This window comes from Aulonocara sp. 'chitande type north' Nkhata Bay, linkage group LG7 (genome assembly GCF_057382095.1).
Source record: "Aulonocara sp. 'chitande type north' Nkhata Bay isolate Kocher_YH1m ecotype deep benthic linkage group LG7, A_spYH_male_GT1.1, whole genome shotgun sequence".
NCBI classification, from domain to species: domain Eukaryota; kingdom Metazoa; phylum Chordata; class Actinopteri; order Cichliformes; family Cichlidae; genus Aulonocara; species Aulonocara sp. 'chitande type north' Nkhata Bay.
The window spans coordinates 61,478,781-61,600,676 of NC_141350.1; the positions used below are offsets into that span (position 1 = coordinate 61,478,781).

General features: G+C 40.4%; 4 protein-coding genes across 4 annotated transcripts; 1 reads left to right on the plus strand and 3 right to left on the minus strand.

Annotated features, from left to right (window-relative positions):
* Positions 1–1,064: 1,064 nt before the first annotated feature.
* LOC147326508 (LIM/homeobox protein LMX-1.2-like) lies at positions 1,065–24,586 on the minus strand. Its single transcript, XM_086301788.1, has 7 exons — positions 24,415–24,586; positions 23,334–23,520; positions 9,272–9,504; positions 8,920–9,095; positions 7,934–8,011; positions 5,201–5,267; positions 1,065–3,751 (listed from the first exon to the last, which is right to left on the minus strand). The coding sequence occupies exons 1-7, from the start codon at positions 24,530–24,532 to the stop codon at positions 3,528–3,530; spliced, it is 1,083 nt and encodes a 360-aa protein (XP_086157914.1). The 5' UTR covers positions 24,533–24,586; the 3' UTR covers positions 1,065–3,527.
* Positions 24,587–31,905: 7,319 nt separating this feature from the next.
* mvb12ba (multivesicular body subunit 12Ba) lies at positions 31,906–61,066 on the minus strand. The gene is made up of 10 exons (XM_086301789.1): positions 60,798–61,066; positions 48,099–48,221; positions 42,647–42,754; positions 42,443–42,539; positions 42,155–42,284; positions 41,528–41,668; positions 39,592–39,686; positions 39,175–39,230; positions 35,272–35,331; positions 31,906–35,027 (listed from the first exon to the last, which is right to left on the minus strand). Exons 2-10 carry the CDS (start codon positions 48,207–48,209, stop codon positions 34,941–34,943), a joined length of 885 nt encoding a protein of 294 aa, XP_086157915.1. The 5' UTR covers positions 48,210–48,221; positions 60,798–61,066; the 3' UTR covers positions 31,906–34,940.
* Positions 61,067–63,823: 2,757 nt separating this feature from the next.
* mapkap1 (MAPK associated protein 1) lies at positions 63,824–84,777 on the plus strand. The gene is made up of 12 exons (XM_086301790.1): positions 63,824–64,004; positions 65,856–66,334; positions 73,257–73,346; positions 74,844–74,992; positions 75,661–75,833; positions 75,950–76,126; positions 78,037–78,146; positions 79,271–79,378; positions 80,269–80,409; positions 80,870–81,007; positions 81,414–81,511; positions 83,267–84,777. The coding sequence occupies exons 2-12, from the start codon at positions 66,052–66,054 to the stop codon at positions 83,387–83,389; spliced, it is 1,590 nt and encodes a 529-aa protein (XP_086157916.1). The 5' UTR covers positions 63,824–64,004; positions 65,856–66,051; the 3' UTR covers positions 83,390–84,777.
* Positions 84,778–97,991: 13,214 nt separating this feature from the next.
* Positions 97,992–113,557, minus strand: ajm1 (apical junction component 1 homolog). Its single transcript, XM_086301792.1, has 2 exons — positions 113,367–113,557; positions 97,992–101,863 (listed from the first exon to the last, which is right to left on the minus strand). Exon 2 carries the CDS (start codon positions 101,807–101,809, stop codon positions 98,531–98,533), a length of 3,279 nt encoding a protein of 1,092 aa, XP_086157918.1. The 5' UTR covers positions 101,810–101,863; positions 113,367–113,557; the 3' UTR covers positions 97,992–98,530.
* Positions 113,558–121,896: the final 8,339 nt, after the last annotated feature.

Genomic DNA, 121,896 nt, shown 5'->3' on the forward strand with positions numbered 1-121,896 from the left:
CTTTGTTATCATCCGACTACATTTCCCTTCCCTTCTGGGGGTCCTTGAGGATCAGGACTGTGCAGCGTTCGGTTAGCCATTCTGGGTGTCTCTCGTCAACTAGCAGCTGGTTCATTTGTGCTGCCAGGTGCTCGTGGAGTGCAGTCAGCTTCTTCAGCCAGTAGGCGTGAACCATGTCTGGGCTTGGTGCTGTCCAACTCTTCATACTGGAGACTCTTTCTTGGATGTCTGCCACTGTGATGGTTACTGGACCCTGTTCGGGGAGGTTGCTGTGGTCTGCCCTCAGATCCATTAGCCGCTGAGCATTGCCGTTATGGGTTGCATCCTTCTCCCATATGCTCTTCCAGTATTGCTCCGTCTCCAGGTTTGGTGGTGCTGTTCTCATATTGTTCCCCTGCCACTGAGAGTACACCTTGGCTGGTTCTGTGGAGAACAGCTGGTTTATTCTCCTGCCTTCGACCTTTCAATGTCAGAGGCTGAACTCAATGTTCTATCCATTTAGCATCACCTCCCTAATTGTCTGAACCTCTGGAGGGCAGCACGGTGGTTAGCACTGTTGCCTCACAGCAAGGAGGTCCTGAGTTTAATTTGACCATCAGACCAGGGTTCCTCTGTGTGTAGTTTGCATGTTCTCCCTGTGTTTGCGTCAGTTCTCCCTGGGTACTCCGGCTTCCTCCCACAGTCCAAAGACATGCAGTTGGTGGGGATAGGTTAATTGATCAATCTAAATTGCCCATAGGTGGGAATTCTGGAGTGAGTGTGAATGCTGGTCCGTCTCTGTGTGTTAGCCCTGCGACAGACTGGCGACCTGTCCAGGGTATACCCCGCCTCTCGCCCTATGACAGCTGGGATAGGCTCCAGCGCCCCCTGCGCCCCTGAAAAGGACAAGTGGAAGCAAATGGATCAGTGTATCCTATACTAAAGGAGGTTACAAACAAAGTACTTAAGGATTTTTAAAAAAAATAATATTATTAATATATTATTAAAAGAACTTAACCAGCTGTCATTATGGCTACCATGCAGATAATTCCAAGTCACTTATCTCAGTTAGCAACCTTCCCCAAGCATATTTGACTATTTTTCTGCACCTCTAGCCTTGCTGAGCACTCAGAGTGCTTTTACACTACTTTTATGACTTTGACAATATAGCTTAAAATGTGTTTAAATAAAAAGAGCATTAGTTGTTTCTCAAGGAATAAAAAAAATAAGTAGATAAGAATTCAAGGCAATTAATTGTTTATTTTAAGTACCAACACTTAGTAAAGCAGCAAATTTAAAATGCATCCCTGATCATTTCTAGCTGACCCCATTGGAAAAAAATAAATAGCAAAGTCACACTAAACACAGAATATGAACAATGTATATAGTATGATAAATAGATTAAAACAGGATGATATTGTATTTTTTAAATAGAACCTTCTTTATTTATTGTATGTGCATACTGGTGAGAAATAAATAACTTAGTCCATTCTAACATGCAAAAATGCATGTTCTTCAAGAATAGTATATGTAGATGGAATACTATATACCTTCAACAATGGGTATCAATCAGCTGGCTCACATAATACTTCACATAACAAAAATATAATATTTGCTCAACTTCTCCTTTAGAACAACTTACAGTATTATTCGGGTATCTTTACTGAGCGGCACATAGAGAAACACAAAGCTCTGTGCTTCTGAGACACTGTTTGAAGTACTTCAATAAATCTTTAAGTTGAACTAGTTCAGAACAGACAAACTGCAAAATGTTTACAATATTAGTACAGAGCATTCAAAGGATCTTGCAAAGAAAAGCGTCTGGACTTCTTTAAGTTGCTTGAAGACGTTTCACCTCTCATCCGAGAAGCTTCTTCAGTTCTAAGGTCAAATGGTGGAGAGTCCCAGATATAACCTAGTGGGAGTAACCCCCCACAGAGGGACAAAAGGACCCCCTGATGATCCTCTAATCGCCTGAGCCAAGGTGTGAAACTGGGTGTGGGTCTCAATCAGCCAGAGTTTCGGGTGTGTTCATTGTGAAACCTGGCCCCACCTTATCATGCGAATTCCTGAGGTCAGATGGCCCAGGATGTGAGTGGGCGTTAAGGCGTCTGGGAAGGGATCTCAAAACTGGATTATAGATGGCAGAGAGTTGGTGTCGTAAACCCCCGCCTCTGTTCAAAGATGGTCGCTCACAGTGGACATAGATGGCTTCTTTCACTCCTCTTTCAAACCATCTGTCCTCTCTGTCCAAAATGTGAACATTGGCATCCTCGAAAGAGTGTCCTTTATCCTTAAGATGCAGATGGACTGCTGAGTCTTGTCCTGTGGAGGTGGCTCTTCTGTGTTGTGCCATGAGCTTGTGAAGTGACTGTTTGGTCTCTCCAATGTAGAGGTCTGGGCATTCCTCGCTGCACTGTACAGCATACACCACATTGTTAAGTTTGTGTTTTGGCGTTTTGACAAAGAAGTCCAGACGCTTTTCTTTGCAAGCTCCTTTGACTACGATGACCTGGATGACTGAGAACCTTCACAGACAGTACAGAGCATTATTATTCTTGTCCAATAAATATACACTGCTTAAAAAAAATAATAAAGGAACGTGTTGAAAATACATTTTACCTCAATGGGGAAAAAATCATGTTGGGTATCCATAGTAATATGGACTATCAAGCTACAGAGGGCTGAAGTCAAAATCACTGTGAAAATTGAAGTTAACAAATGATGGCAGGCTAGTCCATTTTGTTGAAATTCCATTGCGATAACTCAGAATGATACTCATTAGTTTGTATGCCATGACAAAATCAGGGCATGCTTTTACAGTAAGTAATGAGATGATAAATCATGTCCAGTGGGATCTCCTCCCAGCTCTGAAACAGCACATCACTGAGTTCATGGACAGTCTGAGGTGCAACCTGTCAGTGTTAGATGGATAGAAACATAATGTCCAAGAGGATGGATTTAAAAAGGTGAGTGTTGGGACCACCATATCAATTCCTTCATCCTCCAGGAACTGCCTGCATACTCTTACCACATGAGGCCGAGCATTGTCACACACCAGGAGGAACCCAGGACCCATTGTACTAACGTAGGGGCTGACAGTGGGTCTAAGGATTTCATCCTGATACCTAATAGTGGCATTGCTTAGCCAATAGAGGTGTGATAACATGAATATGCCTTCCTGGACCATCACTGACCCACCAGTAAACCAGTCATTCTTAGCCAGTCATCTCATTTCAGCCAGCTAGTAAAATTACACATACACGGCTATGAACTAACACTTTCAATACTATTACATTTTGCTATGAAACAGGACTCAACTAGTTATTATCTTAATTAACCGCCTGTCCACCAAAAAGAAAATAGCTTAAAAGGCAATCCCACTGCAACAAAACAACTTTTGAGAAACAAAGGAGTCCAGTATCTGCTTTAGGTGCGCCTTTCCTTGGATAGAGGTTAGTCTGGTGTATTTGGTCGGCCTTGGTCATATTTAGTTGCTTGCTGTTTTGTGTCTTATGGCCAAGTAGACTCTGTGCCTTTTGTCTGCACTATTGTGGGCTCACCGTCCACAGCTTGGTAGGAGGTATGGTGGGCTGAGAAGAACTGAAACTGATGATGTGTCTTAAGAAGTATGAGCTTTGCATGGAGTGAAGACAGTCAGTGGTGTTCCCCACCCTTTCATGTAAAGAGGCTTCATCTGGAGTGGCCATGAAGCAATCATTTAGACTTGTCAGAGAGGTCTCACTGTCAATGTCATGGATGAAGTCAATACCTGTCAAAATTAGAGAAGAAGATATAAAGAAGTAAAAAAAAGGACCATGTAGAGAGAGTTTAATAATCTTTTATTACAAATTATACATAACCTGAGCCGCTGCTAACAAAGTTCTGTTATTATCAATGTTCTATTTAAAATATAGGTTGGAAAAAGTGCAGGGAATTGTTCAACTTATTTAGAAAGACAAACAAAAGAAACCAGAAGTAAGAGATTAACTGAACATCTTCTCAAACCTTTATCTTGTAAATGTCCATTTTATTTCTTTAAGTTACCAGTTGGTTATATTCACTTTCTACCTCCTTAGTTACTACTACTACCTCAGTTAACACCAAAAGTTTTTTGCTGTTCTTTGACTACTTGTTTAGACTTGTATTTATCTTCAGAAATTAGTATATCACTGTGTCAGCTCAGGTTGAGCAGTCTGGAGAGAAAGAGGCACAGCTGAGATGGTTTGAGTTTGTGAAAAGGATAGTGGATATATTGCGCAAAGGATGCTGAATATAGAAGTGCCAGACATATTGAAAAGACATGTAAATATTGTATATCGTATAGAGGTTAATACACAAATAAAATTGTCAGTTTAGATCTGACATTTTATCCTGATATTATACAACACAATGACAGTATTGTCTGTTTGTTTGAAGTAGCTGTTTCTTTCATTTTCCTTTTCTATTTTATTGATCTATTCTCCTGCAGGACTTAAGCAGCACACCAATGTTAAAATGTTCTTGTACAACAACGTGTCTTACATAGAAACAAATAAATCATCATTATCATTGGCTGTTTGATCTTAAAGATGTCTCACCTAACATTTCATTTGCTAATCTCACCTTCAAACAACCGGCTGCTTGCTGCTGGGTTGCTTAGTTCGTTTGGTTAACAGCAGCGGCTTCGACTCTAATAAACCCTGTTGCCATGCCAATATTGACATGCTGGAAGTCCCTGAACAGACAGAAGCAGTGCTTGCCAAACCAGTGAGACACTTATCTAAACTGTCTGTTCATATCCACTGTGAGACCACAGTGGCAATAAGCCCACTAGCCATGTGGAACTATATTGCAGAGAGAATCTCAGCTCCCGCTTTATAGCTCTGCTGTTGAAAAACCCATATTTACCAGCAGAGATGAAATTCTGGTTTCACAATATGGGGCGTGCTAAAAACTACAAAACTGGGAGTGTTTGCTGAGTGACTTTACTCTTTTTATTGTTCCAATAAAAAATTTAATATTTCAAGCTGTCTCTCCAAATTATTGATAAATCACCTAGCTTTCTGGAATCGCTGTTATTAGAATTCTAAAGGACAGATTGTAATGACAGTTACATTTCTAATGTTCTTCTGCCCCACTGACGCAGAAGGACGTCAGTGGTGGCGCGTTTCATTTTGCTACATTAGAGAAAAGTAGCAAAAAAAAGGAACTGGAAATGCAAACAAAGATAAATCCTTACCTTGGCCTAGCCTTTGGCTGTTGTGTTGCTCCTGCTGTTGCTGTTGTCTGCGGGCTAACTTCTTCATCTGCAAATAAATAAATAGCAAACAGTTTGATACATGACTGACAGGCAAACAAGCAGACACACACACACAACCAAAAACACACATGCAATACTGTGCAAAGTCTTGTGCTGTTTCTTTATATTGTGGTTCTAAGGACCAGTAATTTTTCTAAGCAATGTTCTTAAGGTCTTTCAAAGATATTTTTTGGACATAGTTAGCACTTTAGGTACTTTGTTACTTGCAGCTCATAACTGCAACAAATAATTAGCTCCCACTTATCACAAGTGTTTTCAGGAAAAGGTTTGTATTGTATTGTATTGCCAAATGGATTGAGCAGTGGCCGGGTATGAGTGTGGGGCAGCATTACAGCATACAGTAAAGAGGACTGTGTCATGTGAAGCAGGGCCACATAGGAGCTTGATAAGACCACTAAAGCAGACAGCCATAGAGACAAAACACAGAGGTGACTCTTGGACTTCCTTTCCTGGGCGGTCCTCATGTGAGCTAATTTCTGTTTTGAAGCTTTATTTTCATGTATGCACATGTTTCAATAAATCACGGCTCCTATTTATCATTTTGTAGCAAAATGTAAAGAAATCAGAGGTAGTTTAAGACTTTTACACAATATTGTACCAATGTATCGGTTAATATGTACAAATAGATTAAATACAAATAGGAATAAATAAGTGGAGACGGCAAAAAATTGAAGTGTTAAATAGATTTATGTGCAAAAGAGCTATGAGCTCATGAGATGACCTGATGTGCAAAAATTATTATTACTAGTTAAAATAGGTCAGCTGTTCAAGAGTCTGATAGCAGTGGGGAAGAAGGAGTTGTTGAGTCGGGATCTTCTAGAGTTCACACTTCTAAACCTTTGTCCCGAGGGCAGAAGTGTGAACAGTCCGTGTTGGGGTGTGTGTGGGGTCTTTGAGGATGGAGGCAGCTCTCTTCTGGACTCTGCGATGGTAGATGCTCTGCAGAGAGGGCAGCGGAGTCCTGGTGATCTTCTCTGCAGCTGCTATCACTCTCTGCAGGTCCATAGCAGTAGTGCTGCCGTACCATGCAGTGATGCAGCTGGTCAGGGTGCTCTCCACAATGCAGCTGTAGAACCTGCCAAGGATCTTGGCCAACATACCAAATTTCCTCAGCCTCCTCAGGAAATACAGCCACTGCTGAGCCTTCTTGACCAGCTTTGTGGTGTTCAGTGTCCAGGTGAGGTCCTCTGTGATGTAGACGCCCAGGTATCTAAAGCTGCTCACCCTCTCCACTTCCACACACAAAGTGAGTGACAGTGACAGTATTGAAGGCGGAGCTGTAATCAACAAAAAGTACCGTGATGTATGAGCCTTTGTTGGCTTTATCCAGTGTATTTTTCCACCTTGTTGCACAATCAAATACTGTTCAAACCTGGGGAAATCTGGCCAGGATTTCTGTTGACTGCTTACAGCTCATCCATGGTTGAGTTAGCATTAGCATCGGGTGGTACATACACGGCCGTTACCATGATGACAGTAAACTCATAAGGTATGTAGATAGGTCTGCATTTAACAGTCAAATATTCCAAATCAGAACACTGGCTGTCTACAGTCTTTTGTCTCTTTAGACCAGCTGTCATTGATCTAGATGCATAAACCCCCAATGTTGGTGAAGCAAATACTCGGGAGCGGTGGCTTAAATGTTTTTTTCTTTAACCATGCTACTGGGCCCACCCTGCAGCCTCGCTTTTGCCTCCTTTGTTTACACTTCCTTTTGGGCTTGCTGCAGGCCTGGAGTTCTTATTATGTTCTCCGGAATCCTGTGGAAGTGGTGATAGTCTGACATAGTGTTCCTTGCACAGTGTAATCCCAAACTCAGAAGGTCCTGAGTAGATACTACTCGCCATACAGTAGTAAAAAACACATACATCCACACATATACATGTAAAAAATCTAGAAAAGCAAGCACCGAATGTGGAGAGCAGTAAGCCACTGTGTCTATGTGTGTGTCGATGTCTTGTGGAAGGAGGGAACCTAACATGCATGTCTGTGGAAACCCGGAGTACCTCGAGAGAACCCACAAGGGCACAAGGAGAAGATGCACACTAATTCATATGCTACAGAAGAAAGCTTTGAAAATTTTAAAAGCTTCTAGGTTATTGGGAACCAGATGACAGACTATTCATCATGCTAGAATTTTTAAAACACTATGTTGTTTTTTTAATTTACAAAGAAGAAATTAGTAGACATGCAAGAGCAATGAATGGCTGTTAAATTAAACGGCATGATTATGATATATTTTAGACTTGAGCAAGTATTGCATCAGACCGATGATGGACAATAGTAAAATCCCTGTAGCTAGTGAGACTATGATGAGTTTATTCTCTCAAATGCCACCAAGCCAGACAAATTAGATTAGAAACTCTCAGTACACTGAAGCTTGACTGATGAAAAACTGATTACATAACTAAGGACTTTTGGGAATAAACAGTAAGGGCCCATTGTCAGAGGATGCAATGTGGGGGGCCATCAGCGACTAAGACTTCTGTGAAACACCTAAAGGCTCATTTTAACTATCTTTGCTTAGAAGAAGCAATTTAAAAATTGTAACTGTAGTTCAACAATGTGAATGCTTAGAAGTTACAACCACAAAATTATGAAACTAGGTTATAAATGTATAAATGCTTATAGCTTTGGGGATGTGCTCCTTACCTTTGCTCTCTGGTTCTGGAACCAGACTTGGACCACACGAACACTAAGTCCAGTCTCTGCAGCCAGGGTCTCTCTTACCTGTAAATCACAGCACAATTAGATTTTATTATTATTATTATTATTATTATTATTATTATTGTTGTTGTTGTTGTTGTCGTTGTTATTATTTTATTATTATTATTAATAAAAATAATATTAATAAAACAATTAATACTATTAGTATTCTTACTTTTTTATTATAACAAATACATAAAAAAAACCCAACATGCTTCCATTAAACAAACTCTTCTGGGCTAGTTTTTATTAGCTTTAAATTCTACTACCCTCAGTGTCACCCTTGATAGAGGACAAATGTAGACACACCAGCTCAGAAGTATAAATAAAAACACACACATATATACAACAACATAATCTATTACAATGTAGGCTCTACAGGGTTTCAACCCTCAAGCGTCGATGCAGGACTGACAAAACCCTATTTTAAAAGAAAAGAAAAGAAAATGACAAAATGTTGCTTGGAAATAAGATAATTTTCATGACAACATAAGTAAGGTTTTGTGCTTAAACATATTAATTTTCTTTGCATATATGTGTTAATAAGTTTAATGAAGTCTCAACTGTTAATTCATTCAACTCCTCATTTTAAATTTGGGTTGTTAAAGCTAGAGGAACTAATTTTTAAGTTTCAGTGTTAAAATAATTTTAAATATTTGCTTGGCTGGTTGTCTTGGGGCCTTTTCCTTCATATTTAAACTGCTACTTTTATTAAGAACATAATACTGTTTTTCTACTATGACTTCTTAGTCATAGTAGAAAAATAGACTTGAGGTGACTGCTGTTAAGCATTGATGCTATATAAACGAAATGATACTGAATTCAAATGTAATGTAAGAAATGAAATGCAATGTAATTGTAGTACTTGATATGTGGTTTTTGACTCAAATATACCAGTATACAATTATAATATACTCTATACCTCTACTCACCTTTCTGCAGGGTTTGGAAGAAACCTCAAAAGAGGCCTTAAAGGCTCTCTGCTGCGGGGTGGTCAGGATGGTGCGTGGGCGTTTGGGCCTTAGGGGTTCTTTGCTGTCACTGCTGCATTTCCTGACTGATAGGGTTTTTTCTGATTTCACATCCTCGTCCTCATCCTCATTCTTATCTGTCACCAGACACAAATAATTCCATTAATCCCTTTGTTTAATTGTTGCTGCAGATTTGACCTGAGTTCAGTTTTTTGCATTGCATGGGAATTTTCCATTTCTAGATAAAGTCATCAATTAGGTACGTTCCTTTTGATTCAGTTCTTTTCTTTAATAATCTGTTATAAAATATTACCTGAGTCTGTGATGTCTGTACTGAGTGTACTGAGCAGGGCCCTCTCTCTCTCATAGTCAGTCTTGCACAGCAGCTGACCTTTTTTCAGTACAAACTCATCTCCTTTACACAGCTGGCGCTGGCAGACACAGCAGCAGAAGCAGCTGAGATGGTAAACACTGTCCAGAGCTCGCATAACAAACTCTGTGGGCGCTATCTTTCCAAGACAGTTGCTGCACTCCACAGCAAACAACCTGAGCACAAGGGGAAGGAAGAACAGTGTTATTGATGCAGCATTTTTAGGGAAAATTGTGTTTGACATATTTTCCTTGCAATTGAATCATTCTAGCAGTTATGTTTCTCCTCCAACAGAGTGCGGAGGAGGAGCAATGAGATAACACAAACACAAAAGCTACCAAGCTAAATCTAATAAAAGTTGTTTTGCCTTCTGACCATAATTCAACACATTTTGCTGCTCAAATTGAAATTCGGGTGAAAAATTATTTGTCACACTGAAAAACCTGATAGTTTCACCGATTATTTTCATTTGAATGGGTTTACAAACTGGCGTACTCAAACAACAGTTTTCAACAGTATTTAAACACAAGAGGCTTCTCTTTAAAATGTCTTCTTTCTACAGTTTTCTCACCATCCCATTACCACTGAAGTGTAAAGTTATTTATCAATTTACAGGATCTCTGTGGCTTTTAAATCACAAAACACTAAGTTTGGTGGATAATTTTCCAGAAATTGTTACTTTAATTAAGGTACCAAAGTAACACCTAGATTAAAAAAAACTGAATCTAGTTTTGGTGTTACTTTTCTGTTACTTTTAGCCACAGCTAACTTTTGTCACAGGAAGCGTCGGTTACCTTTGATTCCACTGAATCACAACCAAGTCTAAATTTCATGGGTGTGTTCATGTCCTGCTAACAATAACTGGAGCTTGCCAATCTTAGAGGCCAGTAGTTTTGTCTTTCTTTTGGTTGTTTCTCTATGAGCCTCTGGTCTAATGGAAAACTGATTAGACCAGAGGAGACTAGTGTGCTATACAAGTTGCTGTAGGATCTGGTATCACTGCTCTGAGAGACGGTTTTTGTACAATGACAATAAAGGGCTAGTCTGTTCTAGTTACCATTGGTATCTTTGTGGTAACAGCACATGAGCTTCTGGACTGGTTCTTATACAACTTGCCTCATTCACCCGTGTCTGTGTGTGTGTGTGTGTGTGTGTGTGTGTGTGTGTGTGTGTGTGTGTGTGTGTGTGTGTGTGTGTGTGTGTGTGTGGGAGGGGGGGGCATGCAAGAACTGAATCTTGGAAAAGAGTTAAAGAGTGGGAGAGGAGGAAAGAGGTAGCATTAGGCAGGTACACAAGAGTTTGGACAGCTGCACTGTTCCTTTCTAATGACACTATCCTTCTCTGTTCAATAGTTTTTTCTCCCATTCCCCATATCTCATTGATCTTCTCTTTCAACCTTTGTCTTACCATCTGTCAATTCAGAAAGTGAGAAGAACATTTGCCATCAAGGCTCTTTAAAAAAAAAAAAGATGGACAGAGTATATAAAGTATAAGACATTGCCTAGTAAAATTAACAAATAAAAATACACCACAATCTGGTTCAAATCACTGTAATTGCAATGTATGCTCATAATAGAGTTGTGTAACAGAACCACGACAGGCCCGATGACGAGTTCATGGTTTTCAGCATTTCTTTATTTAACACTTTTATTCTCCTGGTCGCTGTACAACAACAGTCGGCTGCAGCTCCGCCGCTCACAGCCCGACACATATCAACAACAACAACATAACAGACAGCACAGCTTTTTATGCCGGCAGAGGCGTGATTGCAGATGCCATGCAATTGCATCCATCTCCCCTGCAACAACACCTCAGACCAGGGCCGGCCCGTGGCATAGGCCGTATAGGCAAATGCTAAGGGCGCCGTCCATCAGGGGGCGCCACGCCAGTGCCACAAATGTTGAAAAAAAAAAAAAAAAGTTGGTACTATTATTTCTAAATACAAAAAATAATCCCACGTTAATTAAAATGCAAAGTAAAGCTTATTTAATAGAAATATTATTTGTTACAACATTACGCCCCCCGCACGGTGCGCCCCCTCCCTCCCCGTATCATGGTTCCTTTTGGACGTCACCACATCAAAAAATCAACACAAGATGTCAAAACGGCCAAAACTGTCAGGTGCCCAGGGAAGAAAAAAGAGAAAAGAAGAGGAGGAGAAACGAGAAAAAGACAGAGGTAGGTAACGTTAGCCTACATGAAATTATTTGTCTGAATGTGATAGTAACCTAAATTTTTAGCATTAAGCTAATGTTACATGATTCGCTAATTGCTAATCAATAAATAGCTAGTTAACTGTTTTAACGTCAGTTAATATTGTGGAGGGGGCTAAATTGTTATGGAAAATAATAATGTAACGTTAGGTAATTACAGTACTCCCACCTTTCCTCATTTGTATTCATCTTTTAAGCAGGTGTTTTTTGTTTACATTGTTATTGCCTTCTGGTTAGCTAACGTTTACCCTGCAGGTAATAGTCACTTTTCCACCCCTGTATATATTATAGTTGAAAGCCTAGTTGTTAAAGTGCACATCATTAATGTTAATTAAGCAATATCACATGAGAGGGAATGCTGTTTTTTAATATGAGCACTGCTGTGATTCGGTCAAAGATAATCATAACATAACATTCTCATATGATATTATACTGTTACTTTGCATTCTGCTATTCAGCATTTCACTGTAATGATGACAATAAATTGAATCTAATCTAATTTGCATATCAGTTAACATCATACATATATCTCTTTGGTTTTTCATTTATATTATATAATTTCATTTTATTCCTGGAATCATATGTTTTTATTATTAGACTTTAATACTCAGTGGTGTCACATACTCCTCTCTTCAGATGCACTGTTGAAGTTTCTAAATCCCACCCCTGGGCCATCTACCACATCTACCGCTGCTGCCTCCACTTCAGCAGCACAACCCACCAGTGATGCAGCATCAGCAGCACAACCCAGCCATGATGCAGCAGCATCAAGCGGTCTTCCTGTTGCCTCCACCTCAGCAGCACAACCCACCAGTTTTGCAGCAGCATCAAGCGGTGTTATTGTATTTCATATATTCATTTTTTAATTTTTTGTATTCATTTATTTATTCATATATTTTTTTTATCTTGTTAATTATTCTGATTGTGAATTTGCTTTCTTTAAGTAAAAAAAAAAGGTCAAAGACAAAGCTATTCGGTTTCTTGTGAGTACATACACTACACTGCCGATGTAGGGGGGCGCCACCTGAAATCTTGCCTAGGGCGCCAGATTGGTTAGGGCCGGGCCTGCCTCAGACCACGCACTGCCGAAGTTGATACACTCCTCATTAAATGGATATAAGCACTAACCCCATGGTGTGAAGGGATAACTAAGAGGGATAGAAAGAGTTGAGTGAAGGTAAATTGCTACATGCTTACAGAACACACTATCAGACAGGAAGGGCTGCTTGCCCTTGGGTGTATGATAACAGGGTGCTCATTTTCATGCATGAAAATAAAACATCCCTGGTAACAACTGTAAGGTAAGGAGGGTTTTTTTTTCATACAGGACAAGATCTCTGACTGGAGGTTAATGACTGCTGTCATGTGGAAGGACCCCAAGGAGAACAAATCAAGTCTAAACCATGGCACCTCCCCATCAATAGCCAATCAAAATTATTTCCGGTTGTCATGTGTCTAATACAGTCCTTGCGGTGACACCGCCCCTCTTGGACTGAGATTGCCCACCCCTGGTCTAATATATGCTTTGAATTATGAACTGTGCTTCACTTCTCCACGTGCAGACTGCCTGACATTGAGAAGTCCACAGCTGTGCAAGCCAAATCTTTAACTGCCTGATAATTGCTAGATTGTCTCCTGAACTACTCTCAGCAAAAAAACGAACACAACACCTTGATTCACTGAGTTATCAATAGTGTGAGCAGTTACACAACTCACCAAGAATGTTTGCAATGCTGTTAACAGATAAATTTGCATAAGTAAAGGAAATTAAAATTCAATTGAGTTCAATTTTATTTATATAGCGCCAAATCACAACAACAGTCGCCTCAAGGTGCTTTATATTATAAGGTAGACCCTACAATAATACATACAGAGAAAAAACCCCAACAATCATATGACCCCCTATGAGCAAGCACTTTGTGACAGTGGGGAAATAAAAAATCCCCTTCAACAGGAAGAAACTTCTGGCAGAACCAGGCTCAGTTAGGGGCGGCCATCTGCTGCAACTGGTTGGGGTGAGAGACCACAGCTTCTCTGCAACTTTAAAAAAACAAAACTTTTCAAGCTTGCATAGACTGCAACAGTTTAAATCCTTGTTTATACCTAAACGTGTAATTTTCACAACCTTTTGTTTTTCAGTTGTTGTGGGCTTTCATATATGCTGTAAACAAAGTGTACTAAAGTAAAATAAAAGCCTGGAAAGAAATGTGTGGAAAATACAGTGTAAGAAGGGTTGGTTAGACTAGTCTACATCCCTAATAATTGTGAATGAAGGGGAAATATTATTTATTCTTTCCTCTGAAATACCCCAAAGATACTCATTGCATTAAAAAAAATAAATAAACAACTTTAAAAACATTATATACTGTTTCGCCTTGCCAAGTATCATCAGGAATCAGTAAGTATGTTTAGGCACTCGAAAAATAAGTCCCATGGTGTATTATACAGTGCAATGTGTCATCTTTGAAAGGCAGAGTGAAAACGTCTTTCTCTTTGCAAGCTTTTAGTTAGATTTAGAGGCAGGCAAAAGCAAAGGGTTCATTTTTTTTTATACCAAAACACTTTGAGTCTGTGTCATATATGGAATATAAAAATTATTTTTAAGATCCATATTGTGAGAATCACACATTTACTTTTGTTTAATATTATACAGAAATGACAAAAGGGTTTTTCCACTACTCCTACTCCCTTTTTTCACCGATAGCTCTACTGATAGCTGAGATCATTACCATGCTAAAAACATGTTGAAGTGAGTTTCTAGAGAATCTCTAGGCTTTACTATGAATTTTTGAGCTTTCGCTGAACAAACAGCAAATCCATTCTCTGAATACTGATTTTATTTTCCCTGCCTCCTTCATAGACATCTTTTGATTACTCTGGCTAATTAAAAGTCCATCAAGCTGCCACCCAAAGCCACCACCCACTCATCCACCCAACCTCCTCTTTTAGGTCACCCAGCTCCATGAAGAGGGAGAACAAACAAGACAATAGTGAAGGAACACACACAGTCTGTTTTTACTGCTTCATTCTTTTTCCTCTCCTCTTATCCTCTTTAATCCTGTACCTCTTTATGCTTATTAAGCTGCTGGAAGCATAGGGCACAGGTCCAATGGGTTAAAGCTCCACCAAAGAGTTGACTCTAGCACTGAAAGGCCACAAAGAACTGAAGAGGACTTTGCGTGATTGCACTAATGGTAGTTTTCTATGTTTATAATTCCCTCTATCTATCTATCTATCTATCTATTTTTATTTCATTTTATTATTCACATTATTATCTGATTCAGTATTATGCCAGAGCTGACAGTGGGTTAGAACCAGGTTGGTGAAAGATGGAAGGAAGAAGAATAGAAAACGAAATTGAACAGAACCCTAAACTGACTCTGGTAGATGTCCCCACCCCAGACAGGGTGTAAAAAGCAGTGGTGTAGGAAGACCCGCCTCATCCCTTCCGTACTTGACAGTGTTCAAGGTCGACTGTTTTGTGCATGTGTTGTATGTGAGTGTATGAGGTGTAAATGAGTATGACTGTGTGAAAACTAGAGTGGTAATAAAATTGAGGGGACAGATGCAACATGAGAATACGATTGCTGGCCTCTCCCTGAAAACCCTCAATGTCTAAGATGCAGGTAAAATAGCAACGAAGAGGCGACTGGAACTATCTCATCAACCTCATCCACCAACCTCTGGATAACACAACTGCCCCCAAGCCCTAAATGTCAAGGCTCTGTGTGCGGGCAGGCAGAGATGTGGATCCAAATGCAGGACTCGGAAAATGGAATGTAACTCAAAAAACCTCAGCTTTATTGCTGGCAGGAAAACAAACATAAAGTGAGGACGGAACACTGAGACCAAGAACACACAGGCATAAACTGATGGTACGACGCGACACTGAGCATGGGAAAACACAGGGCTTATATACACAGGGTAGTAACGGGGAAATCGGCAACAGGAGGGAGACACAGCTGGGAGAGATCAGGGCTAACGAGACAGGGGGAACAAAGCTGCACATACTAACATCAGACAAGAACAAGAACCTTCAAAGTAAAACAGGAAACAAAACACACTTTACTAAGACACAGACTAGACAGAGACAGACTTTTTTTGCTTGAGGCCCAAGCAAAAAAAACAAAAAAAACAAGGAGCACCAGAGTCCAAAAAACGCAGGAAAGCATATCAAAAACAAAACGAAACCAGAGCTCACCAAGAGTCTACAAAAAGTCCAGGGGGCCGACTGTGCACACGGCAACGGTGGCGACGTGTGAACAGTTCTGGAGGCCGACCGTGCACATGGCGACGGCGGGCAAACAGTTCTGGAGGCCGACCATGCGGACGGCAACGGCGGCGAGGAAGCAGTTCTGGGGGCCGACCGTGCGGAAGGCAACGGCGGCGAGGAAGCAGTTCTGGGGACCGACCGTGCGGACGGCAACGGCGGCGGGAATGCAAGCCTGGAGGCCGGCCACGCGGAAGGCAGTGGCGGCAACAGAAGTCCGGAGGGCGGCCACGGTGGTGATGATGCCCAACAAGCGGCCTGGCAGATGACCGACAATGTGGAGGTGGTAGGAGGGGACCCGAAGGCTGCGTGGCCCCTGCAGCCCCAGGCGAAGCGGAGGTTGGATCAGATGAGGCAGAGGCTGAAGCCGAAGCTGGGCCAGGCGACGCTGAAGCGAATGCGGAGGCTGAACCAGGTGAGGCTGATGCAGAGGCGGGGCCAAACGAAGCTGGTGATGCGGGAGCTGGACCTGACGAGGATGAGGACGCGGGAGCTGGACCAGACGAGGATGAGAACACGGGAGCTGGACCAGACGACGCTGAAGCGGATGCGGAGGCTGGACCCGGCGAAGCGAATGAAGCTGAAGCCGAAGCTGGACCAGGCGAAGCTGAAGCTGGAGCCGGACCAGGCGAAGCTGAAGCCGGAGCCGGACCAGGTGAAGCTGAAGGCGAAGCTGGACCAGGTGAAGCTGAAGGCGAAGCTGAAGGCGAAGCCGGACCAGGCGAAGCCGGACCAGGCGAAGCTGAAGCCGGAGCCGGACCAGGCGTGGGTGATGCTGAAGCCGGAGCCGGACCAGGCGAAGCTGAAGCCGGAGCCGGACCAGGCGTGGGTGATGCTGAAGCCGGAGCCGGACCAGGCGTGGGTGATGCTGAAGCCGGAGCCGAGCCAGGCGACGGCATGGGTGGAGACACGGAGGCTGCAGCTGGCGTGGATGAAGACACGGAGGCTGCAGCTGGCGTGGAAGCTGGAGACGGAGGCGCTGCAGCGAGAACAGTCTCAGGACCAGTGGGCACAGGGGCCCGTGGAACACACAGGACAAAACCAGCAGGCGCACGGGCCTCTGGCAGGGACAGATCAGAACCAGCAGGCGCACGGGCCTCTGGCAAACACATAGAAGACTTCAGCCGCCCAGAGCATTGACTCTGCTCAGGCAGTGACAGCCGGGTGCAGTCCTCAGCTGGGTTCCTAGCCTCCAGGGGTCCAGAGTAGGCTGAGGGCTGAAACTCAGCCTCTGGGGAGGCCCTGGAGCGCGTCACAGTCTCTGAACTGGCCAGCTTTTTAGGAATGATTACATTATCATGAGGTTTGTTGCTCTGCTTAGAACAAACTGATGAAACACAGTTCCTTTTAGATTGATTTGACTGAGCTTGTTGTACCGGGGTAGCAAGTGACACAGGGTGCAGGGCTAGTGGCTGCTGAACAGGAGGCTGAACTGAGGGTGACTGAAACAATGGTTGGGATGACGACGGTGGTGGAATTGGAAACTGAGCTTGAGGCCGGGCGGCTAACTGAGCTTGAGGCCGGGCGGCTAACTGAGCTTGAGGCCGGGCGGCTAACTGAGCTTGAGGCCGGGCGGCTAACTGAGCTTGAGGCGAAAGTGGTGGTGGTGGAGTTGGTGTCTGGGCTACAGGCGGCTTCTGAGCAGGAAACACAGGACACTGAGCTACAGGTGGCTGCTGAGCAGGTGACACTGGAGGAAGCAGACGAGTGGGCCGAAGGGTAGGCTGCCAGCGAGGAACGGCAGCACGGAGGCCCTCCAAGCGCTAGCCGAGTCCCGTCAAAACGGGAGCTGCGCTTCCACGGTGAGTCCGCTGGATCCATTACTGGTCGCGTCGTTCTGTCAAGGCTCTGTGTGCGGGCAGGCAGAGATGAGGATCCAAATGCAGGACTCGGAAAATGGAATGTAACTCAAAAAACCTCAGCTTTATTGCTGGCAGGAAAACAAACATAAAGTGAGGACGGAACACTGAGACCAAGAACACACAGGCATAAACTGATGGTACGACGCGACACTGAGCATGGGAAAACACAGGGCTTATATACACAGGGTAGTAACGGGGAAATCGGCAACAGGAGGGAGACACAGCTGGGAGAGATCAGGGCTAACGAGACAGGGGGAACAAAGCTGCACATACTAACATCAGACAAGAACAAGAACCTTCAAAGTAAAACAGGAAACAAAACACACTTTACTAAGACACAGACTAGACAGAGACAGACTTGACACTGACCAAAGGCTACTAAATGATAATCATAATCACAACAGTATCAGATCATAAATCATAATATAGAAAAACACCAAGATAACTGAAACACCAAGTACCAGAGAAACATAAAGGAAAATCCATGATGCAAAAGTACCAAAACATAATGAACTCAAAATACTGGGTCCAACGGACCCAGAACTGTGACACTAAAAAATAAAGTCATTATAGGTCATGTGTCATGTGCTCTCATTACTTTATTATTTATTATTTGTTTCATTAATATAAAAGTAACTAGAACTTAAAACAATCTCCAACCTGAAGTCACATCCCTTCCCAGGAAAACTAAAGGAAGAGGAAAAAGGGAAGTAAAATCTGAAAGGAAACTGTAACGTCTACAACCGACTCCGTGATATAACACACTATTTAGACACCATCTCCAACGGAAGTAACACGATATCGTCCTCTCAAATCCACACACGGTGTGCACACTGCTTTGAAAGGCCCAACAGCTTTGTTTGCTCTCCTCTTTTTCCCCTTTATATGCTGTGCCCACAACTATGAGGAGAAACACCTGCTGTCAGAGGGAGGACAAATCCAACAGAGAAAGGGGAGCGAGAGAAAACCACACACATACAGCACCATTGCTGTAACAGTTGTCAGAGGGATGTGGGGGGGAGGTAGACAACTGTACGTGGAAGGAGAGATTTCTTACACCCCACTGCAAGGTAAGGAAAAGCAAATCCGGAACCAACACCAGCAGCAACCGCCGTCCCCAGTCTGGCTCAACAAGTTCCAACAAGCCCATCTAAATGTCCGGTCATCTTGATGTTACACTGTCACACAAAGATTTTTCTGCTTTAACAGCGCGGCTTGTCATTAATAAAACAGCTGTAGCAGTAAGAAGACAAAGAGGTAATTTCATGACACAAATCAGTACATATTTAAAACACACTTTACCTGAAACACTGCTTTTTGTGTTGTCTGTCTGTCTTTTGTCTCTTTCTAATGTGACAGCGCTGACTGGGCTGTTAAATGGGCGCAAGCTGTATTAAAAACTAACTCATCTCTCTTGTGAGGAGTTTCTTGCTAAGTTCTGCAGTGTTTTTGACAAGGGTTCAAACCTCAATGCCTCTGCTTTTTTCCCTGAGGCCATTTGTCTATTGGTCTTTGGATTCTGGCAGAAGACATGGGATTGGAGTAAAAGGCCCCTCATGGAGCTTTCCTATGCACTTTAAATGATGAACTAAAATCATATCCTCGCTTGAATCCCCGCCCTATAAGTGTTTCCAAGTCACTGCTCTCAATGGAAAAAGACTACTCAACATAACTCACAAAACCCAGCTGGCAACTCCCACTGTGTAAGGCAACCACACAGAACAAATATGCTTCTATCTATTTGTTGCACCACTCACTCCTCTCGTCCTCGGTCATTCATGGCTAAGAGAGAATAATCTCAACACTAAATAGAGAAAAAAAAACATTTATTTCTGGTTGGAGCACTCACTGTCATCAATTCTGTTTGAAAAATACTATCCATCATTCTCCTCTTAGCCTCCCCCATCTCCACCTGATCTAAATGGTAAATGGTTAATGGCCTGCATTTATATAGCGCTTTACTAGTCCCGAAGGACCCCAAAGCGCTTTACACATCCAGGCATTCACCCATTCACACACTGGTGATGGCAAGCTACATTGTAGCCACAGCCACCCTGGGGCGCACTGACAGAGGCGAGGCTGCCGGACACTGGCGCCACCGGTCCCTCTGACCACCACCAGTAGGCAACGGGTGAAGTGTCTTGCCCGATCTAGCTTCAGTACCCCGTGTATCTTGTTTAGATGATTTTAAAAAAAGCCCTGTCTCTCTTTCTCTTCCTCCTCACAGAATTTACTATCAACTATCAATTTGCTATCAACCTTTATCCTAGTGGACCTTTGCCCACCAGCAGTTTATATAGTTTATCCAAACTGGAAAAAGAAGACATGGAGAAATACATGACAAACTCACTGACTAACATTCTTTCTGTCTTCCAGGCACTTGTCAATGACGCCATTCGGGATATCATCAATCACCTTGTTTTTGCCTACTTGAATTACATCACACAATTCCTTACATGACATTGTGGCTGTGGCTCAGGTGGTAGAGAAGATCAGCTACTGACTGGAAGGTTGGTGGTTTGATCCTTGGCTTCCCCCAGTCTGTATGCCAAATATCCTTGGGAAAGATAGTAACCCCAAGTTAGCTCCATCGGAGCATGAATGAATGTGTGTGAATGTTGCTTAGATTGCACTTGTGTATAGAAGAAAGTGCTTGGGTGAATGAGGCATGTTGTATACAGTGCTTGGAGTACTCCAGGAGAGAAGAAAAGCGCTATCAGTCCATTTACCTTGTGTTCGTTTGTCTTATAGTCAAGCATCTCAGTCATCACTGATGCCGAGTTGTAGATCACCTGCTTGGTTTCGGTGATGATCGCAGTAGAGATTGTTTATAGTGCTGTAGTCACATCTTGTAGAAGACCTTCAGATGATATGGTGACCTTCAGAGTGGACAATGGTGCTTTAAGAGGAGCAGACAGGCCCAAAGAAAATCCCATATAGAGATAATGTGACAGTAAGTCAGCCCGCTATCAGTGTGCTGCTCCTGTCTGGAAGACGCCTCAATACAACAGGCAAGACCACCAAGCTGCAGGATTCCCCCTCCAGCAACACAACAAATAGTGGGAGTAACACACACATTTAATGAAAGCTCTTAAAACATGTGGTTATCCCAATTGGGCTTTCATCAAATCAACAAAGATGAATAAAAAAGAAGGTCAGACACCAACTAGCGAGAAACAGAAAGCCAAACAGAACAACATTGCCATGTTTTGCTTAGCAGATAAACTCAGGAGAATTTTCTTAAAGCATGACATCCCTGTGCACTTCCCACCCAGTGACAGCCTCAGACAAAAATTGGTTCATCCCAAGGACAAAACTCCCAAAGACAAGCTAAACAACATAGTGTCTGCGTTGAAGTGCAGCAAGTAGTGCTCAGACCTCTATATTGCAATGAGCCACACTATAAATACATGGCACAGCATAAAAGAGCCACCTCGACAGGACATGACTCAACTGTCCATCTGCATTTAAACAATAAAATTTAATTTTTCAAGGATACCGATGTTCAAATTTTGGACAGAAAAGACAAATGGTTTGAAAGAGGAGTAAAGTAAGCCATTTATGTCCAGTGTGAATTCCCATTTTTGAACAGAGGGCTTACGACAACAACTGTCTGTCACTACAATGCGATTTTGAGATCTTTTCCCAGCCACCCTAATGTCCACTCACATCTTGCGTTAGGTGATCTCAAGGGCATATGATAGGGTGAGGCAAGGCAGTGGTTTCACCTGAAACCTCTGCTGATAATGACCCACACCCCTTTTCACACCTATTTGCATGTGATGAGGCACATGATCAATAGTGGGTCAACAATGCTCTCAAGGGACAGTCCCCACTTGGGTTTATTATAATGCTCTATTGAAACTCTTACAGTCAGTGCGATTACTGGCTCTTGTATGTTCAGTAAAAAATCCTGAAAATAGTTTTGTGATACATGCCACCAGCAGGTTTCCAACAACATTCAGCTCTTTTACCCATTTTGAGTGGCTTCAACAAAAATACATTATTTTCACTATGAAAATGAACAATGGTTGTGCAACTAATTATTAATTATTTATCAAATGTGTAGCCTATATGCTGTCTTTAAAGTATTAAAAAATAAAACAAAGGAAAAAATGGTATCAATTAAAATGTGTTTCATAGCCTACATCTGTCACCTGATGCCTTATCCTCTTAATTTTGTTGAACCTTAATAGCAATGTTAGTAGAAATGCATCAAAGGCTAGTTTTGAGTGGCCCCAGGTCTGGATTCCAAAAGAAAAAGTAACAGAGGAAAATAATACAGTTTATTTAAAATTGTCTTTGTTTGGTATGCTTAACCTGTTGTGAGAAGTTGCAAACAACAACAAATACATTAATTCATTAATTGAAAAAAGAAAATTGTGGAAAGACATTTCAGAGAAACCACGCTTCATTTGGTGAGAACCGTCCATGTGCAGATAAAAGAAACAGAGCAAATTCACAACTGGTGAGCAGTTCGATCTTTATGTCATCTTAGAAAAGACACTTAGACTGCCATTTGCTTTAGACGGGTGGTGCACGAAGACATTCACAGTAAGGTGTTCAAGTAATTGATTGATTGATTGATTGATTGATTGATTGATTGATCATTTATTTCGAGCATGTCTGATATGAGGTTTCCAACTGATTTTATTGTCAAGTATCAATGCTAAGAAATCTCCTATATATATATGTGTGTGTATGTCTAGTGCATTTGTTATTGCTTCAGTTGCTTCAGTTATTGCCAGTGAAGTTGAGCTCTTTACTCTGAATCCATGAATCCTTACTTCATAGATACCATCAAAGATGGGCTATGACATCTGCAGCAAATTGTCCCAATAAGCTACTTTCAATATGATTAATTTACACAGATGACAGAGTAGTGGCTCCATAGGTTTACTAATACCTCAGGTTTACAGATTTACCTCACAATCAGAAGATCCCCAGTTTGATCCCTGCAAGAGACACAAATCCCTTTGTGGGCAGGGTAAGTGGCATTTCTAGACAAGAGTAGAGGCACCTGATTAAACTGTGTTATCTTCCTTTAAGGCAGCTCCATACAGACGTTTTATGATGAAAGTTTCTAAATAATGAATCTTTTGATAACAAAGATTACAGACCCCTATGATAACACGCATCAATTTCTTCTTTTATTTTCTATCTTCCAAATAAGGTAATAACTAAACTTTAATTTCTAACTCCTTAAAAGAACGTTTACATCAATGCACCACAGTGGATACTTAGAACTGTATTAAAGAGATTTCTGGGATGCCAGTAGCTCCATTTAAAATAAAATTACTGGAAGCATTACAATTAATTATGGAATTGTTAAATTTTAATATTTATTATTTTATGAATCAAGAATAAACGCCTTTCAAAAACAAATAAATAAGACATCTTTTAGGAGTCAAGGTGGAAAAATGTAACCCGTAAAAAATAAACAGAAAAGCACTTCCTTCTTTTCACGCACTAACCAATGTGCTAGGACTAAACAACGACAAAAAAGCCAGATTATAAAACGTGCTCAAGGTTAAATTTGCATAAAAAGCGCCTTAAAATAAACAAAAACAACCCAATTTATACTCTTTTCTTTTACTTTGAGCCACTGGCTGACTGGGCCCACAGAGGCCAAGTCCATGGATACAGAGAAGCGTTCTTACTGTTGGTAGTCGCTCTTGCAGTACGGCTTTGTGTCTCTGAAGTAGCAGGTGTCGGTGAGCGGTTGCTGGCACGCAGCGCACTGAAGGCACTTCTGGTGCCAGGACGCGCCATTGACCCTCATCAGGAAACGGTCTGAAATGATCTGCGCGCAGCCCTCACACACGGCCTGCTGTCGAAAGTCAGCGCCTGATTGACAACAGAACAGACATGAGCGGCGTGAACGAGAAGGCTACAGCTGATGTAAAAGGGGAGAATGCTCCCAAAACTGCGACTGTGATTTGCACATAGCCCTGTAACTCGGGAATATGAATTATTTGTTAACTGTCCAAGTCATCCAAATAAAGCGCTACCCAGACGAACCTGCATGTCACAAAGCTCTTGCTGGAATATAGAGGTCATCATGTACGCACACAAAAAATATATGTCCATTTTACTGGAAAAAATCTGCAAACCTGGTAACAAAAAAATAAATTCACTTTTTTTTTGCGAATACATAAAAAATGAATTTCTTCTCTTGTTTATTTATACGTTTTCCCTAGAATGGTTCGTTTCAGTAAATCAAGAGAATCGCCTGAGTGAATAAAGAGGACAGAACCTGCTGGGGTTATATATTCGTATTAAACACTACTTATATTTTTATAACGACTAAAGAATTCTCTTAGAGGTTTATTGAGAAAACTAGTGGGAGAGTTTCAGTGTTGTACGCCATAAATGAACACAGGGATTATTCATATCTCTTTAAACCGAAACATAATTTTGAAAACAACAACATAAAACATAACTAAATAAAATAAACAACAAGACTACACAAAACTGCCTCAGAAGCATGAAATATAACAACGTAATTTGAAAGACTTTTTATGTTAGAAATTATGCGTCGTAGCAGCAAACATGTTTCATAAAATCAAGTGGGGAACATGTAGCCATAATAATATCATAAAAATATCAAACTGAAAACACAGTCTCGAACCTGGACAGACACAGAAACAAAGGCGTTGCAAAATTAGCTTACACTCTTCCAAACCTGTCAGGAGATGGGAAAGCCGACCATCCCGTTGTGCAGGCAAAAAAGAAACTCACCGATCTTACCATCCAAAGAACTGGTATCGCTCCGCAGTTGATCCTTCATTTTAAAGTCATTCAACATCTTTAAATAGGTAGTGGAGTTAGCCTTGCTGTTCGACTCGCGCTTCTCCATATAATAGCTACACTTGTTGCAATTCCCATAAGCCGTGAGATCCAGGCCTGTGGCTCGTTTTTCACATCTACAGTCTCTGCTGCCTGAGAGTAAAATATGGGCAAAATCAAGAGCACATAAATGGTCGCAAAGATGAAACCTTCAACAAGTTTCCCCCTCTTGTAAGTCAAGAGGTCTGCACTGAAACTCTCAAGCACCCCTGAACTTGATATCTCAGCCGTGATCTCTCTATACAGCTGGGCAACGGCAGAGATATGAAGCCTACCCATGCTCTCCGGCACAGCATTTTCTTGGCACTGCTGTGGATAGATCCGCCTGCACACAATGGAAGGAAAGAACAATCCTTTCCAAACTGTGTTGTTTATATGCGACAACTGTATCAGTCGGCAGACACCCCACATATGGTGGTGGCCACAAAAAATGAATTAGTTTGCGTTAATTGTTTACAAACGAATTAAACTCAAAATACAAATAATAGACGGGGCATCGTGACACTCATTTATAATATGTGCAGTTTAACACAACCATATATCTCTCTTTCTCTCGCTCTTGCTTACAATCAAGCTTTCAAAGTAAATACGAGTAACTACATACATGCAACAATAAATATAATAATATATTTATATTATAAATATAATATAAAAATAATATAAATAAAAATACTCCTAGCTGGTGTTATCAACTTGCAATATAAAAACAGAGACAATATCAAAAATATTTTTGCAATACTAAAATTGAATGAAAATGCTAACTTGACAAAACTGAGTCTACAACCCGAGTAACATAACGACTACAATTTTTATCTGAAACTATTTCTTATCCATATTATTAAATATGCAAAATTGGCGTTTAGTGCCCTGTCACGTGACAGCTCTAAACGTCTCCATGCCTAATGGTAATCTATTCACGTGAAAGACAGGTTTGGAGCAGATTGTCAGGATGAATTCTCCTTAAATCTGTGTAGCCTGATGCCCCATAAATCCACAGCCTGCTCTCAAAAACACGCACACGTTCACTTTTGTTTGGCATATGAAATACATCTCACCAATAGTCATATAACGTCGCATATTGTCATACATACAAACTATGTGAGGCGCAGTAAAGAACGATTTGTGTCAGCTGTGTGCGATTTTGTTCGCACAGCCCTCACTGTCACATGTGGAAAGCGTCAGGATATTTGAAGAGCAGGAGGAAGCTTTCACTATCGGGGAAAAATCATTTTGACAAATGAAGGATGTGAGCAGGTCAGGCTTGATACTGAGCCTCAGCACGGCGGAGGATTAATTAAAATAAGACAATTTTAGTAAAATATTACTGAAATAAACAAGCACCGACCAAATAAAACTTTCCGAGGCAGAGGTGCCGCCAGGAATTTGGGACCCCGTGAAAAAAAATACAACATTGGGCTCCACCACTTAATATTGTAAACCATGCCATCTTAAAAATGTTGTTGTTCAGCTGTGCAGACATAGATCAACATTCTGTACAGATTAATAGATTTTTTTAAATTCATGCAAGGTTCATGAGATATGTGCAACTAATTTCTTACATTTTATATATATATACACACACACACACACACACACACACACACACACACACACACACACACACACACACACACACACACACATCTCATCCACAGGCTCACTGGAGCTTATCCTGGCTACCGAAGGGCAAGAGGCGGGGTACGCAGGTCACCAGTCTGATGCAGGACTATCACATAGAGACAGCTATGGACAATTTAGAACAACCAAATAATCTGTGTGGGAATGTTAATTTGGTAGAGATCACCACCTCTGGTCCTTGGATTCCATTGTCCAACAGATATTAGATTTTTCCCTTCTGTAACACACCTGAATAAAACTAGGTGGTTCTTTAACATCTTGTCATGTTCTGTGCATCCCTGTTAACTACCCATAAATTTACCTCAAAAATTGCAATGCACCCTCTCCATCAACAAACACACATCACATACTAAATAAATAACCTGACATATAAAGAAAAATGTTTAGCATCAAAATTGATAGTGCCTTTCCATTGATTTTTCATTTAATTGCTAACCTGGTAAGTAGCGATGGTGTGATGAAGCCCCATCTCGAATATTTCCGGCCAACTGCTTTGCCAAAAGGCAGGTCCCACAACATCTGACACCAGCTGGTCGTTCGATGTACATCAGCCCGATTTACAGCACGGTATATTACCGCATATGGCAATTTAAGATTAATAACAATCTGAAATGCTGGAAAAATCTTCCCATCACATTATTAGGGTGAATAGCTACCATTAAAATTAAAGCCTTACCCCAAGTTATTATTTTTCTCAATTATCCCATTCAAACCACATCCATATGGTTTTAGACTCCAACATTATTAAGTTTTACTGGAAAAACAAAAGAGCCCAAATCAGTCTTTTCACTCTTCATAAAAACAAATGTACAATACAGTAAAATATATTATAAGATAATTCGCTTGGATAGAATTAGATAGATTATAATAACATTAAACTTTCAGACCTCCCCTTTATTACCGTTACAATTAAACGTCATAACTGCTTCCAAGCTGGTAAATCTCCACTACCAGGTGATCTCCTGGCAATAATGTCACTGGTCCCCCAAACTTACTATCCCCTACTCCACCTGCTTTCCTTTTTAATGCAAATCACTAATCCTTCTTTTCACCAGCTTGGAGGTGTCATGGTGAAGGGGGGGGGGGGGGGTGTCCTTATATCTCACACTGTTCTGCTCTTCTCTCTCTCTCTTCAGTTCACTTGGGGCCTGGTCCTCTGTGATTCTTGGGGGAGGGGACTGGCCTCTCCTGGTGGATCCATGGGGGATGGCATGTGCTGGATGGCTGCATGGGGGCTAAAGTGCATTTCACAGGTGATTTCCTCATACTTTCTAGGGATAGATGAGGTGCAAGAGATTGGGGGTTGTACGGCAGGAAAAAGGTGGGGGTTGGTAGATCCTGTCAACTCTCTTCTTCCCTGTGCTGCTAATTACCTATGAAGTATGAGGTAATCTTTAATTAAGCCTTCAGGACTTATCTGTTGCCCCTCAAACACTTGTCTTCTGTGCTTTCAGAAAACATGGATGTGTTATTCTTTTTCAGATGAGAAGCTTCAGCATAATGACAAAAATTCCAGACAAGAATTCCCCAAAAATTGAGAAAAAAAGATGAAAAGAAAAACAAGTTGAAAATGAAAATTTCCATAGTTTCAGTTTCAGAAAACTCAGATACATTTGAAAAGTCTTGAAATTAGTTTTACAAAAACATATACAATGGAGTTTGTGACTGACTGAGAAAAATTTTATACATCTTAAACATATACACAATATTGCTAAAAATATTCACTTTTAGTGATATCCCATTCTTAATCTGCAGAGATTAACATGACTTCTATCCACTCTCTACATGTATAATAGCCCCAACTCTTCTGTGAAAACTTTCCACAAGGTTTAGGAATTTATGGGAATTTTTGACCATTTTTCCAGAACCGCATTGCTGAGGTCACCCACTGGTGTTAGATGAAAGGTCCCGGCTCACAGTCTCTGCTCTAATTCAACTCAAAAGTGTTCTGTTGGGTTGAGGTGAAGACTCTGTGCAGGCCAGTCAAGTTCTTCCACACCAGACTCACTCATCCATGTCTTTATGGACCTTGATTCATTTGTGCACTGGTGTGCAGTCATGTTGGAGCAAGAAGGGGCCATCACCAAACCCGTCCTACAAATTTAGTAGCATGAAATTGTGCTTTTCTCTGTAAACGATGAAGGTTGCACAGACAGAAATGTTGTAACTGAATAAAAACAGTGGTAAGCAGCAGTTATGTTATTATATTATGTTTTTCTACATTTTCTTTCTCTAAGCACTTGTCGTTTGATTCAGGTGTGCAGAGGTTTTCCTAAAATTAGCATGAAATTGTGCAAAATGTCTTCTATGAGTTCTAACAGTTCCTTTCACTGTAACTAAAGGACTATGCCAAACTCCTGAAAAAAGCAACAAAAAAACCTCCACACCATAACCCCTGACCACCACCCAACTTTACACTTGGCACAATGTAGTCAGACTGTTCTTGTATTTTTCTCGTACTACTAAGAGTACATCTTGGAGGGGTGAGTGGAGAACAGCTTGTTTATTCTCATTTATCAACGCACATCACCATTTTTCTGATCCTGCACTCTCAGTGTAACCAGGACCAAGCAACTCCTGCCCCCAAAAGTTGATTCTGTTCATCTGGACGTAGTGTTTTCAGTGGGAGTAAATTTGCACAATGACTGAAACTAGCACTACTGAAGGAACAATGGGCTGGGAGGTCAGTTCCTTGATCATTAATATGCAAATTGTCATGACCATTGATCAACAATGACAGATCAAAGCTCATTGATCAAAGACCACTAATCAATGGCATTTCACAGAGAGTTGGGGAATGGCTGCAATCACAGCATTGTAAGATGGCGAAAGATGTACCCTTAGGCCCCCTCCACGATTCAGAGATGGTCTTTCCTTTTTCACGTAAATGGCCTCCTTGACTCCCTGCTCAAACCAGGCGATGATAAGATAAGATAAGATAGAACTTTATTAATCCCTCGGGTGGGTTCCTCTGGGAAATTCGACTTCCAAAAAGCACAGCAACGACCGAAGTTACAGTTACAGAATTGTTATATATATATATATATATATATATATATATATATATATATATATATATATATACATATATATATATATACATATATATACACACATACATACATACATACATACACACACACACACACACACACACACACATATATATATAAATACAGAGACAATATAAATAAAATATACAAAGGGGATAAATAGAATAAATAGGAATAAAAAATAAAAATACAAGTGAATTGCACATTTCAAGTATTGAGTCTATTGCACTGTTGACTATTTACAAAAAGTATTGCACAAGGTATTGTACAGTGAGGTGAAGAGGCACTACAGCTTAGTTGTTCCCTCCTTTGTCCTCCTGTTTCCCCTCCCTCTCCCCTCCAGAGAGGAGTTAAACAGTTTGATGGCGTGTGGGACAAAGGAGTTTTTAAGTCTGTTAGTTCTTGTCTTGGGGAGAAGCAACCTGTCACTGAACAGACTCTTCTGATTGTTTATGGCCGTGTGCAGAGGATGCCCAGCATTGTTCATAATGTCCAGCAGTTTCTTTAATGTCCTTTTCTCTGCCACTGTCACCAGAGTGTCCAGCTTCATGCCGACCACAGAGCTAGCCCTCCTGATCAGTTTCTCCAGCCTGGATGAGTCCCTCTTTGCTGTGCTGCTCCCCCAGCACACCACAGCATAGAAAAGTACTCCAGCAACCACCGACTGGTAAAACATCCTCAGGAGCTTCCTGCAGATGTTAAAAGACCTCAGCCTCCTGAGGAAGTACAGTCGAGCATGAATCAAGACGTCTTTGCATCCTGCTTACCACCTATTTGACCTGCTGCCCTCCGGTCAGCACCTCAGGTCAATCACGTCCCATACCTCCAGACTTACAACCGGCTTCCTCCTCTGGGCCATTTGGACTGTTAGTATAAGGTGTCCATTTCCTGACTGAGATTAGTTGGAGGCTGCACACAGGATTTGTAACAAGTCTGCAAAAACCAAGATGTGGTCCAATCTACCATGTGTTGGTGAGGCAGTAGCTCTATAAGCTTCTTTGACAATGAAGATGAAGATCAAGGGCTTCATTTGATCTCGTAGGACAGTCAAGACGTGTGAATCCAGTCAGGTAGGACGAGAGAATTTTATGTCAATAGCACCTTTAGAATTATACTTACATATGCATGAATGTAGACACACACACACACACACACACACACACACACACACACACACGTCAGAATCACTGTCCAGGATGAGGCAACGAACATCCACAAATACATCAGGAAGATGGACACAACTTACCACGTTCTTATGGAAGGACAGGCCCCCTGCACAGTGTGTAACACCAGCAGACAGAGGAAGTGGCTCACATTCACTAATCATGGCAGCATAGGAAGAAGCTTTTATGTTTAGAGGTAGGGGTGTACCACAGCAGTTAAGACCCCAGGTGCAGGCTGCTCTAGCAGCAGGGTGAAAGATGGTAGCAGGAAGGGCATACATGGCACGCCATATCCAAGTGACTGACGTAGTATACAGAACCATCTGTGCCTGGAAATCAAAACTTCAACATGGGTGGTCGAGAATGACAGCTAGGATTCTGTGGGACTTCCAGATACAGACATACAAACTGGTGACGGCTAATCAACCGGACATAGTAATGGCAGACAGGTAGAGGAAGACGGCCACAGTGAAAGATGTAGCTATACCGAATGACGATGATAATCAGGAATAAGGAACACAAGAAGCTGATGAAGTACCAAGGCCTGAGAGCAGAACTTGAGAAGATGTGGAGGGTGAAGTTAACAGTGGTGCCAGTGGTAATCACAGAACTCTTTGTAGTGACCCCCAAGCTAGGCGAGTGGCTCCAGTAGATTGCAGAAACAACATCCAAGATTTCTATCCAGAAGAGCGCAGTCCTAGGAACAGCAAAGATGTAGAGCAGTGGTCCCTTTTTTGCACCACGGACCGGTTTATGTCTGACAATATTTTCACGGACTGACCTTTAAGGTGTCGTGGATAAATACAACAAAATAAAACCAGTACCAGAAAACCCAAAATTTATTCACAACACACGGGAATAAAACCCAGGGAAAACGAGTTAACGATTTAAAAAAACCAAAAAAACGATAAAAAGCAAGCACCCTGAAAACCATAAATATCACACCCGAGCCTCAAGTCTTGCGGCCCGGAACCAAACCCGGGGGTTGGGGACCGCTGCTGTAGAGGATACTGGTAGAGGACCTGACCTTGAAGGACCGATCACTCTGAGGGGTGAGGGGAATTTTTATAAGGACTTCAGTTCATCACACTTTATTAAAAGTTAATTTGTGTTTGATTAAGCTAATGTTTTGTTCAAAGCTTACTAAATGAAACGATTTTGAGACAAATTGATCACTAAAAATATTAACATTAACTGCAATACTGAAACCACTGAACCCAACATGTCACCATGCATACTATTAATACATTAAAGAGATTATTTGTAGTTAATAGTTACATTACTTAGCAAATGAATACTGCAGCCCACCAGGCTGGAAGTAAACAAAGTTGAGAAATATACACGTGTAGCTTATCACACAGCAGGCAGTTACGCACAGCTGAAATACACAGAGCTTCACATAGCCATTTGTCTAACCCTATTAATTTCAGCAGTATAATTAAGTTTCATAGGACACACTGGAAAAAAGAATTTATTTAAGACCAAGTAGGTGCTATACTGAAATACTGACAAAGTAAACAAACAGCAAAAGGAGTTACTCTATTTAATGACTTGATATATTGCAAACATTTTTTCTTGTCACATATGACCTGTGGAAAAAAATAAAAATCAGCAAAATTAAAACTGATTTAATTTTCTTTACATAATCGGTGATGCTACATCATGTGTTTTAAGAAGATGGTGGACAGACTGACCTTCACAGACACCTGTTCAGGCTGAACATAAGGTCAATAATAAGAGCCCAACTTATACTGGCCTATCACATGTTTCTATTAGTGTACATTTTGTTCGATATGAGGAAACATGAAACTTTTTCCTATTACAGGACAGACATGGAGATAATTAAGCTTAATTAACATGAGATAAATTATCACACAATTAGTTTCAAATCCATTTTGTTCACATCAAAGTTGAGAATTAAGTGAACCACTTATTTTCCCTTTAAAAAAAAAATTATAATAGTCCTTTTTAGTGTATTACAGATTCAAAGTATCAAACAGCAATAGTCTACAAATAAAAGTTTCCAATATGACCTTTTTGTAGCAGTTCATAAGAATACAAATACGCCAGAGAATACCTCATCTACATGACACATATCCTACTTATTCTCCTGCTTTTCTCTAAACATCTCAAAGGCTCAATGTATAATGTAGGTAGTAAAGAAAAACAAACAAAGTAACTAACTGATACTTATTTTATCTGGTGGTTTTAATAATAGTGGTTAGTGCTATAGACAATTAAAAAATAAAAATAGTTATTTGCATATAACCAGTGGTGACTCTAATCAGGGTCAAAATTCCATAAAGTCACATGGTTCTGAGTTGGTCTTTATTGTCATCACATGTGAAATAGGTGATTTTAATATTAATGGTCAAAAGTTTTGGAACACCCCAATTATTTCAGTTATTTATTGGAATTCAAGTTGCTTAAGTCCAATGAATAACTTGAAATGGAACAAAGGTAAATGGTGAACCGCCAGAGGTTTACAAAAACAACACCAACACCACCCCTACTCCAAACTGAAAAATAAGGTACATTTCAGAGTTATACAAGAGGCCTTTTTTCAGGAAAACAAAAATGTGTTAACAATTTAAAGCTGTTCTACAGCAATGGTGGTTTATGGAGCCTTGAAAGCTGGTGCTACTAATTCCTACAGGTGTTCCAACTTTTCTGGATTACTTCCAACCCCTCTGTCTGCATAAAAGCAGTGTTGGAACACATTGTGTTACCATATTCTCGTGAGCATCAGTTGAAAAAGGCATCGCAATGGAAGAGAGACGGACCATCAAAATGTATGTCTTCCTACAGAGAAACTGCAAAGAAAGGCGTCAATGAGTACAGTTTTCTCCACCATCAAAAGTCACTCAGAAACTGGGGTAAACTCTGACATGAAGAGGTCTGGCAGACCCAAAGCCACAAATGAATCAGAGGACAAGTTTCTGAGAGTTAACAAGCTTGCATGATAGACGGCTCACAGGACAACCCAACCCTTTCGAGCACAGCTTAATAGTGATCGTAGCAGGCAAGTCTCAGTTTCAACTGAAGACTTCAGGCTGCAGGTTTGACAGGACGAGTTGCAGCAAGAAAGACACTGCTAAGACGTCAGAATAAGAGGCTTGCCTGGGCCGCGGCTACCACAACATTCTGTAGCGCCATGCAATAGCCTCTGGTATGTGCCTAGTTGGTCAGGGGTTAGCACAATCTCCAGACTTAAACCCCATCGAGCTGGTTTGGGTACCACACATTTATGGGAACTTATTTAACACATATGGGAAGAACTTTATGAAGAATATTTGATTTCTAATGTAGAAAGAAAGCCATGGGTATGTTCAGCTGTTATATCTGCCAAAGGTTTCTACTTTGATGAGTGAAAAATTTAGAATAAGTCCTTATTTGTACAAGGCTTTCATTTCAGAGTGCAATGAGACATTAAACTGAATCATTTTCAACAAAAACTGGAAAAATTGGGGTATTCTAAAACTTTTGACCAGGAGAGTAAAATTCTGTACACACGTTCCATAACCAATGTACTAAAATAAAACTCTTTGCAATATTATACTTTTACTGGAGCATCCATTTCTGATATAACACCAATGAAGATGAAGGAAACGATGAATATAGCTATGATATTGTTGAGATATAAGGACTAACTATCAGTGCTTTTTAGCTAAAATGTGTGAGGTTTGCTCAATGTTACTCATTCAGTGAAAAGATGTATCAATAAAACATCTATATGCATGCAAAGTAAGGTATTAGAGTATGGTATAAATAGAAAATCTTGATGTGAATACTCCACACAGTGAATATTAGCTGTAGTCATGGTTCTGTCGGGCAAGCTGCTACCTCACAGAAAGAGAAGAAGTGGTTTACAGAATATCTACAGCAATTAGGAAGCACAATAACAACCTCAAAACACAAAAGTGCACTCACAGTCACACCAGTAAATGGCAATACATCTAGAAAACAATGAAAAGCATTTCCCCATCAAGAAGACAAGCTCAACAACAAAACTTAAAGTCACAGTTTTCTTTTAAATTTCTGACACCCTAAGGTGCCTTTATGGTGCGCTTTGATTCAGAACAGTCCATGTCATAAACGAAAAAGGCAACATGACTGGTGTGAGATCCAACAGAAGTCCTCCATGAAAAAAGTACCGTGTGATCCTTTTATCTTATTTCTAACAAGATCTTTTGATGGGACAAGGTTATTTTTTTTCCACCACAATACGACACTTGACCATTTTTCACTTAACAAAAATGTATTTTTGAAGTCATTCGAGTGAGATACTGAAGTATCTCGATGAGCATAAAACGTGTTTTCTTGTCCCAGCTCTGCAGTGTAGTAGTTCGAGTCTGACTGAATTCCATTGTTTTCCATTTCAACAGCACACAGAGGGCCTACAACATGTCCCAGAAGTTAGAAAATCCACAATTTTCGTTGGGAATCTTTCTTTTCATTTACAGATTGAATATCCCCGTTGTAGGTATGTTCTCAGTAGTTGTGTGCACTTCTCTCCGGCTGCTGTCTATAGTGTGGCGATGACTGTTGTTCATATAAGAGATGCTTAGGCCTCAGAACTCAGAGAGGTCCGTGTTGGACTTGGAGGGAGGCGAGCCGCTGCACTATGCTCTGTGCGGAAACTGTAATCATACTTACATAGGGAGAGTTGCATATTATTATTAATTAGTATGGTCTAACAAATTTTCTTATTGTTCACTAAAATCATAATTTCATTTACCTATCTGCAAAATACAGTGTTGATTAACAATCATATACAGTAATTTATTAATCCTCTAGTGGAAAATCTGTACTTAAGCAAATACTACTTCATTATTCATCTCTGGAGACCATAAATTATACTATGAGAAATGTAACAAAGTCTTATGTCTACTCACCTCCTTTTCAATCTCAGCCAGTGATTTAATTGTAATACCCATCAGATCCACCTGCTGCAGCTGTACATGGAGAACAGGAATGCTGAGATGTGTGAACAAGCTCAACTTCAAGCATGTTGCAATTGTGTGAGAGTAGTGTTGGGAGACTTGTATTACTACAACGTGACTTATTTGAAGGGTTAAGTCGAATAAAAGTTTGCCATTTTTCTAGGTGCAGTCTGAACATTGTGATAGAGGCTCAACAAATTTATCAGCTCATCACCCAATAAAAGGTTTATGCCACAGCCGCCTTCAATGAACAGAATTGGTAATTTAGAGCAATACTGGTAACACTGCTATTAGCAAAATCCGTTTTTATGTTTCTGTAATAATTGATCTACCAGTATGCCGAAGGCCTTTAAAATATTTTGAATGCTAAAATATATATTTATTGCTACTATCCAGTCATTTTCAAATTTACCATTTCATAAATAAGCATTAAATATATTAAAGCATGTTACATACTAAGAAAAATTTAATTACTTTTAATTTGAATACCATCTGTCATTATGGAAAATGTTACTTAATACTAATCTCTTCCCAACAAGATGCAAGAGTTAATTTGTGCTAGCTAAGCAATAGTGGTATTGACAGTGTACCCTTTAGTGCTTCACTGAGATTTGGCTGAGTGAACTTTGAAGAGGCTCACTCATCACTCTGGATGGCTTGCAACAGCCACAGGATATCACCAGAGAGTGATGAATGAGAAAGGGAGGAGGAATAGCGATGTTTGTGAATGAGAAGTGAAATAACACTGGACAACACTTCCTGAGTGCTGATTGAATGAGGAAGAAACTACAAAAAAAAAAAAGAAAAAAAAAAAAAAAAAAGCTCAAGACCAGAAAAGCTCCCCACTGCTCAGGGACTGTGCAGACCAGCTCTGTGATCATGTGCATGTTTATCCGTGGGAGACATCCTGTGTTGTTCCAGTACTAACCATTTCACACTTGTAATCTTAACTTCCCACCTGATGAAGACAATTAGGGAGGATTGTCCTCAACCACCTCGAAACTCTAGTAAGCATGCTGCTGCCAGACCCCTGTAGTTCACTTTACTCTACTTTTGGTAGAGCTGGGCGATAGAACGATAACGATATGTATCGCGATATAACTTTTTCTCGATAGAAAAATTAAACTATCGCGATAGACCTCGCCACTCTTGTCCTCTTAAAAAAAAAGAAAAAAGAAAAAAAAGAACAGCCAATCCAAATTAAGTAGCGCAGAGCCGAACCAATCACAGCCGCAGCGTCACGTCACGTGACTTGTTACGTACAGCACAAGTGCCAAGCCGCACATGTGTATTTGTTTGGGAAGCAGCCAGCCACCGTACCGCCCGGGTAATGTAGGAAATGAGTGTGCCGACTAGAAAAATCAACCGAGCGTGACCGAAGGGAAAACAGATGATGGTTCCAATGCCGGAGAGATTGTCGAATGGAAGAGCCATAGAAGTTCTGTAGTGTGAAGGTATTTCGGCTATTTCAAGTCTGACAAAAAACAGAGTAGTGTGCACTGTAAATTGTGCCGAAAGCAAGTCTGGAAATACAATAAACTGGTGCATGTGCTACGTCCACATGTACCCGGGTATTTTTGAAAACGCAGATTTTTCTATGCGTTTGCACCTTTCGTCCACACGTAAACAGCGTTTTTGGTCACTGAAAACGAAGATTTTTAAGAACTCAGTTTTTGCATTTACGTGTGGATTAGAAAAACGTAGAAAACGCAGCGTCAAAGGTGTGCGCATTTTTTGACGTCACACTGTGCGCCACGTTATTGTTTCGGTGAAATGAATTTCTACAATACTGTTACTGTTAATTGTACTCTCTGCAGTGTTTAAATGCTTACATATACACACAGTTACTGTCCGTCCACACATACGACTCTGTTCTGCTTCTATGCCCCAGCTTTGTTTACTTTTTCCCACCGAGGCTTCTAGACTTCTGATTGGCCAACATTTCTGCACGGTTAGGAATCTAGCGCTACCTGCTGCTTTGGCATGTTCATAGCAGCGTTTTTCCTTCATTTCTGCCTTTATGTGTGGACGGGATTATTTTTTTAAAACGAAAACGGAAAATCTCAGTTTTCAAAAATACCCGTGTACGTGTGGACGTAGCCTCAGTCTCTGACTGGAAGCGCGAATTCGTCATTCGGCTTTTGTCAGACTAAAGTAACTGTTAAAACTGTTTGAAAAGCTCAGCTATACAACAAGGAGAGATTGAGAATTTCCTTTTAGTTCTCAGTTTATTTGATATTGACAAAAGTTAGTCAGTTTTGTCTGTTCTTCTGTAAAACAAACTAAGATTTATTTTTAGAATTAATATTTTGTTTCTAAGTGGAATTGACAATTTAGTCTGTTTCGTTTGTTCTATTTTGAAACTTAAACGCTTTAGCGGCTGCCTTTCTTTTGTAGTTTGCAATATTTGCCTTTATTTATCTGAAAAAGTCTCATGTTCCTTAAGTACATCTACCCTGTTGAACTTATTATGGGAAATAAATATTTAAATAAAAACAAGCTGCTGATTATTTCACATTTTACTTGTGAGCAACGGCACATTTAAATCTTACAAATATAGTTATTTGGCTTATATCGTGATAGATATCGTTATCGCCTGAAATGAAAAAAAAAAAAAAAAAACATATCGTGATATGCAAAAATCTTATATCGCCCAGCTCTACGTCCTGGAATTGAGGTGGATGATGCAAGCATCTACTTCCATAGATTACTGTCATGCCTAACAATACTGGAAGCACTGTGAGGGTCATGTTTTTTGACTTCTCTACCACTTTCAATACAATTCAACAGGCACTGCTAAGATTGAAAAGCTGAAAAGGAGCAGGAGTCGACCATAACCTTACTTTATGGCTATCGGGCAATTTTTTTTAAAAGCGGTTGTCTGATGGGGAGGTGGCAGCACGGAGTGGGACGGGAAACAGGTTAACAGTCTGAAAACGTGGGCCAGCTCTTGCCTGGCCAGTCCCCTTGACCGCATAGAAGAGGTGGGTGAGAAAAGGATCTAATGGGCATTATGAACAACATCTCTGACCCCCTAAATAAGATTATAGAGGTCCTGAGCAGCTCTTTCAGCAGTAGACCGTTTCAGCCACAATGTAGGGCGGAGCTCTATTGTAGGTCTTTCATCCTAACAACACAGGATAAATACTGTTTAAAAACAAATGTGTATTATTACCACTCTCACTGCACTTTAAGTACATATGAAAATCTTGATGTATTTTACTGTATACAGTAACCATCTATAAATAGTATAGTATTTTTGCTTTTTTGTACACTACTCTTACTTTTTCATCTCTAATTTTCTTTTTATTACTTGTGCTGCTGTAACAAGTTATTTCCCAAGAGTTTGGGATTAAATAAAGTTTATGCCTATTTTTACTGTTACTCAGTTACATTCCTGAACAGAAAAAAATTGTTTTTTTGGTTTGTTGTTATGCTTGATTAATTTCTGACTTCTCAGTGTCCTGGCTTAAGTTTGGGGAATAAAAATATGAATTCATTTAAGTTAATTCTGTACTTTTTAGTTTTAAACAAGCTTTTCACAGATTTCTAAATTGTGGGTATTTTCTTGCTTTTATGACATGTGGGTGTAATAAATTTGTTAAGCACTGTATCCCTTTCTTGCAGGGTACAGCAATCTCAACTAAGAAATATATGTAATCTGATATTCACGTACCAAATACACATCAGACAATGTAATGAAGCTTAGTGTATGAATGTAAGGCTACTTACAGCTTTTGGGCAAATACTGTGGTTGTTGTACTCTTTTTGAGCAGAGATGTTAAAGCAAAACACTGGAAATTGATACAGGGGGACATGTTGGCAAAGTCACTAGGATTAAAACTTAAAACTTACATCAGATGAGGCACAGGCAAACTTCTCAGAGATCATAAAAGGCACCCCGTCCATTGCTGAAAGAGAAAGGTCAAAAAAACGTTACATAATTTCATCTCGTAAAAGAGATCAAGTAGTAACCCATACAAACCATAAACTGAATAACAGCAACGACTTGAGACTGTTAAACAAATGACAGTGTCCACATATACAGAGATGTGGACACTGTCACCTTCAACATGCAGTCTATTATGAAGAGAGAGCTTGAAAGCACACAAAAGTGAAGCTGTTGATGTGTCATTAGGGTTAGGGTAAAGGGCTAGGGAAACCATTATGTCAATGAAGGTCCTCACTAAGATAGTTGAACGGGGTTGTGTGTATATGTGTGTGTATTCATCTTTAAATCAACAAGGGCGACTGAAACTGTAAAGACCTGACCTGTAATAGCATACAGGTTGGAGTTCTGGTGCTCATAGTCTGGTCTGGTAGTATTTTTTCCTCTGAAGCTGGCAGGGAGGGTCATGGAAATATGCCTTGAAACAAAAAGAAAAACATTAAGCACCTCAGTAGTTCAATATATATGTGAAAGTGAGCCAAATAGCTAAGAGTTTAAAGAAACTATCACTATCCACTCCTGCTGTGTCAGCTAGAACTAATCCTGGACTGTCAAATTGCACAGCTAAGCAAAGGAAGTTGGGTTGTACATTAGAGCTGTATCCAAATTTTTGACTATGGCTTGTTGGGTAATTTCTCTTCATCCTAGAGTACTTATTCATACATTGTTATAATGTACTTAATTTGAAAATTATCTTTGCTACAGTAGCTGAAATATATATATTTTTGATGGTGGCTCCTCCTCTTTCACGGGTTTCTGCTGTGATCAATCAATCGATAGATGAAGTGGCTGATGTCCACAAATCCTACTAGTGGCTGGACAAAAACACGCCACAGAGGCAGTAATCATGGAAACACAGGAACAAGCTCTGAGGACAAGATCCATGGAGGCTGCGGTCTATCACATCAGGCAAGATCCCAGGAGCAGGCTGTGTAAAGATGCCTCGGAGAAATCCAGCATATAACAGCAGGGTGCAAGATGCTGGCAGGCAGGGCATTAATGGAACGCCATAACCAAGTGGCCGGCATTAGTATACAGAAAGATCTGAGCAGAGTACCTGGAAGTCTCGAGGTATAAATGGGAGACGCCCCCTAGGATGGTCAGGAATGACAGAGCCAAGATCCTGGAATTCCAGATACAGGCGAACAAAATAGTGGTGGGTAACCAATCAGACATAGTAGTGTTGGACCAGCAGAGGAAAACAGCCGTAGTGATAGATGCAGCGATACCGAATGACAGCTACATCAGGAAGAAGGAACACGAGAAGCACCAAGGACTCAGAGAAGCGCTTGAAAAGATTTGGGGGGGCAAAGGTAACAGTGGTCCCAGTGGTGATCGAAGCACTCCGCGCAGTGACCCAAAGCCTAGCCGAGTGGCTCCAGTAGATCCTAGGAACAAGATCTCTGTCCAGAAGAGCGCAGTCCTACGAACAGCAAAGATATTGCGCAGGACCCTCAAGCCTCTGGTAGAGGACCTGAGCTTAAAGGACAGACCGCCCGCAGGGGCGAGAGGGGATTTTTTAAATATATAATGTTGTGCAAGATCTGAGAGAGAAGACTAAAAAAAAAAAAAAATCCTTTTTAAATCTGTAACGTGCTCTGCTCAATTCTCAATTGTTCCATTAATATTAAAAGAAATTATGTTACTCATTATTTTATTATTTGAACTCTTAAGCACATTTTCTATAAAAGTTTAATTAAATCGCTCCAAATGGACAACTTGGGTTGAAGGAGTTTGAGACAAAATAAAAGAGGCAAGGCTAAGTTGGTTTGGAGATGTGCAGATGAGTATAGTGGTAAAAAGGATGCGGAGTATGGAGCTGCCAGGGAGGAGAAAAAGAGAAAGACCACAGATGTTTACTGGATTTGGTAATATGGACATGGAGGCATACGATCTGGAACAATTGAAATAGGAAGATGACAAGAAAGTTAAGGAAGTTCCTCCACTGATTCATTCAAAGGTGTAAAAATAAATATCCATTGTCAATTTAAACATATCATCATAACAATTTTTGTGACATCTGAAGATACATCTTCTCTGTGTTGGGGCACTCACAAGCGAATGAATCACTACTTGCATGTACAATCCATAACCTCTAGGCAATACCAAGATAAAGTGCTAATCTGTGCAACCTGTATTGTTACAGTGCACTTGCTTTGTTTTGTGTTGTATTTCTCTTTTAAGGTTACAAGAACTAATAAGAGATACATGTGAAGACAATTACATACAAGTACTAGCACATCATTAGAGTGAATTTACTTAAGCATGGGAGCTGGTGGGGCTGATCCTGAGCTGGAGGAATTCACATTCTGGGTGTTGTTGATGGTTTGTGTGTGTGTGGAGTCCTGGGCCCGAGGCACATTTCCCATGCGATACCAGATTCCCATGTTGTTGAGCTCTCTGTCAAACAATGTTAGAAGCATTATTAAGCAGAAAGCGCTGACACTAGTTCCAAGGTTAATGTAAACCTGCTAGTCAAAACGTGTGTGTATTAAATCCATGCCCTCCTTTCCCCTTCATACATTCTCTAAGCAATTATCCTAGAAATGTTTTGGGGACAAAGGTGTTTTTTTTTTTAATAAACACTTTGCCAGAAATGATTTGGATTCTTTAGCTCTCATGTGGAACACATCTGACATACTGGAAGTGTCTTTTCATGTAGAAAACTTTCTGATAGAAATGCCCTGAACATTCCATCATACATTAAAAATGTAAAAAAGATTAATGTGACTTGATTTCTGGAGTAAGTGGAAACTGTTATGCCAAATGGAGTGATTCCATTACAGTACAAACAACTTTTTTATTTATAAACTATTTTCTTCTGTTTAAAAAAAGAAAAAAAAAGAAAACAAAAAGTTAAATTTGACTGGAAGTTGCAATGCTCACCCTATAAAGGTATACTGAGGAGGTGCCTGCTTGGAGCGTCCCAGGATGCGGATATCACAGATGGCTGCCTCTGTGGAGTCCCGTGGAATAAATTTGATGCAGAGTCGCCTCTTCCTGAAGGCCTGCTCCTCTGTTGCAGAAAAGACAAACTGACGGTCATTCCACAACAAGGTGGTTCATGAATAACAAACAATTCTTATTTCAGAGGTTAAAAAGATTAATTATTTTCACATATTCTTACCACACATTGAGGCTCTAAGTGTCTTTCCACTTGAGATAATAACTTACGAGTATCAACAGTTTCCTGGATTGGGATGAAACCCACAGGCAAAGTGTCCTTTATATCAATCAGCTTCATGTCCACAAGAACATTACCTAAATGGCTCTGCAGAGGAAAGAATAGAGTACAAGAATATGGTATTGAGAAAGGAGATGTTTATTGGAGAGGGGGTGGGACACTTATTTAACTGTTGAGGAGGTAAGTAAACTTACATTTTCTTTAGAGAAAACTCTGGTGAAGCAAAGGTATCGGGTCACCTTGGATTTGAAAAGTCCGTCTTTCCACAGGTCAGCATCCAGGCCATCTGTTGTTGTTGAGATCTATAAGCAGAGGGGGATAGATTTTCATTATTCTGAGACAAGAATAACAATATCCGTGGATGATCTCCTCAATCTGTACACTCCTTGCTGAGCTTTAAGACCATCAGGTCAATTACTCGTGGCCCAACCTAAGTTTAGGCTGAAGACCAGAGGTGATCGTGCCTTTGCTTCAGTTGTACCTAAACTTTGGAATAGCCTCCCTGCTTCTATTCGTGCCACAGACTCTATTCAATCCTTCAAATCAAGATTGAAAGCTTACTTATTTAACCTGGCTTTCCCGACCATTTAATACCCTTATTAAACTTATAAATAATTTTATTGCTGGTTTTTAACTTCTTAGTTGATATTTTGTATTCATGAACTGACCTTCCTCCCGATTTGAGGTTCGATACCTATTTTACTTAACTCTTCTGGTCTATTAGTGCATGCCTTCTATCTGTGCTAGTGCCCAATCTGTACTTTGTTAATTGATTTACGTTGATTCTCTGTATAATCAGGAAGCACTTTGGTGTGCCTTTGGGTTTTTAAATGTGTTATATAAATAAAACTGTATTGTATTAACAAGCTAAATTCCTGGTAGGTAACAGAAATTCAAATTTGGTTGATTGCAGTTGTGAAGGTAATAGTTGAAAAGATTTTCCTCATGGCCAATTTTTTAGTCAGCTAAACGAGGGAGAAAAAAAAATATCACTAAATCACTTGAGAAACAAAAAAACAAAAAAAAAAAAAAAAAAAAACTGTAAATTTAAGACACTCAAATATTAAGTTAAATTTGAGAACCATTTAACGGCCAATGACAAAAACTCTGCAAACAAAGGCATTTGAAAACATTAATCACATTCTTCAATTATGAATCATGCTGCTTAACCGTGCAGGACCTCACATTGTGCATACTGACCACATTACACTCCAAACAGAAAACGAAGACGAAAATAAACCGATGTTAAATAAATAAATATTAAATGTTATAATATAAACTTGCTATAAAAGATGTTCACGTATTATTAAAATATGACAAATTAACATTTGAGAATCTAATGAATTGCAACTGAAAACTGTGGCACAGTGTTCCCGTCTATTCTGGACGATGCGCGCTGTTCAGAAATGCATAACAACTACTTCAATAAAAGTTAAAATCTAACAACATAGCACCTTAACACTAAGTGAGGAGGAGGGACATCTTCCTGTATCCCTTAAATAACAAAACAAGAAACAAGAAAAACGGGAGTCAAGAGGCGGCTTGTAGTGCATTTTGACTCCGTTCTGCTTGTTTGGTGCAGCATTTGTTACAAAGACGCAGGCATCCCCACACCCACTCACTCACCCACTTTGTTTTTGAGTTTTTTGTCTCTTCTTGCCCCACACCACTTTCTCCTCTTTTTTCCTCTCTTGCCAGTCTTGCCTTAGACATCGTCATGCTATACCATATATAACGTAATATGTGAAATAACACAGGAATAAGACAGGACAAGATATTAAGAAAAAAAATGAATATCTAAAATAGTAAATCAATAAATCATCCAGCAATTTTATTCCGCCTATCTGAAGTTGCAGGGGCAGGAGTCTAAGCAGGGAAGCCCAGACATCCCTCTCTGCAGCCACCTCCTCCAGCCTATACTGAGAAATATCGAGTCGTTCCCAGGTCAGCCAATAGATGTAATCTCTTGAGAGTGTTCTGGGTTAGGAGGGAACTGAGGAGGATTAATGGCAAGAAGGCAGCGGGTCCAGATGGCATCAGCTCGAGGGTCGTCAGGTCCTGCGCGGACCAACTGTGTGGGGTGATGGAGCACCTCTTCAACCTGAGCCTGAGGTTGGGAAGAGTCCCACAGCTCTGGAAAACCTCCTGTGTTGTACCAGTGCCAAAGACTTCACGCCCCAAGGACCTCAACAGCTACAGGCCGGTGGCTCTGACATCCCACCTGATGAAGACCCTGGAGCGGTTGGTCCTGGCTCAGCTTCGGCGCCTAATAAGCTCATCACTGGACCCACTTCAGTTTGCCTACCAGCCTGGCATTGGAGCGGATGATGCCGTCATTCACCTCCTACATCGTTCCCTCGCTCACCTGAAGACCGCTGGAAGCACTGTGAGAATCATGTTCTTTGATTTCTCCAGTGCCTTCAACACCATTCTTCCCTCGGTTCTAAAGGACAAGCTGGTGAACTCTGGAGTGGACCATCACCTCACTACCTGGATCCTGGACTACCTCACCGACCGACCACAGTATGTGAGGACTCAGGGCTGTGTGTCGGACAGGGTCGTCTGCAGTACGGGGGCCCCACAGGGAACGGTTCTGGCTCCGTTCCTCTTCACCATCTACACTGCAGACTTCTCCCACAATTCCACCCAGTGCTTCCTGCAGAAGTTCTCTGATGACTCTGCAATAGTCGGCCTCATCACTGATGGGGACGACAAGGAGTACAGAGGTCTGACCCAAGACTTTGTGGACTGGTGCCAGCTGAACTACCTCCAGATCAACGCCAGTAAAACCAAGGAACTGGTGGTAGACTTCCGCAGGCACAAGCATTCTCCACTGCAACCACTGAACATCCAAGGTATGGACATTGAGGCTGTGGACAGCTACAGGTACCTTGGTGTTCATCTGAACAATAGACTGGACTGGACTCATAACTCAGACGCCCTCTACAGGAAAGGGCAGAGCAGGCTGTACCTGCTGCGGAGACTCAGGTCGTTTGGAGTGGAGGGCCCACTCCTGAAGAAATTCTATGACTCTGTTGTGGCTTCTGCTATCTTTTATGGCGTGGTCTGCTGGGGCGGCAGCATCTCTGCTGGGGACAGGAAGAGACTGAACAGGGTGATCCGAAGGGCCAGCTCTGTTCTAGGATGCCCTCTGGACCCAGTGGAGGTGGTGAGTGACAGGAGAACGGCGGCTAAGCTGTCATCCCTGATGGACAACATCTCCCACCCCATGCAGCAGACTGTGACAGCACTGAGCAGCTCCTTCAGTGGGAGACTGCGGCACCCACGGTGTGGGACGGAGAGATTTCGCAGGTCTTTCCTCCCCACTGCTGTCAGACTCCATAATAAAGACTTTAACTGATCAAGCACACACATCCATACATATGCAATAATACTAAGTGCAATAATCCTTTCTGTCATCGTTGTATTTTTACTCAGTTGTATATAGTATTTGTATTTGTATTCTATTTTTATCTTATTGTATATTTATTTTTATTTTATTCTACTGTATATAGTATTTTATTTTATTCTATTCTGTACAGTTGTGTACTGTATTTATTCTTATTGTATTCTAATTTTTGCCTCATAACTTTTGCACTGTCCACTTCCTGCTGTGACAAAACAAATTTCCCACGTGTGGGACTAATAAAGGTTATCTTATCTTATCTTATCTTATCTTTACCCTGGACCATCTCCCGGTAAGAGAGGAAACACCTTTATCTTACACCTACACTGGCTCCTTTCATCAAGGAGCAGCAGCTCTACTCTGAACTAGGGCTGCCACAAACGATTATTTTGATAGTCGACTAGTCACCGATTATTTTTGCGATTAGTCCACTAATCAGATCATCATCCATTGGACGTAAAACGTACAGCTTATTGCACCAGCAGCATCTGCTCTTATATAACTATCATTAGCTTACAGCTTTAAGTGTTTAAGGTCTGTGCTAACTAAAAATAAAGACAAGATGATAGTTTATTAAATTTTAATTAAATTTGCAGATTGTTTCGGTGAAGTTTAATAAACTCCTTGCTATCTAAAATATAACAGGACACCGGAGTAAATTCTCGAGCATCTCACACTTCTGATAATCAGTTGTCTGTTTGACGTTTACTCAGCTGTGTAAAAACGTTAACCTCAGCCAAACAGATTTACTCAGGAACAAATAAAATACTGAAAAAAGCCAAACAATAACACTTTTAAGTTATCTAAGTGACTTATATATGTTTAACATGAGTAGCGAAAGACGGCAGTGGGTTTGAAAACGATTTGCCGTGAGTCTGGTGTTCTCACGGGCTCTAGTGAGCCTTGCCCTCGGCTAGCTATCGAGCTAGTGGGTAACAGACGTCTCCGAAAACGTTGGAGCGCTTTTGAAAATATGTGGTGTCTTGATAAACCGAGCAGATATTTGAGGTTTACACAGCTACATTCTCGCCTGAAAATATTTTAAACGTTTATTTTGTGGCCCACATAGAATAATAAGAGTAATGTTAAAACTAACTAGCTACTGCCATTGTTGGAAATTGAGCAAGGCCGCGCTATGAATTCTCGACTATTAAATTAGTCGTCGATGATTTTGATAGTCGACGTAATCGTGACTAGTCGACTAATCGTGGCAGCCCTACTCTGAACCCCACACAAATAATTGAACTATTAATCTTATTCTAACGGAAAGCCCATTTTCGTTACTCGTATCCTCAATCTTTTCCTTTCGCTTATGAAAGAACTAACAACAATACATTAGCCCAAAATTAACAGATTAATGGAGTTTCTCAACAATGATGCCACAAATGGCAGCACATGGCTGTATAACATTTAGGCACAACAATTTACCATCACTTCGCATCAATTAAAATGATAGCAATTAGGTTAAATGATTACTACGTCTTGTACTGACTAGTGACAATAGCAACGATTAGTTGCTTGGTTAACAAGTCATGCACATCCCTTATTTCACAGGAAAGAAGGATAGTGATTCTGCTCCTCTTTAACTGTAAACTACCAGGTAAAAAGTTGCTACAAATGCTAAAGCAGCTGCTACTGTTGGCAAACACACACTGTCATCCACCTAATACATGAAGACTAATTCACAGCAAAACACTCTTAAGTCTGGGCTATCATCATATACACAGAGAATAATACATGTGTTTTTCCATAGACATTTGGAATTGGGTGAACAGAAAAAAATAAAATAAAAATAAAAATAAAAAACAACCCAGAATCACTATTGGCAAGTTTAAAAAAAAAAAAAAAAAAAAAAAAAAAAAAAAAGGAATTTGTGCATCACTGAAGTTCAGTCACTGCTTATATTTTCCTAACAACCAGCTAACCATTTTGCTAACCAGAATGTGCACCAAATCAAAAACAGGTTTGTATGTCAGATGTTGGAGTTTATCCACGAGAGAAGCCCTCACTGGGAACACATGCGATTGTTGCTCAATTATTTTTGTCACAATAGAATATTTAAGAAATTTAATTAATTTAAGAAAGCATGTAAGTGCCTCCTTTCATGCGCACACACAAGTACATAAATGTGCAAATTAGATATTTCTGTTACTGCAAAAAATAAAATCTAATAGTGTGGGAAAAATTCTGGTATTTGGCAATTCTGACCAATCATTCTTGAGTTATGTTATGTTGCTTACCACATCATATCCAGTGGGTGCTCTATTTCTAGAGGCTACTACTCCGACTCCAGTGATTGGGTCCATTGGCATCTCTGGCAAAGCTTCAGAAAGGTCCCGAACCTCAGGCATCTTTATAGAGATCTGCAATAAAAATCCCCACAGATGACATTATTGGAAAACAGAAAGTAGGACAATGGGAGAACGGGAATAAACATCAGGATTGATTGGTAAGATAAGACATGTACTTTTCTCTGCTGTTCATACAGGGGAAATTTTTTTACTCTACTTACTGAGCTCCGATCTAACCGTTTTGAACTTATAGTATGGAATAATTTTTTGTACCATAAGTCACAAAGGGAAAAAATATAATCCGAGCAAATAATTTAATTTCTTGGGCATGTGAATCCTGCTTGCTTAAATCATTAGATTTGTGACTGTTTGGAGGGGAAGCCCAAAGAAAGCAAAGAAAGTGTCCTAATGTGACTGGTCACTTTCATGGACAGCTCAGGTTACTGCATTAAGTGGAGTTACATTGTTGCAGCATCCGTCCCCCAAAAAACCCCACTGTTTTAAATCATATTTGCTTGGAAAATAAAGTTTTCCAATAAAGAAAAAAAAAGGAAAAAAAAAAATCCAGATTCTTAAGTATCCATAGGATAGTGCCAAAAAATTATACGGAAAATGATAACATCAAGCGATAACAAAAGTCAATTTCAGTGAGAGATAAAAACACACATATATACAATAAGATGAGGCTAATAGAATATATTCACAGAAGTTTTTGTGATGGTGCAGTTTAACTGAACACTGCACTTTCACAAAAATCTAAACCTATGGGCTCAAAATGTGGTCATAAATATTTTGTACTTGTAAAAAAGATTTGTATGTGTAAAAAAGATTTGTGTGTGCATAAAAAAGATTTGTATGTGTAAAAAGAATTTGTGTGTGCGTAAAAAAGATTTGTGTGTGGACTTAGAAAAAAAACCCCTGCAAGTTACAAGTACGGATTTTTGACCCTATTTTTCTTCCCTTCATCTGATTGGTCAATGTCATGTCAATCACAAATGTAACAATCCAATCAGAGAACAGATGGGTTTGGCTGTCGGAGGGGCGCTTTTTTGAACTGCAGGTCCTTGAAGGGTGATACCGTTTGAAGCTGGAGGATCGCTATATAAATATCCGATAGCAGCTAGGTCCCCTAACTTTCAGTAGCTGTTGAAAGGAAAAAGTTGTGGTATATCAGTGGTTAGAAATAACATTATTACTTTAGGATTAGTTTAACACAAAGTCAGGGCTGACCCAGGACCATTGCTGTGAGTCACAGTGCGCAGCATAAAAGTCCTTTCACATCGGATGCAGGATACGCTGCTAATGCTAACTGCTAACTAAAAGCAAAGGATCCAGAATTTGTTATGCTGGCTGCTGGGCTCTGTGGGTTTTTGCAGCAGCTCTACCTGTACTAGATGCACCTGCTCCTTGTCTTTTCTATCTCTGACTTTATGTCCTCTACAAGAGTTTGTTTTTTTTGCTGGTTCTTCAAATGTTCAATAAAAACATGTATGCTAATTCATAACGAAGAAAGCTTTTGTAATGAAGACTGTCATTTCCAAAACACTGCCCGCCCCCACCCCGCGGTCCGCAGCGCTGTTGAAAAGGCTGTGGAAGTCCCTGTATTAAACACGTAGACCTGTGACATAAAAATCACCAAACTTGGACGACCACAGACTGTTTTCCTTCGTGGTGATGAAGGAAAACGCTGGGTTGGCATGTAAAAGGGCATTTATTCCCTTCAAAGACCTGCAGTTCAAAAAAAGCGCCCCTCGACAGCCAAACCCATCTGTTCTCTGATTGGATTGTTACATTTGTGATTGACATGACATTGGTCAATCAGATGAAGGGAAGAAAAATAGGGTCAAAAATCTGTACTTGTAACTTGCAGGGGTTTTTTTTCGAAGTCCACACACAAATTCTTTTTACACATACAAATCTTTTTTACGCACACACAAATCTTTTTTACAAGTACAAAATATTTATGACCACATTTTGAGCCCATATAAACCCTCGTATTACTGTAGTATTGTATCTTCTGGATGAGGTAGATGTGTGTTCATGTGTACATTTTTCTGCATCTGTGTGTGTTAGTGAATGAATAAGGCTTTAAGAGTATGTGGGGGCTCCAATGAAGAATAGTGAGCATTTGGACATTTACCCTGAGCTTTGATGCAAAATTTGGTGGGCTGAAAACAGGATATTACAATGGCGTAGATTTTAATAATGAATGCTAATAATTCACAGTGTCTAATATAACAGCCCCAGGTCAGTGACTGAGTTTTACTATCCCCTGTACATTTTTATTGGCCTGCAAAAAACAAAAACAAAACAAACAAATCCTTTATATTTTTAAATATTAACATTTTATTTCACTTCACTTTAATTTTGAAAAATAATTATTAAAAGACTGGTCTAGCACACCCCCTGCCCCTCTTTAAAGTCCCCTCTGCTTGCTGCAGGTATCACGGCGACAGAAAGTGGAATGTCAGCCGTCAACAAGCTGCGCATTTTAAACATGGTATCAAGGGAGTTTTTCCTTCCCACTGTTGCCAAAGTGCTTGCTCATAGGGGGTCATATGATTGTTGGGTTTTTCTCTGTATCTATGAAGCGCCTTGAGGCGACTTATGTTGTGATTTGGCGCTATATAAATAAAATTGAATTGAATTGAATAGAATATCAAGTTAACAGTTCAGCTGCATTTTTTAATGCAACTTCTGCAGCTTTACCAAGGAGGTTTCCTGTATAAAACAAACAATTGTGGATGGAGCAACTACAAAGTTCACTTTTCTTGATGTTGGAGTTTGTTGATTAGGTGGTTTGATGAATCCAGCCAACAAATATCTCCCCATTAACTGCAGCAGACCAATCTCCGCCTCAACCCAGTATCACAGAGAAATGTGTAATAGACACATCTCACTCCCACTTTTTCCCAGTAAAGGTTTTAATGGTGATTACAGGAATGGTTCTGCATGCTAGGAAAAAAATAAAAAACCTCTTTCTAATACACATGTACCGGTACTTAAAGACTATTTAAATGAAGTAGTTCAAGCTCTGTTGAAGGAAAAGAGACAGAGTCAGTAATTAAAAAATTCAATTCAATCAGGAGGACACATTTGCTAGCTTTTGACCTGTTGGATTCTGGTCTTGGAAGCTGTTGACGAGCTGCCCTCCATGGATCACTCTGCAGGTCATGCCCTCATATGAACCCTTGATCATAATAATAATAATAATAATAATGAATAATAATAATAATAATAATAATAATAATAATGAATAATAATAATAATAATAATAATAATAATGGATTGAATTTATATAGGGCTTTTCGAGACCCTAAAAGCGCATTACAATTCCACTATTCATTCACTCTCACATTCACACACTGGTGGAGGCAAGCTATAGTTGTAGCCACAGCTGCCTTGGGGCAGACTGACAGACTGTTGACCATGTTGGCTGGGATGCTATAGTATCAGAGGAGTTTCTCGGTCCACACTGTCAAACACAACTATGACGCGTAGCACTGCGGTCTAATCTGTGCTTGATCAATTCTGTCGGAAGCCTGCTTGCTCATCCCACAGTAGCGACCCGATAGAAGACCTTGTCGTTCAAGGTTCAGCAGCTCACTGCTGAACGACATTTCAGACACTGAGATTCACCCTATAGCTGTCAGCGATCATGGTCCTGTATCTTTAACACTAATGCACAAGAATAATACTACGCCAAGAAAAAACTGGAGATTTAATATATCACTACTTAAAGATGAACACTTTATTAAATATTTTAAAAAAGAGTGGACTTCATATTTGGACTATAATGACACTCCCGAAACATCAGCTTCTGTTCTATGGGAAGCAGGGAAAGCTGTGATGAGAGGTAAAATAATTTCTTTCTCATCACATAAAAAGAAAAAAGAAAACAAAAATATTCAGGAATTAGAAAAAAACATCAAATCACTAGAAGAAGCCTACGCGTCCCACCAAGATCAGGAAACATTGAACAAAATACGCAAAACAAAACTAGAATTAAATGAGATAATTGATTAAAAAAAACAAAATTCTTAGTACAAAGACTACGCCTACAAAATTATGAACATGGTAATAAATCCGGTCAATTTCTAGCAAACCAGCTAAAAATAAATAAAGAAAAAACAACTATATGTGCTGTTCAAGATTCATCTGGGAACACAATATATGATCCGATACAAATAAACAACATTTTCAGGGATTTCTATAAAATTTGTATTCACCACAAATACACCATCTAAAAAAGAAATTGATCAGTTTTTGGACAACATAACTCTTCCAAAATTATTGGACACTCAAGCAATGGCACTGGATTCACCACTGACACCAGGTGAACTCCAGGAAGCCCTGATAAGTATGCCCAATAATAAGGCTCCAGGTCCAGACGGCTTTCCTGCAGAATTCTACAAAGAATTCTGGTCGATTCTAGCACCAGTTTTCTACAGAACGTTGTTGGAAATTAAAGAAAAGGGCAGACTTCCATCAAATATGAATTCTGCAAACATTAATCTCCTGCTTAAACCAGGCAAAGACCCTGTATATCCCTCAAGCTATCGTCCAATATCCCTTATAAATGTAGACCTTAAAATAATCTGCAAAGCTCTCTCAAAGAGACTGGAGAAAATAACCCCCCTCTTAATTCATCCTGACCAAACTGGTTTCATAAAAGGTAGGCACTCATCAACAAATACACGTAGATTACTTAATTTGATAGACTACTCATACAGTAAAAACCTAGAAACTACAATATTCTCTTTAGACGCAGAAAAAGCATTTGACAGAGTTAACTGGAAATTTCTATTTGCAACTTTACACAAATTTGGTTTTGGATCCTCTTTCATAAACTGGTTAAAAATATTATATAATTCCCCAACAGCTTGTGTTAGAACAAATGACCAGACATCCTCCAGCTTCTGTCTCTTGAGGGGCACCAGGCAGGGATGCCCACTCTCCCCTTCACTGTTTGCAATTTTTATTGAACCCCTAGCAGCAGCAATTAGACAGAATTCAGTAATTAAGGGCATAAAATGCAAGAACGTGGAACATAAAATCAGCCTTTATGCGGATGATGTGTTACTCTTTCTCCAAAATTCACAAACCAATGTCTCTGGGGTGACTGAATTGATAAACTCTTTTGCAAGAATATCAGATTACTCAATTAACTGGTCAAAATCTACAGTTCTACCGATTAATTGCTCCCTCCATAATTCCTCTTCTACACCACTGCAATCGGGAAATATAAAATATTTAGGTATTAATGTTTCTCCCAAGCTTGCAGATCTAACTAAATTAAACCATATCCCAGTTTTAAAGAAGGTAGAAGATGATCTGGCTAGATGGAAATGTCTACCCATATCACTCATGGGAAGGGTTGCCGCTATAAAAATGATGGTCTTACCAAAAATAAATTATTTATTCTCAATGATCCCAACTAAACCGCCACAAGATTGGTTCAGATCTCTAGATTCATGTATGTCCAAATTCCTTTGGAAAAATAAACCCCCACGTATAAGCTTAAAAACACTACAAAAGACCAAGGATAAAGGAGGACTAGAACTGCCTAACTTTCAGTACTACTTCTTAGCCAACAGGCTTCAGTTTATCTCAGGATGGCTAAAACATACCCTCTTAGATGAACCTTGGCTAGATGTAGAACAAGCACTTTGCAATAATCTAGAGATCTCAGACCTACCATTTATCAGCTCAAACATCCAACATGTCGAATGCTTTAAAAGCATCAACATCAGCTCTTCTCTGACAGCATGGTGGGAGTTTCTAAAATTGACGGCGTCTTCATTAATCCCATGCAAACGTACACCTATCTGGAACAACCCTGACATATTACAAAACAATAATATGATAAACTTTTCAGATTGGAGTGGTAAAGGAATCAAATATTTAGAACATATACTAGAAGGAACAGAATTTATTTCATTTGACGGACTAGTTACACAATATGGGATCAACAAGAAAAGATTTTTAGAATATCAACAAATTAAATCCATAGTAAAAAAGAAATTTAACCTCAGTCAAGTTGAATTACAAACACCACTAAGTGCGGCACATTTTCTTACTCTTAAATCCCCCAAATTATTATCTAAAATATACAGAACACTTTCTAAATTAGATGAATCAATATCCCTTCCTATTGCAAAGTGGGAAGCAGATTTATCAGTCAGCTTAGACCAAAACTTCTGGTCTCAGATTTGCTTAAAAACCTTTAAATTAATTAAAAATCCCAGTCTGCAATTAATACAATACAAAATACTACATAGAGTGCACTATACAGGTCATCGGATGTTCAAGATGGGCTTTACATCTTCCAACAACTGCTCACACTGTCAAGGCAATACACCAGACAATTACATCCACGCTCTTTGGTTCTGTCCACCAGTGCAAAAGTTTTGGCGCGAGATATGTGAAGACTTATCAAAGTGTCTGAAATGTAACATTCCAACTTCCCCCTCAGTGTGTTTGTTGGGCAGCTTAGATAATGTCACTTCAGAAAAGAATATCGCCCATATGGTTTTCACTGCCCTATGCATAGCCAAGAAAACAGTCCTCATGAACTGGAAAAATAAAAATAATCTTAATTCTAACCAATATAGAAATTATCTATTAGATTACATTAGTCTTGATACAGCCTCTGCCACCACATCAGATCAATTGCTCTGGGCTCCTTTGATCAGCTCCATCACCTAGTGGGGGTGGGGGGGTCATAGTTTGGTCCCGCCTTCACTGTTGTGATTGGTGTGGGGGTAGGGACAGGCTTAGGGCGTCGGGGGGTTCCCCGGAGGCATCTTCCTTGGGGGGCTCAACCCGGGGTAGCGGTCATGTCCGGTTAGGGGCTCTGTTGGCTCTCAGGTGACTGTTTCCTCGCGGCTGCGTGCAGCGGGGCTAGGGGAGGGTCTGTGCTGACGGACGTGGGTTACTGACCTGGTAGCCTGGCTGCCCCTGGGTGGGTCCGGGATGGGCGTGAGGTTCTGGGGGCGCTCCGTCTCTGGGCTGGGGCCCGGGCCAGGCCTCGGGGGCTTGGGTCCTGGTTGGTGTGTTGCCGGGGTTGTGGGTGGGTGGGTGCATGGGGGCCCAGCCCTGGAGCAGGGTGCCGCCGGTGCATCGAGCCACCTGGGGAGCTCTTCAACTGGTGGGGAAGATCGTCACATCTTGCAGGAGCTTTCCTCTCCTCAGGGGCTCTCTCTGCAGGAGGGGGAGATACAGGAGAGGTGGAGGAAGATCTCAGCCTGGGTGTTTATTGTCTTATGTAGTCTGGAAGATGAGTGGATGGTGGGGTGGGTGCGGTTTTCTCTGTGGTGGGGTTGGGTGGACTGTCCCGGGCTCTGTGGGGCCGGGAGGCGCTGCTGCGCTGGGCCCCGGTCTGGATGGGCCTGGGCCCCCTTTCCCTGGCGGGTCGCGGAGTATGGGGGTGCCTACTGGGGTCAGCGGGGGAGCTGGCCCCAGGGAGGGGTCACTTGCCCCCCCCTTCCTTCCTCCCCATCTCCAGCTGCCTCCCTCTTCCCGCTCCACCACAACCACCCACACATGCAGGACCTTGGAGTAGGGGTATGTCACCAGGGGGGTGTCTGTCCCCACGTTGAAGTGAAAATAAAATAAACAATAAAAGGTGAATCAAATGGACCATTACGGCAAGGCTGGGATGGTCAATTTGGTAAAGTAAACCCGTTGGGCATCTTTCTTTGCCTTTAGACAACAATTCTGATGGCAAAAGAGCCAAACGGGACAGGCAAAAAAAAAAAAAGAAAAAAAAAGAAGACCTTGTCTGTTACTGACAGGAGTGCGATGGCCCTGTAGTTGTTACAGCTGCTGAGGTCACCCTTCTTGGGGTGGTTACTCCTCTTTTTCCCCCAGAGCTTCTAGACGAGTGTATACAGCAACTCCACTGGTGCTTCCAAATCTGCTTTGGTATATCGCCAGGTTCAGCAGCCTTCCTGTTCTTCATTAGGGTGATGGACTTCCTGATCTCTTCTCTGGTTGGTCTGCTGCAGTTAATGGGGAGATATTCGTTGGCTGGATTGATGTCTGGTGGATTTGGTGGTGCAGGTCTCTTCAGGAGATCCTCAAAGTGTTCAGACCATCTTTTCATCTGCTGCACTAGTCCTGTGATGGCCTTTCCCTCCTTGTCCTTGTTCTGGCTTGCTGTGCTTCCCACACAATTTCTTGCTTGTGTCGTAGAGCTGCTTCATGTTATCATTGTATGCTGTCTGTTCAGTGTCAGCTTCTAAGTCCATCTATGTAGTTGTTCTTATCCATCCTAATTAGGGCTGCCACGATTAGTCGACTAGTCACGATTACGTCGACTATCAAAATCATCGACGACTAATTTAATAGTTGACGCGTCGTTTGAAGCTTTGTAAGATCCTGAAAGATGCAGGAATAAGTAGTAGGATTTAAGAGTGTAATAACGGACTGAAACAGAAGATGGCAGCACTGCATGTACAAGGATGCCAGCTGCCGTTAAACCCCGAAGAAGAAGAAGCTGTGTCCCACAATTCATAGCGCAGCCCTGCTCAGTTGTCAACAATGGCGGCAGCTAATTAGTTTTAATATTACTCTTATTATTCTTTCTGGGTCACAAAATAAACGTTTAACATATTTTCAGGCAAGAATGTAGCTGTGTAAACCTCAAATATCTGCTCAGTTTGTCAAGACACCACATATTTTCAAAAGCGCTCCGACGTTTTCGGAGACGTCTGTTACCCACTAGCTCGATAGCTCACTAGAGCCCGTGAGAACACTGGACTCACGGCAAATCGTTTTCAAACCCACTGCAGTCTTTCGCTACTCAGGTTAAACATGATATATAAGTCACTTAGATAACTTAAAAATGTTATTGTTTGGCTTTTTTCAGTATTTCATTTGTTCCTGAGTAAATCAGTTTGGCTGAGGTTAAAGTTTTTACACAGCTGAGTAAACGTCAAACAGACAACTGATTATCAGAAGTGTGAGATGCTCAAGAATATACTCCGGTGTCCTGTTATATTTTAGATAGCAAGGAGTTTATTAAACTCCACCGAAACAATCTGCAAATTTCATTAAAATTTAATAAACTATCATCTTGTCTTTATTTTTAGTTAGCACATACCTTAAACACTTAAAGCTGTAAGCTAATGATAGTTATATAAGAGCATTTCTTTTTTTCAGATAAGTAGAGACTGTACTGGGGCTTAGATCATTTTAGTAATTGAGTATCTATTATTGCATCAAAAATCGAATAAGAAATACTTTTGTCTTATTAATGAGCAGTAATAAATATTCAAAAGACAAAAAACAGGTCTTTTAAAATGTTTAAATAGTTCACCTCCTCATAAGACCTTAAATATCTCCAAAATATTGTATATAACCAGATGCGTATCTTAATGATCTTAAAGTATGGTATCACTGTATTAGAGCACTAACTTACAAGAGCCAAGATATACCAAATTGAATCAAAAACTGTGACCCCAAAACTGTGCTATGAACAGAACCACAGATTTTGTAAACTGATCCATCCCCAGTAGATGTCAATAATAATAATTATAAATAGTAATTCAGTGTCTCTAAAGTTAGAAATATCCTGTCTCAGAGTGACGCTGAAAAACTAGTTCATGCATTTATTACTTCCAGGCTGGACTACTGCAATTCATTATTATCAGGACGTCCAAAAAAACTTGCTGGAAAGCCTTCAGCTAATCCAAAATGCTGCAGCAAGAGTCCTGACAGGGACTAGAAAGAGAGAGCATATTTCTCTTGTTTTGGCTTCCCTTCATTGGCTTCCTGTTAAATCCAGAATTGAATTCAAAATCCTGCTCCTCACATACAAGGTCTTAAATAATCAGGCCCCATCTTATCTTAATGACCTTGTAGTACCATATCACCCTATTAGAGCACTTCGCTCTCGCACTGCAGGCCTACTTGTTGTTCCTAGAGTATTTAAAAGTAGAATGGGAGGGAGAGCCTTCAGTTTTCAGGCCCCTCTTCTGTGGAACCAGCTTCCAGTTTGGATTCGGGAGACAGACACTATCTCAACTTTTAAGATTAGGCTTAAAACTTTCCTTTTTGCTAAAGCATATAGTTAGGGCTGGACCAGGTGACCCTGAATCCTCTCTTAGTTATGCTGCAATAGACGTAGGCTGCCGGGGATTCCCATGATGCATTGGAGTTTTTCCTTTCTTGTCACCTTTATCACGCACTATGTGTTGATAGACCTCTCTGCATTGAATCATATCTGTTATTAACCTCTGTCTCTCTTCCACAGTAGGGCTGGGCCATATTATACCGTTCACGGTAATACCGGTATAATGTTAGGCAACGATAGGAAAATGAAATATCGCGATAGAATATGAGTAAAACGCGCATGCGCAGTGCCTTTGTTTTCATACGCACATGGCCGATTGTTGAGTGAAACAGATGAACCAGAATTGGTTTGTAAAAATGGTGCAACTTCAGTGATGTGGAACTGGTTTGGTGTTTGTCCGTCAGATACAGACAAAGCACATTTTTTTGCAGAACGTGCAAGCGGCCGTCGTTATTGTCGTATTTGTCGGACTAAGATGCTCTTAAAGCTGGGAGTAATCTGGGTCCTAAACTCCGTCTTTTTCATGTCAAACAACACTGCAGCATCACTGCGAGTTAAAAACTGTCTAAATTCTTTCATCTTTAATAAAAACGATCAGCATTGCTGCTTTACCAGGTGTAACTATGAAGTTTAACTTCCAGGCATCCATGAAAACAAAATTTATTACATTTAACGGAGTTAGAAGTTAGCAGGAAGCTAGCGGAAGTTAGCTCGCTAGTTTCGCTAGTTACCTAAGCATGATATAACATGTTCTGACTGAGAGATTTCTGAAAAAAAATCAAACGTACAGCTCTGCTATCACTTCCAACATAAATGAAGACAGGAAACTAAACAGCAGTGACGTTTGTAGGGTTACTGAAGTTGGGCTAGTTGGTATATAATGATGTGCTACGTGATCGCTAGCGACACAGCTATGTTAGCATAACATAAACAGTGAAGCTGGAGGACGAACACTAACACTTTTCCACTTATAAAAGTTAAGGTAAAGGTTCCTCATGGTTAGAGACAAATGCAATCGCATGGCAGGATGCTGTAAACGGACCAAACTTCAGTCAGGAGAACAACTGAGATAATCCATCCACAATACGAGGTTAGTCATTAATATACTGCAACAACATGGGAATAGAGCAGCTGCCAGAGAATTCAACATTAATGAATCAATGGTACAGAAGTGGAGGAAGCAAGAAGAATGAGTTTAATAAAGTTTGATTTATCTGACTGCTTTGTTTCGCTTAATGTGCCTTATAATCCCGTGCACCTTATGGTCCGAAAAATACGTACTGCACACTGCAGTTTAATGTTGCAAATCACCTCTTTTTAACTTCAGTGGATATTATACATGGTTATGCTCAGGATATGTCAGCCCATTTCTACTGGAAATGCCTTTTGGTTAAACTTTCAGCAAGGAATTTGCATTTGCACTGTTACATTTTTATAAAGCTTTAATGTACATAAAAACCAGCTTCTTGTTTAAGTGAAAATAAATGGAAGGTTGTCTTTTTGTGCTAGTAATGTTGTGGAGTTGTATTTTGTCTCGCATCAATTATATCGTCAGTTATATCGTTATCGCAAATTTTCAAATATATATCGTGATAAATATTTTTGGCCATATTGCCCTGCTCTATTCCACAGCATGTCTTTTATCCTGTCTTTCTTCTCTCACCCCAACCGGTTGCAGCAGATGGCCCCGCCCCTCCCTGAGCCTGGTTCTGCCAGAGGTTTCTTCCTGTTAAAAGGGAGTTTTTCCTTCCCACTGTCGCCAAAGTGCTTGCTCATAGGGGGTCATATGATTGTTGGGTTTTTCTCTGTATCTATGAAGCGCCTTGAGGCGACTTTTGTTGTGATTTGGCGCTATATAAATAAAATTGAATTGAACTGAACTGAACTGTGTCCAACCAAACAACCCTCAGGACAATGGCTCAGAGTTTTAATGGCCCATGTACATTTTTATTGGCTTGTGAGAAAAAACTTCTATTGCCATATTTTTTAAATCTTGATGCAACTTATTTTACATAAGTCACAAAATAATCTGGGGTATAAACAAACGGCTTACGTAATAAGGACATAAATTTGCTTTTTTTGGTCTCCAGTGAGCTCCTCTGCAAAGGACTGGATTTCTCTTCTACGTCCTAACACTCAAAATTCCAGTGGTGCAATGAGATAAAAAGATGTCACTCAAAAGTTCTCCTCATACAGGACAAGTTACGCATTGATTCGTAGGTTTAACACAAATTACTAACAACAGCCATAACTAAATTATTTATTGTGCGACAATAACTCGACTTCGTTTGTCAACTCTAACTGTGAAATAATAAATAAGCGATCAAGCTAACAAGCTAGTCGGGTAACATAGTGCATCTTCCACACGCCAGCTGTAACCGACCACAGACGTCAGCTATGGTTTTACTGGCCAGCCAACGGTCTGTTATCCCTTGGATCGTTTAAGCGCTTATATCACATACCTCAGTCAATTACACCACCAAAGGCAGCTTCACGTATCACATTCTTGAGAAGACACAGGATTTGCAATAAATGATAATGTTAGCAATCTAACTGGGTTAACCACTTACCGAAACAGGCTAACAGTTGGATGTGAGAGGTTCCCGAAATTTTTCCTCAGTGTTCTGTTTGGTTAGGTCGTTTCACAGCTTTGGAAAAGCTCGCATTGTTAGAAAATTGCCTTATTCATCAAACCAGTGCTAAACACAACCTATTCTGTGCATATCTGCACAACAGTTTTCCAGCTAGCGGTTTCAGGAAGATATCATTGTTCGAAAAGCGGAAAGAACTCGTTCGGATTCGGAGGAGTCGTCGCGGTCTTCTTCTTCTTCTTAATATTTATTGGTTGGCAAGTAGCGAAATTCTTCTTCTTCTTCCCCTGTTTTTTTGGCGGTTGGCAAATAACTTCTAGGTGCAATACCGCCACCTTTTAGATTGGAGTATAGCACAGAATCTATAGTACCGCCAAATACATTTCTTTTTAAAATTCCCGTCTCCTTCAAAAATGTAAAAATATCAGCAAAAACTATATGCCCTGAGTCTCTTTGAAAGTCTCTTTGTTTCTTTTTGTAGTTTATTAGATTTTGGGAACATTTTTTAAAATCTTTTGAAAGCCTTATTCTGTTGTTTAACTGCTAATGTACATTTTTGTGTCCACCATGCAACAAATCCCAAAAGGTTGATTCTTTTCATCTGGGCATAGTGTTTTCAAATCAGAAACCTTGGAATGTTATAGGTGACCGAGTTGATCATACAGACAATTGGTACACCCTACACCCAGTAAACCATATATCAGAATCAGAATCAGAATCAGAATACTTTATTGATCCCTGGGGGAAATTATTTTTTGTTACAGTGCTCCATTTTAAACCAACATTAAGACAAGACAGACAATACGCTAACTAAGAATAGTACAATATATACATATATATACATACATACATACATAAGTCACTTATAAATAAATATTTGGAAAATATACAGACTTAGTGTAGATTCCCCTGGTATGAGATGTGGTATGAGATCCAGTCAATAGCAGTTTCTTGTTCTAACTGCTTGAGACAATCTTCTTCCTGTAACCACTTCCTGGGTCTCGTTTCAGGGGCTCATAAGTATTTTTGTCACTGAGCAGTGACAACATTTTCTCATGATAATCTTTCTGGTGCACAACCGTGCACCTACCCTTGTCTGCCAGATAATGTTATTGTCATTATAAGTGATGTGAGTGCCTTCCTCCCCTCCATGTTGATGTTGGATGCTGGGGGCTTAGCATTGCTGAAACAGGCTCAAACTTTCGTCTGTAGTCCAACTTACTTACCTGGATGATTGAGCATGTTATTATAGCTATTGTATTTTGATAACTGTTTAGGTATTCAGATAACTATTATTATTTTTTAGACACAGGAGAAGCTTCAATTAGTACACCCAGTTATGGAAAACAAAGTGGGGTAATTGCTGCAGTTTAGAACAGGTTTTTGTGTCCCAAGGAACCCAGGATGTTGTCCGGAGCATAGAGCCATAGAAGGTCTTCAGGAGTGGGCCCATCAATCCAAAAGACCTGAGCCCCTGCAGTAGGTACAGCCTGCTCTGTCCTTTCTTGAGGTAGTCCAGTATCCATGTTGTGAGATGATGGTCCACTTCTGAATTCTCCAGTTTGTCCTTAAGGACTGTGGGAATAATAGTGTTAAAGGCACTGGAGAAATAAAAGAACATGATTCTCACAGTGCTCCCAGCAGTCTCCAGGTGAGAGAGGGAACGATGTAGGAGGAGAGTGACAGCATCATCCACTCCAATGCCAAGTTGGCAGGCAAACTGAAGTTGGTTCAGTGATGAGCTCACCAGGGGCTGAAGCTGAGCCAGGACCAACTGATCCAGGGTCTTCATCAGGTAGGATGTCAGAGCTACTGGCCTGTAGCCTTTGAAGTTCTTGGGACGTGGAGTCTTTAGCACTGGTACAACACAAGAGGTTTTTCCAGAGCTGTTGAACTCTCCCCAGCCTCAGGCTCAGTTCGAAGATGTGCTCCATCACCCCACACAGTTGATCTGCGCAGGACCTGACAACCCTTGAGGTGATGCTATCTGATGCAACACCAAAACCTCCGCCCCAGAGGGCGGACCCTGGGAGCACACCAACAGACACTCTCATGTAACGTGACAAATACACATATTATACAGCTTATACGGCATTCTCTTAAAATTATGCATGTATTAATAAATTAAGCACTTTATTTTCTTTAGCAGGCTTGACGAAATCGATAAATGTACTCACATCTCTTTAATGACTTTTTGGAAGAATTTAAACATACCTTCAATCATCCTTACACAAAGGAGGATGCAGCCAAATGCTTATTAAACTATTCCAGCAACAACACTGCTGAGCTGATGTAGCTGGGAAGGGTCTGATTAACACAATGGAAAAGCGACAGATGCAAATAATGGCATGTTTATATCGTGGCTCGTTGGAGCATTTCCTTGCGGCTTGTCCATCTCCACTAAATGCTGCCTGCAATACTGTGCAGTTAACACTGTCCAATCGATTTCAGTGCAGAACAAAACGAAATGAACTCTTTCACCATAGGCTCCCCCAGCCTTTGAGCCAATTGTCCAATTACTTTTGGTGTCTTTAAAAAAAGGGTGGCACATTTTAAGGACCTGAATCTTCTGAACTCTTCATTCCAGTTTAAAAGTGGATACCCTCAGACGAAAGGTGAGATTCTACATATTATGTCCATGTCAATTATATAACAATAATTGGAATATGTTTCAGTAAACAGGTAAAAAAAACACAGTTTCCAAATATATATGGACCTCATTTTAGGTCGAAGCACATAAAATGCCCTCCCTGACTGTCGGGTATATTTTTTACAATTATAATTATAACTAAATAATAATAATAATAATAATAATAATAATAATAATAATAATAATAATGTTAGACTTAATCAAATTAAGTCACATGATATTTTCATAAACAGTTATATTTTAATAAAAGCGTAATAAGGATAAAAATGTTGCAAAATATGTCGATGACTGAGGCTTTCTGTGAAAACGAAATCAGTCTTTTTTTTCTTTTATCACGAAGTAACGGAACCGGAAGTATAGCCGGGTTGGTTGTGGGTTGGTTGTTAGGCAGAGCATACCAGGTTGAGTTGGTTTGTATTATGACTTTAATGTGGAACATTAGTCGTGATGAACAGAGTTTCTGACTCTATTATGATTATGCTTGTATAATATGGAGAATGGTGGATGTTTCTTTCCCTTGGTGGATACATCTAAAGGTAAGACGTCGTCTTAAACAAGGGAGGTGCAACCAAATGCTGGTCGCGTTAGCTTAAATGAGCTTGCAAGCTACTAGATTGAACCGCTTCTGGTGAAATATTTTTCCAATCCTGATACTAAAAATAAACCTTTTTGCCACTCTAAGCAGGCGGACTGCGATTTAAAAAAGTATTACTTTGAAGTCAGCCGGCTACGATGGTTAGCAAAAAAGACAATAGCTACATCACCTATCATTAAAAACAGCTACGATGAATCATTACGTGAGGTGCTTGTTGCAGGTATCAAACAGTATCACTTGGCATTACACGCCATAACACATTTCGCTTTAGAGAAGAAGACCCTTAAGCTGTCAGCAAGGACAAACCTGACAATACACTACAGCTTTTCATTAGTTGCAGTTAGCGTCGTCTAGAAGCTCTTTGCAATTACTGGATCTTCTAATGTAAGATTAGGCCCGCCGCATACAATTAGAACTATTCAAAACCTAACAATATGTTATTAATAGTTTGACGTTTGTTTACTAAAGTTACAAAAAATCTTGGTGCTCTGGTCCTGATCCTTTATTGGACGTGTTAACGTTGGTATCTCATTCAACCTAGTTTGAGTGTGTGGTTGTTTTGGCCTGGCTTACAGCTCTTATTTACATGTTGAAATTATCAACATCTTTATGTTCAGTGTTAATATCACGGACATTCAAACTTCAGTTTTTGTTTGTTGGTATCAAAGTTCAAACCCATTTAAAGAGATTATTGGCAAAATGACAATCTTTGTTTTAACTGTTGAGACTTTTAAAGCCTCTTCAGCCAAGCTGAGGGCTATACTGTGAAGCAGGAGTTGGGTAAACTATGTGTGTTCAGTATATTTAGGGTATCTCTCCATTGTCTGGATTCACATATCCTAAAATTGATGATCAGGATAACCGATCACACAAAGCTGGTTATCAAGTCACTGTGTTAACGAAGGGTCTCCCCTGTGCATTCACACGAAATGTGTGGCACTGGCAGACATCTGACCAATCACAAAATAGGCGTTTCAGGAATCTTGTGACTCTTCTTCCATAGAAGATTATCCCTCTGAGTGATACCTATACTTTAGATATGTTATCAAATTGCATTAAAAATCTTTATCATAAAAATATACCAGTAAAATGCATCACTGTTTTTAAAAATGACGAGAAAACTCTTTACTTAATCTGGTGATTTGGCGCAAGCAATAATAATTTTAATTCTACTTAACAGTTTTATCACTGAGTGGGATTTTGCTGCCATTGATGATTTTTAAGGCAGCAGCTGCACATTAGAGCTCTACATCTTTAAAATAGATCCATTTAAACATTAAAGTTTACTGTCCCACATCAAACAGCTAGCTGTGTCCTCAACCTTTGATTGGGTGTAAAACAGCCTGTTTCAGTTTAAGTGTTGTTTTCAATAAAATGCATGCTCAAAAGAAATGTTTTGTCTCACTCCCATCCCTTCTTGTTGCATGTTGAAGCTCTACTTGGAACCTTGTTAAGATCCAACCATGCAAAATATGAAAAAAAAAAACCCTACTTTTTTTTGCCCATTTTTCAAGTGGTTAAACTTTTGATCTGGACTGCATAAAGAACAAAAACAAAAGATTGTATAAAATACAATATTAGTCCCTTAAAAGCAAATGCTGCCTTGGCAGAGGTTTGCTTCTTGTTTTAGTTTATTGTATTTATTTATTTAAACTGTGAAAGTTGGAAGTTAAAGTGGGCTTTGGGATGTGTGAATTGAGCTTAGTTTTTAAATATATCAGTTTTAAAAGATTGAGCTGAAATCCTACTTCTAGACTGCAACATGTAATAACAATTTCTTTGCTCTCCTTAGGGACTACTTTGCCTACCTTGGACCTGAAAAAATAGTCATCAAAAGATGGAAAAGGTGACACCTCTCTTGTCATCAGTCAGAGCTGTAACACTCTCAAACAGAGACTGATAAGAAAAGAAAAGGAACCCTTTGGCATACAGGCAAGAGGGTGAGAAGATTTCCAAAGCGAAAAGACACACTTAGCCAAACAGAGGAAATGGCATTCTTGGACAATCCGGCCATTATCCTGGCTCACATCAGACAATCTCATGTGACCAGTGATGATACTGGAATGTGTGAAATGGTGCTAATAGATCAGGATGTTGATCTTGAGAAGTGCCAGCTTTCTCTTGTGCCTGGTAGCAGCTTTGGGTCAACTGGGTCAGGCCTCCTGAATGAGGGGGGCAGTAGTGTGACAGACAGTCATCCCTGTGACCTCTCTCAGTCTATGGACATCACCTCCAGCTGGGACTTTGGCATTCGTCGGCGCTCCAACACAGGTAAACTCATCTTCAGACTTTAGCTTGTTAGTTGGGCCAGCTTTCTGTCAGACCTCCCTCCTGTCATTATGGTGGGAGGCAGCCAGAAAGCCTGTTCTGCTGCTGTTTGAAGGGGTTTTGTGTGGCTAATCAGGGCTAGTGGTTTCACTGAGTTAAATTGTGTGCAGCGCATGTGAAAAGCTTGGGATTACACTGTGGTTCATTGTGCATTTAAGTAATTTATATGATGTGACATATTGCATTAAATATGGTTATGGAGATGACAAATGACACAGCAAAATGAATAATCATTGACTATGTGTCACCCAGCTTCCGTGTGCTCCAAAATCAAGTGCCTACTCTATATAAAACCAAATTTCTGCAAACATTTGATGACAAAACCATGATGACAAAAAGTGAGGGAAACCCACTACTTCAGCAAATGTGGAATTTATTTTTACATTTTCAGTTTTCATATTGTTGTTCTTTGTTGGTGTTATTACCATTACTACTGTGGCTCCAGTGGATCATGGGCATGAATGTAATAGTAATTTGGCACTTTTAATAATGTCTTTAAACTTCATTTTTCAGGATGGAATGGTGATTCAGCATACGTTTTTAATGACTTACCTAAAGACTTGTAGCGAGTTTTACATTGTCATGGACTGAGAGGATGTTGACCAATAAAGAAGCTCAACTGAAATTTGTAGCTGCCCACATGCCCAGGTCAAATGTGGAAAATATCGCTATGGTCAGACAAGACAAAGCTTGAACTATTTGGCTTGCAAGCAATTCAGCTCAATTTTATTTATGTAGCACCAGATCGCAACAACAGTTGTCTCAAGGCGCTTAATATTGTAAGGTAAAGACCATCCCAATAATAACTTAGAGTTTTAGGTCAGACTACAATAACCTCAGTTTTTATGTGAATTTGGAAGCAGAAAATCAGGTCATCCAGGTCTTTATGTCTGTAAGAAATTCCTGCAGTTTAAATAATTTATGTATATTATCTGGCTTCATGGATAAATAAAGTTGGGTATCCCTGTGGAACTCCCTAGGTAACTTTAGTGTGTAAAGAAGACTCCATTTGCATTAACAAATTGGAGTCTGTTAGCTATGATTTAAGCCACTGCACTGCAGTACCTTTAATACCTACAGCATGCTCAAATTGCTGTAATATTATATTATGGTCAACAGTATGGAATGCTGCACTGAGGCCTAGGAGGACAAGCACAGAGATGAGTCCACTGTTTGTCCACATTTGTAACCTTCACTGAAGCTGTTTCTGGGTTACTGACCGCTTAAAGGCCTGTCTTACGTACTCAAGTCATAGAGATAGGTTGATTATGTTTAAGCTTAAAGCATTAATTAATGGTAAATAATGCTTCTTTGAGTAGTCTTGTAGGAATGGGGTCTAAAAAGCACAATTTTGGCTGCAGTGCTGAAGAGAAACCTAGGATGGTTCTTCTTCACTCAGTATAGAATAGTAAGATCTTCCAGCTTTACAGAGGGCTTTTTATAGAGCAAAAAACTAATCTTCCAGGCTAAAGGATGATCTTCTAAACGAGTGAGTTGCAATTTCCTCTCCAGCTTATGAGTTATGCTTTAAGGTGTGTATTTGAAAGTAAAAGGATGTGTGTTTTGAGGAGAAAAGATGAGGCTTTTAGACCCAAGAGCACTGTTCCAACAATACTTGTTTTTTTTTAAAAGTCATTAAAAATATAAACTGTACAATCAGTCCACAGTGGAAAAAGAACAGTCCATCCATTTGGACTGATCTATTTTCTGCTAGGTCTAGGCTACCCCTGCAACCAAGGCCTCCCTTTACCTGACCACCTCCTCTAACTCTTCTGGAAGGAGTATACCAAGACGCTGCCAAGCCAGCTAATCTCTGGGTCATACGTCTCCCTTGGGGCCAGACATGCTTTGGACACCTCCTCTCAGAGCCTTCCAAGAGACCTGAATGCCTGAACAAGCTCAAGTGTCACCTTTCAATGTGGAAGAGCAGCGGCTCCACTGCAAGCCCCTCTCAAGTGGCCAAGCTCTTCAGTCTATATGAAGGCTGAAGCTCTGCTCTGCCATGATTCATGAACAAGATTGTGAGATATTTGAAGCCCTCCACTTGGGGTGGTAATTTATTCCTGTGCAAGAGTGGGCTGAGCAGGGAAAACATTACATAGGCTGTTTTTGTGCTTATGTTTGACTAATGGTGTGTCATCGTATTGCTGTAATGCAAGAATATTCCACTATAATACTGCTACTCCTGGCATCTTGTGGCAATATATTCACACTGCGAATTACATGGCTGCCATCAATGACAATAGCTCATTGGAAAAAAATGACTAAGCTATCCTTAACTTTGTTTGCAGTAATAAATACTGCTGCCTCGAAACTGCTCTCACAGATGAAGTTCTTTCTTTTTTTTTGTTTGTTTGTTTTTTTGACTCAATAGTCTCAGAAACACAATTGCAGTAAATTTCATTGAAATAGTGTGATATAATTTTGAGGCTATATTGCCTACCCGTAGTTTCACAAATTGTGTGTCCGGATATTTTGTCCTGTGTAAGAAGTTTGTTGTGTTGTCCTTATGTGGTTAGAATCACAGTAAAAATTGTGCTAATTTAATACAGGTCCTGTCTAAATGTGCTCTTTAGTGCTCCTGCTAGCCAGTATAAAAGCAATGTATTATATAATTTGAAAAGCCACAGCTAGTGTTGTGGTATAAGCTGAATAAAAAATAAATAAATAAATAAATGAATAGATAAATTTCATATCATGTGTGAAATTTAGTGTGCTACCAAGCACTGAGAAACTGATGGGACAACAATTCTTCCGAACCATGCTTAAGTTCATTTGTCCTTTTTTATATTTTGTTAATTATTCAAATGGATGAGTAACACAAAAAAACAACCCAATAAAAAAGTTTTCACTCTCAGTTTCAAAATTGCTGTATTTCTACTGTTGGAAATTACATTCAGCACTATAAACAAGACCAGAATTTAATAGAATAATTCACCATTTAGATTTGATTATCTTAAAGCACATGCTCTGTTTTTGCTTGCCATTTAATTACTGTTAAGCAATTAAATGGCAAGCACCCATCAGTATTTTACACTCTTAATGCAAAACGATGATGGTGCCCTCCTAACGTATAGAAAGCATCTCTACTTGTGCTTCCAAAACAACTTTGACCCAACAGAAAAAAGGGACTTCGGGGCTGGGGCTGTTCTGCTGAGTCCAGTAATGGGATGCAGGCAGTAGATCTTCTGCATCCCATGGGTGAATGGTTGGGCTTGTTGCTGAATGTCTTAGTTAATCTTAATGGGATATGAGATGAGGACCTCAGGAGTTTTGGAGGGTAGAATGACTCGAAATAATGCTGCGAAGGGTACTTGGTCTCCAGTGTTGTCTATGCGGGGACATCAGAATCCAAAATTGTTAAAATAATCGATGTAATTAACTTCATTTGACAGTGGTATTCATTTTGTTGCTGATTGGGTCATCAGGGATATCCTCAGCTGAGACTATATGCCATGGAAAAAGACTATCTGGCTTAACAGACCTCTCTAACCCACGAGTCTTGCCACCCACCAGAATACAGACTTGGTTGTGTCATGTTCTTCTATTATCCCTATAATCCTAAAGTTTGGTGTTATAATCTAATCTAATCAGTCATCAATTGAGGGTGTTGGTGTACTATATTGTTTGTTTTGTAAAAATTGTCTATAGTGAGGTTAAAGTGAGTTTGCAACTACTTTCAGAAATTTTATTTGGAAGGAAAAGTTGGTTTTGGTGAAAGAGGGAGTCCAAAGGTAGACATTGTCTCCTTTTGGCTCCCTTGACTTTTGTATTAGGTTTTGTAGAGTGACGGGGATGGTTTTGGGTTGTGGGTCGAAAGCTGCAATCCTCTGAGACTTTCAGCCTTGACACTGGATACTGACCTCTTGTGGCTCTCATCAGGACTTCACCAAGATAGCTGTGACAAACCAGTGGCTGCTGGTAAGACACGGATTAACAACCATGCAAGTTTTATTTTATGCTAGCCCTTTTTGAACTGCTATACTTTTTTGTGTACACGACTGTATTTAAAGGGTTGGTCATATTATTAAAAAGATTTACATGCCAGATAGTCAGTGTAGCTTCATGAAAACTGGTCTTTTTCTTTAAAGGCTCAATTAGTGGTACTCTATATGGACAAAAGAAGTGAGTCACATCTCTTAATTTTTTAATTCAGGGGTATAAAATTAAGCACCTAGTCATTCTGAAAGCCTTTGACCCATTTCTCTCAAAAATGTTTATTCTAAAGAGCTCACTTAATTGGTTCTCAACATGGTACTGATATATCACCCTTCCAACATTTATTACCACTATTATTGTGGACTGTTGAGCTGCCTTGGCTTACCTTGGACATAAATTGATCTCTACTGTACTAACAACAAAGGAGCTTGCCCTGCACTCATGTTAGACTACCACTCCTTGTTCTTACTACTCAGAAACAGACCACTTACAGAAAGGGACAAACTGTAACTAAGATGGTTACAGTCTGGCCAAAAGTGGCTGAGTCTACCCTTAAGTGCTGTTTTGCCCGTACTGATTAGAATCCGTATCATCACAAAGCTACCCAGGGTTCCCACACAGAAATAGAAGTATATCCCTCTTCAGTATAAAAAGTTGCATAGTCTGTCACAATATAGAACTTAATAGATGTATACCAAAATAAGAAAACTTTGAATAAAGTTTGGATAAAGGATGACGTTTGTCTCTTGCTGATAGACGTACCTTGCATTTAGATTTGGCGGCACTCTAGCCCACAGATGCAGGTACAAAAGAGCACTGCAAAGAAAAACTATACATGACAAATTGATAATGCCCTCCTATAACACAATCACCTACGGAGCCCGTGGCAAAGAATATGTGCAATAACTGATCACATGAGCACAGACAGTTCCCGTATTGTCCATAATGCTTCACTCCCTGATGTATTAAACCATTTCTATGCCAATTTTGACAGACTCAATACAGAGACTCCCATCAAAACCCTGCCACCACCAGATGGCCATGTACCTCTGCCCTCTGAGGTCAGGTCCTCCCTAAACAGAGTGAATTGACACAAAGCTGCTGGCCCTGACGGTATACCAGAACCCGTGATCAGAGCATGTGGCAGTAAGCTGGCTGAGGTGTTTATTAACATCTTTAACTTGTCCTCAAATGCTTACAAGTCGATGAAGGTTAGAAGGGTGGTGGATCAGTTCTCCAGCTAGTCCAGTCTTGGGAAAGATCCTGAATCCCCAAGTTGTCCCCGATGCAGTCATCAGAGTGCGACTGTTAGAAAGTTAAACATTTGTAGATATAAAGGTGTTTGTTTGTTTTTTGGTTGTTGTTTTTTTATTTAACCTCTGTTTAACTAGGAAGATCCCATTTTGATTAAAAACCCTTGAAACCTTTCAAGGGAGACCTGGCCAAGATGGGCAGCAGCAAGTATCACGCAGTTACAAAAATGACACAATTAAACACACACAACAACAACAAAACACACATACACAAAAATGCAAATGAAATTTAATTAAAATGACAAGCAATCTAATTGAAACAGTTGCATGTTATGGATTAAAAACACTTAATGAAAATAATTTTGTCATTTTCCAGTCATTCTGCAGCTCGTTCCAAGCCAAGGGTGCTAAATGGACAAAAGCTCTTTTGCCAAGTTCAGTTTGTGCAAATGGAACAGAAAGCAACAAGTAATCTTATGGACGAAGAGAATAACGACCAGCATGTTTCATTGCAAGGAGGGAACATGTATATAGAAGGCAGCAATCCAGTTATTGCTTTACATCTAAAGCTATATCAATAAGAGTTAAAGGTTCTATCAATGTGTGAGAGACTTGTGGTAAAAAGCTCAGAGTAAAAACGTGCTATAGAAGTAGAAGTAAATTTACTTCACTTTGCCCTTAAACACTACTTAATGATTATAGCTCCGTACCATTACTACCTCTTTCCTTTCTAAGCTGGTAATGAAATTATTTCACCTTGTCCAGCAAATGCAGAGAAAACCCGGTTTTCGTCAACTGCAGAAACTGAACAGGCAACAAGCTTTAAATTCCTTAATCTATGTCATTTTCTATAGATACACCTTCTGTCTAATACAAAAATGTCAATAATCCCTACACTTTCTGAGGAGGTTGAAAAATACCTTGGTAGCATCTCCTACTGCACTGTACAAAGCATTATAACATCTTGTATAACAGTGTTGTATGGTAACTAGGCGACCGTTGGTCAAAGGGCCCTGCAGTGGGTAGTAAAAGCAGCTGAGCAGTGTTAATAGTGTAACTGTCAGCAACTTGTCATCAAAGACATCTAAAAGTGTTGCATCCGACATGAGTGTAACTCTGTCTCTGACCATATTTCGTAAGTATTTTATCAAATGGACTCTATTAAACACACATTCATACACTATATTATACACAATGACTGAATCTGAAACTGTGATATGCCGCCACTTCAGCAATAACAGACTAGCAATAAGTTACTAATCCTATATTTTATATACATCTTATTCTGTATTTTATTGTATGATATTGTAATGCATTTGAATTTCCCTCCTTTTTAAATCTTTTATCTTATTCTGTGTTTTATCTTACTTTGCTTTCTGCACAATAACATACAACAACATATTGCAAATTTCATTATACCGGCTATGCTTGTTACATGTGTAATAAAATGGTAAAGTCAACTGAATCAAACTTTTGGAGAGCAATGACATCCTCTGTGGTTGGAAATAATGACTGTTCAATGATCTACATTCTATAGAATCAGTTGTTTACAGGAATTTACAATAATTTTCATGATGTGTCGTAAATGATGATCTGTTGTCTGTTTAACTAAGTTTTAGTGACTCTGTTTTTGTATGCAATGAAGTTAATGACCAGCTGTCCTTTCTTTGTAGCCCAAAGACTTGAAAGACTAAGAAAAGAACGACAGAACCAAATCAAATGCAAAAACATTCAGTGGAAAGAGAGGGCGTCCTCCCAGTCAGGTACTGTTCCTAGTCATTTCTAAATACCTTTACTTTTTAAAATTTCACATTTTACAAACGTTGTTTTTGCTTGTCATTTATATCCCTTAATGTCATTCTGATTACGTAGTTTGCTGAGGATCTGCATGTTCAAATGATTTTGTCTAAAATATGACATCAAATATTCTGTTGCCACAGGGCACAGACCACTTCATTAGTAATATATACTGAAGCATTTATAGAAGAGTATCTTAACATTTTAAGTAATCAAAGACAAAAATCTGTCTTTATTGAACCTGAATCAGTAACTGAACCAGTGAAGTGAATGGCACTTCTATACAGTGGTGTGAAAAAGTGTTTACCTCTTTCCTGATTTCCATTTTTTTTTTGTATGTCACACTTAAATGTTTCAGATCATCAAACAAATAACACAACACAGATAACACAAGTAAACAAAATACAGTTTCTAAATGAATGTGTTTATGGCAGAGTTCTAAGACGAAAACCACTGCTGAGCAAAAGGAACATAAAGACTCGTTTCAGTTTTGCCAGAAAACATCGTGACAATCCCCAAGACCTTTGGCTAAGTGCTCTGTGGACTGACTAGACAAAAGTTGAACTTTTTGGAAGGTGTGTGTCCTATTACAGGGTGGTGGATCAAAAAGTCATACACAGTTTCAGAAAAGGAACATCTTACCAACAGTAAAATATCATGGTGATGTGATGGTCTTGGACTGTCTTGCTGCTTCAGGACCCATAAAACTTGCTGTGGTAAATGAACCATGAATTCTGCTCTCTACCAAAACATCCTGAAGGAGAATGTCTGGCTAATTGTTCCTGAACTCAGGCTGAAGCACTATTAGGTTCTGCAGCAGGACTATGATCTAAAACACAACAGTAAGTCCACCTTGCTGTTGTGAGACTTTGGAGTGGCCTGATTCCAACTGAGATTCGGTGGCCATAAAAAGGCGGTTCATGCTCGAAAACCCTCCAGTGTGGCTTAATTACAACCACTCTGCAAAAATGAGTAAGCCAAAGTTCCTCCACATTGCTGGAAAAAAAATCATTGTCAGTTATTGCAAACATTTGATTGCAGTTGTTGCTGCAAATGCTGTTGTTGTGTGGCCCAACCACTTATTAGGTTTAGGGTGCAATAACTTTTTCACACAGGGCCATGTATGTTTGGAATTGTTCCCCGCTTAATAATAAAAACCTTCATTTAAAAACTGCATTTTGTGTTTAGTTTGGTTATCTTTGTCTAAGATTGATATTTGTTTGCTGAGCTGAAACATTTAAGTGTGACAAACATACAAAAAATAGGAAATCGGGAAATGGTCAGATGTTTTTTCACACTGTATCAACACGAGCTGTTTGATAAAATCTCCTTAAATTCTCAGCAAAACCTCTAAGATAATGTGTTTAGATTCAGACACAAAAGCTCTTTAGTTGACAAAACTCCATCAGTATACGTTAACTCTTTTTTTTTTCTTTCTTCCTGTTTCTGTGTGTTCTGTCCAGTGGAAGATCTGGGGTCTCTGTTTGAAAAGCGCAACTTTAAAGACAGGCCGCAGACAACTGGAACAAAATCCACTTTGTCACTGAGGCTTGAGCAGTGTCCCCAGCAGCTCAATAATCCCTTCAATGAATACTCTAAATTTGATGGCAAGGTGAATTATTCAACATTTTATTTAGGTTTATTTGGACATTAAATAATAGGATTTGAATCCAGTTTTGTAGAGTGGGGAAAACCTTTGTCTTCAATTTGATTTTCTTCAAGAATTGATAAGCTTTTTCTTTGTATAGGTTTTTCCATATATCATGATAGTCAGGACAGTACTCAATTTTCACTCAATTCAGGTTGAAAATTTTGTTTCTAACTAAATAAGCAGTTATAAATTTTATTGAAGTTATTACCCAAATAATCACAGCACAGTTTCAATCTAATTGTGTATTTATTTCTCCTTTGGCATTTGATGGTAGAATGCCACAGTAGAAATAATTTCATTTGTCTGGTAGGACTTATAGGATCAGCTTTGTGTTTTGAAGTCTGCCTCAAAGGCATATGGTGCTATCAAGCATTCGCAGCAGGTGAATCTGCGCAGCCACAAAATTGACAGACATACGAACGTGCTTGTGCTAATCATCTAATCTGATGACAAAATGTACATCACTTTGACCCATGCTGACTCTAGCAGCCTTGTGGATGTGGAAACTATAACTTGCCTGTTAGTGTTTATTTGAAAAACAATAAGTTAATATTTGTCTACGTTTTGTCTGTTTGTTCGATGTAATGTTTTGTTTTGTTTTTACTGCACAATCCTCTCTTCACTTTTAGGGCCACATCGGCACCACAGCTACAAAAAAGATAGACGTCTACCTATCAATGCAAATGACTCAGGAGAAAGTACATCCAATGACAGTGGTGACCATCGCCAATGCCCGTGTCCATGACCTCATTGGACTTATCTGTTGGCAATACACAAGCGAGGGACGAGAACCCAAACTCAAGTGAGCACAAAATGGCTAAAAAAATAAAACTGCTACATTTCACAGGATGTCTTTTTCTTTGTAATACACTTTTTCTGTCTCTCTATATCCAAATCCTTCCACCGCATATCCAACAGTGAAAATGTGAATGCTTATTGCCTTCACATTGCTGAAGATGATGGCGAGGTAGACACTGACTTCCCTCCGCTAGACTCCAATGAGCCAATACACAAGTTTGGTTTCAGCACTCTGGCCTTGGTGGAGAAATACTCCTCCCCTGGCATCGCTTCCAGGCAGTCACTGTTTGTTAGAATGTAAGTATGAAATGAGTGATATATCACTTATAACAACAAATGGTGGAAAGCTGATAGAGTTGTCTAATTATAGATACTTACATAAGTCTTGCTAGGACTAAGATAATGATTTCCATCTATGAATAAAACTACATTGTTGGGACAGCACAAAATGACATAAACAACCAGTTTGGCTCTGTAGGTTCACAGTCATCCAGGTAATGGTAGCCTTAAGAGCTAAACAGGAAGGCAACTTAGGTTTTTTGTTTGTTTGTTTGTTTGTTTGTTTGTTTGTTTGGTTGTTTGTTTGTTTGTTTGTTTGTTTGTTTGTTTGTTTGTTTGTTTGTTTGTTTGGTTGGTTGGTTTGGTTTGGTTTTTGTGAAGACGATTCACCTCTCAAACAAGAGGCTTCTTCAGTTTTAAAAGTTGACAGCCAATATATTTAAACAGTAGTTGGGTTGTCCCATAGGAGGTGATTATTGACCCACTATTAATCATGTGCATAATCACATAAGTTGTGAAAAAAGGCATGGGTCATTAGCATCAGGATTTTGGGTAAAACCACTGTGAGACCTTGCCTTGTCCTGTCATGTGACCTATCAAGGTCACCTAACGCAACTTGAGTTTAGAACAACGGTTAGCATCCCCTTTTTAGCTGTTGTCATGGTGATGTTTTGTTTTTTATTTAGAGATTTAATGACCTTTTCTTCAATTGTGATGTTGGATGGAGATGGTCTTGCACTGGAGAGGATAGCTGAAAGCTTCATCCTGATTTCCTCCGGTTGTTAACAACAGAAACAACAATAAGTATCATTAAACTATGAGGATAACCACTAATTTTCTGTTCACAAATTTATATAAGACTGAGGTTATTGTACTTGGCCCTAAAAGTCTTTGAAATATGGTATCTAACCAGATGCCGACTCTGGATGGCATTACCTCGGCCTCGAGTAATACTGCGAGGAATCTTAGACCCTTTTTTTTTTTTTTTTTTTTTTTTAAATATGAGCATGTCATTCAATGCTTATATTAATCATGTCTCAGAGTGATGCTGACTTCTTTGAATTCTAAGCTTGACTACTGTAATTTCTTATTATCAGGATGTCCTATAAACTGATGTAAAAATCAGCTAATCCAAAATGCTGCAGTAGGAATACTGGCGGGGACTAAAAAGAGAGAACATATTTTTTCCTGTGTGGGCTTCCCTTCATTGGCTCCCTGTTAAATCCAGAATCAAATTTAAAATCCTTCACCTCATACAAGGTCCTGAGTAAACAGACCCCATCTTAACCTAATATTCTAATCACACCAATTAAGCCCTTTGCTCTCAGACTGCAAACTTGTTGTTCCTAGAGTATTTAAAAGACGAATGGGACGTAGAGTATTAACTTCCAGGCCCCTTTTCTGTGGAATCAGCTTCAAGTTTGTATTTAGGAGATGGACGCCCTGCCTGATTTGGCGCTATATAAATATTTCCAGTATTAAACGATGTTAGGGTGTGGACAAGTAAATTTTTACAGGCTGATTATTTTGTGCTGCATTTAAATAAATATTTGAATATTTGGCAACAGGAAGGCATTTGTATACAACAGTAATACTGTTTAATTGCTAAAAGTAAGGTCTATGATAATAATTTCTCCAAAAACTATTTAAAGTAAAATGTTCCAAATAAGGTAGTTGAGATTAAAAATACATGAGGTGGCTATTCAAAACAAACAACATATTGAAACTTCCTGCTGTTTGCAAATTGAAAGCAGAACACAGTAGATTATTTATTCAGATTACAATCTTGTCTTCGTGTCTTCAGCTTAGCAGTTTGTGCTAGCACAAAAAGCAGTACTCTGATACTCGCATCTTATTGCTATGAAACAATCAGAACCATTAAATGTTGCTTAATGCATTCTTAATTATTTTCTATTTTTCTATTTTAGAAATGCTGCTCATGGTTTTTCTCTAATTCCGGTGGACAATTTGAAGGTGACTATGAAGGAAATTCTCCAGAAAGCTCTCAAGAAGAGGAAAGGTTCACAGAAAGGCTCGGGTAATGATGTTTGCACCATTTATTCCCTTCTCTCTTTAATGCAAGGAAGACGGTGTGCTGTCTTTTTATGATCTGTTAATCATAAAAGTGTGCTGTTTTCCTTGAATTATCCATAAATATAATCTCTTTTGGATACATTGGGCATAATTCTACATCTTTGTATTTTGTGTCTGAAAATAGTTTTTGGCATGTTTTACTATATACCTCACATTGCTAGATAAGGAGTGATTAACCTACAGACTGCCTAGATTGTAACTTGACTTTCCACTCCGAGTGCCTTGTACAGATACAGGCCCTTAGCAAGCAGTGGCAGTTATGAGAGCTGAGTGTCAGCCATTTTCCAGGCACTTCCCAGATGCTGGGAGTCCTCCCTCCTTCTCCTGGGACATCTCTGCTTTCTACTATGAACACACTTTTCATTAAGTTGCAGAATGTTACCAAGTGTGTGTATGTGAGGATAGCATGTCAGTGATGGAAATAACTATCTCTTTTCATCAGCAAGAGTTTTGTTTCTGAGAGACAGTAATTTTATTAACTGTGTTTGATCTAAAGAAGTCAAACCAAAGAAGGTTCACATTACAGGAATTCAGAGGAGACAAAGGGAATGGCTAGAAATTTAATAATACATAGAATATCTTGGCTCTTAAGAGGGAAGTTTGGTGGAGTAGAGCTGCAGTGACCCCAATGACACTGGTCTCTAATTAGTGACAGCAACCAGTGGTTGTAGAGCCTAAAACGTTTCACTTTTGACACATGAATGAATATGCATTTGACAATTTGACACATGAGACACGCAGACTTCAGGAGGAGTTACAGTATCTGATTAGTCCGAAAGTCACGGGCAAAGGAGAATCCCAGATTATTTTGGATATGCTTCTTTTTTTTAAAAATATATATTTACATATCTACAGTTCCAGTTGTTACCAGTAGCTTTCCTATTAGTTAACATTTCATTCTACTTGAACAACTGCAGCACAGTCAAACAATTAGTCTGGCACTAGTTTGAAAGTAACAACTAAAAACAAGACCCAAGTTGTTGAAAAATAACTTTCTCATAAGAGTTTTGCAATATCAATAAAAGTTGTCAGTGCTGTGTTGATGTAAATACTCTCATTCTCAAACAGGGCCCTTGTATCGTCTCGAGAAGCAGACCGAGCCAAATGTAGCAGTAGACCTGGACTCCTCACTGGAGAGCCAGAGTACCCTGGAATTTTGCCTGGTCAGAGAAAACAGTAAGTGATCTTACAATGACTGTTGTCATGAGACCTCTAGACAGCAAACCTCTTGCATGGACTAAGTAAGGTACATAAAAAAGTTATTATGTTTGGAAAGATAAGTGTCTGGACTTCTTTAAGTTTCTTGACGACATTTCACCTCTTGTCTGAGAAGCTTCTTCAGCTGGCTTCTACACACCTTGGCTTGTGTGATTAGGCAGAGGGCCCCAAGAGGGTCCATAACCCTTTTGGGGACATTTCCAAATAGGGCTTAAAATCTGGGACTCTCCACCAATTGCTCTTAGAACTGAAGAAGCTTCTCGGATGAGAAGACCTCTTCAGGAAACTTAAAGAAGTCCTGACGCATATTCTTGATGCCAGAATATGTCAGGTGTGTTGTACAGCTTGCTTTGTCCTTTCATATGATATAGTACTCTATGTGGTTTCTTTAAAAATAATTACACGGCCAACTTTGACCTTGGGCACTAACAGGAAGGTCGAGGTCAGACGCTTAGCCAACCTAGGCACTCATTATCCCCCAAGTCATACTATACTGTGAATTTTAAAGTCAATTCATGAAAAAATACAAAATGTAAACTGATTTTCTGATTTGGTGTGATCTTGATGTTGACCCAATTTTCACCTAAATTAAAATACCTGGAGTTGGTGTGACCTTGACCCAGTTATTATCAAAATGAAATCAGCTGGAGCTATTATTGGTATCTACCGTCCCACAGAATAAAAAAAATGATATTTTGAAAAATGTGGACGCTAGACTGCAAACAAACAAACAAACTGATTACATATTTCCTTCCTTCTGGAAGAGCAACATCAAACTTTAAGTATAGCCCTTGCCCTTCAGGGGTAGTTGCACTCTCTGAGTGCTCTTGTTTTCTTTCTGTCTTCAGGCTCCAGAGGTGAGGAGAGTTCAGAGGAAGACCCTCCTATTGACATCACCACAGTCCAAGACATGTTGAGCAGTCATCACTACAAGTCCTTCAAGATCAGCATGATCCACAAACTGCGTTTCACCACAGATGTCCAGCTAGGTACAAACTGCTTGATGCACGTTATCCGCTTACAAGTTGTAGTCAGTATTTTTTTAATTAAATTCATTGTGTGCAGCTTACAAAGATTTTTTTTTAATGGATTTTTTATGATTATTTATACTTGAAATACAATGGATCCCTATTTCTCCACAAAGAATGATGCATCTCATTTTTAGTGATTTTTGAATAGCAGCTGTATTTTTTTTTTTAAACAATGAATTTAAAAAAAAAAGTTTTTTGTTTTTTTTAATTCATTGTTTAAACCTTAATATTAAAACAGTTTTTAAAGAACAGTCGAAACAACTAGAGGTAACAAATAAAAAACAAACAAATGGATTGCAAGAATTTATTGCAATTATGCAATGCGTGGCTACCGCAGCATTCTGCAGCGCCAACAGTGAATGTGTATCATGTATGAAATACATTGACCATCATGTTTTACATATGGGTATCTCATCAGGGATTTCAGGAGAAAAACTGGAGATTGATCCTGTCACCAATCAGAAAGCCAGTACTAAGTTCTGGATTCGGCAGAAACCCATTTCCATTGACTCGGACCACCTTTGTGCTTGTGACCTTGTGGAGGAAAGAAGCCCTAGTGAGTGGAGCACAGAAACATTAGGTCACCCTGCACATGTCAACACACTATTCATGTACTTAAACTTTCGTTACCTTTAAGGTTTATTTTGCTTTTATCCATTTATCTACATCTACACTACTCAAAAATTAAAGGAACACTGAGTTCCTTATCCCAGAAGTCAGTTAAACTTCTGGCATATTGATCCGGTCAATTTAAGTAGCTTACGGGGTTATTGATGCATTTCAGCTGTTTTGGTGTTAATGAAATTAATGAAAGGTGCACTAGAAGGCCAAACCATACTGACATTCTTGGTGACATTCAAATAGTTTCATCTCCTGCTCCTATCCTGCAGTCAGCCCAGAATGGTTGTTGGACAAGTTTGTTGTATCATTTTGGTCTAATGAAACATGTTTTTCCTTTACAGGTCATGCAATATTTAAACTCACTTATCTCAGCAATCATGACTACAAGCCTCTCTACTTTGAGTCTGATGCTGCTACTGTCAATGAAATAGTGCTGAAGGTGAGTTTGAGCTGAATGTCTGTGCTGGAACACATTTCTGTGAGGACAAAGATTTAACAGTTTTGATTTAATACCTGCTAAATATGGCAAAGCAGGAGTGGCAAAAGAGACTAAGCAGATCAGAACAATCTCTGTTATGTTAAAAGAACGAGTGTTTACGCAAGTACAGTTTAATGTACGCATTTCCCTTGATGATTTTCCTTTTGTTGGTCAGCTTTGATTAGATTGCAGTACCCTTCAACTCGTTAAAACAACTGCGTCGTTTTTATTTTTAGATCAGAACGATGGAAAGTAGCTCTGTTCCAATGTGTCACCATCAAATGTGAATGTACACCATGAGTACAAAGAGACTCGCATGTCTGTAGTTGCTGATGTGTGACACTCTTTGCAGAGATGCTGCACACAGGCAGTGCTTCGAAATATCATGTTTCATGATCCAACAGGACAAAACCAAAACTTATATCCTCGTGCAGTCGGTGAAATGGCTCAATGAGGTCCTTGCCAGTGCGCTCGAATGGAACATCCATTAATAGGAAAGGCTAGTTGGTGCTATTTAACATTCTGAGCAGGATGCACACAAGCAGTGCACATCTCTTCAGATACCCAGCCACTAGAATTGGGTCATAATTTGGTCCAAAGTTTTAGCATACCACAATTATTTCCCATCAAAAACTGTTCCTTTTCAGTGCGAGTGTCAGGACTCAGTTGATAAAGTCTGTCCCTTGTCTCTCCTGTATCTTTTGTGCTATGGACACTACATATTCATAGCTCTTGTTAGTACACCTCCAAACATTGCTCTACCAACCTATTAAACCTGGGTCAGTCAACTAGGAGCTATTTCTGTTAATTTTGCCCGTGTTTTATGTCCACATCACCATGGGATATTTGTAAACGTCACCACGTACGCTTCAACCCACTCTGCTTCCGCCAAAGCCCCAGGGCAAACCAGGTTCTGTTAAATCAGCGTCTGTGTACAGCTCGAGTCAGTCAATGCCGGTTGTGTTATACGGCTGACCACATGGATCACCCAACCTCCTCAGGTGGCTGTCTGCATTTCCAACACTCCTGGACTGATGTGTGCGTGGCTTCCTAAGAGCTGGAAGAAGTGCTTGTAACCTGTAGGTTTTGAGGAGTGAAATGCATGAAGGGTTAACGAGAGTGCCGTTTGGTAGCTTGGGTTGGGTTGATGGGGCAGCAGGTAGTTTTCTCTTTGGTGCTGGCGCTGATTCCTGCAACCTTCAGCCTTTTAGCATAGGCAAAGGGTCAGTCCTCTGCTTCCAGCCTAGAGCTGCTGAAGCAAGGGGGAAATAGCTGAACCAGTCCAGCAGATCTGTCCTTGAAAGTAAAAAAGCCAAAAAATGCTTTTTTGTGACTAACTGTGTGATTGTTGGGATTTGAAGAAATGAGAGCAAATTATGCGCTTTTGTTTTATGCTGCTAGAAACAAAGTGCGTTAAGATACAATTTTAAAATGGATTCTTTGCTAAGTTGTTTTGTGACACTGTTTAATCCCCTGAGTTTGAAACACCTTCAGCTAATACTGAAGACCAGTTATTAAAGAAAGAAAGAAAGAAAGAAAGAAAGAAAGAAACAGCAGAAAGTCTGGATCCTTGGAAAGAAGATGTAAAGAAAAAAAGGGGTGGCTCAATAATTTTTCACAGTACTGTAGTGCAGTGTTTGAAATGCAAATGAATGCATCACACAAATCTTTTAAGTCAATTCATAATTAATGCCAGTTTTTCCCAATTTTTTTCAGATAAACTACATCTTGGAGTCCCGGGCTAGCACCTCCCGTGCTGATTACTTTGCCCAGAAACAACGAAAACTGAGCCGCCGGACCAGCTTCAGTTTCCAGAAGGAGAAGAAGACTGGGCAATAGACGGGCTCCTCTGCCACCTGTCAGTTCATTCTCTCTATATAGCCTTGTATATGGAGAGCATCAACCTAAATCTACAATCCCTATAAAGAAGACTGGCAGAAATGCGACAAAGATGAAAATGAGAGGAAGAGAGCAATGGTTAGAAAATGGTCCTGTAGGATGCATGTCTGCTTCAGCAGAGCAAGGTGGAAGTTTCTGAAACTTCACCAGTGTCAAGTCATTCTTTTTCTAACATTGAAAAAAAGACTTGTTTTGGCTGTTGTGTTTTTGTCAGGTTTTTTTTTTTTTTTTTTTAAACTTTTTGTTCATTCATTGCCTCTGAATCTAAGCTCTGTCCTCCAGGATGGATATGTAGAGCTTCAACAAGTTGGCAATGTGCACCAAAAAAAAATCAAAGCTACAGACTGTATTATAGCTTTTGCCCTCCTCGTCTAACAGATTTAACACGATGTGAAAATAAAGGTTTCACATTTTTAATGTATTGTACAGAGATATTTTTTATTTAGGAAATGAAAAGGTGTCTCTGGACTGTGTTGTTGGGTTTATCAGTCTAACATTAAAGCATTTCATTCAGGCATATATTTAAAAAAAAAAAAAAAAAGTTTTAATAGCAAATATTCTTCATGCTTTTAGAAGATCAAACACTTTTAGAAATAAAATAAAAATTGTTAATTTGAAAGTTTTAAAGGGATAAATGGACTGGTTCTTATCTGTGCACTCAAAGCGCTTCATACAACTTGCCTCATTCATCTGTACAAGCACTTTTTTTCCTCTGATTTTTCTGCTGAAGTGCTTTTTATCTAACATTCAGATACATTCATACTTTGATGGATGCATCAGAGAGCAACTCAGGGTTAGTATTTTGCCCAAGGCTACTTGGCATGCAGGCTGGAGCAGACAAGGATCAAACCACCAACCTTCCGTTTAGTGGATCGCCCGCTCTACCTCCTAAGCCACAGCCACCTCCATATATAAAGATATGACATTTGAATGTCAAACTTTTGATTGCTGGGTTAACTCTTTATCCCTGCTCAATTAACACGGACTGTAAAACAAAGCAACAACTTGCCAGGATAAAAAAAATGAAATTCCTTATCAATTCTCATTGCTCCACTTTGAGAACCACCACCGTCTCTAAGCAGGATATCAAAGACATTACATTCTTGCTGAATTCAGGTGTTTGTTTATGTTGGAGGTATTTCCCCTCTTTGTTGTGATCAGTGTTCATTACTAAAGTAAAAAAGTTGTTACACATATACAAAGAACATTTCTCTTAAAAGTAATGCAGCACGTTGATTAATTACTCCCAGGAAAAAGACATTCGTTAAACTACCTTTATAACTACTCGTTACATTACTTCAATCTTACTCTATATAATGATCTTAAACACACTGTCTCATAATTACCAATTAATCAGAATCAGAATGGGTTTATTGCCAGATGTTGAGGTTTACAACATTAGGAAATTGCTGCGGTGCTTCAGTGCAAACAATAAGAATTAAAGTGCTATGTAGAAAGAAAGATATGTGCATGAGATATACATGAGATATATATATGAGAATAAGAATTATGAGTGCTACGTAGAAAGATATATACATGAGTGCAGGTGGTGATCAGTGCCAAACATGAAATGATGCAGTGACACAGCGTAGGGTCATGTGTTAGTGGCGGGGACAGTCATGTGGTTATTGTTCATGTGTCCAACAGCAGAGGGGAAGAAACTGTTCTTGTGGCGAGAGGTTCTGGTGCGAATGGACCGGAGCCTCCTGCCTGAGGGGAGCAGGTCAAACAGACTGTGTCCAGGGTGAGAAGGGTCAGCTGAGATCCGGGCTGCACGCCGCAGTGTCCTGGAGGTGTACAGGTCCTGCAGAGATGGGAGTCTGCAGCCAATCACCTTCTCAGCAGAGCGCACAACACGCTGCAGTCTCTGTTTGTCCCTGATAGTGGCTCCAGCGTACCACACGGTGATGGAGGAGGTGAGGATGGACTCGATGATTGCAGTGTAGAATTGCATCATCGTCCGTGTTGGCAGGTTGAATTTCTTCAGCTGCCTCAGGAAGTACATCCTCTGCTGGGCTTTCTTGATGACGGAGGTGATGGTGGGCTCCCACTTCAGGTCCTGGGTGATGGTGGTACCCAGGAAGCGGAATGAGTCCACAGAGGTGATGGGGGTGTCAGTCAGGATGATGGGGGGGAGTGGGGCTGTGTGCTTCCTGAAGTCCACAATAATCTCCACTGTCTTCTGGGCATTCAGCACCAGGTTGTTGTGGCTGCACCAGGACACCAGACGTTCAACCTCCCTCCTGTAGGCAGACTCATCCCCGTCAGAGATGAGCCCAATGACGGTGGTGTCATCTGCGAACTTGATTAGCTTGACAGACTGGTGGGTGGAGGTGCAGCAGTTGGTGTACAGGGAGAAGAGCAGAGGAGAAAGAACACAGCCCTGAGGGGAGCCGGTGCTGATGGTCCGGGAGTCCGAGACATTCTTCCCCAGCCTCACGTGCTGCTTCCTGTCCGTCAGGAAGTCAGTGATCCACCGGCAGATAGAATATTTAAGAATATAAACCTACAAACTACAGCCCCACACACCAACACAAATCCCTAGTACAGCTGGTACAGCGTCCACATCACTACAGCCGCAGCACCAACCCGTCTGTTGATCCCCCCTCCCATTAACTCATGAACAAGACCCCGAGATTCTCCTGCACTGGGGGCAGGAATTCATCCCAAACCTGGAGCGGGAAGTCCACCCTTTTCCAGTGAAGGACCATGGCCTCAGGTTTGGAGGCGCTGATTCTTATTCTGACCGCTTCACATTTTGCCGTGAACCGTTTTAGTGCGAGCTAGAGGCGATCACCCGATGAAGGCAACAGAGCTGTGTCATCTGCGAAAAGCAGAGATGACCACCCAAGTGAGAGCCTTCCAGCACTTGACTACGCCTAGAAATTCTCTCCATAAAAATTCCGGCCATGCAGCCCAATTTCAACACTGTTAACAGGAAAAGGCAGAACCAGGCTTGGGGTGGGGCAGCCATCTGCTGCAAATGGGTGAGGGGAGGGAGACGAAGCAAAAGTCACATTGAAGAAATCCAGAGATTAATAATGATTAATCATTAAATGTGTGGTGTATAAACGCATTGTAGAAAAAAAAAAAGGTGAGTGAAGTAAAAAGATGAATCATGGGAAACGGCCAGTAGCCTAGCAGCACAACTAAGAGATGATTCAGGCTTACATAATCCAGCCCTAAATATATGGTTTATCAGAAAGAACATTTTTAAGCTTAATCTTAAAAGTATAGAAGTCGTCTGTCACCTGAATCCAAACTTGGAAGCTGGTCTTACAGAAGACTTCAGCCTTCCAGTATCCTAGGAATCACAAAATTCTGTACTGTGAGGTTTTAAGATGGAGCCTGGTTACTCAGGACCGATTTTAAATTTGATTCTGGATTTAACAGGGAGCCACTGAAGAGAAGTCGATATGGGAGAAACATGCTCCTTTCAGTGTTTTTACTATAGTATTTTGGATCAACTGAAGGCTTTTCAGGGAGTTTTTAGGACATCCTGATAATAACAAATTACAATAGTCCAGGATAGATGTAATAAATGCAGGAATTTTTTTTTCAGAATCACTTAAGACTCAATGTTTCTAATTTTAGAGATACTGTGAACGTACAAAACAAGCAGTGTTACATACAGTAAAAGGAGTATTGAACACGTCACCAATTTTCATTATGACAGTTCTCACCAACAAAGGCTCTTTATCAAGTATTAATTACATTTCAGTAAGCGTGTTCAATACTTTTCCCTGTGTAATTTGTCATTATTAGACATAATTTATGGACATTTTTGGTGTGATTACTTTGCATGTGTAGACGTGTTTTGATGCGTTCAATACTTCTTTTACCTGTTGTATTTGTATTTGTAATATGTGTATCAAAGGACACATCCTGTTCAAAACTGACTTCCAGGATTCCTCACAGTGCTACTGAACGCCATCCAGGGTAAGTATCTAGTTAGACACCATGTTTCTAGGATTTTTAGGACCAGGTACCATCTGAATTTAGAAGCAGAGAATTAGAAGTGATTATTAGTGGTAAGACTACAAAGCTGAAGGGATTAGGAACAACAGAAATCAGCCACAAAGTGGTAGACCCTTTAAAAATGGGGTCAGCAGATGCTGAAGTGCATAGTGTGCAGAGGTAACCAACTTTCCATAGTCACTACAGATGAACTCGAGAACAGTTCATAAAGTGCTTTATTAAATGGTTTCCATGAACAAGTAGCTGAATCCAAGCCATACGTCACCAAACATTGCAAACAAGTGTCGGATGCAGTAAATGGACTGATTCTTATATATTGCTATTCCCGGCGCACTCAAAGCACTCTATACAACATGCCACATACACCAGTACTGTCTTCTGTGCTGTTAAGTGCTTACTGACTATCATTCACACTCTGATAGATGCATCGGAGAGCAACTTGGGGTTAATATCTTGCCCAAGGATATTTGGCATGCAAAATAGGGGGAGACAGGGATCGAACAACCAATCAGTTGATGACCTGCTCTATCTCCTGAGCTACAGCCACCCCAAAGTGTAAAGCATACCACGACTGGACTCTAGATCAGTGAGAGACATTATCCCTGGAGTGAAAAATCATGCTTCTAAGTCTGTCAATCTGATCTGAGTCTGGGTTTGGCAGTCGCCAGGAGAACAGTACTTGTCTGCTGCATAGTGCCAAATGTAAAGTTTGGTGGAGGGGGGATTATTTAGTGTTTTTTTTCCCCTTTCCTTTTCAGTGGTTCCACTGAAAGGAACTCTTAATGATTCAACATGCTAAGACACTTTGTTAGAACCGTTTGGAAATGGCCACTTCCTGTTCCAACATGCCTGTGCACCAGTGCACAAAGCAACGCCCATAAGACATGGTTCAACAAGTTAGATGTGGAAGGACTTTTGACTGACCTCAACCCAACAGAACACCTTTGGGATGAGTTAAAGTGGAGACTGTAAGCCAGATCTTCATTAGTGTCTGACATCGCAAATATACTTCAGGAAAAACTGTCAACAGTTCCCATAAATACATGGTTGAAACTTTTGTAAAGTCTTCCCAGAAGAGTTGAACCTGCAACACCTACATACGCATTCCAACCAAGTTACCATATTCCCTGCAAATATTAGCAACAGTGCGGTAAAATATAATGCAGATGGCACTGTATGTGTACAAGGTGAGCTGGAAAATGGTAAGCTTAATCATTTTTTGTAATTGTTTGATTTGAAAAAAAAAAAAATCAAACAATCTTGGATTCCATTTTGCCAAGTCAAGTTGATAACCTGTTAAAGGCAGTTTGGTGTCTGCACATCTTGCAGCTTAAGCCTTAAATTCTCTTTTTCGTTTATTGTGGCTGAAATATCTGGATTTGTCGATTAGGTGATAAATTGTAATCTTTGGCTCTCTTCCACAGCGTGTCTTTTGTCCTGTCTTCCTTCTCTCACCCCAGCTGGTTGCAGCAGCTGGCTGTCCCTCCCTGAGCCTGGTTCTGCTGGAGGTTTCTTCCTGTTAAAAGGGAGTTTTTTTCCCCACTGTCACAAAGTGCATGCTCATATGGGGTCATATGAATGTTGGGTTTTTCCAACATTTGTATTATTGTGAGGTCTACCTTACAAAAAGTGGCAGTTAATTCTTCCTTAACTAGGTTCATTAACAAAAACAGGATAACTGATAACAGAATAGCTGATCAGTATATATAGTAGTTATATAATGTGTTACAATCGGCCCAGTTGCTGGCACAAAACGGGAGGTCCTAGAAGCAGACAGAGTGAACTCAGCAATGATTACACAAGTGATTTATTTATTGATGGCAGTGAATAACGACACCTAAACCCTCAACCTAATCTGGTGACAACTATTTACAAGAATCTATGTTCAAAGGGGAATGTGCAGGGCTCCAGGAAGTTTCTCTGGAAACACTGGGGATGTGGGGAAAGCACAAAGGACAGGTTTTTCCAAGGCGGGGAGCACAGAGTCTCTAGGATACAGGGAGAGCAGAGTAAGTGAAGGAAACAAAGGCAGGGAGACCGAAGAGTTAATTAGTAAGTGTTGCTGCTTACTCGTGCTGATCCGAGTGAGTGGTTTTGTGACAGGGAAAGAAGTCCGACCTGTGAGTCCAGTACATTGAAGCAGACGGCAGGCAGAGAGAGTGAAGGTAATCAGTCAAGACTGAGCGGGATCGGTGGCAAATGATGAGGGTTCCCAGTTGCAGGCTGCCAATGGAGTGAGTATTGAAGCAAGCTGTGAGCACAAGGAGAACACAGGTAAGGCCAACGTTGAGACACAGAGATAAGCAGCCTGTTATCACCGTGAGTAGCTGACGGATTGGTGAAGGAGAGTAGACCAGGCCGGGTTTAAATGCAGCCTCCACATTGCAGCTGATTAGTCCCAGGTGCGGGAGATTGCCTGACTCCGCCTCAGGGAGGACCCCGGAAGACAGCTGCCAGCCCCGTTGCCACAACCACTGCAGCACTTAATGAAATGCCAGAGCAATTTCCTAAAATTTTGATATTTAATACTGAAGGATGAAGGGAAATCAATTTAGTAACAGTGTTACTTAGCTGATGGTGAGAGTCAAGTGCAAGAAGAATGTTCTTCACAATTGAGTTTGAGTTTTTGACAGCAGTGTAAAATGATCATTTGATTAATTGTTCAAAATGGAAATATGAACATGAGTAAAATTCCACATCAGGACAGCAGTATCAGCAGAAAAATGGAGATACCTGGAATAGCTGTAGTTTAGCTGAATTTGTGAGCCTTTGAGCAGAGACGTCCAGTTTAAACACTTTGAAGTTCTGGTAGGTTGTCATCTTCACAGCTGAACTCACTTCCTAAATGATAGAGTTGATTAGCTCAATTCAATTTAATTCACTTTTATTTATACAGCGCCAAATCACAACAACAGTTGCTTTATATTGTAAGGTAGATCCTATAATAAAATTCAGCTGTGCTCTCCGGAGTCTATGTGATTGAGGTAAATGGTAAATGAGCGAAACGAGCGTTTCTTTGTGTGCAGACCCTCTGGACTGTTTTCCCTGGTGTTCCCTGAGTGACAAGTGTTTGCGTGGATTCGTGTTTGGAGAGAGATGAGAGTGTTCACCTGGATTTCCCCCGGAGCCCTGCCCCTCTCACCTTTTGTAGATAGCACTGCCCCGCACCTTTTGTATATGCATTCATTGGATATTGTTCATTAATAAATTCTCTTGTGTGCATCAATCCCCGGAGTCCAGCGCGTGAGTCCACCCTGTACACCGTGACATTGACATTCTGCTGGTACATACCGAGGGAACAAGCTATATGATCAGAAAGTTACTGGAATTAACCCAAAGATAATCTGGTTCAAAATTGATCAGTATCCCCTTCAAGACTGTCACTTTTGCTTTCCAGCATGGTTACATTTTGGGGTGTTTTTTTTTTTCTTTCTTTCTTTCTTTTGCCTCTGCAATGATCTCAGCAACCTTTAAACTTGATTTTCAATTTGGAGAAATTAACAAATTTGCATGGAGACAAATTTTCAGAAGTAGGGCAGGTGGTGAAGAAGATTGAGTTGGTGTAGTCAAAAACCCATCTTTTCAATTTCCTGTATAGTGGTAGACAATGGCTTGCCGTTATTCTCAGGTTATAAAGACACCAGAACATTAAAACTCCAGTTTTCCCTGGAACCTGCTGATAGATGAGATCTTGAATTTAAGTATATTTTTATTTATTTTTTGCAGTTGTCAAATCTTTGATTATAACTCATATTCTCTACCATTATGCACAGAGTTCACATTCAATCATGTTTAATTAAGGTGTGTAGCCATGTAATGTCATTTTTTAAAGAAATAGGTATATAAAAATAACTTCTCAGTAAAAACTAAAATTACGATATACACCATTTTAAGTGATTACAATTGACAATATTAGATATTAATTAATATTATCATTATTCTTTATAATGTTGTAGTGCGTCATTATATCACAGATAATTTTGGTATGGCGTAATACAATATGTGGCTTTAAACCAGGGGTGTCAAACTGATTTTACATCGTGCGCCACATAGCCCACTTTGATCTTAAGCGGACCGGACCAAGGACACTCGGGATCCCGTTTCTGTCAGTGTAAAGAAGTTGCATATTTAACTGTTTTTCTGTATGAAAAAAGCTGCTGTCAGCACAACTATTTGGACTTAAAATGTAAGAATTAAATGTGTTAATAAATTACAGAAAAAGTTCTGGTTGCTCAACTTTTTTTCAAGATTAACTTAGATTTTTATAGTAGAAAGTAAAAATAAATAAATAAACTTTTCTGTTTTTCACAAAGTTACAGAGGTTTTATTAGAGATATAGCTAAGCGTTTTATAATTTGTCAGGTTTTGTGAAAGTTGAAAAAGCAGCGGTCGACAACACTACACAACGGTGCGTGACAAGCAAGCGAAAGAAAGCAGAGATTTTTGATGGGAAGGCGGTCCCGAAGCACACTGAGAGATAGAGCTGTCCAGGAAGTTTCGATTAAAAGTAAGAAGGAATTCATCACATTTTTTTCAAAAGTGAAGTGTAGTTTAGGTCTTCTTTTGCTGCTGGTTCACAGAATTTTGGTCAGAGTGACGGAATCCCCATTTTCGGTGAGATGTCGACTTTAACACGTGACGGCATGTCCGGACCCGCGTTTTCTGTTTACATCCCTTTGCGGTATCTGTTTACCCACTCTTTTAGCTTGCATTTAAATCCAGCGCTCCTCCGTTTACGTGGTGTGACGTCTGCCCCCTTCCTTTTTTCACATAATGGTAGAGTCTGACTTTGCAAGTTTGCATTTGATTGGCTGCATGGCGTGCCCATCAAAATAAAGCCAAACTCCTGCCTGCATACATTCTCAGCAGGGCCAACTGCCTTCTGCTGCCCAGCACACCACACACAGCTCTCCTTCCTTCTCCTCTGGGACTCAAGGTGCTGCTTAAATAGGGAAGACATGATTAGAGTGTTGACTGTCGGGCAGCCTCCCCCTGAACCCACTGCCCTGACCCTCCTCCTCCGCAGAGCTAAAAACCACACACTGACATAGAAATGTTTCTTAACATTTACATTTTATCAGCGATTAACAACAATAGTAAGAATGCAGCAGTTACTGTAAAGCTGGCAGCAGCTCACTAAAATTGTGTTGCACATCAGGAGATTTTACCCTGCTAGAATTTCTGGAACAGCTGTGAATTACTGTGAATAAGTCGGCCATCTACCAAACATAAGGTCAGCGGTTTGATCCTCTGCTTCTCCAGTATATATTGAAGTGTTCATGGGGAAAGACAGAACACCAATTTACCCCCCTGTGTATACGTCAGAGTTTGAAGGTGCAGGTGATGAATTAGAAAAAAAAAAAGAAGCCTTAAAGTGTAAAGACTAAAATACCGTATGAATTTGTGTGTGAATGGATGACTTTATCTTTATCTCAGTTCAGTAAAACTTCAAAAGACTACTCGTCCATTTATTTAAAATAGATTTCAAGAGTACTGTGTCTCTTATAGTATGTTTAAATTATTTAATAACAACACTAACGGGCAAATCAGGAAGGTGCATTGTTGGGGTGGCTGTAGCTCAGGAGGTAGCGCAGGTTGTCTGGCTAATCAAAAGGGTAGTAGTTCAATTCCTGGCTGCTCCATTCTGCATGCCAAATATCCTTGGGCAAGATACTAACCCCGATGCATTCACTGGAGTGTAAATATTCAGTAGAAATGAATGCTCGGGTAAACACGTTATATAGGAACCAGTCTATTTACCATTTACGTATGCAAACAGAAAATAGGTTGTATGAATTTCCAGTCCGGGGTTTGTGTTGTAATGTTTAGTATTGGAAAATTGCTTGATTTTATTATCATTTTAGTAATCTTAAGCTTTAGCTCTAACAAGGGTTTTGGTTTTGTGCTGGTTCCTATTGGGACGTTTTTGTTATTCCAGTTATGAGTTTTAGTCCATGTCATATTGTTTAATACCTCCTTTTATTTGAATTATTTTATTTTATCCCATCTTGTGTTTCATCAGATTCCCTGTTTTGCTAATTTATACCACTTGATTATTTTGATATGGAATAATGCAATGCTACTTTAGTAGTGTCCAAGAATAAAAAATATTAAGCTGAAATGAGGAAAACCTGAAAGTGTGACCATTTTTGTCACATTTGTGTGAAACTTACAACTTGAACCCTGCTGGGACTTGCTTGTTGTTGCCATGGTGACTCATGTTGCTGATGAAGTCAAGAGAGGTTTGGTAAAATGAGCTGAAATGAAATTTATTTTGTTTAATGGTTTATATGACTATTTTAGATATCTGCTGATAAACACCAGCAGTGGATGAAAATGTTTAAACTTTGCAATGTTTTACCTGATTCCTGTTTTCTTAAAGCACAGGATGATGTGCTCTCTGAGTCAGTGCTCTTATGCTCTTGTTATTCATTCTCTAACACTTGGCCTAAATTCAGTGTGGACTCATTCACACTCTCTGGTGGGTTTTCTAGAGTACTTGCATTGACTGTGCCCACAGTGCACTGGTGTGTGGCACTAATCTGAAGCTCTGCAGACTTGTCAGACTGCCACTAGTCACAGAAGGTGCTGTGCCTAGCAGCTTAATGCCCAGCCAAAAGAAGAAAGCCTAAACAATTTTACACCACTGCATTACAATCTTACAATGGCATTGGACAGTTTAAACACATGCACAGGAGACACACAAGTCCACATGTAAAGATATTCAACGATTTATTGATTGCTGGGCATGCATGGACTGATGAAGGTCATCTTTTCTTTATCATCTGAGGTTTCATCAGGGAGAGGTTCCGAAAGACAATACAAAACAAAGAAAAGAAATCAGAAAGAGGAGGGGAAAGCACTAAGCTAACAAGTATAAGTAACGCAATGTATTGCTTCGTTTTTTGTTGTGGAGATTTCAGAAATTCTCTTTACTTAAAAATGAAAATGGAGAAAAAGCTTCAGAAGTCTATTCATCCATCCATTTTCTGCCACTTATCCAGTGGCAGCAGTTTAAGCAGCAATATCCAGAGCTCCCTCTCCCCACCTGTGATATTCACCATTTGGCTTCAGCTGTGCCGTCAATGCATTTCCAAGCCAGTCGAGATCTCTTTTATAATCTCATTATTTTGGGCACAAAAGAAGTGGCAGGCCTATGATCTACAGCAGATGAACAGAGTATGAAAATCATCTCCTTAAGAAAGAGAAAATAACCCAATAAAGACCTGAGATGGGGCTAGTTGATGCATCTACTGCTTGATAAAACTTGAAATCGTCTCAGTGAAGGAGTAGCTGTCCAGAAGGGAAATGGGGAGAGAAAAGGCTGTGTTATGCCAAATTACACAAGAAATAGACTGAAGACCAGTGGCAACAGATTGTATGGAGTTAGGATTTCACATTTGATCTTTTGTTCCAAATCATTGTTGGTATGTATGACAATAATGAGGATACACAATGATCTGTAGAACACAGTAGATGAAAGCTCTGTCATAGTTGGTCTGCATTTTTAGCCAGTGGTGTTGGGGGTCTTATCAAAGGTAATCAATTATGAACATAGAAAGGTCCTGTTAGATTTTAATCCACCATGCAATATGATCTGGAAAGTATTTGATTGACATTTTTCAGCATGACAGTGATCCCAACCACAGTGTGAATGCACTAGAAGCATACCTGGGTAGAGAAATAGACCATATTGAAACTAGAGCTATCAACGTTAATGCGCTAATGCGTCATCACAATTAAGTCAATTAAAATTTTTAACGTATTTAACCAATCTGCAGCGCAGAATGGACAAACTTTGGACAAACTGCCCGTTGACAGAGACATTTCAGAGATTTTGAGTCATTCTGCACTCCAGATGGGTTAATTTAGTTAAAAATTTTAACTGTGTCAATGGTGATGACAGATTAATCAGCGTTAATGCGTTAAGGTTAACATAACGTTGTAACATAACAACGAAAAAGTGTGTGCATTTGTATTTGTTTCTATATTCTGATTGCAAAAGCTGTCAGACAGGACAGGATATTATTAAAAATAAATAAATAAAAAAATAAAAAACGCCAGAGAGCCAGAAGCCAAAGAAGCGCTTTGGAGTGCCTTCAAGAAGTCTGGAGAAAGAATCCTGAAAAAAAATGAAAGACATTACAAGAGCTCACCTAAGACACTCCAGGCTTTGTTGAAGAATAAAGAGTTTGGCTTTTATATTGTATTTACATGTATGTTTGCCGGTTTCAAAAAATTACTGCACCCATTTCCTATTTTCCCAGCTAAATATAAAAAATGGGGCTTGGTTTCAGAATTTTGCACTGCTGTATTGTAGGGAGGAACGTAGATTAACTCTTAAAAAAAAAGAAAGCTAATTGCTAATTAGACATCCTGTTTTTTTCTGAGTTTTGCATGATCTGACAGGGTGGAGTTGCTGGGACGTCCACTCTGAGGATGATTGGAGCAAAAGATATCAAATTTGGATGGATCACTCTAATCAGACCTGTTGCCTCTGATTTTCAGTTCAGTTCTTACACCAGAAATTTCTCCCTGTTTCCCTTCTTTAAGAATGGCTTCTTGGCAGCCACCTTTCCCACTGAGACCATTCAGATTGATCAACTAGTAGATTTTTTTTGACGCCTTCTTGGAAGAAAAATATGAAGTGACAAGGGGTCAAGACTTTTGCACAGTATTGTGTATGTATATGTATCCCTCTTTTGAAGAAAAATTAAGAACTTGACAGTCTGACCTTGCTAAACATAGCAGGTAAGTAAGTGAAATTTATTTATATAGCACTTTTTAAGACACAAATCTGTTACAAGGTGCTTTACTGGGAATCTAAAACAATATTATAATAATCACATGAACAGCTAGACAGCAGTTCCCATTCCATTTATTATATATGATTTATAAATTGACACACTCAGACACTCACATTGAAAGTATAAAAAATACAAGACTACAGAGTTTTCTAGACTTTTTAGTGAGGTCTCTTCTTCATTGCTTTAATATATTATTTTAACTTAAATGACAAAAATGGGAAATTCCTATTTTTCTTAGGATAGTTTTGACAAATCCATTCATCAAGCAAGTTACTATCATTTATGTCATTTTAAAATGATATCAGGGCATAGAAAACAGAATCACATGCAGCCAGCAACTTTTTACTGAATCTATACAGCACATCCTATAAATAAAATTGACTTTCGAATATATGTGCTTCAAGTTTCATTGTACTTTGTATTACAAAATGTAAGGAAAGGTGATATCACAAGGGAAAAACTGAAATGTCAAGGAATGATTAAAGGTTGGGCTGACTTTTGAGCACTAGCTAACTGACAGAGTCATGACTTTTTCAAATACACAGGTCAAAAAAGGGCTTGGCTGAACAATTTTCAAATTGCTGCAACACATGACTGATTCTTTAAAACTGATTTAAAAATGTAATCACTGTGCTGGCAGGCATTTGAGATTTAGATACTACAAAAGCAAAGTCGAGAAATGTTCTACGCTTACAAATAATGAACCAACATGGTTGAAGTGTCTTTCACACACCAGGTGACAGTAGCACCTTTGCGCTCTGGAACGCATTCTTTTCTATAGCTTGCATCGTGCAAGAACAGATTACCATTGCGTCAAGAAAAATGCAGTGCAAGCGTGGCAGCTGTGGAGCACTTCTGCATGCGGTGTAATGGAAATTTGTACAACCAAAAGAAAACACAGAATGATGGGGAAAGGTTACACATTACACATAAAGATCACAAGTGGTTGCAAAATAATAATTTTGTAGTACAGACCCAAGCACAGCACAGCACAAATTTTGAGCCATTCGCTCAACCTAGCAATCAGTGCACAAGCCACTTTCTATGTGAAATGGTTTCATTAAGAAATATTTCTAAAACTTCTGAAAACAATGAGTAATATGTAATGATTCCAGTTTGCTAAAACCAAAATAGGAGGGCGTAAGACACAGATGAATTAAAACTAGTGCAGCACAAATACACAGCTAATGTCTCCTTTAAACATGTATGTACCATATAGCTACTACTCTGGCTCACCTTGCTCTAAGAACAATAACCTGCTCCTGCTGTTTACTCATATAGTTTCATTTATTAATATATCTAAAAAATACATAATTTATCGATATCAGACCATTTTGTATGTGCATGGTTTTGTTTGCTTATTTTTGTTGTAGTAGATAACACTCACTATTCACAGTGCTTAAAACTAAACAGTACAGGCCAACACACAGTGTGGCTGATAGCTGGCACCATTCCAATATCCATTAAAATGTAACTCAAGCCCAATACTGCTCAGCTGATTTTGCAAAGCACCCATGAACAACTACTGAATTGAGCCACTCTCCAAAGTACTGTCTCGGGAAAGAGGAAAATAGTGTTTTTGTAAGTGTAGTATTCCTACCAAAGCAGCATACATACATCAGTTTTTGTTTTAAATCTCACTTCAGAGTTGTCTTATTATGAGTATTTATGCTTCCATTAAAATTTTTTATATTTTAGCTCAGTTGCAGCTATTTTTTTACACATAATATAATATAAAATAAAATAATATAATATAATATAATATAATATAATATAATATAATATAATAAGAGAAACTACAATTTCTGTAGTTAATTCGTGAAATAACCTTGCATAGGAAACTTATATAGTTACGAAAATTATAAATAAATTTCATTTTTTCAGCATGGTATTCACTCACAGAAACGGACAATCATTTAAAGAGGCTATAATTCAAAGAATATACAGAACTTGTTAATTTAAATAAAATGAAAACACCAGAATTTTCCTTTGTGCACACCTTAGCAAAAGAAAATGTATCATAAATGATCAGCGTACTAATAATTAAATTTTATTTAAATTAAGTGTGGCTGATAAAAGGTATGTTAAAAAAATGTAAAAAATGTATTTTACTCATTCTGCACCTGACAGGAAGTATTCTGATAAAGATTAATACTGACGAAGTAAACATGAATATATATATTATTTTGATAACAAAATAGTTATCTACAAATGTTTTGTTATTGAGTGGATATATAAATATGTATAACAATATATATGTATTTCTATACATATATATTTACAACTAAAGGTGCACTTAAATAATGTCATCAAGGAGATGTGGGGTGCCTATCCAATCCAACGTCCTGGGCTCTGAAGCAGCCATAATCATGCACATAAACTGTTTACCAGTCCTCTTATCAATAGGATAGATTGTAGTAGGAGTGAATCTTCTGTTACTTTCCACAAACTCACAGAGCTGCTGATACACTTGTGGGTATTCGTGGCGTAAGAAAACCCCTCGAATCCTTAACTCTCGTTGTATATTAATGAAACAAATTTCTCTGGCCTTCCGGCCTTCTTCTCCCTCTTTGTCGAGATCTGCTGTTCCTGGGGGTGGAGTAAGGATCAGTGTTTCCATGTCACTCTCTTGCTTGTGAACCTTTCTCTCTGGGCTAAACGAAGCCAATGCTACTTTTGCATATTTTCTGACAGTTGGAGCTTGGTTCCTTGGTGATGGCCCTTCAGGCAACTGCTCACCTACAGCAATGGATACATTTAAGATGAAACATTCGTTTGGGTCATACTCTTTACCAGCTTCCTGCAGTTCTTTACAGTACTCCCCTAGGTTGTCTTTGAAGCTTTCAAGCTCTCGAAGGGACAAATATGTAGGAGACATAAGTAAACTATCCAGACCATACTGCAAGAAGTTACTAGATGACAAAGGGTTAGGAAAACCAAGGAAGAGAACTCCTCTACCTCGAGAAAGGTAGCCAACTTTGGCAATACGGGAGAAGGCTTTGTGGACTTCAACAGTCTCCCGACAGTGTTTGATGATATGACGGCAAGTGCTACCAATTCTTCCATACAGGCAGCTTTCTTTATGAATATCCCAGTCCTCCCTGCGACAATTTCGAGAGCAGTAATAGGTGTAACAGCTATGGCAGGATTTAAAATAAAGGCAGGCATTGAATAGGGTTTCTGTCCTCCGGCATTTGTTGTTAGAGCACATCATTGTATCATCCTCATCTGGGCTCTGATCAGGGGAACACTCGTCTGCACTCTTCATTACATCACTTGCCCCATCTATATCTCGAAAAGCATCAGGATTCATTCGGATCGAGGTGGGTTGTTTGTCCAGAGGAGCTGCTTCTTCTGTGCCTGTCTTTGAACTCTTTCTGGACAAAGACACTGCTTCTTCCTCATCAATTAACTTCTTTAGTTGGTCCAGAATGTCTTCACTTGCCCTTCTGCTGGGTGGCTTATAGTCAGTCACAAGATCAGCCAGAAGTTCATCAAGTTGTTCAAGACTTTGCTGAAGTGAAGCATTGTCATGTGTCTTCTCTTTGGCTGAGCTTTCAAAGTCCCGATGAATCATTTCTGGACTCTCTGTGCTTCTGGTATCAAGAATGTCCCAACTGGCAGATCGTCCTTCAGCCTTATTAAGGCTACTTGATCGAATGTCATTATCTGTGATTGTTATTTCAGGGGTGACAAACCAGAGTTTACTGGAGCTGCTCTTTGATATCTCTGTTGGGCTTTTGTCAATCAGTGAGTTGTCAGACATTGACAAGGCTGCATAGCGTCTTGGTGAACTAGAGAGATTAACAACCACTGGTTGTGGTTTTTCACCAGCAGATCTCTCGGGCTTTCTGGAGTCAAGAAGATCATCATAACTCTGACCTCGCTGTACAGGAAGAGGCTGTTCTCTTTCCACACGTGAGTTCAGAATATTGTCCCAAGACCTTGAGTAAGATTTGGAATCTGTACCAAATCTTTGAGGTTCAACACATGGGTTGGTATACCACGGAGTCAGTGCAGGCTCTTGTTGTACTCTTGTTGGAGTGACTTGAGATGCATGAGAGGGAGGATTGGTGGTGTAACCAGATGCATCTGAACCATACCAGTCATCTGTTTGTGAATGCATTACTCTAGCATGTCTTCTGCCTTCAGTGTAATATGCCCTAGCTGGGACATGGTGCTCTGGTGGCATTGCATACATCTCACTGGAATAATAAAACCTAGGTGGAGCAGTCTGAATTTGATAAGACCTTGGATCATCCCCATAAAGTATTCTTGTTGGAGGTGTCTGTATGATATATGGCCATGGTTCATTTGCTGCATAGGGTTTGGGATACCCTGTCTTCATAGAGTATGAATAGGGCTCCATTTCAGAATAATATGGTCTTGTAGCTACAGCATGCACTATTCGAGTTCTTGGATCTTGCACAAATTGGACTTTTGGAGTATATGCTTGTCCAGGTGTGTAACGTTCATCATGAAAGTAAGAACTTGGTTGAGGAGGAGCAGTAGTAACATATCCCCCTGGGTCATCTGCATAAAAGAACTTAGTTGGCACATTAGGACTAGAGTGAGCTCTGCGTTCTCTGCCATAGAAATCACCTGATGAAGGCATCCTCTGCAAGGAAATCTCCATAGGTTGTACATAACTACTTGGCATGCTACGGGAATATTGATAACTTTGTCGACTTTCTGTAACAAATGAGTCAGTGGGAGTAGGCGTTCTAGAATATGAGAAATGACGTGGCACAGTCAGGCTCCTAGTCCCTGCACTGTGGTGTCTCTGCCAGGGTATGTCCATTTGAGGTGTGGCATTTTTCCGTCCTGAATGATGTAATGTTGCATCATCAGGCTTGATGTCAACCCGACACCTGACATGAGGGCTAGTTGCTGGTTTATCCAGACCTTCATCCTCAAAATTATCAGCAGTGTAGTGAGGAGAATATCGACTACTGTCACCCATTTGTGGCTGCAACTTAATGGGATGTACTTCTTGCATATGAGCCCTGGTTGCTGCATAGGAGGGTTCCCTATGTGGTGATACTTCTGGTCTCCGACGGGAGTCTCTATAATCCCTTTGGAACTCTCTGCCCTTCCTTCCTGAAGATGATGATCCTTCAAGAGACACGGCAGTGAAAGTTGTCTGGACTCGAGGTGCACTTTTTGACCTGGTCCTTCGTTTTTGTTCAGGGACAATTACCTCACTGGCCATATCTGTTGTCACTGGCTGAGGAGTCAACCTGTGACTAAAAATGTCAGGAGCAGAAAAACGGTACCTCTGCCGGTGGCCCAACACATTCCAGGCAACATCTTGGTTGGATGCCTGCCTATCTCCTTTCCTGTATGGAGAATCCATAGGATATTTGTGTGATTTGGGGTACTCCAGTGACTTATAGTCAAAGGTACGGCAGTGTCTCTTATTGTCTTTGCTTTTACCGTCCTCCAGTGTGTTGGAATTTATACTATCACATTGTTTGGAAGATTGTAAGGACTTATAGAGTGAAGAAATGGGGATCACTTTTATGTCTTGATGCACCGTTGATACCAGTATGTCAGGTGGGTCTGTGCGTGTCATCTTAAAGGGATTCCTCTAGTTTTCTCCATCAAGTTGCTTTAATGTTGATGTTGCCTGGAGAAAAACAAAGAATTTCAGTCACATTTTGTACAAACATTAATAACGAAAATTTATATTAAATTCTGCAAACTATTCAGCCTTCTAGGACTGTTGTAGATCAAAACAAGATCAGTACTACAAATTTAGTCGAGCAAAATTGTACCGCTCTAAATCATGGAATTGAAAAAGGTCATCAAATTTTTTTCTCCATTTCAAGATTAACTTTCCTTGTGAACAACTTGGAATAGAGTTGCTGCTGACACTGATGCAGCTAGTGAGATGCCACTTAGGCAACTACTTAACTAATAAGATATTGAGGGTGGCAACAATCAGTTGGGGGCAGCAGGGAGGGGGCCCCCGTTATCTTCAATCGAATTTCCCACATTGACTAAAACTTAGCAATCCCCAGACCCAATGCCTAGCTGTACACACACACACACACACACACACACACACACACACACACACACACACACACACACACACACACACACACACAATGCACAAAGACACATATCTATCCACATCGACCCGACCCTCCAAAATGCATATGAACACATGCCCTCCCAGAGCCAACACTGGAATGCAGCCAGCCTGGCCCCAGATCACCAGCCAACCAGTATGGGGTCTAAATAGTGAGTATGACTGTATGAGAACTAGAGTGCTATTAAAACTGAGGGGACAGATGCAAGATGAGCAGGTCACCCACTGCCCATAACACGAAGAACCCGGGACCCATGCAAACAGCTTGCATGGGTCCTGGGCCCACTTTTCTTATTCTCTCTTCTTCTGTACACCAGAGCACCGCTGCTTCAGTTTTCAGGCCCCTCTTCTGTGGAACCAGCTTCCAGTTTGGATTCGGGAGACAGACACTATCTCTACTTTTAAGATTAGGCTTAAAACTTTCCTTTTTGCTAAAGCATATAGTTAGGGCTGGACCAGGTGACCCTGAATCCTCCCTTAGCTATGCTGCAATAGACATAGGCTGCCGGGGGATTCCCATGATGCATTGAGTTTTTCCTTTCCAGTCACCTTTCTCACTCACTATGTGTTGATAGACCTCTCTGCATTGAATCATATCTGTTATTAACCTCTGTCTCTCTTCCACAGCATGTCTTTTATCCTGTCTTCCTTCTCTCACCCCATCCGGTTGCAGCAGATGGCCCCGCCCCTCCCTGAGCCTGGTTCTGCCGGAGGTTTCTTCCTGTTAAAAGGGAGTTTTTCCTTCCCACTGTTGCCAAAGTGCTTGCTCATAGGGGGTCATATGATTGTTGGGTTTTTCTCTGTATCTATGAAGCACCTTGAGGCGACTTATGTTGTGATTTGGCGCTATATAAATAAAATTGAATTGAATTGAATGCAGACCACCCCTATGGAACCAGGGGCCTAACCAGAAAATCTGCGACCCCCGCATCAGAGCCCCAGGTTGAGCTCCTGGACCTGCAAAGAAGAGGCAAGCCACCTGGCCTGGGGCCAGCACCCATCTCCAGGCCCCTCCAGGCCCCAGGAATCCGCTAGACACCCATAGCCCTAGAGACCACCCCCAGCCACCTGCAATGCAGGCAGGGAGAGGGCACTACAGTCGACAACTATCACCAACAAAGTAATGTACTTGATCAGTGGGGACCAGAGATAAATAAAAGAAACAAGATGATAACAGTAGATCTATACGTAAAATTCTATATTGAGTTATACAGAATCTGTTTTTTTTTTAATTATCCTTTCATGATTATAGTTTTAATTAGTGATGTGTAAGGAAGTAAGATGTATATGTGACGTATTTACTTTCCTAGCAAATTCACTTACGTCACCTAAGCTACACAACTACGTGGGGTTGGGATATAGACACTAATTCATATGGATAGGTCCTCATATGGATGGGTCCTGTTCAGCGGTTCTCTGCCAGAACCTATATGACCAGGAACACAAGATCATATAGCATGCATATAGTTATCTGTTGTGTGCATATAGTTATCTGTTGTGTTCACTGTTCAGTGTGTGCATAGTCTGTAAGGCACAGTTGGAGCATCCTTTGTCCTGTGTAGTGTGTTCCATGTATACTTTTGTATTGTATAAGTTGTAAATTGGTGCTTTTAGTCATTTTGAAGGTGTGTAAGCATATTTGTGTCTTGAAGTTTTGGTCTGGATTGATGGAAAGACTTCGCTCCCACTTTGTGGTTGGAAAGGAAATTGAATCATCATTTTAATAATAATATTTTTGATAACAATTTGGGGGTACAGGTAGGGCTGGGCGATATGGCCTAAAATTCATATCTCGATATTCTTTAGCTGGATGGCGATATACGATATATATCTCGAAATTTTTTAAACCCATAAAGTAAGAACAAAAAGAGAGTTCTTAGTCAAAGCTGTGTCCCAGATGTTGTTTTTGTGCATAACAAAACGCTCACAATTGTGCAGTCAAAATGTAAGCTAACAGACGCTGAGCATAATAACAAAGCCAGACAGATTTCGCAGCTGCTCTGTTCCCAAGTTCTACTGCGTGACTGACAGCCTTGAGTTTTAAATCCGCTTCGTAACCGTGTCTCTTACAGGTGCCATTTGTGGTCCTTATACGCACACAATACGGTAATATTACGTTGAAGAAGGTATGCATTACTCTGTGAGGCTCCAGACTATGGTAGCCATAATGCTCCAACAATCCATCAAGCGGTGCGGCTTCGTATCTTACCAAAGTCGTACTAAAGCATTTTTGACAGATTGCTACCACATAAAATCGGTTTGCAGTCAGTAAGCACAACCAGAATTCATACATAAGGCACACTGTCGATTTTTGAGAAAATGAAAGGATTTTAGTGTAAGGTTATAGTTCAAAAAATACGGTACACGAGTTTTGTAAGGTAGTTTGTTTCGGGGCAGGAGGCTGGGAGACTTCGCGGTCTGGGATACAGCACTCTTCACACCCTCTTCATTTTGCACTTTATGGCGCTGTTGTAAATAGTGAAAATACTAGTAGTGCTAGCTGCACGGCGTCAACATGTTAATGACGTAACCACTAACCGCAATGCTAACGCGTTGACACTGTGCAGCCCCATGCACGGGGCGATCCACGGTAACTCATTAACGGAGATTTGCCGCGTTAATACAGTTATGGAGTTAACGTCATTTTAACGAGAGTAACGCTGCAGCACTAAAATAGTAATCTCCAAATGTTTTCTTTTTACCGACCAGCTGCTCTTTGATAGCTGCTGTGTCCATCTTGTCGTTACCTGCAGGTGAAGCGATGGGGGAGGGGGAGTTGTGTTCAGTGAAGGAGAGAGGCGAGGCCGAGTAACGCAGCGCAGAGATAAAAGTGGATGAAAGAGAGGCAAACTTGCGGTTCCACTATATTGATATAAACGATATTGTCACATCTCTTATCTCATATAAAAATATATTGATATATTTAAAAACTTGATATATCGCCCCGTCCTAGGTACAGGAATGTAATAATTCATAATCAAGTTCAGTTCATTGGGATTAAATCTTTCCTGTTTGATGGATTTCAATTCCTGATATTCAAGAAACTTACTTTTGCTGATGAATTTCTGAAATGAAACAGAGTTTCTATCTTGAATAACATGCAACGGAAATTTGGTATTTCTACACCACCATTGTGTTTTGGCTTTTGTAGAGTTTTAAGACTTATTTGTGGAAATTCTTCCCATGAGAAATATAGGTAAAGTTTTCCAACATGTAAGACCATTTATAGTAGAGGAATATGGTTCAACTGTACCATATCTGAGACCCTGGGAGAAAAATAATTATACCTAAATATCTAAATGTTACCTGACTATAGTGACACAGTGGAGGTGTTCTAAAAATTAAAATTCAGAGGCAACTGTTGATTTGCTCCATTTGATGGAGTAGTTTGATATAGATGAATACTTTTCTATTAATGTGATTGTCCTCAGAAGATAGGTTTGTGTGTTACCAAGGACAAATAATACATCATCAGCATATAAGCTTATCTTACGGTTTGTATTTTCTTTTAATATTTACATTTGTGTCGGACTGCTGCTGATAATGACTCAATGAAAATGACAAAAAAGGAAGTGGCAGAGTGGATAGCCCTGTCTGGTGCCCATTTGTAGATTGATCTTACTTTCCAAAGCTCCAAAGTAAGCAATAATCTATTACATTTATTAGTTTGCATGTGTTAGTGGCTGAGTATCTGCTCCTGATAAAACCTGTTTAGTCAGGGTGTATTATAAATGGAGTGATTTTTTTCTTAATCTTCTTGCAAGGGCTTTGCAAAGTATTCTGTGGTCTAGATTTATGTGTGACATTGGGCAGTAGCTGGATGGTAGTCATTAGTCATCTATCTTTGCATGGTTTAAGAAGTAGACTAATGATGGTAGGGTTCTTAAACTTAAGCTGGTTAAACTTAGAGGTGAGGTGGAGGTGACTTGTACCTCGGCTGCAGAAGAGGATGGGGCAGCATCCTCACCTGGGACAGTGCTAGGGGAGCGGATAGCCATCATTTAATCATCATTTAATTGGGGCTGCTGTAGCTCAGTAGGTAGAACAGGTCACCTAGTAATCAGGAGGTTTTCCAGGAACACCCAGTCAAGTCATAAGCAGAAAGAATAAACAACTGTTGAAACAGACAGGCATAACATTACATGGTTTTGAACTACTAATGCTGCTGAGACCAGTTGGGAACAAGTACAACTTATTGCCAGCAATGTGGACCAAGCTCTCACGACAATGGCTTGTAGTAAATACTCTGTACCCTGAAGGATGTGTTTTATGCCTTCAGGTTCACAAAGCACATGTAGACTGGTTGGGAGAACTCTCTGCAGACTCAAATATCCTCAAGAGGAAAAAGAGCTGGTCCAGTGTTCTACTACCAGGAAAAAGACCACTGAAGCTGATGTTCCAATAGGACAAAGTCTCCTTTCTAGTACCTTGGCATTGACCTTCTTAGGGAGGCTGAGTAGTGTGATGCCCCTATAGTTGGAACACTGTTGGTGATCCCCCTTCTTAAAGACAGGAATCACCACCCTGGTTTCCCAAACAAAAGGTTCTGCTCCAGATTTCCACGTGATATCAACCAAGACAGCCCTACAACAAGTAAGGCCTTAAGGAGGTAGATGGCTCCATTCACCTCTGGTTTGTTGGTTACCACCTCAACAGGCACTGTCACAGAGAGCCTGTGAACTTTCAGCACACTGCAGTGTCTTTAATCTATCTGTTGTGTATATTGCTACCACATTACTTTAAAAAAAAATCATCAATGGAGTTGCTAAAAGCTCCACCTGGAAAAACCTCAGGAACTGCCACACCAGTCTGGGTCATTTTGGACTCCTTTTATAGTAAAGTTCCTTGGTGGTTCGATTCCTTGTTCCTCCATACCAAAAATCCTCGGACAAGACACTAACCCCCACCTGCTCTCCAATGCATCCATTGGAGTATGAATGCGTATGAATGTATGTTAGTTAGAAAGCACCGACAAAGCATAGACAACAGTGCTTGTGTGAACGGGTGTGTACGGATGAATGTGGCGTGTTGTATAGAGCGCTTTGAGTACTCCAGGAGATTAGAAAAGCGCTATATAAGAATCAGAATCAGTCAACAAACTGCTCGAAATGCATTGACAGAAACAGTTCAGGTATTTTGAGTAATTCTGCACTCTAGATGCGTCAATTGTGTTAAAAATTTTAATTGCGTTTACCGTGATGGCAGATTAATTTGCGTTAACGCGTTAATTTTGACAGCACTAGTAAAAATACATACTCACATACTCACCCAACATTGAGACACACAGAACGCAGTATACACACTCTGCTCCCAGGTCCAGGCACCAACATGCCCAGAGGGGCAATCTGACCCCAGACCAAGGATATGGTTCCCTTTACTCTGGGGTGGAGACTAGCAGACTGCCCCGGTCCCGCAGCAGCAGGGAAGTCCACCAGCCCAGACATCAACCAGACCTCCTCCTGGCCCCCTGCCCCAGAGAGCAAACAGCGAATGGGGGTGTGAGAAGAGGGAAGAAATTAGCGATGAGGAGGCGAGGAAAGGGGTGGGGGGGAAAGTACCCCCCGCCCTGCAGCCAGCCTTCTCGTTGACCCCCATGGGCACACCTGTTCCCCCAAATCCACCAAGGGCAGAGAGCTCAGGTCCATCGAGACCGGGGCTCACAGCAACAACACTACCATGGCCCACAGAGCCCACATAGCCCATTCGACCCTACTGCAGAGGAAAACTACACCCACCCCAACATTCAGTCAACTCACAGACTACACCTGCAGAGTGTATTCCACAAGAGCAGAAACCACCTGCAAAAGATGGTAACAACCTCCCCGCCATCTAAAGAGGCCCTAGCTCTACAAATGCACCAAAGGCCCCGCGTCAGTGCCAGGCCCCATTGCATGCACCCACGCACAACTCCGGTGATACAGGAACCAGGCCCCCAGGCTAGCCAGAACACCAGCTTGGAAACAAAGCACCCACAGAACCCCAAGTCCCCAAGCCTGGCCCGGACCCGCACTGCAATGTCTGCCAGCATAGACCTCCCCGAGCCCTGCTGCATGCAGCCACCATAAAGACACCACCCAAGAGCCACCAGAGCCCCATCCCAGCCAGCACTACAGCCCCCAGGTCAAGACCCCCAAAAAACCCACTCCTAGAGAACCCCCAGACAGTCTGCTTAGGATTTGCAGAAGGCAGTGAGAGCCATGTGGACTGTGTTCATCTCCATAGTGAAATCATTTAAGTCACTCAGCAAGCAAAGGGGAGGCTGAAATGTTACATTTCAGACATTGATAGTCTTCGCATATCCTGCGCTAAAATGTCTGAAAAAGTGGACAGAAGCAGAGAGCGGGGATATAATTGTCAGGTGTATTGTCTTGACAGTGTGCGCAGAAGATGTAAAACCCATCCTGAACATCCGCTGACCTGTATAGTGCACCCTGTGTAGTATTTTATATTGTAGACTGTGATTTCTAATCAAATTAAATGTTTTTAAACATGTCTGAAGAAGAACATGTCAGAAGCTGTTGTCCAAGCTGACTGATAGATCCGCCTCCTATTTCGCAATAGGAAGTGATATTGATTCATTTATTTAGGAGTGTCCTGTATATTTTAGACAGTAATTTGAGGGGTTTTGAGATTAAGGAATTATACCACACTTGGTGGTGTTTATAATTTGACTTGATTAGGCTTAAATTTATTATTAAATTATATATTTAATTTGTTAATATTCTAAAAATCTATTCTTGATAATTCCATATTGTTTAGCTAATCTGTCAAACGGTATAAAGTCTGTTTTTTCGATTATTCATAACTGTTCAAAGTATTTAATTTGTTTACAACTCAAATCTGCAAAGTTTATCATATCATTGTTCTGTAGTATGTCAGGGTTGTTCCAAATGGGTGTTCGAAGACCATGGGATCAATGAAGACTCAGTCATTTTTAGAAACTCCCACCATGCTGTTAGAGAGGAGCTGATATTGATGCTTTTAAAGCAATGAGCTATCATCATTGAACTACCGTTCATTAGCTCAATGATGATTGAGCTAATGAACGGTAGGATTTAAATCTCTACATTTTCCATAGTTCCAGTTCTACATCCACTACTCACTCCACCACACCAATCTTAGAACTGAAGAAGCTTCTCAGATGAGAGGTGAAACATCTTCAAGAAACTAAAAGAAGTCCAGATGTTTTTCTTTCCAAGCTACTTAGACTACCTAGACATTTTTTGTTCTGTACTGTCAAATGTTTGAGGCATGGAAGCCTTGAAAATCTAAATTATAATACAGTATTAAAAACTGAAGTTGTTATACATGTGTACTTGATTTTTTTTTTATTGCGGTATTAAAAAATATATCACATATACCAAAATACTTATAACTACAGAAGAAGGTAAGAAGACTTTTAAACTGATACAGGAATTCTGTTCAGGAGCAGTATATGGGAGGCTGTGTGTGAAACTCCTTCATCAAAGCTTTTCAGTTGTGCCAACACGCCTAACACAGTTTTTGGTTCAGTAAAAACTACTACTTTCATATTAAATATTCAAATGGACAGATCTGACCAAAAGATGACATTGGGAACAGATGAAATATTTCATGGTAAAAAATAAGATGGAAACATAACAGTGAGAATATGGCATATACTTTATACAGCAGTAAGAAATTACAGCAACAGCAAAAAATTATATACTGTAACAGGCTTCAAAATATAAGCCCGTTGTTCCTGGGAAAATTTGATCTTTTGAAAACATCTCCCAGTGATCTTTTTAAAATAACACACTTATCATGATAATTTAATGCTTGCTAAAGAACCAATACCAAGGAAAAGCAACAAGCAGAAGGGATTTGTTTGGGCCAAGAAACACAAGGAATGGACATTAGACCAGTGAAAATCTGTGCTTTGGTCTGATGAGTCCAAATTTGAGATCTTTGGTTCTACCCGCAGTGTCTTTGTGTCTTTGGTCTCTACATGCATAGTTCCTGTCATTAAGTATGAAGGATGAGGTGTGATGGTGTAGGGGTGCTTTGGTGGTGACACTGTTGGGGAATTTATTCAACACCGAAGGGACACTGAACCAGCATGGCTACTAGGGCTGCCACAAACGATTATTTTGATAGTCGACTAGTCACCGATTATTTTTGCGATTAGTCGACTAATCAGATCATCATCCATTAGACGTAAAACTACAGCTTATTGCACCAGCAGCATCTGCTCTTATATAACTATCATTAGCTTACAGCTTTAAGTGTTTAAGGTCTGTGCTAACTAAAAATAAAGACAAGATGATAGTTTATTGAATTTTAATGAAATTTGCAGATTGTTTCGGTGAAGATTAATAAACTCCTTGCTATCTAAAATATAACAGGACACTGGAGTATATTCTGGAGCATCTCACACTTCTGATAATCAGCTGTCTGCTTGACGTTTATTCAGCTGTGTAAAAACTATAACTTTAATCTCAGACAAACTGATTTACTCAGGAACAAATAAAATACTAAAAAAAAAAAAAGCCAAACAATAACATTTTAAGTTATCTAAGTGACTCATATATATTTAACCTGAGTAGCGAAAGACGGCGGTGGGTTTGAAAACGATTTGCGGGGAGTCCGGTGTTCTCACGGCGCTAGTGAGCCTAGCCCCCAGCTCGCTAACGAGCTAGTGGGTAACAGATGTCTCCGAAAACGTCGGAGCACTTTTGAAAATATGTGGTGTCCTGATAAACTGAGCAGATATTTGAGGTTTACACAGCTACATTCTCGCCTGAAAATATGTTAAACGTTTATTTTGTGACCCAGAAAGAATAATAAGAGTAACATTAAAACTAACTAGCTGCCGCCATTGTTGGAAACTGCGCTGGGCCGCGCTATGAATTCTGGGACACAGCTGCTTCTTCTTCTTCTTCGGGGTTTAACGGTAGCTGACATCCTTGTACATGCAATGCTGCCATCTTCTGTTTCAGTCCGTTATTACACTCTTAAATCCTGCCACTTATTCCTGCGTCTTTTGTGATCGTACAAAGTTTCAAACGACGCGTCGACTATTAAATCAGTCGTCGACAATTTTGATAGTCGACGTAATCGTGACTAGTCGACAAATCGTGGCAGCCCTAATGGCTACCACAGCATCCTGCAGCAGCGTGCCATCCCATCCCAAACACACCTCCAGCCTGTGTAAGGGCTATTTGACCATGAGGGAGAGTGATGGAATGCTGCATCAGATGGCCTGACCTCCACAGTCATCTGACCTAAACCTAATCGAGAAGGTTTGGGAGGTGATGGACCACAGAAAACAGCCAACAAGATCTTGGAAAACCATTTCATGAAGGACATTGACAGAATGTTAGTGTGCAAAGCAGTAATCAATGCAACGAGTGGCTGTTTTGAATAATATAAAATACAAAACATGTTTTAAGTTATTTCACACTTTTTTGTTTACTACATAATTCCATATGTGCTTCTTCACAGTTTTGATGCCTTCAGTGAGAATCTAAAATGTAAATAGTCATTTAATTAAAGAAAAAACATTAAATGAAAAGGTGTGTCCAAATTTTTGACTGTTAGTGTATGCTCGTATCCAGACAACATCTTTTGCAGGGAAGGAATTGTGTGTTTCAGCAAGATAATGCTAAACCAAATACTATATCAATTACATGTAAAATTCATAGTAGAAGATTTCAGGGCTTTCACCATATGCATGTTCAGTTATGATTCTCTTTTAGATACTAAATCATCACACAAAAAGACATATCTCAGCTTGTCTTGTTGTTGCATGTACGAGGGAAAGGCAATAGCAATGACATCCTAATATAACATTTTTATATCAAGTAAAATTTTAGTCCACGGACAACATGATATGGCATAGCCCTAATGAAAAGCAAAAATCTAACTTCATCCCCTCCCAAACTGAAACAAAATAAAAGTAACTAGGACAAACTTATATGACAGCTGGATGTGTGGTTCATTCATTCTCTGTTTGGATTGTGTATAAAGTGTTTTGTTTTGACGAACATATGAAATTTCAAGACCAAAGTTCAACCCAAGACACACTGTACAGCAGACTTGAAGGCTCCATCTCTTTACTTGTTCTCAATCCAGGTGGAGCAGTCTCTGGTATCTTGTGTGTCAGCCCCATAACTGAACTATTACAAGCAAGCTGATTCCTCACCTCTACAAATGCCCTTTTCTTCTCACTTTCCTGCATCCATTGGCAGACAAATGATGTGTGTAGATGATTGACAGTGTGCTGGATCAATGTTTTTTGCTGCAGTTTCCTCACAATATGTCTATTGTTCTTCTTAGACACCTCTGTATGTGGCCTCTCTGTGGCCACATGCCGACCCTATTGCATTACAGCAGAAATCTGACTTTACTGGTCTACAGTGGTAAAATTATTAGTTTGTATTGACCATTTGATAATGGACCAATTAATATGGGAGGCAATAAAGCAATGATGGGTATTGATGGGTGCAATGATAGGCATTTGCCAGTATTTTTTACATCTGTGTATGAGGGCATACATAGTGCTCAGGGCTAGCACTAGCATTTTTTTTAAATAAAATGAACTCTCGTCTCAGAGCCGTGAATCAAGCGTGAATAAACGTCGCATGGGATCGCTGGGGTAGCTAATACTGCGCAGGCTACTATCCTGATTGCTGCAGCACATCCTGCAGCTCCTGCTGCTGCCTGGAGCCTGAATCCTTAAGAGGATGATGTCAGTGTTCGACGATGGGAACACATTAGCCTATCGTCAGCCAGCAGAAAGCACAAAAAAAAGTAGCCAAATGAATAATACAAAGAACCAATACCCCATCTATGCTCAGAACATGCAATGCTCTGCGAGCTTCGAGTGATTACAAGCAGTTTAATTATTAGACCATAGATCCGAGAACAAGGTGTACGGTCTGCATGTTGTTCGGCCCGTATTACCGTCGCAGTGTTGTGAAATTAAGCAGAGATTTGCGAGGGGGAGACGATCCAAACGTTCCTGCGTGCATAATAGTGGACAGCGCGATACCGTAAATCAAAAGCTGCATCTTACCGCATCAGTTCGGATTCCCAGCTTGTGCTTATCCATTTTCTGTTAGGGACGTGACACGAGGGAGTGTGATAGTGGTTTCTCAGTGACGACATCGAACATGTGCAAAAGGCAAAGCTGCTCCTTATTGGTCAGAATCTTTAGATTTTTTTCCTCCTCCTCCCTACTCGGTAGATTGCTGCGTTACCCTGCTGCAACATCCACACGTATGTCGCCGCAACCCGTGCTCCGTCCCCCCTCCCGCTTTCTCTCTCGCGCTCTCTCCCCCTCCATTGCGCCTGTACCACTGACAGCAACACGCCTGAAACCACCCCTTCCAATGAGGCTGAGTGCCTCAGCCTTTCGCCTGACTGCAATGACCATGTACAAAAGAAGCAAAGCTCTGGCGCACATTTACACCGCGGTTCCAAATTATTATGCAAATGACATTTTTCTCTGATTTTCCTAAATAGTCGATCCAAGTGACAGTCAGCATAATTTTCGAGTCATCAAGCATTAGAGTATAATTGGAATGTTACTGAACAAACATCCCAGTGAAAACGGTATGTTTTTCAAAACTAACACACTAACAAAATGCACTATCCCAAATTATGATGCACAGCAGATGTTTCAAAACATTTCATAGGTTGTAAAGAACTGAAAATGGTAATTTGTTAAATTTGCAGCATTAGGATATCATATTTACTGAAATCAAAAGCCTTTTCAATCAAAAACATCTTAAGAGGTCAAGTTACATATTAACATAGGACCCTTTATTTGATAGCAGTTTCGCAATTCTTGCATCCATGGAACTTGTACGTTTTTTGGAGAGTTTCTGCTTGAATGTCTTTGCAGGATGTCAGAATAGCTTCCCAGAGCTCTTGTTTGGATGTGAACTGCCTCCCACCCTCATAGATCTTTTGCTTGAGAATGCTCCAAAGGTTCTCAATAGGATTGAGGTCAGGGGAGGATGGGGGCCACACCATGAGTTTTTCTCCTTTTATGCCAATAGCAGCCAATGATGCAGAGGTATTCCTTGCAGCATGAGATAGTATTCCTTGCAGCATCCTCATGCATGATGATTTTGTTGCAGAAAGAACGGTCTTTTATATTGTACCATGGAAGAAAGTGGTCGGTCAGAAAGTCCACATACTTTGCAGAGGTCAATTTCACACCTTCAGGGAGCCTAAAGGGGCTGACCAGCTTGGAATCCACATGATTCGGGCCGAAAACATGACTCCACCACGTAATTACTGACATCACAGCCTTGTTGGGACATGGTGGCCATCCAACAACCATCCACTACTCTTCCATCTGGACCATCCAGGGTTGCACAGCACTCATCAGTGAACAAGACTGTTTGAAAACTATTCTTCATGTAGTTCTGGGCCCACTGCAGCCGTTTCTGCTTGTGAGCACTGGTTAGGGGTGGCCGAGTAGAAGGTTTATGCATAACTGCAAGCCTCTGGAGGGTCCTACACCTTGACGTTCGTGGGACTCCAGAGGCACCAGCAGCTTCAAATATCTGTTTGCTGCTTTGTAATGGCCTTTTAGCAGCTGCTCTCTTAATCCAATGTATTTGTCTGGCAGAAATCTTCCTCATTGTGCCTTTATCTGCACGAGCCCATGTCTGCTGTGGCTCAGCCACAAATCTCTTAACAGTACAATAATGTGGAACATCCTCCTTTAGTAGTTTTTCATTTCATTGGGCTCACCTGCCAAGCTAATTATCACAGGTGTCCGAGATTGATTTTAGTAATCCAAAGAGCCCTGAGACACAATGCCATCCATGAGTGTAATTGAAAAATAACATTTTTAATCTTCATAACACTTAAATACAATTTGCATAATAATTTGGAACACAGTTTACATTCACATCAATTAATGAGATTTATTAATTTTCTTGCCATCACCTGTCTGTAATAACAACAGCAGCAACAATTAAGGAGTGCTGTGTTTTTCATCCTTAGCACATTATTTTACCAACAGAAAACTCAAAACCCGTTAATATAAAACGACAAACCTGTTCACGTCTAGATTTTCATGCAGCTATGACCATTTTAGGTTTTAGACTGATGTTTGAACAGTTTATAGACCAACTGATTATATTTTAGCTGCAGTTTAAACTAATTAACTGCACATTAATAACACTTCACAGCACATTTAAGGTTAAAAATACATCATTAGTAGGTATGCATAATTACAGATTGACAGTACAGTTACTAAGAAATTTCTATAGTAACCATAAACTTTTCTTTTCTTCAGGAGGTTACAGGGGTTTTATTATAAACATAGCTAAGCCTTTTTCTAATTTGGCAGAATCTGTGAAAGTGGAAATTTCTTCAGTACTGAATGACACAAAATAGGCTTTCTTGTCAGAGGGCATTTTTGGGAGAGGGAAAACTGCTGCAAGTGCACATTCAGGCCTGTGAGACTCAACTAGACACTCAGACACTGAACCATGGCTCTGTGGTACATGCAGACATTTCTGCATCTCTGCCATTCAAAGAAACTTTTATTTTATGAAATATTCAATAGTGGACTGTGATTTTAGGCTTTTTTAAGGCTGCAATTTTCATTCAGTGTTCTCTTAAAAGCCTTATATTTATGCATTTACTATGAGGTTGAAGGCCTGTTAAAGTTTTAAACCTTTTGTCCTCCACAATGGAAAATGGCTGAAAATAATTTCCCTGCCTCTCTGTGTACCTGGCCTGTACTATTACACTTGATGTCTTCGTAGTGTCTTTCCCCCTTCCTTCTTTCACATAATGATCACAGTCTGTCTTTGCATGTGATTGGCTGCATGGTGTGACCATGAAAATAAAGTCCCAGCCTTGCCTGCATGGATTCTCTGCAGGGCTGAACATTCAGCTCCCGCATACCAACGGGCCATTAATAACTGGCATATGAAATTGTCTCACAGGCGGATATAATTGTGTCATCTGGCTCGCTGGCCATGTGTTTGACACCCCTGGTTAAAAGAAAATGATGAGTATTGCACATTTTGGGTGGGTCTTGCATATAAGTATAATATAATAGCTTTACAATTCAATTTTGTTTAATTTAGCTTCAGCCAGAGGTTCCACACTGTCTGGTTTGTCTCCGCCAGCGTTTTCCACACCATCTGATTTGTCTCTGCTGGAGGTCGTCGTGCCATCTGGTCCAGCTCCATCTCCACCAGACGTCAGCACACCTGCTGGCTCCTCCAGGTCCTGCACGGCCTGCAAGGCCACATCCATCCACCAAGTCATGTGGTCGACCTCAGGACCTGCTTCACCTGCGCCACCGCTGCTTCCCACGCAGTCGGCCTCTGGATCTGTTTCGGCACAGCCCCCTTCCATGTGATCGGCCTCAGGACCTGCTTCACCTGCGCCGCCGCCGCTTCCCACGCAGTCGGCCTCTGGATCTGTTTCGGCACTGCCTTCTTCCATGTGATCGGCCTCTGGAACTGTTTTGGCACAGCCCCCTTCCATGTGGTCTGCCTCCTGAAATTTTGGTTCTTTGTTTTGGACTGTTTTCATTTGTTCTGTGTAAATCTGTTAAATCTGTGCATGTGATAGAAACAGAGAAAGGTAACGATGCACCCGTGTTCCTTGGTTCTGTAGATACAGGTTCAGATCCTTGGTCAGTCCTTACTATCAGAAACCACAAAGTTAGATGTCTCTGTTATCCCAGCCCAGATGTATTACTGCATAAACTAATATGTGACAGAGTTATGTAAAGCAGATAGACCAGGTGGTACTCCACTTGATGTGTTGGGTATGTGAAGAGAAACATTATGCAAAGGTGAACAAGAAATACAAGAAAATGTGTTTATTATGAAAGATTTTCACATAGCGTTGTTAAGCAGGCCAGTAATTGTCAAGGGTGTGCACCTTGTGTGTAGAGCAGACAGCATAGACGTGAATGTGTTGAATGAGAACTACCCAAAGCTGGGTCAGGGACTGGGTTTAATGCAGCAACCTTATACTACTAAGTTGAAACCCAATGCTGTGCCTTTTTCCCTAGCCAAGATGGGTCCCCATCCCTTTGTTAGAAAAAGTGAAACAGGAACTGGAAAGAATGGATTCCATGGAAGTAATCAGCAGAGTCGAAGAACCAACAGGTCACTGTGCCAACAAAAAATGACTCAGTTTGCATTTTATGTTGACGTTACTCACCTCAATGAAGCAGTGTGCAGAAAAAAGTCCTGCCTTTGGTTGAACAGGCACTTGGATCCGTGGCTGGAGCAAAAGTCTTCAGTAAGTTGGATGCAAATAGAGGCTTCTGGCAGGTTCCATTGTCACCAGAGTCAGCACACTACACAACGTTCATTACCCTCTTTGGGCGCTACCTTTTGGAATAGCCTCAGCCCCAGAGGATTGTCAGTGATCCTCTATGGGCTGCTGGGAGTGGTTTGTCACATGGATGACATCCTCATTTGGAAATAGGATCAGCAGGAGCACAATGCCAGACTGCACACAGTGCTCAACAAATTGCAACAAAGAGTTAAAACTGTCTGCAGATGCCTCATTCTATGGACTGGGTGACAAATGGAGACCTGTGGCATACGCATCTTGCTCTTTAACGGAAATGGAGCAGAGGCATGCACAAGTGGAGAAGGAGGCGCTTGGATTAACGTGGGAATGTATGAAAGATTTAAAGATTTCTAATCGGGAGACACTTCTCCTTAGAGAATGACCACAAACCACTCGTCAGCCTGCTAGGAAATCAAGCCCTAACTGAGCTCTCCTCACAGCGGACACACTGTCACACGCACCAGTCAATCAAGACCTAAGCTGTGTCCCAATTCAGCGTCTGCACGCTTGAAGTACGCGCACTACGCGTACTACGTACGGTGCGTACTATAAGTACGAGAAGTGCGGAAGTGAGAGGCTTGTGAAATGGGACAGTATACGCTTCGTCGCGCTGTTCAGGTTGCCTAGCAACCATGATACTAACCGCGAGACACGTTACATACAGCTTTGTTTGACAGAGATGAAGGAGAAAAATGTTTTGTTAGTCATTCATTTTTGTCATGACATCACTTTGATTAGTTGAGTATCTGAGGCTGAGACCAGAGGACTGTAAAACATGATTGTTGGGCTTCATTTCTGTGCTGAACAGTCATTTAAGATTAGTTAGTAAATAAGAATTAGTTAATGTTGTTCATGAGACTAAAGTCATCTCACTGTGGTAATGTAAATATAATATGGCCAATATTATAGCATTGTCAGATTATTATGATATATATATAAAACAACACCCAGCACGTCCCTGCGGGCGGTTTATCCTTCAAGCTCGGGTCCTCTACCAGAGGCCTGGGAGCTTGAGGGTCCTGCGCAGTATCTTAGCTGTTCCCAGGACTGCGCTCTTCTGGACAGAGATCTCCGATGTTATTCCCGGGATCTGCTGGAGCCACTCGCCTAGCTTGGGAGTCACCGCACCTAGTGCTCCGATTACCACGGGGACCACCGTTACCTTCACCCTCCACATCCTCTCGAGCTCTTCTCTGAGCCCTTGGTATTTCTCCAGCTTCTCGTGTTCCTTCTTCCTGATGTTGCTGTCATTCGGAACCGCTACATCGATCACTACGGCCGTCTTCTTCTGTTTGTCTACCACCACTATATCCGGTTGGTTAGCCACCACCATTTTGTCCGTCTGTATCTGGAAGTCCCACAGGATCTTAGCTCGGTCATTCTCCACCACCCTTGGGGGCATCTCCCATTTTGACCTCGGGACTTCCAGGTTATACTCGGCACAGATGTTCCTGTACACTATGCCGGCCACTTGGTTATGGCGTTCCATGTATGCCTTGCCTGCTAGCATCTTGCACCCTGCTGTTATGTGCTGGATTGTCTCTGGGGCATCTTTACACAGCCTGCACCTGGGGTCTTGCCTGGTGTGATAGACCCCAGCCTCTATGGATCTTGTGCTCAGAGCTTGTTCTTGTGCTGCCATGATTAGTGCCTCTGTGCTGTCTTTCAGTCCAGCTTTGTCCAGCCACTGGTAGGATTTCTGGATATCAGCCACCTCTGCTATCTGCCGGTGGTACATACCGTGCAGGGGCCTGTCCTTCCATGATGGTTCCTCGTCTCCCTCCTCTTTCTTGGGTTTCTGCTGCCTGAGGTATTCACTGAGCACTCGGTCAGTTGGGGCCATCTTCCCAATGTATTCTTGGATGTTCGTTGTCTCATCCTGGACTGTGGTGCTGACACTCACCAGTCCCCGGCCCCCTTCCTTCCGCTTAGCGTACAGCCTCAGGGTGCTGGACTTGGGGTGAAACCCTCCATGCATGGTAAGGAGCTTTCTTGTCTTTATGTCAGTGGCTTCTATCTCCTCCTTTGGCCAGCCTATTACCCCAGCAGGGTACCTGATCACGGGCAGGGCGTACGTGTTGATGGCCCGGATCTTGTTCTTACCATTCAGCTGACTCCTCAGGACTTGCCTGACCCTCTGCAGGTACTTGGTGGTTGCAGCTTTTCTAGCGGCCTCTTCATGGTTCCCATTCGCCTGCGGGATCCCCAGGTACTTGTAACTGTCCTCTATGTCTGCAATGTTGCCTTCTGGTAGTTCAATCCCCTCAGTTCTGACTACCTTCCCTCTCTTTGTTACCATCCGACTACACTTCTCCAGTCCGAACGACATTCCAATTTCATTGCTGTATAGCCTGGTAGTGTGGATCAGTGAATCGATGTCTCGTTCACTCTTGGCATACAGCTTGATGTCATCCATGTACAGGAGGTGGCTGACAACTGCTCCGTTCCGTAGTCGGTATCCGTAGCCCGCAGGGGCGTGCTGGGTGTTTTTATATATATATATATATATATATATATATATATATATATATATATATATATATCTCACTGACTTTCAGCTTGTTGTGTTTGTGGATATATGACTGACTTTAATTATTAAACATTCGCACATAAATAAGTGACGTCATATTCAGTACTTTTGACAGTTCACTCTTCGGCCACTCCATCTTATTAGGGAAATTCCATATACATAAATGTAAATTTCAAAACTCAACCCCATCATTTAATTTGTTTTTGATTGAAATTGAATATTACTTAAACTCTCTTAAATTAACTTCCAATAAAAAAGGTTTATCATTGATTGAAATTCATTCAGAAATGTTTAACGAATGAGCTGTCACAACTTTCAAGTACAAAGTTGTTATGAAGTCTGTCACATTTCCCCCCTTTTTTTCTTTTCTATCCTTTATTTATTTATCCTTCTTATTTCATTGTGTTTGCTTTATAAGTTCAATAAAGTTTGGAAGAAAAAAAACCCCTCTTCGGCTGCTCCCTTCTGCCGTATTTTGCGGCAACATTATCCACACACCCCGCCACGCTATGAATTGTGGGATATATGGGACCACGAAGCGTGCACCGGACCACGCTTGATATTTGGGGAAATCAACGGCGCATTTAGAGTATGCATTTGAAGTACACTTCGAATTGGGACAGCCGTCGTCGCGTGGCGGTGACGTAACCACACTTGAAATGCGTACTTCAAGCGTGCAGACCCTGAATTGGGACAGAGCCCTAGATTCTAAGGCTACAGCTGAATTACTGGATGACAAAAATATCAGACCAACAGAGGGCGCCTTGCCCGCATCAAACCAATTAGCACCTGCAGCTCTGACTCCAAAGACAGCTGACCCATGTCCTGTCAGAACTAGGTTTGGCAGGCTTGTCATAAAGCCACAAAGACTGGATTTATGAAAGGGAGAAAAAAGGTTTAAATGTAAAGTATATATTCTCTTAAGACTGTGGTGTTATCAAAGGATGGAGGATGTGGTTTATTCTGTTTTAGTGTAACCTTTTTTATTGTGAAAAACTTAACAGGAAGTGAAGGTTGACTGTGAACCAGCAACTTTCTGAAAAGAAATGACTTACAGGGATTTTGACAATAAAGTACGAGTTTGAGTTGCTCAACAAAGTGTCTCTTGAACTCTTATGCCTCTAAACATGACAGCCACGACGGGTTGGGGATGAGTGGATAATGACAACACAGAGACATCCTGTGGAAGCACAGCTGGACTGGCCTTGGGCGGATGGTGATTTCTTTTCTTTTTATAGGCCGATGGGTTTTTTTTTGGTTTTTTTGTAACGGTATAAACAATGAAAGGTGGTGGATTGGCCAATTGGTCATGATCAACTCTGGGCTGGACCAATTACAGCCGAGGAGGTCAGATGCACCCTCCCTCTTGCTTGGGCAACAGCTCTGAAAGCAACCATATCACAGACAAACAGAAGAGGTAGCCGCATTGAGGTGAAAAGGAACACAATTTGTTCTGTACTTCAGCTAGAATAAAAAAAAAAGACACAAAGCTGGAGTTATTCTGTGTCTTTACGCTGTCAGCTGCCTCTTCTTCGCTCATCCTCTCCCCCTCCCTCTCCTGTTGCTACTTCAGTCATGAAATTGATCCATGATCAGCTGATTGGCTTTTCTCTTTTTGTTTGTTTATTGCCCACTTTGTGCCAGAAAGAGGAAACCAACAGATGTCGCGCTAAACAGCAGCAGCACGCTGAGAGATGTCCTTGCTGAATCATCAGGGCTGAACAGG

Bases quoted from the DNA above. Each gene is read 5' to 3' on its own strand.
- LOC147326508 (XM_086301788.1), bottom strand. From the start codon at position 24,532: ATGGAGAAGCGCGAGTCGAACAGCAAGGCTAACTCCACTACCTATTTA. The intron at 8,012-8,919 runs GTGAGTAGAGGT...TGTGATTTACAG, and splicing joins CTTCCAAACCCTGCAGAAAG to GTAAGAGAGACCCTGGCTGC. The intron at 3,752-5,200 runs GTAAGGATTTAT...TAATTTTGACAG, and splicing joins CAGCCAAAGGCTAGGCCAAG to GTATTGACTTCATCCATGAC.
- mvb12ba (XM_086301789.1), bottom strand. From the start codon at position 48,209: ATGCCTGAGGTTCGGGACCTTTCTGAAGCTTTGCCAGAGATGCCAATG. The intron at 42,540-42,646 runs GTAAGTTTACTT...TTTCCTCTGCAG, and splicing joins GAGTTTTCTCTAAAGAAAAT to AGCCATTTAGGTAATGTTCT. The intron at 41,669-42,154 runs GTGAGCATTGCA...ATTGTTTGACAG, and splicing joins CCTCAGTATACCTTTATAGG to AGAGCTCAACAACATGGGAA.
- mapkap1 (XM_086301790.1), top strand. From the start codon at position 66,052: ATGGCATTCTTGGACAATCCGGCCATTATCCTGGCTCACATCAGACAA. The intron at 74,993-75,660 runs GTGAATTATTCA...CTTCACTTTTAG, and splicing joins ACTCTAAATTTGATGGCAAG to GGCCACATCGGCACCACAGC. The intron at 78,147-79,270 runs GTAATGATGTTT...ATTCTCAAACAG, and splicing joins AGGTTCACAGAAAGGCTCGG to GGCCCTTGTATCGTCTCGAG.
- ajm1 (XM_086301792.1), bottom strand. From the start codon at position 101,809: ATGACACGCACAGACCCACCTGACATACTGGTATCAACGGTGCATCAA.